General features: G+C 43.3%; 1 protein-coding gene and 1 long non-coding RNA gene across 5 annotated transcripts; both read left to right on the top strand.

The window, feature by feature from the left end:
- The first annotated feature begins 27,843 nt into the window (after window positions 1–27,843).
- On the top strand, window positions 27,844–28,818 carry Mas1 (MAS1 proto-oncogene, G protein-coupled receptor). The gene has a single exon (XM_076859389.1). The coding sequence runs from the start codon at window positions 27,844–27,846 to the stop codon at window positions 28,816–28,818; it is 975 nt and encodes a 324-aa protein (XP_076715504.1).
- A 34,735-nt stretch (window positions 28,819–63,553) lies between these two features.
- LOC143401064 (uncharacterized) lies at window positions 63,554–142,475 on the top strand. Of its 4 annotated transcripts, XR_013155506.1 has the most exons (8): window positions 63,554–63,822; window positions 64,674–64,752; window positions 132,718–132,834; window positions 132,929–133,007; window positions 133,948–134,111; window positions 135,385–135,585; window positions 136,395–136,522; window positions 140,809–142,475. It is a non-coding gene; the product is annotated as an uncharacterized LOC143401064 (long non-coding RNA). The 4 variants fall into 4 exon arrangements; XR_013155508.1 differs by having other exon boundaries at window positions 64,677–64,752; window positions 132,718–133,007; XR_013091582.2 differs by having other exon boundaries at window positions 132,718–133,007.
- Window positions 142,476–144,179: the final 1,704 nt, after the last annotated feature.

Raw genomic sequence — 144,179 nt, 5'->3', positions numbered from 1 at the left:
GTAAGACAGGTACAAAAGGACAAATGATGGACGATTGTACTTGAGTGTGGCACCTGAACAGGTAAATCCATAGAGACAGAGAGGGGGAGAGTGGTGGGCGGGGTGGGGTGGAGTGGGAAGCTAGTGTTTAATGGTTACCAGTTGCTGCTCAAGATGATGAACATGTTCTGGGAATGGATAGAGGTGATAGTTGTACAACATTGTGATTGTACCTAAAGCCATTAAGTTGAACACCTTAAAAATGGTTAAAACGGTGATTTTTCATCTTATGTATATTCTACTCCAACAAAAGTTTTTTTTTTTTAACAAGCTACTGCACTGCTAAGTGAAATATATTCTATCCCTTATCTTTTTTTTAACATCTTTGTTTTATTTGTATGTGGTGCTGAGGATCGAACCCAGCGCCCGGCACATGCCAGGTGAGTGCGCTACTGCTTGAGCCACATCCCCAGCCCCTCTACCCCTGATCTTGACACATGTACTTCTGTAACATTTGGAAGTCTAGTTACAAATTTAGAATTTTTAAACTCTTCAGAGCCTGCCTAGGCTCTTCCTGAACTTGGCTCCGCCCCTCACCATGAGGGGTCTCACTTGCACAGTTATGGGTACCCCTGGGAACTCAAGCACATCACTGCACACAGCCCCAGACTGGCCACCGTTAGCCCAGGGGTGTGTGCACGGGCAGCCCTTTATCCTCAAGGGATAAGGCTGAGCTGACCTGGGAAGCAGGCTCAGAGCTTTCTGGCTGGAATAGCAGGTGCTCTGAATATGACCTCCATCAGGAGGCAGGCACACAGCCTGGGCCCTGTGGATCCTGATCTTGGGGTGGGACAGGATGGAGAAGGCTATGGGGGAGTCTAAAGGGAGGCTCAGGGCAGGGACCCCCTTCACTGGCCTAAAGCAGTGTGGGGTAGTCTAGGGCCCTTACTGCCTGCGATGAGGAGCCTGACGGGGCTGGAGAGGCCAAGAGAACCTGCAGTGGAGTGTGGTTGCTGCTCTTGGCCATCCGGTGTCTGAGCCCCTCTTATGTTGGGGGAACTTCCTGCCGTGTGACAGTCTCCCTTTCCCAGCCCTCCTTCTGCTGGGCAGGGACATCTGATGTGCCACAACCAGTCAGATAGACCTGGTCCTGACTTTGCCTCAGCTGCGCTGCCCAGAAGGGGCAGAGTCACAGGTGCTGTCTGTAGTAGGGGCGACGACAGCAGAAGACGACGCGTGGGTGCAGGGTGCTGGGTACCAGGGTTGTGGGGCTGCACTGGGAAGAGGCAGCAGCGTGTCTTTGCGGGGCTGGCTCTGCTGTCGGGATGGGTCTGTGGTTTCCAGCACCTCCTTGATGCCTTTGATTTCTTCCTCCCGGAGGTTCTGAGCTGGCGACGTCTCCCTTTCTGCTCCGCTTGATCGGTGCCTGTTTGTGTTCCTGAGGTTAAGAACCCTGACTTGCAGGTCCCTTGGTGCAGGTGTGATTCAGAGCCAGAGGTATATGTGCCATGCCTTTTGAGTAGCTTTAGGTGAGGTCTACCAAATTACTGATTCCAAGAGGGTTCCTGAGAACCCATGGAGAGAAAGATGAGTTCAGGAATGATCTAGAAGCATGTTCCACTGGACAGCAATGACTCAAATCTTTCAGAGTAGTTAATAGTGAGGATTTTGAAAATTTTTAGCACCAATAAATATCTGAAGTAATAGATATGTCAATTACCCTGATCTGATCAATGATGTACTGAAATGTCCCACTGTACCCCATGAACATGTACAATTGCTACTATTTTACTAAAGATCCATTAAAATAAAAACTTATTTTTAAAAAGATATCCTCTGACAATCCAAGTGTCCACTAACAGTTACATGGATAAACAAAACATGCTTTATACTATGTTGGAATATTTTTCCAAACTTAGAAAGGAGAGAAATTCTAAAACAAGGTGCAATGTGGATGGACCCTGAAGGTGCTATGTCAGTGAAATGAGCCTGTCACAGAAGGACACAGGGTGCCCGGAGAAGTCAGCATCACAGAGGCAGAAAGCAGAACGTGGAAGGGCGTGGCCAGGAACCGAGGGCAGGGACTTAATGTTTAATGGGTACAGAGGTGCAGAGTTTCAGTTTGGGAAGGTGAGAGAGTCTGGGGACGGGTGGAGGGTGGAGAGGATTGCACAGCAATGCAAATGTGCTGAACACTGAACTGCAGCCTTCAGGGTAATTAAGACGCAAATGTGTAGATTTTACCACAGTAAAAATAATTAGGGGAAAGGGGGAGGAGGGAAAGGGAGGCAGAGGGAGGGTGAGTGGGGGAGCACTCTCTGTCTGTGAGATTTGAACCTTACACCATATTGGATTTCGGGTTGGCCCTTATAAACTGGGTTCAGGAAAGTGATGTGGAGTCGCTGTTGGTCATATCTGACAGGTTGTTCTTTCACATGGGACACACCTCAGAGGGAAGGACCCCTGGCTAGGGTCACACAGAGGCTGGGGCCACATGATGGTCACAGCTATGAAGGCCAGAGTCTCATTCCTGCTGTCCCGTCTGCAGGTAACTGAGAGTCTTCCCAGGAAGGGCTAAGTCACCCTGGGGCCCAAGGAGGTCAGGAGCTTTTCCTGAGGGATATTTGGCTAAGATCCAAGCAGGGAGCCCCTCCCTACAGAGTGGCAAAGTCCAGGGCACCAGTGGCTCTGTGCCACTTCAGCTGAGGGAAGCCACAGAGGAAGACGGTGGGATGGCCCTGCGCTGAGGGAGCTGTGAACAGAGAGCAGATCTTTTTGTTTGCAAGGGCCCCACAATTTACTGTGGAACTGGCGTGAAATGTGATCGGGTGCTGAGTACCTCAGAGGCCTGTTCTATGGCGCTGGCAAACAGCTGGTCTTTCCCCTGGGAAACGTCTGCTAGTTCTGGAGACAGTAGATGATCACTTGAGACTTCTGGAAGGCAAATTTTTTTATCCAAGATGACAGATTATAGTGATTCTTTAAAAAAAAAAAAATTCAAGCCAAACCACAGAGGGGTTGGCTTTATTAATTAATTAACTGATACTGGGGGTGAACCCAGGGGTGCGGTGTCACTGAGCTACACTCCCAGCCCCTTTTTCGTACTTTCTGACAGGGCCTGGCTAAATTGTTGAGGTTGGGCTTGAACTTGCAATACTCCCGCATCAGCCTCCCAGGTTGCTGAGAAGCTCACACACTGTGTTTGACCAGAATAGAGGATTCTATATGAGGGCTCTGGGTCTGCTTGAGGTAGAATCTACCACTGGATTCAGCATCCCAGCATATGGGCTTCCTGCCGGAACCTTCTGGTGTCTGGGTGTGCACGTGGGACACACCTCGGAGGGAAGGGCACGTGCAGAACTGCCCGCCATCACTACCCAGAAGGCCTCGGCTGGAGACACGTCAGGGAGCTTCCCACAGGTCCTGAGCACTGGCATGCCCACGGGTCTCCAGGATGAGACCACAGGCTCCCCCCTGTGCTGGGCACTCAGGTGGGAGCCTGACCACCCATTTCTTTTTTGAAGGAGTAAAGAAACAGAAAACCCATTCCACTGTGTGACTGATGCCAGGGACAAAACACAAGACCACAGCAAGCAGCCACCAACGCGGCTTGGAGCATCTTGGACCAGAATAGGCCATGGCTGCCTGCCAGACAGAGAGGGTTTGGGAGCTGGTGGCAGAGAGAGTCTCGGGGCTCTAAAGACAGGAACAAAATGGTCAACTGCCAGAACCTCTCTGTGTCTTGAGCTGCAACAGTTTAGGGCCTTATTCATTGTAGTGGGCTGCACCATGTCCCCCAGATAAATGTGTTGAAGCCTCAACTCCCAGAACCTCAGCAGGCAACCCATCAAGAGTCGGGGCCTTAACGGGGGGATTCAGTCAAGATGGGTCATAAGGGTGGGCTCTGCTCCGAGATGGCTGGTGTCCTCAGAAGAAGAAGGGTTTAGGACACAGGGGGCTGCACAAGCAGAGAAAAGATGTATGAATCGAGGAAAGGTCACTCTGCTTGACTTGGGTCACTAACCCTTGACCTTGGGCTTCCAACCTCCGGAAGTGTGAGAAAATGAGTGTCTTTCCTGTCAGCCCCCAGCCTGAGGAACTTTGCGACGGATGACCTCCACAGTGGGCATAGGTAGGAGAGGAGAAGGGAGTTGGACGAGACGTCATGATCCACAGGAGAATCTCTTGCCTGGTGCTGAGCTTTCCCTGTGGGCACCACGTAGACAGATCTGGCTGGACGGATGATTCTGCTTCCTCGGATTGGGGGTGGGACGGTGGTCGCCACGTGGGGAAGGAGCTCTCCCGGGTGGGTCTAAGCCTCAAACGCATGCCATCAGGGGAAGGTGGAGGCCCCTAGCCCAGGTGTGGGCTCCAGGGCAGGAGCAGCAGCTCCATCCTGCACAGGGCGAGCGAGTATGCGGTGCCCACACACGGCCCGGTGCTGGCCAGTGCTGGCTGGTACACCAGGCGGGAACCCGCCACTCTGGAGAAACAGAGTGGGGACAGTCCCAGCTCCTCTCTGGTTGGGCAAACACCTGGAGGAAAGAAAGTCTGTGGGGCCTCACCACTTTCTCACCATGGGACCCTGAAGGCTTGTCCCTGGCCCAGCCTGCCTCACTCTGTAAGGTCATCTGCTGCAGACACGGGAAAGGGGGAAAGGGAGCAGGACGGAAAGATCAGGAACATCTTGCAGAGCAATGTTTTCCATGGACAGTGAGTGGATGAATCATGACAGGTTGGGAAGAAGGAGAAAGCCACTGGGGTCCAGATGGGGCAGGGCCTCAGGTGGCCTTCCACCTGCAGGGGATTAGGATCTGCTGGGCAAGACTCAGCTTGAGCTGACCCTCTTGCTCCTGATGTCCCTAAGGTCATTTCATGGTCCACCGTGAATGAGAACCTCCTCCATCCCCCAGGCCCTGCCCTGCTCTGCCTGCCTATGGTGTAGGGGGCAGCTGTCTCCTTCACAGTCCTCCACAACAGAGTGGGGAGTTTGAGTATCTTTGGACTAATAAGGGCCTGCAGGGATCCTGCTGGAGGGGAAAACAAAACAGGGCCATTAGTTATTGGTTCACATACCAATTGCCTGTTTAGGATCTAGCGGGGATATTTGCTAAAAAAGCCCAGAGACAGATCACCTTGTACCTGTTTCCGCTCACTCTCTTTTTTTCTGGACACTTTGCTTGCTTTAGTCTTTTTAAAAATAAATTTCATGGGTATGTACTATATATGCAAAGAAATTAGCATGATTCAGTGTGCAGGTCAATGACTATTGATGACCGCACACACCTTGTACCACCACAGACGGGGGACAGGAAGGACGGCGACAGGGGAATTGGTTCCTTTCATCTCAATCATTGCTCCCCCAGTCACCATTCCTCAGCTTACACATGGTATTTTTCAATAATGTGGAAATGCTTTTGTTTTCTTTGAACACATAACTATCAGAGGGCTGGATTGGGGTCCAGAAGAATCCTGTGTGCTCAGGGAGCTGGCCAGGCCCCACGGGAAGCCCACACCACCTATATGGGGATACCGGGTCTCCAGAGTTAACTGAGCAGGTCAGAAGAATGTTCTCCAGTGCCTTCCTGATGCAGAAGCAGGTGTTACGGTTGAATTTGTGTCCCCCAGAAAATATGTGAAGTCCAACCCACAGTATGTTGGGATTAAGCTCATTTGGAATTAGGGTCATTGCAGATGTAATTAATCCAGATGAGGTCATCCTGGAGTGGAGTGAATTTATATTGGGTTAATCCAACATGTGGTCATAGAGGCAGAGACTGGGGTGCTGCAGCCCAGACAAGGACACCAAGAGTAGATGGCCACCTCCAGAGGCTTGGAAGGGGAAAGGAAGGATTCTTTCCAGTCTGGAGAGGCCTGACCCTGCTCACACCTGGACTTTGAGCCTCCATAGTGTAAGAGAACACAGTTCTGCTTGCTGTTCCAGCAGCCCTGGAAAACTGGACTTTTTCATTGTATGGTCCCCACCACACCACTCCAGTGATCTTCCATTACCTTCTTCCCAAATCCCACCAGCCAAGGCTGTTTTATTGAGTTGGCTTTTTTACAGTTTGTATTGTAAAAACAAAGAAGTGACTTATTGAAAATTTAGACAGAAGTTCAGATGGCACATTCTCTGAGCCTCACTGGCCTGCCCACCACAGCAGAGGGGCAAGGACTCTGCAAAGGCAGCTCAGATCGGCAAGCACCTACTGGGAGGATGCCTTGCACCACCCCACTTAATTCTTCACAGCTTCATGAGATGGGCATGTCATTGTCTCCATCTTGTAGATGGAGAAACCCAGGCTTTACCCAAGGCTGATAGTGGTGGAATGGGGTGGAAAACATGGGCAGGTCCAACACAGGAGGCTACATGTGTCCCTACTGCTCCCTCTTCCCTAGGCACTGTCACTAAGAATCACCATGCAATGTTTGCTGAGCCCTGCTCTGGCCACAGGAACTCAGGTGTTCAGATCTGGCTGGACGTGGAAACGGGAATGTGTGACTGGGTTGTCCCTATGTGCACATTGGGGTAGAAAGAGTATAAATGGGTCCATTTGCAGAGTATGAGGCTTAAAAATCACCTGGTAGCAGCCTGTGGTCAGGTCCCACTGGCCGCAAGCCTCCCTATTGTGCTCATGTCCAACAAGGCGGCTCCCAGGAGGGCGCGTCTCCATGAGGGAAGCTATGAGTGCAAAGGTGGGTTCTCTCTCTTGTGTGCTCAGGGTGGGAGAATGCAGCTTCAGAGGAGCCATGCTGGAGATCTTGGTCAGGAAAGGCTTCCTGTTCTAGAACCTTCTAGCTCTTTCACCTCAGTTTTGTTTTGTTGACAGTCCCAGGGTATCAGAACTATTTAAGGAATTTGAATGTAATTCAAGTGAATCTTGATAAGAACCTGGATTGGGCTTGGCCTCTGTCCTCTGACCAGACCTTTCTGCATGGTTCTACGGATTCCTTGGGGGGTGGGGAGTGCCCTTGGCAGGGGTCATGCATCTTGCCCTGTTTGTGGGGGTCTCCTGCATTCATCATCATCCATCCTTCCCACTCAGCACATAGGATTCTAAACTCCCACGCCCACTTCTGAACCTGCCCTGTCTCAGGCCTCGGAGGACATATTGACGCTGGCATCTTCTGACTCAGTCAGTGACCTGAGGTGGCCTAACATGGGCCCGTGGTCAACTGAATTTTCCTTGTCACCAGAGCATAGGGGGAGAGAACTCAACAGGAAATGCTGAAAATCCCTTGTCTCTCATTGGACAGTACAGGCTCCTCGGCAGGGTGGGCTTGACCATCTTGTTTCTTAGTCACTTTACATGGTGGTGAGTCTGCAGAATGAAGAGCAAATGTCCGAAAGTCAGGGTGACATGCAGTCACACACTGCATGGTCAAGTCAGCCTCTGGAAGTTCACTGAACTTTCTTCTTTCCCTTGAATAATGATGAAAGTTGAGACCAAGTTGTCTATTTTACACTTTTGTAGGCAACACTCATTTCTAATTTTGTTTACTACAATTTTTTTTTTTTATGAGTAACTGATGGTAGCTGGGTAGCTTGTCTGTTGTCACAGTTACCCAAAATATTGAACCATTCTTTTCTGGGTTGCAGATGTTAAGTATCTCTCTTTGGGACACTCAGTAATGGGCCCTGTATGTGGTATAGCATTTGGGTGTTGTACAAGTTAATTTTAGACCAATGCAGCAAGTTCTTTGCAATTTTTTACCAAAATTGCTTAGTAAATGCATACTGCGTCATGATACATCATTCTGGTTTTAAAAAAGAAAGTTAGCAAGTTGCTTACCCTCTAAAATATGAAGTTAATGACAAAGATGTCCGACATATACCCTAAACAAACGTAAGTCATTAGTGTTGTGTCATGCCACATCCACGGAAAGTACTTGCTAAGCGTTAGTTATGATCAACAGAGACAGATTGGTCCAACAAAATATCAACAAGGGTTCTGGTAGGTTTACTAACCATCACAGGGAGCCAGACATCTGTGAGACCATCTATCAGTGATCAGCCCTTACTTTATTCTCAGCCCTGTGGACTCAATAGTTCCTTTCCCAAATGGCTTAGAGTCTAGCTGGAAAAATTAGACCAACATGATAAAAAGAATGACAAGACAAGCAATATTGGAAATTAAGGTACCAATTCTAAACATACTTGATTTATTCAACTTATCTGTTGGCTGAACCAACACTAAACAAGTAAGACAGTTCCTGCTTCAAGGAGCAAATTTTTGTGAGAAAACAGATCCATAAACAAGTAACTCTAATGTAATTTAATGTATGCAACCATGGAATTTAGAGAACTCCCTCTGCTAGGATTCAGTGTTCCACCATTTAAGTTTCTTGTAGCATCCCTAGCATACAGTATACTATCATCTGGAGGTGACTTTTTTTTTTTTCCTTTTCTCAGTATCTTTAAGGATTTTTTGGATGATAAGGCATTGTTTGCCAAAATCCACAGTTATTGGCAGAAAGCTGATTTCTGACTAAATTAGTAATTTTGAACATTTTTCTTTTATGGTACATTTGCAAAGGCAGGTCAAATATGGGTCTTAAGACTTCCGAGCATAAAAAGAAAAAAAAAAAAAAACAAATACCCTATCACCTAATTTATAGTATTCCATCAATACAAAGGAATTGGCTGCTGCTCAGGAGAAATGCAACTATTCCAGGTGCAGAAATTGGAGAGGCGACTTTGTTGGTGTGGTGGGAAGGGTGTTAGTCAACCTGTGAACACAGTTTTGATTCTTTTACATCTCCTTTTTGTAGAGCCTCAGAATGCTGATCATTATTTCCAAAGGAAAATTTAGAAGTTACAGTTCTGTGAACAGCCCAAATACTGCTGGCCAAGTATGTGGCTGCGCCCAGGGAATATTTAGAACAGCCAGCAGAATGAACCCAAGGCGAGACTCCAAAAATATTCTTTCTCAACTTGATTTTTGCATGATGTTTAGACAAGGGAGAGCATGTGATGATAATCTAGTTAGGGGACAGAGAGGTCCAAGTGTCTCTGTAGCAGATTGGGTGCTGATCCAGAGGACAAGGAAATTTTCCAGTTATTAAAATGATGGAAACTGCCTGATACTTTGGTCTCTACCGATGGCCACTGTTGGGGCCCAGAAAGGCCCCAGTGATTCTGCCAGGTTGCTTACCAGAAAGTTTTGTTAACGACTATTTGCATTAGCAACATCTATGAGCACCTATCTCAGGGAACCCTTTCCAGCATTGGGAATTTTAATTTTAATTTTTTAATTTTTTTTAAAGAGAGAGAGAGAGATAAGAGAGAGAGAAAGAATTTTTTAATATTTATTTTTTAGTTTTCGGCAGACACAACATCTTTGTTTGTATGTGGTGCTGAGGATCGAACCCGGGTCGCACGCATGCCAGGCGAGCGCGCTACCGCTTGAGCCACATCCCCAGCCGAATTTTCATTTTTAAACCTTTGAAATCAGTAAATATATTTTTAAAATATATTTGCATTTGTTTGACTAATCATGAGATGGGATGTTTTCTGTGTCTTTGCTCATTTTTTTGTTGGGAGTCAGTAGTTTTTCTTATAAATTGACATGAGCTTTCTGTAGACTGAGCATGTTTGTCTGTTTTAGCCTGGACCCAGAGAGCCTCCCCAGGGGAAATCTTAAGTGGGCCAGAGAAATCCAGGGCCAGTGTAAGGAAGTGTGCTGGGCTTCGACGATTGAAGTATTCTGATGCTGTGAGGCTTCAGGCTGACATCGAAATCCTCTACTTGCAATTTATTTTTTAGTCTTATTCCACCCCCACCCCCAAATTGTTGCAGATACCATAAGCTACTTGAGTAATAATTTGGGTGTGGAGCAGCTGGAAAGAAGAAATGGAAGCGAGGAAACAGCAGGGAACTTTAGTGTGTCACTTGGGATCACAGAAGAAATAAATCCAGAATCTTATTTCTCCTCAGAGTTTGCAACGAAGGCATTTCCATTTGATACAGTGTGGGCTCCTACCTGAATGTGTATATTGCAGTTTAGTAGCAAATCACTCAAATCATTTTCCTTAGCCACTGAGGGGAAAATGTGTGAAGATTCCAGTGACTAAACTCAGCTATAACACTTTTTTTGAGCTAAGAAATACTCTCATTGAAGTCAAATTTATATGTAGTGAAATACACAAATTTTTATTATTCTCTTGGGTCCATTTTGGTAGATGCATACAATCACACAGGCCACACCCCCACCAAGACCTGGCACATCCTCACCTCTGAAAGTGCCCTCATGTCCCCTGCCAGCCAGCCTGCCATTTCCAGTGGAAAATGATCAGGTTTCTATTACTATAGACAAATTTCACCTCTTCTAGAATTTTACAAACTATCCCTGTGTGTGTGTGTGTGTGTGTGTGTGTGTGTGTAACTTCTGTCACTCAGCACCAGATTTTGGGATTTATCCATGTTGTTACAAAAGTTCCTCCTTTTTATTACTAAATAGTACTCCATTGTATGAATATACTTCAGTTTGTAGATCCAGTTTCCTTCTGATGGACATCTGCACTGTTTCCAGTTTTGAGTCTTTATAAATAAGATGGTTATATAAACATTCTTATCTGAATCTTCATGTGGATATAGGTTTGAATTTTTCATAGATAAATACCCAAGAATAAAATTTCAGGGTCACATGACAGATGTCTGTCTCATGTTTCAGGAACTCCCACTCAGTTTTCCAAAGTGGTGGTGCAACACCAGGGAGCTAAGGAAATACCTTCAGATTTCTAATTACCCACATCTTCACCAACATATGGGTGTGAACAGCCTTTTGTTCATAATCTTTTGCACCTGCATTTTAATGGGTATGGAATAACATTTCATAGCTTTTAATCTGCAGTCCCCGGATGTTTAACCAGGTTGAGCACTTTCTCAGGAGCTTATTGGCCAATAGTATGTCTGCTCTTGTAAAGTACCTGTTCAAGACTTTTGCCCATTTCTAAAAACCAAATTATCTTTCAAATGTCCTGTTTTCTTTTTTTTCCAGTTGAAGAAAGTTTTTATACATTCTCTGTATAAATCCTTTGTCAGAAATGTTGCAGGAATTTTCTCTGAGAGGCCCAGTCTCACAGCCTGCATGGATACCCTGCTCAGAGGAGGCACTGGGTGTCCTTGGCGTCAGAGCCAGGGCATCAAACATTACTGTTAACATAGAGTCCATCTTTTTTGGTAAGATTGGTAAGGTTTTAGCATCCATGTCCCCAAGTGAAGAAAGAAACTATAGCTTTGAGCATCTGCTTCAAGTTTTAAATCATAAAATCCTTTCAGTTAACTATGTCTTTTATGATTAAATGAAAGTTATTTTTCTTTCCCCTTCCAATGCAAAAGTAGAAATCAAGGAATTCTGCTGCACATAGATGCCTTAATTAACTCACTGGTCCTCTGGTGGAAGTACCCAAGAATATAAGCTGTGTCATAGTCTTTCTCCCCAAACTGTGTGTTTATGTGTGACGTATGTAGCTTTATGGAAAGAGGTGGGGAGGGAGATATCATGCCAACAATTGAGGAAATCATAAAAAGAAAAAAGTTTTTTTAAAAAAAGCATTTTCTCTGAGTCTGTGGCTTGCCTGGATTTTTTTTTAACTGTGCCTTTGATGAGCAGAGGTTTTTAATTTTGAAGGAGTTCATTTTATCAGTTTTTCTTCCTTTCTTTTGTCTCTCCTCCCTCCTTTCCTTCTTTCCTTTCTTTCTCTCTCTCCCTCAATCCCTCTTTTCCTTCCTTTCTTCCTTTCTGAATTAACGCTCTGTCCTAAGAAATTCCACAAGATGTTGTCTTATGCAGTCTCTAAAAGCTTTCTGCTACAGTCTGGATATGGTTTCCATGTGTTCCCCAAGAGCTCATGTGTGGGAAGCTGGGCCCTCAGGGTGGCATGTTGAGTGGCAGAATCTTTGAGAGGTGGGGCTTGCTGGGAGGTGGTTAGGTCATTGGGGGTGTGTCCTCAGAAGACATGAACATAGTTCTCATGGGATCCTGGGTAGTTTCTGCAAGAATATGTTGTTCAACCTGACACCTGAATCTCTCTCTGACCTGTCTCACCTGAGGTTTTTCTCACATGCTCTCCTGCCATGATGCTATCCATCATTAGGCTCTCACCAGAGAGAGGTCAAATGAATAGGCCTCCTGATCTTGAAGTTTTGTTTTCCCAAACTGTGAGATAAATAAGCCTTTTTTTAAATAAAGTACCTAACTTCAGGTGTTTTGTTATAGCAATGGAAAAGTGGACTAATACACCTTGTAATTTTAGCTTATATATTTAGATCTATGATCTCAATTTAAATTTGTTATATGATATGAGGTTGGAACTGAGTTTTTTATGTAAATATTTACATGTTCTATATAGACTTTATTTTCCTCATTGAATAGCCCTTTCTCCCCCCACTTTTTTTTAACTTTTTGAAAATTATTTGGTCCTACATGTGTGAGTCTATCACTGCACTCATTACTCTACTTCGTTCTTTTGTCAAAACCACACTATCTGGATTACTTGATCATAAGTCTTCAAGTCAGGCAGAGTAGAATACTGTAACTTGAAATCCTCCTTTAATAAATGCTAAGGCTTCAGACATCTACTCTATTTCCCAAAATGTAGACACTATAAAACATCCTTTGGGAGTGTATTATCAGCTGTATATCCACACTCTGAGATGTTAATGCTGCAGATGTCCTGAAGTCCCTACTAGGAATTTATAAACTATAGTACAGACTTTTGAGCCTCTCCCACCCTGTACTTATTTCCAAATATCTTTAAAGAACAAAATTTCACTCTTTAGTGTGATGTTCTGGATATATGAAGGCAAGAAAACGAGAGGAAGAAGAGTGGAAAATAGAGAAGAGATTATAGTTTACGACTTTCCCGTCCTAGATGAAGGTGGGGATTTCAGACTTGGAGTTATTCTACCCTTGCCCCATCATGGGAGTCAGCAAGTTATTTAAGCCCTGCAAGCCTCACTTTCCTCATCCATAAAATGGGGATAAAAGATCAAGCACTTAACAAATGTTCATGTAACACCTGGGAGCAAAAAAATGGAATTTGGGGGACTTACCACGTAGCCATAGTAATCAAGATGGTGTTGAGTTGGAGGCAGACACGTCACATTAAGCACAAGCAGTCTTCAGATTTGATTGTAGGAAATTAATTATCCTTGACGTTCCTATAGGCTCACCTGTAGTTGAATGCAGACTACCTGAGGGGATGTCTGTTTTGGAGAGATCATGGCTACGTGTGCAGGGCTCTGCATCTCGGGGCTCTTTGCACAAGGATCCTCAGTGGAGAGGAAGCGAGTGGGTTACAGTGGTGAGGGTATTTTCCCACACCATTGGAGTTTGCAGACTTTTGGGGCAGACCCAGACATCCCCCGGTGCCCTTCCCTGCTCCCCACCCTGTCCTGGCTCCCCTGGAGCCACTCGCACTCTCCCTGTCAACCAAGCACCATGGTGCAGGGCCGGGCTTCTCAACACCTTACTCAGTTAATTTTCTAGTTAATTTTCTAATTTCCTGCTGTGAACTTTAGCCAGCCCTGCAGACATGACACTGGTGATTCTGGGGGACTCAGAAAGGGCATTTATTTATTCCGATTATGCTTGCTTTGGGAGTTTTCCTTGTGGAGCCAGCGAGGCCTTGCCTGTCAGCTGCAATGATCTGTACTGGTGGCAGGCAGGGTCTCGGGCCCTCCTGTTGGGGACCAGAACTCCTGCATATTCCTGGGACCTCAGCACAGAGGGCTGTGTGATCAGGACTGCTCACCTCATTCTGGGTCCCTTTATGTCTATTGAAGGCACTTGTGCTGGATGGGAAGAGTCTCCTCCAGGGCAGATTCTAATCCTGGAGCGCAGGGGGAGGCTGGGGACACTCAGGGCTGGAGCTTGGCCCCTCCCCATCTGGATGCAATCTGCTGCTGTGGTCTGTCTGCACCCGTCCTGGGGTTTAGCCAGAGGGCTGCTTCCCTCAGTGCTGGTGGGTCTTCCCCATGTGTGGATGTGGCTCTGCCGTCCAGAATGCTCTTGCTGTGCCCACCTCATGGACCCGTCTAGCTGGAGGAAAACAGGAGATGCCATCACCTCTTCAGACTTGACATTTAAGAAATGTGCATTGAAGGTAAAGATCAGAACTTGGAACAGCCCCAGCCAATCCCCGGCAGCATAGGCAGGAAGCCCAGAGATATCCCGAGGCTGAAGGGATCAGATTGGCCTGAGAGAGTTTTGTTCTCAGGGTTTTATCTTGGACTTTTATCTAGCCACTGAGATCTAAGAACTCTGCTGCAGGACCAGAGGGCAGAGGGCAGATGGATTCTGCTCTGAGAGTCTGTCAATCAAACAGATGGGACACAGAACCACTCATCACTCCAGTCAAGTTTGCAAGTCCAAATTTCTAGCATACCTGAAATTGTTCTGCTCCCAAATGGTGAACCAAGACAACTTGTGCTTAGTTATGTGTCGTTGGAAAACCTAACTCCAGAGCCAGCTTCCTATGGAGATGAGCCCTGGACCTGCCCCTCCATCTTTCTAACTTGAAGGGGGTTCTGGGCCTTTGCAAAACATTTAATGGCCGTTTTCCCCTAATCATAGGCCCGACACCTGGGATTCAGCGCCTGCCCAGGGGTTGGCACCTTGGGAAGCCCCGTGGTAACTGGAGGCTTTGGGCCCCCTGTGGAAGCAAGGAACGACCCCCACTCATAAGTCCACTCAACTCCTCGTGGGTCCACCCTTCTGGGTTGTTAAGCTTCTTCCTCCCTTGTTCCCACAGCCCCTTCCCCACCCCCTCTACCTGTTTCTGTTTCTCTGTTTGATGGGAGAGAGGGGGATGTTCTTTCTCTAAGAAGAGAAAGAACATTGGAAAGGTGACTTGTCTCATGAAATGCAAGTTGGAACTTCCACATAGGAAGTTGGGAGCCACAGACCCTTCTTTTCCTGAGACTTAGTTGGTGTTCTCTCTCTCTCTCTCTCTCTCTCTATTTATTTATTTTTGGTACTGGGATTGAACCAGGGGTGCTTTATCACTAAGCCCATCCCCAGTCTTTTTTATTTTTTATTTTGAGATAGGTTCTTGCTAAGTTTCTGAGACTGGACTTGAATTTTACCATCCTCCTGTCCCAGCCTCCCAGGCCACTTGGATGACAGGGGTGTAACCCTGCGCCCAACCTGTTACCCATTCTCACTACACCTCCCTCCCCCCAAACTCTCCCCACCTCTCAAGAAGATTACTCACAAAGACAAACCAAGCACAGAAATAGCCAACCTATTTGTGGCTTAAATGCAAGCAGTTTTATTTTTACTGTGAGTTGCTGTCTTTTCTGTAAGTATAAATCATTATCTACCACAAATGAAAGTCCCGGCTCCATCTGCCATGGTTCCTGCTTTGTTAGTGGGGCCAATTAGTCACAAAACAATTGGCGCCTTCCCCTGCCACCCACTCTGGGGGAAGAGAGACGTCCTCTCCAGACCCCTGGCCAGCAGCCTGTGGCCAGCCCCCTCTAAGACGCCCCTTCACCTGGCCACCCCAGCTTCCTGCTGGCTGGCTCCTCATTTGCATGGTGATTGTCATTTTCCGAGTTGGGCAACTTGTCCTCTGGCAGTGTGGACAGACATCTCTGTTCTGTTATGAGCTGGAAAAAGCATATTGGTGAGGTCCTCTGTTCTGTTGACTTAAATAATGACGTCGGAGACTCCCTTCGAGTTGGTCACTCTGCTCAGGGTTTTTCAGCACCTGTAGGGACAACTGTCCACCAAATCTGGACAGCGTCTGAGCTGAGAAGAAGCAAGTATGGACAGAGGGGCAGGGAGCGCGTTCCACCCCTTCCCCCTGGCTTCTCCCTCCTCTCCCTTGAGGCTTCTCAGCAGCCTGTCCCCTCCTGGTGGTAAGAAGGATCCTGTCCCACAGCTCCTTCTTTTCTACCTTGCAGTTTGCTTCAGACAGACGTCCTTGTTTTCTTTTCAGCCTCTGACTGCCCTCTGGGCAAGGTGAGTTCTCAGGAGGTGGACCTTCTCCTCCCCTGGAGCATCAAAGCCAGGTAATGCAAATGCATTTGCCACCACCCCCTGCCTCCTTTCGGGCTGCAGTTTGAAAGTCTGCAGGGAAGGACCCTCTCTCCCCTTGCCCCTCCCCTGTGGTGGCAGGGGGTGGGGTGGGGTGGCCCCAGAGTCCAGGTCACCTTCCTGTAGAGCATTTTGGCTTCAAGGTTGCGCATGCCACCCAAGTCTGCTTTCCCACAGCATCCGGAACTCCTTCCATGTTGATCCCACTGGACTCAGGGGTCATTACCGCAGGACTTGGCTACCTGAGATCCAAATGATCCGGATGGAATTCTCCTGCTCAGCTTTACACTGGGTCCCTTGAGAGAAAGGGGACAAGGGTCATGGAGTAAAATGACTTCTGTGCTAAACTGGGCATGACAGTCCCTGCAAATGGCTTGTAGGAAGGGGAGGATAGCTAATTAGTTAACCTTGTGCCTCCCTCTCTGCAGCCTGGACCCACATCTCGCTCAGGCATTATACCTCGGGAGGGAATTTTGTCAGATCCACTTTACAGCTAAGGAGACTGAGCCTTCAAGAGCTCGGCAGAGGTCACATGACGAGTCGCAGGCTGGCTGGGCTAGGAAACTGAGTGGTTCTATCTGATCTGCCCAGCCACGTGGCATTTCTCTGGGTCACCCTTCTCCTGCACAGCGGCGGGCGTCTCCACAGGCTGGCTGGCCACAGCGGCACAGGGTGCTCAGCACCTTGTGTCATCCCAGCGCACTCCCACTCTGGATCAGCCTGGAGATTTTCACTTGAGTGTGTCACCGAATGATGCCATTTGATGTTCGGCTTCTGCTGATAAGCGTGGGACCATCTGCTTGGCACATCTCAAGGACTCGCAGCAGTCAGAGAGCAACTCTGATTTCTTGAGAGCCGGAGGCTGCAGCCGTCCTTGGGGATGTTGGGACCGGAGACCCTGTCGGTTGGTGGGGCATCGACATCGCAGGATGTGATGGGACGCTGCCCCTGTTGTCACCTCTGACCCTTCCTGAGTGAAGGACACCAGTGAGTGTGCACCCCAGTTTTTGATTTTCTGGATGCCCTTGACAACCAGAGTCAGACCTTCCCTCTCGGGGAGCCGCCCGGGCAGCTCTTCCTGGGCTGATGCCTCTGCAGCGCTGGATGAGGGCTGTCCCTGTGTGCTGGCAGGGCTTCTGTCTCCTCCTGCCTTCATTCTCGAAAACGTGCTTCTCCGCTGGGTGAATTGTGCCCAGACATTGTTTCTCAACTTCAGGGTCAAAACTTCCATGCTGTTTTGACTCACGAGGAGGGAAGAATCTTAGGATCAATTCACAGATCCAAGGGTGGGCTTGCAGGTTGCCGAAGTTGCTTCCTTTGGTGTTAGGATGGATACAGGAGTTTGGGACTCACGGGGGTGTGACTATATTTGACTCCTATGGAGAAATCACTTGACTAGATGCCACTGGGCATGATTAAGGTGAGCGGAATCAATTTTTTCTTTGCCTTTCCTTGGTGAGCACCGGTGTTAGTCTTAGCTTTTGACTTAAGAAGTCGCATGCATCCCAGTGGTGACAAGGTGTTGCTAAAGAGAATCTCCTGCTCAGTCTCAATCTTTGCTGAGCAACGTTTCCCAGGCAGGTGGGCGGGGTAAGCTGGGACGTACAGGTGTTGTTGGGCTCTGTGAGCAACAGTTAGCAGGCAGCAGCAAGCCTGCCCCTGAGCAGGGTGGGTTAGCCTTGGTACTGCAGACAGTTTGGGGGGCGGTGGATAATTCTGTGTTGTGGAAGCTGTCCTGTGCTTTATCAGATGTTTAGCCACTAGATGAAGTTAGCATGCTCCTCTCAGTTGTGACAACCCCAAATATCTCCAGACATGCAAGCAAATGTCTCAGAGGGGTCAAATCCGTCCCCTCCCTTTTGAGACCAGTGTTGTAAGCTGGTCCTGTTGAGCCCTTGGAAAGGGAGCCAGGAGTCTCCGCTTCTGCGTGCAGATGGCTCTGGCGCTGGGAAGCTGGGGAGATGCATGAACACCAGGAAAGATGTTCCCGCCACACATTCCCGTCCTCAACCTTCCCTGCCCTGGAAATTCCATCTCACAAATGGGTCTCTGTTTGCCCAGGTCACTGCACACACACGGAGGGGAGGACTCGTCCTTTCCTCAGGATCTCCCACCTGGAAGGGGCAGCCCAGGGTCAGGCTCTCTTGGTGGTTGCCTGGGGATAAGCAGAGGTTTCAGCTGCCCACTCAGGAACCTGAGTTCTGCTGGCTTTCTCTTTTCTTTCCTTCCTCCTCTCCTTCCCTTTCTCTTTCCCTCCGTCCCTCCCTTCCTTCCTTTCTCACCCACCCAGATGCTGCCTCTCTCAGGGTGGTGGGCTGCCGTCTGGGGCCATGGAGGATTGCTCAAGTGATCAGGATGTCTGCTTCTTGGGTCTCTAGAGAAAGCTAATAGAGCACAGAAAGGCACAGCATTTAACCCCCCCCCCCCCCAATGTGGTTCTCCTCACCTTCCCGTCAGCCCCACCATCCGTGTGTCCTCTCACCTTCACTGAGAGGTAAATGCCCTGCTGTGGGTGCACCTGCCCCAGCATGGCTCTGCGAGCCACACCCTTCACCATCCATGGGAACCGCCATGCTTGCTTTCCCCGTGAGCGGATTCCTTATCTCAATTTGGCATTTCCACGAGACTATGGCAAAGAGCTGCTTAATCTCCAGCTTTTCAACCTCTAACATTTCTTACACCCAGGCTTCCAGAAGCACATTCAAATGCGGATTATGAGAAGGAGTCGAGGTTCAGAGAGACCATCCTGCTTGTCCCAGGACTTGCTTCTGGGGTCAGTTTGCTTAAAAGCATGGCTCCTGGGCCCAGCTGCCCTAGACAACAGGCAGGATAGGAAGCAGCCTCGGCATTGTAACTCAAACAATGTCAAAACCCCTCTCGAAAATCTGTTTTGCACTTTGCCAAAACTACTGAGAATGGAGGCCATTCTCAGCAATGGGGCTGTTGACTTTCAGAAAATACACGCAGTTATTGTGAAAGACCCCAGAGGAACCTTGTAGAGGGACTTTGGTCTCCCTGGAAAAAGAAGAGGCTCTGGTTGGCAAATGGTGGGGAAGCAGAAGGGAACTGGCTGCTGTGCACCCTGTCTGTCCTCATGTGTCCCAGTGGCTCTGTTGTAAGGCACGGTCTGTGTGCTTCCCCACCAGCATTGTCACTCAGGAGAACGGGACCCTTGTGGAAGTTTAAAATTTCTTGGGTGAACCATGCATCTGCAGGGCTTGGGAGAGGCCAGGTGTTGCTTATTCCACATCTTCATCTTGAAGGAAACACACTAGAACTTGGTTCACATTCAGCTACTTCCATCCAGCAAGTTAAAAACAAGGATGTCAGACAATGTGGGGTGATGAATATGTCTCTGGAAAAAGAACAGTTCATCAAATTAATGAATAAGAGTTAGTTATGCAGCTGCAGAAACTAGATTCCAGATTATAAGACTGATTTGCAATATTTTTTGGGGGGAGTACTGGGGATTGAACCCAAGGGCACTCAGTCACTGAGCCACATCCCCCCAAAAAATAAAATAAATAAAATATTTTGTATTTTATTTAGAGACAGGGTCTCGCTGAGTTGCTTTGTGCCTCACCATTGCTGAGGCCGGCTTTGAACTCGCAAAACTCCTGTCTCAGCCTCTAGAGCTGCTGGGATCACAGACAGGCATGCGCCACTGCATCTGACTGATTTGCAATATTTTAAGGATGCAATAAAAGACCATTGATTTGCAGGGGAAGCCTCTTTTGCACCCAGATGTGGTACTGCCTATGGTTATTTTGATTTCTTTGGGTGGTGTGTGTTAAGTACTGCCTTCTCTGGTGGTCAGCCTGGCTTATGACCAGTGGGTGGGTGCTGCTGGCATCTGAGCAGGTGAGGTAGCCCAGCCAGGCAGTGGGGGTGGTGACAATGCAGGGGATGTCACTCCAGGCAGGGCAGGAGAACATCTGCATGGGAAGTGGAGGGGACCTGGGTGTCAGAGCTCCTGCTGGGTCAGAGTGTAGTCTGGTGCATGGGGCCTGGGCTGTGGTGGCCTGACATGAAGTGAAATATCCCAGCAAAGTGAGGAGCCTTGTAGGCAGGAGTGGGGTACAGGTTATTCACACACAGGTGGACTGATCACAAAAGTAAACACATGGAGGACAATGGGAGCCAGGGGCCTCACTGTCAGGGGAGGAAGTTACAAACGCACGGATGGAGAAGTTGAGGATGAGCTTGGTGGTATCAGATAAACATTGAGATGTTGGTGTGTATAGTTTTGTATAGTTATGTATAACATAGAATATGTCTATACATCTGTAGGTCTGTGTGTGTCTGCATGACCATGCATCTGTGTACTAATACATATGTATTCCTTAGCCCTGCCTTTGAGAGGACCTGGGAACAGTGATACCCAACAGCAATGAGCACATTTAGCACTTAGACCTTGGCTTCTAAACACACTGCTTTATTGTAAAGGAACCAGTCTGATTCTAAGGACTTGTGGAGTGGACATCCAAGATTATCACTTGGTAAAATGTCTAGCTTTTTTGTCTTGGAATATTAAGCATAATGGAGGAAGTAAGAACAGCAGGGAAGGTCTGTTTCTGTTTGGCATTGGCCGGGGTTGGAGTGCCCCATGGAAGGCCAGGCTGGAGATATCCAGATCTGCTGGTTACACGGGTCTCATAATCTGGGGAGAGGTCTGCACAGGATCTGTAAATTCAGATTTTATTGGTGTATATGTCATCCAGGGAGCCCCTAGCGTAAGAAGGAAAGGGACCTGAGAGTAAAGCCCAGCGGGACACTGAGGCCCAGGAGCATTTTAAGAAGAGGTTCAATAAAGAGACAGAGAAGACCACAGGAAGGCAGAAGGGGAGTCCAGGGTAAGAAAGCGCGTCCAGGCCCTAGCGTCTGAGATAGAAGTGAGAAGAGGTGGCGCGTCTCCCACAGCTGCATCGTGTGAGTGGCAGGTAGAGAGTGAGAGAAGGTCTACACTCTCTGGGGGACTTGGGACAAGTACTGGCTATTGAATGAGCTGCTCGTTTCTGTCATTAGTTCTGAGGAAAGGACACACCTGAACCTCCCCTGGACATCAATCGTCATTCTACGAGCTGAGGCCAGTCACTCTTTGTCCAGAGAAGTGTTTGCTCATGTGGTGAAGACCGAGTCCCTCACTTCACAGAATAAAGTGGGGACAGAGGCAGTGGTTCTGAAAACAGCTCATCTTGTTGGTTAGGCTGCTGTTACGGGTTTGGCATTGGATAGATGGTGCTTTCATAAAGATCCAACCTGTAATAAATAGGATCCATCTTTTGTTAAAGAAAAAAATCCCTCCTTTGAGGCTTTTAATAAAGATTGTTACTGACAATCAAGTTTGATGGTGTCTTCTGGTGACATAAAGGTTGTTACTAAAAGTCCCCAAAGCTCTACCATCTGCATGAGTGGGAGTGTGCCCCTCACACATGAATGGACTATCGACAGTGAGTGGGCATGTGGGGTGGAAATAGTGACAGCAGGGACCTGGGCACTCTGGGCTCTGGCACTGCCTGCTACTACCCAGTCCTGTGTTCCGGGACAGGTCACAAGTTAATTTCCACTCCTGTAAGACAAGGGGGTAGGCGGCAGGATCTACATGATTTCTTCAAGCTCTACACCCAGGTGAACGAGAGAAGCCAGTCAGACTTCATAGAAAAGTAGGGTTTTTAAGAAAATTCCAAATGGCATCCCTCAATGTTTTCTATAAAACACTCCAGTGTCTGGGGGGAAAGAATTTATGACAAAAAGTGTTATATTTACAAAGAATTCTTGCAACTCAATACATGACATGGATAAAAAGCGCAAAAATCATCCATTAAAGAAGAATACAAGGAAATGTTTACATTATAGAATGTCTAAACCATTCACAGGCAAATACATGCAAATTAAAATGAGGTCATTTTCAACATCTATCAAATTTAGAAATTCTAACAAATGAACATATTGTGGGAATAGAGGGGCATATATACTGTGAAAAAGAAAGCCTTTCTGTTGGTATAATTGATATGGTGATTTTGAAAGATAATTTTTAAATATGATTAAATCTCAAAAAATATATCTTTTGACACAGCAATTCCACTTTTCAGAAATATGTTCTGGGGAATGTTCTGAGAGATGTACACAAAACTTGTACCACAAGAGTGCATTGCAGTGGCCCTCTGCCTGTGGCTTCCCTTTCTACTCTCAGTTGCCCACAGTCAATCCCAGTCCAGAAATAGTAGGTGAAAAATTCCAGAAATAGAAGATTCACAGGTTTTAGGTAAATTTATTATGGTATGTTTAATAATTTGTTTCATTTTATTATTATTTGCAGTGATGTATGTTATGTTGTTAATCACTTCCTGTGGGTCAGCTCACAAATTAAGCTTCCTCATAGGCATGCACATAAAGGCAAGACCTAGTGTGCATCGGTGTGGAATAGTCCGTGGTTTTAGGCATCCCTGGGACTCTGGAAACGTACCCCCTGTGGGTAAGAGGGGATGCTGTACCCTGCTTTGTTTTAAAAATAATGGTGGAAAACCATGCAACTATTATGTCCAAAGCCAGGAGATCAGGTAAACATAACTCCTGGTACATGTGAAAGTGATGAGGAAGCCGTGTTTTAGAGAGCACAGTGACAGGGGAAAATGTTCCAATAGGACATGGGCTGGAAAAGCAGGAGACCCCAGCAGGTTACAAAAACTGGTCTCGATTTTTAAAAGGTGTGTGAGACATTGAAAAAGACTAAAAGGGAGTGTCCCAGACAGGAATCAGCTGACTCCAAGTCGTAGCTGCATGTGTGAATGAACAGAGGCTGCTTTATGATTAAGCCTGCACAGGCAGGGGCGTTTGATCAGTCCATGGGCTACCCCACCGTGGACTTGAAGGACAGAGCGCACAGAAGTTAAGTCTTCAGGAAGAGTCGCCCGTCACCTCAGGGAATGTGGGGCCTGTGGTCCCCAAGCAGGAAGGACCAGAGGCAGACTAGCTTGGAAAACCCAAGCACAGGGGCCGTGGGAGGCACGGTAGTGAAGACAGGAGGCCCCAGAGCAGCGCTGGGGGAACTCAGGGGTGGGATTGGGGTCCCCGCCCAGGGCTTCCCACATCAGTGGCAAATGCCGACTCTATGCCTTCTGTTTCTTGATCTGTGAAGTACTTTCTTATTTTCCTTCGAGAGGGAGATTGGCTCCTCTTTGGATGGGAGTCAGGCCATCTCTCCTCCTAGGACCCACTTGAGCTTCCAGACACTGCCACCCCGTGGGCCTGGGAGCACCAGGCCCGTAAAGCAAGTGCAGATGTGGAGCCGGGTGCTGGGCGTGGCAGCAGCTCCGAGCCGGGCCTTGGTGTTACCAGTAGTTTTCCCTGCCAGCCTCCCTGGCTGGGGGCAAGGGACAGTGGGGGGAGGGAAGGGTGCTGTGGCCTTGAGCCTGCTGTGGTCCTCTGATGCTCCACCAGCTTCTTTCTCCCCAGCAGGTGCCCCCGTGAGCAGGAGGAGAGGATGAGACCCTCCCGGGTGCCCCAGCCCTGCCTTCCAAGGGCGATGTCGGCTGCTCCACTCCTCTGGCACTCTGCTCCCAGATGAGGCTCCGGTCACTGTGTTACTGACCAGGTCAGGGGCGGGGGGGACTGTTAGGCTGAGCTGACCTCACACCACACACTGTCCCTGCCAGGTAAACACACATCGCTGCAAATACAATTGCTGTATTTTCAAAAACGGGTGTGTGTCTGGGCAGAGCCCGGATAGAACTGGGTGGGCGTGGAGTCAGGAGGTCACCCTGATGACCTCCTGCAGTGCCAGTGCTTCTGCTCATCCTCACTGCTTTCCGAGCCTCACTCCCTGGTCTTTGTTGGTTGTTGGGGAGTTGAAAGTGAAAACCTCTGAGTCAGGTGGTATTGTCAGCTGACAGCAATTACTCTCCTAAGCCTTCCCAACCTCCAGTATCCCAGGCATCCACCCACAGAGACAGTAACTCAGGAGATGACCAAAGAGAGCCAAGGAGGACAGGGTTGGGGGTGGCGAGCACCCAGGGCCGGCTGGGTTCCAGGCCCCTCTCTCTCCTCATCTGTTTTTTCACTGTAGAGGCTAAAAGTCAGTTTGGCTGGGAAAGACGGCAACAGTGAATTCTTAGCAATGTGCTCATTTAAATAAAACCCATCCAAGGCTTTCTTAAGTGCTGGAGCCCTAGATTTGTTTAATATACAACCCCTGGGAATTTTTAAAGCATCAGAATTGGATAAGCAGTCGGCAGGAGAAGCTGACGCGCTCTGCCCGGCTGTCCATTTCCCTGTGGAACCTCACCCACCGTGCAGTCTCCCCGGTGCCCTCCCGTCTCCCTGCCCCTCACCCACCGTGCAGTCTCCCTGGTGCCCTCCCGTCTCCCTGCCCCTGCCCGTGCTCTTCTCTTTCCTTCAATGCTTTTCCCCCCTCCCTCAGCTAACAGTCTCCTACTGATCCCTCAAGACCTGGCCCCATAAGCCCCTGAAGGCCCTGAGATGCACCTTCCTGCTACGTGCATGCCCACCCTTGGCCCAGGTCTCCCTCATTCCACCTGCCTTTTTTTTTTTTAACCTTTTAAATGTATTTATTTATTCTGCATTACAATTCTTAATGCACCATTATACCATAATTTATCATATCTCCGATTGTATATAAGGATGTCGACACCAAATTCACATCTTCATACATGTATTTTGTATAATGATGAGGGTCTCCTTTCACCATCCATGCTATTCCCCTTCTCCTTCCCTTTCCCTCCCACCCCCATTTCCTATCTAGAGGTAATCTTCCTTTCTTGCTCTCCCTCCCTACCCCACTGTGAGTCACCCCCCTTATATCAGAGCCACCTGCCTTTTTAATGAGGCCACTAGAAAAAGTTCAATTACCTGTGTGGCTCATGCTCCATTTCTAGTGGACAGAGCTGATTAGACTTTTTTGAATATTCTAGATTATTCTTTTCCTCTCCTCCGTCTCTCAAACATCAGCAGCCGCGGAACACCCAGCTCTGAGGCATGTGCCATCAACTCCCGCCCTAGCTGTCTCGCCATGGCACCTGCAGACCTCCGAGTGGCTCTCCCAGATCCTTTCGAGCTCAGCACCGGGCTCACAGCCTGGTTCCCTACAGGAGGCCTGTGCTCCAGCACTGTGTCTCAGCCATCTCTCATCTATGTTGGTACCTCTGGCTGCAGGTCCTGACCCCACCTGGGCGGGTTGTGCCCTGCACTTGTTCACACCAAGAACCCCAGAACGCCGCCACCAGGCTCAGTTACACCCCACCTCCTACTGCTCCTCCAGTGCCCGTGGTGCCCCTCCTCCACATCCCTGGACAGCTGGGATCTGCCACTGTTGCTCCCACTGCTGTTTGCTGTCATCTTCCTCTTGATCTCGCTTTTCTCCTTACCCTGTTGGCTTTCCCAGCTCACGGTCATAGCCACCGCTTGCCCTGCACTTCAGTTCCACGGACCCTGCTCCCGGTTGTACCAATCTGTATTTCCAAACTTGGGTAGATCCTTGTCCATCCTGGACAACAGGGTCGTAGCTGGGCGCAGCACACCTGAGCTTCAAACTCCTGAGCGTGGGCTGGTGGACTCCGAGGCTGCCTGCCAGCCATCCTGCTGTTTGTCTGTTCCTGGTCTTTTCTTTCACTTGATCACGTCAATCTCACCCTCTCTTCTTAAACCTTGAATCTCTCCTCACCCTTAGCTGATGACCTTGACCTTAGTTTGCTGAGAAAAGAGATCCTGTGTCTTCAGGGAGAACATCTAACTTCTTTCTACCCCTTCTGCAATCACAGCTACCCACCAGGCTGCATCTGGGCCACAGCTCTGCTCTGTGTCACCACGAATTGATGGGGCTCCTTGTCCAGCACAGGTTAGCAATCCTCAAGCTCTAGATGCGCATGTTCCTGAAACATCAATTGCTTCTTTCTGGGTATTCCTCTCAGCTTATCAAATCTCCCTCCCTCCCCAGCCCCGGGAGGCTTGTCCATACCCTGTCTCCCCTGACGCGTTCTCTCTAAATCACTTTAGCTAAGGCTGCTTTCCCCTCTCCACCAGAACGGCTTCCATCAGGGTCAGAAACGACTCCGCTCCCCTGGCCGAGTTCCACTTCTCATCTCACTCGAGCTTCCAGTAGGATGCGCTGAAGCTTCAGTTGATTCCACTCCCTTTGCCTTGAACGCTTGGCTGCCCCCTGGATGCACCCTCCCTTCTCAGGACACTCAGCCTGATGGGGCCCTCTCGGTTTCCATCGCTTCTTCCTTCTCCTCTCCTCTAAACTTTGAAACGTGCCAAGATTCAGTCCTTAGGCCTCTTCCCCTTTTCAGTGACTGGCGTTTTGCAGGTATACCCATCCGACCTCAGGATTCCAAGTTCCGCCTGTTTGCACACAGCACCCACATTTAGATCCCTGCACACAGCTGTCCCCAGCTCCTGGTACTCCACTGGATGTCCCCACTGGCGGTCTCCTAGGCTCTCAAGCTCCAGAAGCCTCCAACTTGTTCCACTGCCGTCTGGTCCATTCAACAAATGGCTAGACACTTATCCTCTCTTTCTACCAGAACATACATCATGTCCACATGCAAATCCAGTTGTATCCAGGCTCCATCCAGATATTGCTGTCTCTCTCTGGTCTGGGCCATGCCCCTGTCCTCTCTGGGCTGATGCAAAAGCCCCAGTTTGGCCTCTCTCTTCCTGCTGTGCAGCCCTTGGAGTCTAATCTGAACACAGAGGCTGTTGACTCTTGAGTCGTGTTAGTCACTCCTCTCAGAACCTTCTGATGGCTTCTAATTTCACTGGGAGTGAGAGTGAAATCCTTGCAATAGCTATTGCACTATGCTGGATCTGGCCCCGTCACCTGTCTGTCCTGCCTGACTGCCGGATTCTGCCCCTGCTCGTGCTGTTTGGGCCATACTGGTCTTCTTCCTGTTCTTTACAAACATCCAGCTCATTCCTGCTTCCGGGCCTTTGTTCTTGCTGATCATTCTGCCTAGAAAGCTCTTCCCTAGTATCTGCAGGGCTGGATAGCTACCTCCTTCTTGTCTTTGCCCAAGAGTGACCTTATGAGTGGCATCTTTCCCACCACTCCAGGCGAAATAGAAACCCCAGCCTGCCCTTCTCCAGCTCAGCTCTGCTTTCCGCCACAGCACCTGTTATGCTTGGACATCAACTTGTTTACATTGTGGTTGATCTCTGGCTATTGACAGCCTTCCCACTGGAATTTAAACTCCAAGAGGCTGGTGTGTGTTCTGTTCCATGCACTGCTGTGTCCTGGTGCCTAGAACAGCACCTGGCACTGAGTACGTGTTTGACGGGTGAATTTGAGGAGCACAGTTGCAAACTTCTAACTTCATGGTAGAGTGAGTTCTGGTCCTTGTTCTGGGTTCCTGAAGTTATGGGGGGGGGTCTTTGTCTTCTAATTATGAAGGAGAACCTGACCCACTGGAAGGAATTTCCTGAATCCCACCTGCATGGCAGAGGGACGCGTGAGTGGGGAGGTGCAGTCGGGACAGGGTCTCCTGGGCTTCTGGATCACATCACTGGGAGGCAAGCACCCAGCTCACCAACTAGAACTTGGCCCTGAGCCACAGGCAGATGGTAACCAAGGATGAGGGGCGACCGGGGATCGGAAACATCACCAAATCAGTTCTTTCTCTTGATGAATGTCTCATCTTATCGGCATTAGAGAGCCACACAGTCCATGGAACTTCTTAAAAGTAACCTGGAGGTCATGATGCACAGCAGAAATCTCCCTTTTATTTCAATGCACCACTTTTCACTGTTTGTTTTTCTGGCTTGTTCACAGACCGTCACCTGAAGCACCCCGCGAGGTCTCCTCATGGATGGATCCAACGTGACCCCGACTGTCGCGGAAGCGTCCCTGAACGCCTCGAGCAGAGGGAACGCCTCCGTGGGGAGTCCGCCACCGCACATCCCGGCGGTGCACTGGGTCATCACGGGCATTTCCCCGCTGGGGCTGGTGGGAAATGGAATTCTCCTCTCGTTCCTCTGCTTCCGGATGAGGAGAAGCCCCTTCACGGTCTACATCACCCACCTGTCCATCGCAGACATCTCCCTGCTCTTCTGCATTTTCATCCTGTCCATCGACTATGCTTTAGACTATGAGCTCTCTTCTGGCCACTACTACACGATCGTCACGTTATCGGTGACTTTCCTGTTTGGCTACAACACGGGCCTCTATCTGCTGACGGCCATCAGTGTGGAGAGGTGCCTGTCAGTCCTCTACCCCATCTGGTACCGATGCCACCGTCCCAAGCACCAGTCGGCATTGGTCTGCACCCTCCTGTGGGCGCTTTCTTGCTTGGTGACCACCATGGAATATGTCATGTGCATCGACAGTGAAGAGGGTCACTCCCGAAGTGACTGCAGGGCGGTCATCATCTTCATAGCCGTTCTGAGCTTCTTGGTCTTCATTCCCCTTATGCTGGTGTCCAGCACCATCTTGGTGGTGAAGATCCGAAAGAACACGTGGACGTCGCACTCCTCGAAGCTGTACATGGTCATCATGGTCACCATCATCATATTCCTCATCTTCGCGGTGCCCATGAGAGTCCTCTACCTGCTGTACTATGAGTACTGGTCCACGTTCGGGAACCTGCACAACCTCTCTCTGCTCTTCTCCACCATCAACAGTAGCGCCAACCCTTTCATTTACTTCTTTGTGGGCAGCAGCAAGAAGAAGCGGTTCAAGGAGTCCTTAAAAGTGGTTCTGACCAGGGCTTTCAAAGATGAAATGCAGCCTCGGCGCCAGGAGGGCAATGGCCACACCATCTCCATCGAGACGGTCGTCTGAGGACTGAGGAAGGACAGAAGTGTGGGCAGAGGTGGTGGAGCACAGGTGACTGGCTTAAGTGTGTTTAAACCTCCTGATCCTAGAAGGACGCCCTTTTCCTATGCATGAAACGCCGACAGCTGTGAGAGTCTGCTCTTGTCCTGTCTCCGCTGGAAAAGCCTGAGTCCGCATCAGGCCTCTGTCACTTCTGTACTTAACAATCCCCTCTGTGCTCTTGCTGGCTCTTCTGGTGGCGTTTTATTATGATTCACAAAAGCTACTCCATAGCTGTGACCGGGAGAGGGACAAAGTGTGCAGCGTGGAGGGAAGAACCAGGGCTTAGCCTGACTCTGCCATCTGCACCCATGGCATCAGGCGGGTGCTTTGACCTGCCTGCACCTCCCTCCCTCCCTCACTTATGAAATAATCACAGAGGCTGTCTGGACTCCCAGGGTCGCTGTGAGGGTGAAGTGGAGGTTAGGTCAAGACCTGGCACGTGGTCAAATGTTCAATAAATCCCCTCCTCACGCCTTCAAGTGGGAGATAAAGCGCTCATTTCTGCCTGGTAAAGGGCACGCGCACAGCTCTATCTTGCCCAGATATTGTCACATCTTTTAAAATATTGGGTGTAGATGGTCTTTTGGCTCACAGCGTGCAGCTTCTGGTGGCGAGGCACCTTAGGAGCCTGGTGTCAGCTGTGAAGACAGGCACTTGCCCGCCCGGGGGAGTTCCCTGCGGCCTCCTTTCCCAGGGCGAATCCCTGGCTGCCGTGACTCGGGGCTGGCACTGCTCTGCTGGCCCGTCAACTTCCTCAGACGCAAGCTCACGAGGCCGGCTGTGATCTGAAGACCCCCTCCAGGGTGGGTTATTGGTAGCCACACAGTCCTCACCTCAGCCTGGGCAGGTCTCTGCAGCTCGATGCCTCCCTTCTTGAGGCATTTCGTCCATCGTTCCTGGAAGGAGGCTCAGCCGCAGGGCTGTCAGGGAGGCAGCCACACCTGGAGGTATCTGGAGGTTCTTCCTCAAGACAGATCTTTGCACGGCTCCTCCAGCATCTCTACTCAGCCCAGGCCCAGGGCAGGCTCTGCCTCCTCCTGCCCAGAGTTGCTGTCCCCAGGCAGCTGGTCCCGCGTGTTAGTGGGAAACCGGTCTTGGCTAGGACTGTGTGCATTGCTATATCTCCCCCTGGAAATGGCCATGCCGCGTGTGAATCTTCATGTGAGCAAAATGTTCAAGTCCACCAGAAGCCCACTAATATTTGTTTTAAATCTTTGTCCTTCAAAGGGCCAGAGAACCAGTGAGGAGGTGATGGCTCTCTCCTGCTGCCTGTTCCTCTCGGTCCCTGTCCTCAGAAACAACCGTCACCCTTATGCACGGGGACAGCTTTGCTGGGGGAGATGTGTGAGTCTCTCCCACCGAGCTGGGACCTCGCTGCCAGCCAAGCTGGGTGCGGGAGGCTTTTCGGTGGGTGACGACATGTGACTCAGAAAGCAGGCAGCTTGCTGTCAGGAGCCCAGATGGGGCCTGGAGCAGCGACATTTAGAACGATCTTGTTTTTGGTAGAAAACAGAGCCTCTTCCCTGGGAAAGAACAGGATCTGGGGATCAGAGCGGTTTCCCTCTGTTTCCCGTCATCTCCCCAGTGCTGAGTGCTGGGCTCGGGGCTAGAGACGGGGGTCAAACTCATCCCGTGCCCAGGGGGCTGTGCTCCTCAGATTTTTTTTGTTATGAAAAGTACCTGAGGTAATGGACTTACAGGGGGAAAGACACCTCTTGGTTCGTGGGTTAGAGGTTTCAGTCCACAGTGCTTGGCCCCCGTCCTTTGGAACTGGGGTGGCCCAGTGCATCATGGCCGGAGTTGCATGGTGGAGGAGGCCTATTCATCTCAGGGCAGCTGGAAACAAAGAGGAAGGGAAGGGGCTGGGGCTCCAGGAGCCTGCCAGGGACATGGCCCCATGACCTAACTTCCTCTCATAAGTGCCACCACCTAGAGGTTCCACCACCACCCCGTAGTGCCACAGAATGGCCCCCGAGTTTGGGACACACTTTTAAACCACACCATGGATCTCTGTCTCCAAGAGGAACCCAAGACTGTTCGAGACAAGGGGTTCTAGATTTCTACCCAAGGAAAATACGGTGAACGAACTGAAGCCTCCATCTCTTGCTTTCTTGCAAATAAAGTGGGGAAATTGAGTTCAATTATGAATATGAAGACTGTTCTAAACTTCTTAAGGGATGATGACTTACAAAGAAATAGGATTTGGCGTCCGGTTGTGTTGTAAAGACAAATCCCTCTCGCTCTTCACCCAAACCCACCCCCTAAGTATCCTTATTTAACTAAAACTAAAATAAGATTCAAGAAAATTTGCAAATACAGAGAGAAGCCTAGATAATTCATACCCTTGGGGCATTTAGACAATTAGCTTCAGTCATTGTAGGTTACTAGGTGCCATTTCTGAGAATTTTGGGGAGTGAGGGAGATTTTTCAGAGGCGACACCTGTTCCTTAACCAAGGGAAAAGGATGGCAGCATTCACGCCCCAAGTGTCCTGCAAAACCCCAAAATGTGAACAAGGCAAAGACAGGCAAGCAGAAGTTCCTGTCCTCTGCCACAGGAGAGAACACCCCCCACCCAGCTGCAGCTCCAAGTCGCACATAGACATCTGTGTGGAGAGCCCCAGGAGCAACGGTGGTGAGGGGCAAGAAGGAGCCAGATGTCTTATTTTTTAATTTTTATTTTGGTTACGGTCCTCAAGCCTGCTGGGCAAGCGTCCACCATTGAGTCACACCCCCAGCCAAGTCGCATCTTTTGTAGTAAAAAATGAATGTCCCCCTGAAGTGATCTTTGGGTTCTTGAAGGCAGGTGGGATTTTGAAGACAGGTAAGATTGAGGGTGGCAAGCACACGGCAAATCCGCTCTCTGTGCCCTCTGCCGAGTGGCTGGTCCTGGATATGCGTGCTGTCCTGGCCACCTCTGCCTCATCTCTCTCTGTTGGGGTTGTCCCTGACCTTCTGCCACTGCACTCTTCATGTCCTTTGGAACAGGGCTCCCAGGCTGTCTCCCTCCCCACTCTCTGGCCCTCTCCCAGCTGGTCTCATCCTTATCTCCAGGAGAGTCCTCCACTGGTACCTGCCTCTGGTCGGCTCAGGCCCCGGCTCCTCTCCTCAGAGCGGCTGCAGTCTTGCCCTCTGCAGCTGGTCCTGACCTCCTGGCCTCGCTCTCCACCTTCTACTCCTGCTGCCTGGGGTCCCTACACCACTGAGCCCTCTCCTCCCGATCCTGAGTCCACCGCGTCTCTGCCTCATTCCTCTCCCTCCCACTCAGTGCTCTGGGGTCCCTGTCCCTGTCCCTGTCACTCCCTCACTCTGCTCCTCAATTCCCTGCCCCCGGCTCTATGTCCTGCACCCTGCCCTGTTAGCTCAGCTCCAAGCCAGGTCACTCCCCACTCTGCTCCTCAATTCCCTGCCCCCGGCTCTATGTCCTGCACCCTGTTGGCTCAGCTCCAAGCCAGGCTGCCTACTGGGGTGAGGAAGTCCCAGGGCCCATCAGAGGTGGGCTCCTACAGACCCGGGTCCTCACGGGGCTGCTCTTCCCAACTCCCCCACCTCAACCTCTGCATCCGGAGCCTTCCTCTAGGGGCATGGATCCCTGTCACCTGCTCCTCAAAACCTGTGAAACAGACTGCGGAAAAGAAAGGCCATAGGCAGAGACCTCAGACCCGCCCCACATTTGCTGGGACCTCAGTCACACTTTCCCCTGTCTGAGGACTTTCCTTCCTGCCCCCCCCCCACACCTGACTCCCCAGCAAGAATGCTCCTGAATTACCACCAAGTCTTTTTTTTTTTTTTTTCAATAATTCAAACTGAAGTCTTCGCGGTGGTCCCCACGTTTCCACGCGTGTTGGCCCCCTCTGAGTCTTGGGTGCTCCCCACACTGGCCCTTTGCTCTCTCCTGCAGCCCCTGATTTCTTTGCCAGTCTTCAGAGATGCCAAGATGCTGCTGCTTCTGGGCGCTGTGCATCGACGTTTCCTCCCACCCAGAAAACTGTGCCCAGGCTCTGCTCATTTCCTCTCCCTCAGCGTCCGGCCGCATGTCACCTCAGTGGGGCTCTCCCCGGCCGTCCCACAGCAGGCTCCCCCTCTGTCCTTCCCTCAGCACCCCCCCACCCCCGGCCACCATGTTGGCGTTGAGTTGCTCCTTCTCGCTCTCTTCCCCTGGAAGCCAAGCTTCTTCCTGAGTCAGGGATCAGCTCTCTGCTGTAGCCCTGCACCTGCCGTGGGCTGCGCTCCTGACTTGCGGTGGGATTGAATCCACTGCTCATCTCTCTGGGGCGCTTCTCTTCCTCATTTAAACAGGTTCTAACAGTTCCCATCTTAAATAATCAAAAGACAAAGCCATTCCTTGCTCCTACCACCCTATCCCTCTTTCATCCCATCTTTCTCCTCCCTTCCAGATGACCTTCTGGAAAGGTTCCTCCTTGCTCACCTTCCTTACTTTATCACAATTCACGCTTCACATCCCAGCTTCCAAATTACCACCTTACTGTCACAGTGAACTTGGCCCAGCAGGGAAATGAGTGGCTTTTACACTTGCCATATCTAATGTTGTCTTAGTATGCATCACATTGCTATCACAGAGCACCTGAGTCTGGGTAATTTATGAAGGAAAGAAGTTTATTTGAGGTCATGTTTTAGAGGTGAGGAAGTCCCAGATCAGGTGGCTACATCTAGTGAGAACCTCCTGGTTTGTCAAACAAGGCAGAAAAGTGGAAGGGCAGGCAGGCACCTGCAGAAGAGACTGAGCATGAAGGTTGGCCCACTTGCAGGAGAATAAACCCACTCCCATGAGGAAGAGCTAATCCCTCCTAATGACTTAGTCACCTCTTCCAGGCCTGGCCTCCCAACACCACCCCAATGGAACCATATCACAACATGCGTTTGGGAGGGGACAGTCCACTTTCAAACCATTTTTTTTCTTAGCCTATTATAGCATCTGACAGATGACCACACTGTTGAACACATGGCTTCTCTTGGGTTCTAGTTTGCTACTTTTCTTCTAGCTCTCATTTTGAATCCTATCCTGCTGATTTGGAATCTCCCCTTCTCTTCCATGGCTCTCGTCCTGCTCCTCCCTCCACCTGCCATGTTCTCCATGATTTGCTCGTTGGCCTCTGCCCTTCTTCTGAACACAGATTTAATGACCCTCAAATCTATGTTTACTGGGCAGAACTCTTTGCTGGGCTCCAGTTGTGTGTGTCCAACCACCGAATGGACATCTTCCCTGCTGCCCTGCGAATGCTTCAGATACAACCCGTCTGTTCCCCCACACACACACTGTGCCATGTTCCTTCCTCAGTAAAGCACCGGTTACTCTGTCACTAAAGCAGGACTCTGTCCTTTGCATAGACTGGTTCCACTTTCCCCCTTCTTTTTAATTTACATCTAGCAAACTCCGTTTACTCATCTACACCCAGTTCAGGCATCAGTGACTCAGAAGAGCCTTCTAGAAGCTGAGTTCCTCGTCAACCACCGTGGACCTTCTCTTCCCAGACCTTCCACATCTCTTCCCCTTCCTCTCCCAGCTGATGACTTGTTCCCTTTACACAAGGGAATCAGAAGCAAGTGGAAGAACTTTCCACAGGTCCCCCACTGCCACGTGACAGCTGCATCTCTCTGCAGAGGGGAGCTTGCACGCTGGTGGGGGGAGCCTGGACGTTCCTGGCTAGGTGCTCCCCCCCCCCCCGACACACTGACTTCCTGACACCACTCTTCCCTCTCCGTCCTGCACCATCAACCTTAGTCCAGGTGGGGAAGGCCAGGGTTTTGGGGAAGCAGGGTGGCTGGGACTACCTTCTCCCTGCTACACGAATTTGAAGAATGAAATCCACCCACACAACCGGGAGAGCAAATGTTTTCACTTCTGTAACGAAAAGATCAGACCAGAACAATTGTAGAGGCTGAAAAGTTTGTTTAAGGGCTCAATCCGAGTCAGCAGGCTCCAGGTGAGGCAGGATGTGATGGCGGAAGAGTGTGGCAGAGGGAAGCAGCTCATATGATGCTCAGGAAGCAGAGAGGGATCTCCACTCTCCAGATACAAAACATACCCCAAAGCTGTGTCCCCAGTTCCCACCTCCTCCAGCCCCACCCCACCTGCCTCCAGTCACCACCCAGTTAATCCCATTGGGGGTCAACCTTGCAGTGTCTCACACTGAGCTTCTGGGGGACCTCACTTCTAAACCACAGCAGTAAAGTAAGAGGAGTCATTGAGCAACGGGAAGAAAGCAGAGCTCCCAGAGAGGAGGGCTCCCAGGAGAGGGATGCCAGAGCGTGGCTGTGGTCTGGGGTTTCTCTGGACCTACAGGGCAAAGGGAGCTAGCCCCTGCCCAGTCCTGGGCAAGGCGTTCAGGGTCCACAAGCTTTTCATGTTCTCTTTGGTTCAATCAGGTTACCGCGCCTTTTTTGGTGGGAGTCTGGGTACCAGGCAGTAGGCGTCTCACTATCAGTTTGTTCTTTTTTTCTTTTTCTCTGTTTACACAGCAGTTGTCCTCATCTCGATGAGGCCTGGCTGTGTCTGCAGTTTCTCAGCCCCGCGACACCGAAACTGACCTCGAAGGAGCCCAGGTCTCCCGCCTGTCCACTTGGACCTTTTCACCTGCCTCAAATGTACCAGTTGTCTCTCTGTAGACAACATTGTTGGCACTGACATAAGCAACTGCAGAGCCACAGCTGTCCTATGCTATTCTTCCCATTCTCTGTGCCCAACAGTCCCCAGTGCCCAGCTGGGATGGGGACAGACTGGTCAGTTGCCTCCATGGAGTTGTTTTAAGAACTCCTGGAAATAACTTTCCTATGCTCACATGTGAACACACGACCAGCGTAACTCCACATCACGTCCAACCCCAAGAATGGGATCAGAATTGTAATGGGTTGCATCCCATGTATATATAACATGTCAAAACATACCCCACTGTCATGTTTATCTAAAAAAAAAAAGACAAAAAAAAAAAAAAACACACCTGGAAGGTGCCTTATGGGATTCCTACAATTTTATCATGAGGGAAATCATTTCTTTAGGTTAAGTTTTGTGTTTTTAACTCAACCCTTCTAAAATTATAAGCATTCCTTGACTTCTAATGGGGCTGCATCTGATGATCCCATTGTAAATCGAAACTATCCTGAGTCAAAATTGCATTTACTCCACCCAAATACTGAGCATCACAGCTTGGCGACCCAGCACCCTGGAGTCTCAGTCATTGCCCTTGTGGTTGTGTGGCTGACCGGGAGCCGTGGCTCTCTGCCACTGTCCAGCATCCTGAGAGAGGGTGGGATGGGGAAGGATCCAAATTCAAAATTCCAAGGAGAGCGGGATACAGTCGAGAAGTCACGAGGGGAGCCATTGCGAGCCAAGGGCTGTCTGTGTAAGCCGTCCCTGGGAGGGGCCCCACGTCACGCTGTCCAGTCTTAGGACGTTCATGGAAGGTGCATCGTAAGACTGGACACCCAGGTTTTCAGGCCACTGAATCAGGGGTGAGGAGGGCGGTGGGAGTGAAGGAAGGAGGAGGGGAGCAGGTCCCTTGGTCCCACAACAGGAGGCTTCTTTTCTTTTTAACACTTGACTCCTTAGCATTTCACGGTTGTGTGGGGAACAGAGTCTCCTAGTAGGAAAGCATTTGTTAACGAAGGCTCCGCTGAGGACAGGCTGCCCTCCGTGCTTGGCGCTGGAGTCTCTCTATCTCTGCCTCATAAGTGTTGCTGTGGGTGCGCGTTGTGACTCTTGCAGACGGGTCAAAAGGTTACACTGGAAATCTTGCAAAACATTTGGGATCCTGTGAGCTCAGCTTCTCATTCGGTGTCTCTTGCAGTTGAAAGTCACGGTCAGATATGGCTTGGGGTTTCAGCCACCCGAAGGCTTGACTATGCAGGACATCCAGGATGGCATACTCACATGGCTGGTTCTTGGCTGTGGATGTGGCCAAAGAGGTTCACCAGAGTTTCTCCCAAGTCCCTTGATGTGGCCTGAGCTTCTTTCTGTGTGTGTGTGTGTGAGTGTGGTGTGTGTATGTGTGTGTGTGAGTGTGTGTGTGTGTGTGTGTGTGTGTGTGTGTGTTGCGGGGGTGGTATCAGGGATTGAACTCAGGGGCTGCTCAGCCACTGAGCCACATCCCCAGCCCTATTTTGTATTTTTTTTAGAGACAGAGTCTCACTGAGTTGCTTAGTGCCTCACTGTTGCTGAGGCTAGTTTTGAGCTTGAGATCCTCCTACCTCAGCCCCCTCAGCCTCTGGGATTATAGGTGTGCCCCACCGCATCTGGCTCGCCTGAGCTTCTTATAACACAGTGACTATGTTCTGAGATGTAGCGTCCAGAGAAAGAGCCTCCCCAGGAGGCCAAAATCAACTACTGAGTTCTCATTGGCTGAAAATACTGAGCACATGGTTGAAATCATGATAAATTTCCATAAAGTCAAAATTTTTAAAAAAAATTGAACTTCAACTTCACTTTTCTAGGATTTACTATGAAATTTCACCTCTTATTTTTAATAAGCTTTGTTTAAACAAACTTTTACTAAAACCATCCAAACCTAAATTAGAGACGTTACCCTATGAGAGACAAATGATTCAATTGCTCAGAGGCAAGAATCAGGCACAAAGAAGCAATCTTTTCTGGAAGAGTCAAACTTTCATGATGCAGCTCCTAAAAACATCCCCTTCTCCTATGTAGGACATGCCTTAGTTTCTGATCGGTGAGTTTTGAGGGACGCGGGTGGACACAGCCTTCGCAAAGGAAGCCGGTTGGGTTGGGGGGTGTCTGTTTTGCACTGTTAATAACACGGGTGGGAAGTATCTAAGTGATGCCCCTCCTCCAGGCGCTCACGCCCTTGATCCTGTACATCTCAAGTTTTTCTACGATAAGCAATCTTAACAGATCGGGCACATCCTGCTGAACTAGAGCAGTCCCCGGGTTCAGCATTTCGAAAAGCCGTCTGAGTGAGGTCTTTAGCATCTTTATGAGGTCTTTAGCACTTTCTAGGTGCCCAGGCACTCCTGCAGGGAAGCCTGTGGCCCACACTCCCTTTCTGGTACTTTTTTCTGGTACTTTTCAGCCAACACCAGACGCAGAGACCTCCCAGGAGGAGCAGAGGGAGGAATACTTGCTTCAAGCGAGAAGACAGGACTAGAAGCCTGACTCTCCGCTAGCAGCTGTGCAAAAGCCAACACGTTAGTCCCTGTGAGCTTTAGTTACTTTATCTGCCTGACTGGCGACTTAGTTGGAGTCCCTCCAAATCAGATCCTTGGCTGGGGATTTGAAGCCAGTAACTTGCTGAGGAGTCATGGGGAGAGCAACAGGGAGTGGGAGTCCCGATGGGGCCGGAGAAAGCCTTCAAGGCTGTGGACAGGGGTGCAGGGACAGAGAGGACCCACCTCAGAGCTGTCTTCCTGGAGAGACAAAAGGGCCATGACACTGACCCTGGGCTCTTGGCCCTCATTGAAAGAGGTCATGTGTCAACATGCACCCAGCTTTTCTGCACCGTCCTGTGCTCAACACCTTGAGGCAGAGAGACCTGGGATCCCGGGAGGAGGGGGGCAGGTGCAGCGTCTGCCTGCAGGTGACCCCAGAGGTGACTGCAGGGCTGACCAACAGCATCTGCTATAATCAGGTAAAATCCCCTATCCCATAAAGTAGCTGTGCCAAGTAAGCAAAATGATACATGTGGAAATTGTAACCTGCAAGAGTTGGCTCTTCCAAAGGCTGGGGATGCAGCTCAGTGATGGCGTATATGCAAGGCTCTGGGTACGGAGTCCCAGCACCACCAAAGAAAGAAACATTAGCTCTTCCCTGGGGACATTATGCAAAGTGAAATACACATGCACCAAAGGACAGATACTGTCTGATTCCACTTGTGGGAGGTCCCTAGAGCAGAGGCGAAAGATGAAGGGTGGGGGTTGGTGGGGAGGGAAGGAGTTAGTGGTCAGTGGTACCAAGTTTCAGTCTAGGAAGATGAAAGGTTCTTAGGATCCATCACACGGTAGTGTGCACGCAGGGAGCACCATTGTTCTGAACATTTAAGATCATCAAGGCAGTCAAGTGTATGTTATGCATATTTCACTACAGCAAAAATATACTCTGGAAAACTAATTTTAGCTTGCAGACTATTTATGTCAGCTTTGCACTGCTGTGACCAAAGGCCTGACAAGAACAATTTTAGAGGAGAAAAAGTTTATTTTGAGGCTCACTGTTTCAGAGGTCCTCAGTCCATAGACAGCTGACTCCATTCCCCAGGCTCAAGGTGGAGCAGAACATCATGGTGGAAGAGTGTGGTGGGGAAAAGGGGCTTAGGACATGGTGGGGGGCAGGGGGAGAGAGAGAGAGAGAGAGAGAGAGAGAGAGAGAGAGAGAGAGAGAGAGAGAGAGAGAGAGCGCTCTGCTTCATAAGGACTAAATATACACCCCAAAGGCAGGCCCCGGTGGACCTGTCTCTCCTCCAGCCACACCCCCTCTGCCTACTTACCCACCCAGTTAATTCCTATCAGAGGATTAATGCACTGATTAGGTTAAACCTCTCATTACCCAGTCATTCCATCTCTAAACTTTCTTGCATTATCTCACATATGAGCTTTTGCAGGACACCTTGTATCTAAACCATAATGCAGGCTGTACAAAAAATGTGTGGTGGCCCGGTTTGGCAGTGGCTGTACTTTGCTACCCCTGACCCAGAGTGTTTTGGGGGATCCCCTTTCTGGAACTCTCTTTCTTGTGGTCGTAGCATATTCATTTGATAATTTTGACCTCAGAAGTGGCAAATCTTCATTGTTTCCTGGTGGATTTAACTTTGTAACAGGACCAACAGACATCCTGCCTCAAACCTGGTGGATAAGATTGATGTAAAGTTGACAAATTTGGTTGTTGGTAAATCACAAGGCGATACAGAAAATAAGAGAGAGAGTTTCTGTGGAAGGTAATTTAGCTATAAATGTAACTCCAGCTATATGTTCAGGGACCATTTTAATCACTCATACCAAACTATATTATTTGCATTGACGGAGAATTATTAGAATTTTTCACAGATCAGAAATGAAATATTCATGCATAAAAATTTTTTGTTGGGTTCTCAGAAGGATGAAGATCTCACATATGGCTTCTGGGTACAGTGTGAATGAAATCTAGTTGCTAACAAATTCAAAACCAGAACATTTCTAATATTGAGTTTATTAGCACTTGCAAGCTCTGTGCCATCGCTAACTAAACAAGGAACATAAGCCTTGTCCCAAGTTGTGGGATAAATATTCCAGGAGTATAGTTGCAAAGGTCATTATCACACTGTTATCACACTGATATATTGATGTGTGCTTTGGATCAAAGTGTACCTTTTAGAATGATTTGCTCTTAGGAAAACTTAGAAAGCTAAAAACATTTCTTAAAACACATAAAATGGGTCTAATGGCCCAACGAAACATCATTAAAAGTCTTCAGGCCCCTTAGCAAAGGTTGAACTGAGCTACCAAGTGCTTTCTGTCTTTCTTCCAAGAAAAGATAAAATTGGTGAGAGGTGATTTTCCTTTCTGCATCTGGCTGAGACAAGCACTCACTACCCTAGGGAGTATATGACAGTGCTCATTGAATTTTTGGAGGACTTAGCACCTCAAATTCTTGCCTTTCATTTCTACAGACCAGGATCAAGGGCGTTTCCTGGTCAGATTTCAGGTTTGAAGGCTCTTCTGTGAGACACGTGAGGCATTGGGCCATCAGCCTGTGGCCCTCTCCATATTCCACATCCTGCCATTTTCTCTGGGACTATACTTCAGTAAGGGGGAGGACAGCTGCTGGGCACCCTGTCCACAGTGACCCTTCCAGTATCATCCCCCATAGGCTGCCTCTGCTTGCTTTGACCTTTCTTAGAGATCTCATGCCCAACTGCTGTGGTCTGAACAGTCCTGCCCAATAAACCCTCAGTGTGGTGGTATTTGGGGTTAGGTCCTTAGGTCATGTGGTCAAAGCCATCATGAACAGGATTAGCGCTCCTTTAAAAGAAGCCCCAGAGAGCCTGCTCCCCTCCACCATGGGCTGACCCAGCCAGAAGGCACCGTCTGGGAACCAGGAAGTGGCCCTCCCCAGGTAGAGCTCTGCCAGGCTTTGATCTTGGACTTCCAGCCTCCAGAACCGTTGTCCTCGGTCCCCCAGCCTATGGGATTTTGTCATAGCAGCCTGAAGGGACTAGGGCACCACTTCCGGCCCTTCCCCTGCTGTGGTAAAGTTGGGTGGACGCAGGCGAGAGAGGCGAGCACCCCCTCGGCCCTCGTGCATCCCCTCCCCGCCCAGGGACAGCAGCGTGGAGAACGGAACAGAATGGTGACTCTGGGGAAGTGACCCGCGAGACTCGATGAACCTGTGCCCTCTCTCAGACGACACTGGTGACCCCAAGTGACTTCCCAGTGCTCATCAGCTGATCTGAGTTCCTCCAAGGGCCTGGTGGGGAAGGCCGGTGGAGGCTGACGTCTGGGTTTGGAAGTATCTGTTGGATGACTGGGCTCTTCACAGGGCTGCATTCTTCAGGACGTGTCCCCAGCAGAGGCCTCAGTCCTCGCATAGGTCACAGCCTGGGAGTGGGACAGGAGTTCAGTCGGGAAGGTCCACTGCTGGGCAGAGGACTCTCAGGCTGCCTGGTGTTGGAGGGGTGAGCCTGAGCTTTTACTGCCCTCTCTATAATCAGACAGGGCAACTTCAGGTCTACACTTAAAATACTGGACTTGCATTTTAAATAAACTTGCCTTCTTATTACATTTTTTCAGCAATTTTTTTTTTAATCATAATTTGCAAAAGAAACGGTCTACAAAGGATTGGAAATAGAAACCAGTGGAAAGTTCCTTTCCTGCCGGGCTGTTTGGGAAGCGCAGCTCCAAGCCTTGACAGTCTCCCTTTCCTCTTCCTCCCTCTGGGGAGCTGTGCTTCATTGCGAAGGTTGCTATTGTGTGATGTTGGTATACATTATTTTATCATGCTCATTTTATGTTGCTATAATAAGTTCCTGAGATAAATCAACTTAAGTAGTGAAAAAGTCTATTTTGGCTCACAGTTTCAGAGGTTGCAGTTCATGGTTGCTTGGACTGCTGCTGTGGGCCTGTGAGGCACAGGGCATCATGGTGGGAGTGCATGAGGTAGTAAGCGGCTTACTTCCTTGCTGCCGCAAGGCAGAGAGGGACAGGGAGGGGACAAGGAGTCTCAATATCCCTTTCAAGATGACCTGAATTCCTCCAATGAGGGCTTACCTCTTGAAGGGTCCCCAACCTCCCAGTGCCACCCCTGGCTAAGGACCAAGCCTTCAACACATGAGTCTTTGAGGGACATTTCAGATCTAGACTATAGCAATGAAGTTGTGTTGTTATTGTGTCGTGTTGGATTGGCTGTGTTGCACTGTGCTGTGCTGTGTTGTATTTTTTGTGTGTTGTGCGGTGTTATATTGTGTGGTGTTGTACTGCATTATGGTGTGGTGCACTGCATTGTGTTGGGCTGTGTTATATTGTGCTGCATTTGTGCATGTCACAGTCTAAAGAAGAGCGGTGCTCAGAGACCTGCAGAAAGGGAGGCTCTTGGGTGTGTACCATGGAGGCTGAGTCTCCCAGGAGCCAAGCCCCGCCAGCCTTCTATTGCTGGCACTGTCCACACAGTCCCGGAGGTTCGGCTGCCCCTGTCTGTTGCCTCTGCATGCCTCCCAATGACACTGGAAACATCAGGTTTACACACTCCGTCCTGGCTGCCAGGGGTCAGGAAGAAGGAACATCTATCCCCCTCCCCTTCCCCTGTGAGAATTAGGCTCCACACCCCACAACCTGAAATGACATGTGTCCATTCTGCCCTGTGCCTTTGGCCACCAGGCATTCTATGCTCGCTCCCTTCCCCATAAACTTGCACCTAACACATTACCCTCCTGCTCTCTCCTTGATCAAAGGGTTTTCAGTTAGTGATTCCAGATCCAAGTCCAAGGTGTCTGGGCCCCACCCTTGCTCTTCCTTTTTCTAGTTTTAGAGAGAAGTAACAAAATAGAAAACTCAGAAAAGAGATCAACCACAGGATAGCAAATATTCATCTGAGATATTAAGATTTTTTCGTTCAATTGACACCGCATTTATCTTCAATCTGTACACCTGTAATTATGAGCTCAGTGGTATATATGGCTTTGCATGATCTACATGTGAACCAGTCAATGAACAGTAATCAATTACATAATGACCACCTATCTTCACTTTTTCAAATCTATGATTTCTCACAAGAAATTAACAGGCCAAACTTCTTTATAAAGCCTTGGGTAGCTTTAAGTTTAAATATGTGTGGTACTCTCTGTGTTTTCAATGGAAAGGAAGGGTTGATTTTATGTGATGAATCTTCCTTATATCTTATAGCAATATTCTTTTCTTAATGAGTCTGAGTTCAGAAGGATTACCAACAGGCTATTCCTGTGAGACTCTGTTTTGTGTAAATGACTGCCTTGTGAGAAGTAGAGATCACAGTAGTCCCCTCTTATTCACAGCTTTCCTTCACTTCTCAGCTTTAGTTACCTGTGGTCTGAAAATATTAAATAAAAAATTCCAGAAATATATAATTCATAAATTATAAATCACATACCATTCTAAGTAGCATGATCAAATCTTATGCCATCCAGCTCCATCCCGCTTAGGACATAAATCATCCCTTTGTCCAGTGTATCCACACTGTATATGCTACCTTCCTGTTAGTCACTTAGTAGCTATCTCTGTTATCAGATTGATGGTTGAGGTTTCCACAGTGCTTTTTTTCAAATAACCCTTATTTTACTCAACAATGGTTCCCAAATATGAGTAGTGATACAAAGGAGGTCCAGGATATAAAACACAGAAGGACATATCAACTCTCATACTAAGTGGTAATGTTGAAGGGTTGTAGGAAGAAGCATAGTAGGGATCAGCACTATCAAAGGTTTCAGGGATCACTGGGGGTCTTGGAACATACTCCACTTGAATAAGAGGAGACTACCCTAATAGTTCTTTAGTATTTGCCAGGCACTTTTCTTAGACTTTCGGGTGCTTACCTCATTTAATCCTTACCATCTTATGAGCACATACTATTATCCTCTCCATTTTACAAATCAATGTCCAACAACTAGTAGGTGGTAGGCCCCAAATCCAAACTGTGACAGTCTGACTCCACACCTTCTGCTCTTCATTTTATTCAAACATTAGATTCATTCCTATGCTTACCAAAGAATTGCTTCCACAGTTTATCCTGAAAAGGAAATTGAGAAATTTATGTGCGATGTGTATGATGGGAGGAATCCCTGGGGAAGATGAATATTTTCAAAGAGATAAGTAGCGCAGAGTTTGGAAAACTAAAGCTCGATGTTCTGGCCCTTTCCTTGTTCCTCTGCTTCCTCCTCCAGCCCAGCTGCTGCGATTTGGTATGTTATGGTTAAACTTTATGGAAGAAATGGAACTGGGGCGGCTCCAATGTTCTCATTTCAGGTTTTAAAGGAAGTTTGCCTGAAGCTGCGCTACCCCTGCCTACAACAGGAAAAGAACCAGGGAGTGGAAGACTCAGCTCTGGATGCTGCTTGTGGGAGGTCTCTGGAAACCCTACTTGTGGGGTTTTCTCACCTGGTGGTTGTTCCCACTGGAAACGGATCCTGGGGTCCTGCCCCAGAGGGAAGCAATTGACAGAAGCGTTCCAGAGCAGAACCTGGCAGGTTGGAGGGTACAGAATGAAAATAGAAGACAGACGGGTTCAGAAACATGAAGGGCATCTTGGGAAGATAGAAGTGGAATTCGATGATAAAACAGAAGGCCGACGGACATGGCATCTACGCAGCCATGAACCAAGAAGCAAGAAATGGTTTAGGAAAGATAAGAGCTAACAGTTCACAAAATTATGAATAAAAGATGATTATGTAATAGTTAGTCAGATCTACATCTTTTATCAAAGAGCTGAAATAGCTTAAGACAAATACAGAGTCCCTATGCACCCTGGCCCATGCCCCATTTTGGAGACCTTCTTTTGCCAGAATGATCCAGACCAGGCCCATGCACCCCTTCCTCCTGAGCAGCAAGCCCCTGGAAAGGGCTGGTCTTTGAAAGCTTTTGTATCTCAGTGAATGTTAAGTAAATTAACAAAGAAAGCTTTCATTAAAAAGAACTACTAAAAAATAACTAATTTGCCTTTTTCCTCCTTCTGTGTGTAACACTCAAATTTTGCTTTCGAAAATCCCTTCCAGGCAGCCACGATGCCCCCGTTTCATCTACTCACCTGCAGAACCATTGTCCAAATATTCTCCTTACCCTCTTTTGCAATTAACTGTTAATCACACAAGTAGATGATATGATGGACAGCTGATTTTTGTGTGTTTTTGAGATCTATAAAAATGGTATTGTGTGCTGTGGTGTAGCTCGGTGGTAGAGGACTCACCTGGCATGTAACAGGCCCTGGGTTCAATCTGGGTTCAATCCCCAGCTCCACAGAGGGAAAAAAAAAAAAATGTCTAGTCTGGCGCTTTCTGCAAATAGCTTTTTCCCACACTTTATTTATCTTCTTCTCTTTTGCAGTGGGCTGTTTCCAGTTTTTCTTTTTTAAGCTGGAAACTGCTGTTTAAAAAGGTTTTTTGTTTTTTTTTTTTAATGCATGTCTTCTTGTATATTTGTGCAAGAATTTCTCTTGAGTCTATACACGGGAGTGAGACTGCTGGGTCAGATTTACAAAATAATACCAGAGTGTCTTCCAAAGTGGGCAATTGACATTCCCCTCCACAATACATGAATCTAGTTGATTCACACCCTCTCTCTCTGCTTGTGGATCTTGGCCAGTGTAGAGGGTAGAAGACGGGATCTCGTTCAGACTTCATTTGTGTTTACTGACTCACTGCAGAGGAGGGGTGTCTTTTTATGATCATTGGTCACACCTGCTGTACTAGGTGGAATAGTGTCCTACCTGTCCTCAAATTCAGGTTCTGAATGTGATGATCTGGAACGTCACACTGTGGGCTTGTGGGGAAATAGGGTCTTTGTAGATGTAGTTCGCTAAATTATCATGAAGATTATGACTAGATTAGAGTGGGTCCCAAATCCAGTGGCTGGTGTCCACAGCGGGGGCCATGTGAAGAGACAAGCCGAAGTTGGAGTCCATGAGTCAAGGATTCCAGAAAACACCAGGAAAAGGTAAGGTAGGGTCCTCTTCCAGGGATTTCAAGTGGACCTGGCTGGGGGGGGGGGGCGGGGGCTTGACTTGGTTCCATTGGTCAATTTTTTTTAGTTGTTGATGGACCTTTATTTTTTATTTATTTTTATGTGGTGCTGAGGATCGAACCCAGGGCTTCACACATGCCAGGCGAGTGCTCTGCCACTGAGCCACCACCCCAGCCCCCATTGGTCAGTTCTTAAGAATGCCTAGGGCAAGCCCACTTTGCCTTCACTGCCAGAGCTTTGTGTGAGCCTGGGTGGGTTTCAGGCAATTCCTCACCCTCTCCATTTTACAGAAAGGGGATAAAGCAAAAGCGGCCAGTGTCCTGCCCGTGTCCCTTTGGGTTCCTTTACATTCCCTGTTGCATGATCCGTTTCCTGGGAGTGCCTCTCAATAAATCACTTTCATATAAATCCTGTCCTCTGGGAACTAACCTATTTTAAGCCTTTGACATTCCACATACATTTTAGAATCTCTTTTCAGCTGACCTGAAAATCCTATTGAGGCACGGACTAAGAACCACTGGATCGTACATTCAAATGGAAGACCTGTAAGATATGCAAATTATATCTGAAAAAAGCTTTTTTTAAAAAAATGGGTTTTTTTAGTTGTAGATGAACACAATAACTTTATTTAGTTATTTTTATGTGGTGCTGAGGATCAAACCCAGTGCCTCACATGTGCTAGGCAAGCACTCTACCACTGAGCCCCAACCTCAGCCCCAAATAAAGCTATTTTTAAAACAGAAAATATTTTGTTTGGAGTTGTAACACACACACACACACACACACACACACATATGATTTGGGGGGAGAATTATGCTCTTATGAGATTAAATGTTTTTAAACATATAATGATGTATTTTTCCATTTATAGGTCTTATTAAATAGCTTTCAACAGTTTTTTACAACTTTTTATCTAATGGTTTTATACACATTTTATTAAATTTATTTCTATGCATCCTATAATTTTGTTGCTATTGTAGACAGTGGAGGTTTTGCTTTGTTTTAATCATGCTTCATGTTTGTTGCTAGAGCACCAAAATGCAATTGACTTTTATGCTTGGTCCTATTTATTTTATGCCTCCTACTTTGGGGCTGAATTCTGAATATTGTATATGAGAAATGTATGTCAGATTCCTTTATTACTCTGATAAAGGCCACGAGTCCCTCTTAGAAATGCATAAAATAAAATACATGGGATTACAAAGAAGCCAATCAAATTAAAATGCATCTCTCTCCATAGATTCTTTGGAGACCTGGGACCTCAGGTTTCAAATGCTACAGAAGTGTGGGTGATATTTCACCAGAGGGGTTCACTGCAGCCTTCGGTTAAAAGATGTGGGGTTCTGTCACCTTAACCCAATCATGAGCTGAGCTGATTGAGGCTGAGCTGCGGCTGGGGACACCCAGACTGTCCATAGTGGGAGCCAGTGCATACCCTCAGGGTCCCACCAAGGCACTCATTTTAGTGCTAGAGATCACTGTGAAGCAAGAGCGAATTCCAGCCACTTAGTGTTTTGGAGGAACATTACATTTGGCAGAAGCAAATAAAATTTCACAGATAATAGCTTCAGACAGATGGTGGATATCGAGACATTTGATCACAGGGTTCTGACATTTAACAACTTGGGGGCCTGCAGTTTTGTTGGCTTTCAGAAATAGGCAGAGCTAATAAGTCAAATAAATTGTTTTTTAGCTTTTTGCAGAAAGTCTGTAAATAGCATTTTATAAGTTATGTCCATCATCTTTTTATGGGGAATATTAACAATCCCTCTCGCTTAATATTTTTATGAAGGGAATAACATTTCTAAGTATATTTATTAATTGCCAAATTTAACATAAATGAAATATCAGAGGGCAATTGCCTTTCTTGTTTTTTCCCACCATCAAAAAAAAAAATGTTTAAGAGATTTAAAAATGTACAGTTTTGACCTTTTAGTTAATTTACATTATTTTTTGGCAATAGATGGAGTTATGTAATAATGCTACCTCCTGAGGGTGGGGGGAGCCTCACTATCTAAATATAGAAGTCTTGAATGTTTGGTTAAGAAGGAAATTTTTTCCTCTTTCAATATTTATTTTGCGAACTTTACTAAAACCAGAGCTTTATATTATTGTCGAAAAAGGAAACAACAGGTGCTGGGGATGCGGCTCAAGCGGTAGCGCGCTCGCCTGGCATGCATGCGGCCCGGGTTCGATCCTCAGCACCACGTACAAACAAGGATGTTGTGTCCGCCGAAAACTTAAAAAAAATAAAATAAATGTTGAAATTCTCTCTCTCTCTCTCTCTCTCTCTCTCTCTCTCTCTCTCTTAAAAAAAAAAATAGGTCTTGCTAGCAGACCTCCTCCTCATCTCAGAGGACACTTTCTCTCTGGCCCCACTTCTCCCTCCAGATTTAAAAAAAAAAGAAAAGAAAAAGGAAACAGCAATAAATTGACTACTATAATTTCCATGTCACATTTTTGAGCTACTTGAGTTCAACTGGAAGAAAAATAGTCCTTTACAGGATATGGCTCAAAGTAGTCGTCCTAATTCTTTACACTATTTACTCAAGTTAGCTCAGACATTTATCGAGCATCTCCTACATGCCATACACTGTGCTAAGCACAAATAGTGTGGTCTTGGCTCAGATTCTAAATTCCATACCATGCTCGTGTGTAAACCATACAGGAGTTCTTTATGCTAACCATGCCAAGCCAGGGACCCCCCAAGTCCAGCAAAAATAAAACACATTTATTTTTAATAAACTTCTTTAGCAGTTTACAGTCAGAAGAATCTAGAGAGTGCTTTAACTTTCAGCGTATATATTCATTTTGAATTCTACAGCTTCGTTCTGTTCTTATTTTGAAGTTCAGACAGGGCAGTTGGCGGGTCTCCTAGTCTCCCCAGTGCTTGGGACCACTTGGAGAAGTGGCTTCAGTTTTAAGTTCTGTCTTTGCAAACGTGGTGGAGAGAAGCTCAGAAGATGGAAGACTGTGCCTCTCATCCACCCTGCAAGTCTCTCTTCCCCAAACCCCTCAAGCCCAGAATTTCTGGCCTAGAGATAAGAAAATAAAGAAACTCTGGGGCAGATTTGATGCAGAGCACATGGTGATTTGGAGGTAAACAATCTTTTCCCAAGAGTCCCAAGACAGGGCAGAGTGGGGGGAGAGGGCTCTTCAGGAGACTAGGACTGTTGCCCTCAGGTCAAGGGTGTGGGGGCTGATGAAGGAAGAGGCAGGACCACCAGGTGGCAGTATTGCACCACAAGTACCAGGGCCCCAGCTGGGGCAGGGTGCAGGAGAGGCAGCTTCCCTCCACGCAGAATCCCAGAGACAGTTGGGGTGGGATGAGCACCCAGAAAGGGAAGAAGGCAGGCAATTCCCAGAGAGGGCTTGTGTGCCTGGGTGATGCCGTTCAGCAACAAGGTGGGGTGTCTCTGGGCCAGAAAACGTTAAAGGGACACAACAGATTGGGATTTGTGACGGCTAATTTTGTGTATCAGCTTGATAGGTCATAGGGAGCCCGTATATTAGGTTAAACATTGTTTTATTATGTCTGAGGATGTTTCTGGATGAAATAAACATCTGAATCAGTAGGCCAGGTCAAGCAAATGGCCTTCTCCAATGTGAGTTGAAATTTCTTTAGAATTGATGTAACATATTCATCAAAAGGAGGGAATACACTAAGAAAGAGGAAAGTTCAAAAAAACAATGAGTCCTCTTCAGAAGAGCAATAGTGAGTCCCAGGATGACAGCAGGGTGGATCAGGAAGTTGGAGAGCTCCAAGCAGGAACTAGGTGGCAAAAAGACCTACAATACCAGGGACTCGTGATAGGAAGTTCTAATAAAATTTAAAATCCAAGAAAGATAGATGGTGCAAGAGAAAAAAATTAGAAACTACAAGAAAAAAAAATGATATAAAAGAAGGGAAATACAAATATAATGCATTCCCAGCATTATATTTCAACAGTACTTACAGGATCATAATAGTGTTAACACTCTGTTGAATTTTGTACTTTAGAATCAACTTACAGAGAAAGTATGAAAGTCTTGTGGCTATAGAGTAGAATGCAGTGGTATGAACCTCATTAAAAGTGAAAGGTCAAGAGGACTGGGGATGTGGCTTTGTTGTCTGGAGGTAGAAAGGAAAGAAGGGAAAGTAGAACTGACCAGATAAGCAGGGAGGCTGCTCCTGTAACACAGAGTGGAAAGAAAAGACACTCTCCACAGCTGGAAAAACGAGACGTCAAGTAGCATAAAACTTAAAATGGCAGGAACTAAAGTGATTCTATAGAAGACAGATTTTCTTCTTAAAACAAATTGCAAGATCAGGATATAGGAGAGCTTGATAAAAATGAGCTAAATCTTCATCTATCATTGCAAGAAGCCAATAAAGAGCCTTCACAATTCGTAAATCTAGGAATACAAAGATAAGAATATTTTGAGGATACCTTAGTGGTATGCTGGTTGTGTGACAGCTAAGATAAAGCCACTGTGCATCATTTACTTCATCTATAAAATGAGAATAATAGCGGTACATGTTCATCTTGTGTGGCCTCTTCATGTTTATTAGGAACATTAAATAAGTCAATATATGTAAGTCACTTATAATGTGGTCTGGTGCATTATGAGTGCCACATACAAATAATAAATATAAATATATATATCAACATCTCTTGATGAGTGATATGGTGGAGATGGAGAAAGCAATTACAGGGCTCTTAATTTTCATTAGTCACCTTTCTTATAATTTTTTGTTCTAACAAAAGATATGTGTTGTTTTGATTACCAAAAAAAAAAAAATACTTTTTTAAAATATTGAAAAGAGTCAATTCCAAAACCTAGAGATGCCAAATTTACACTTATCCCACATTTTTTTCTTGTTGGTGCTCCCAGCTTCACCCAGGTCTTCACACATCATGCCTGCTGGGGAAGTATTCTACTACTGAGCTACATCCCCAGCCCTATCCCATGAGTTTTTAAGCTCTGCTATAGAACTAATTTAAAAATCTACATAAAGTAAAATTGAATTAAAGCATTAAACATGAGTGCTATTAAATAAAAAAAATTAATTTACCATAAATCTCTTTAATTAAATTGATCAATTTAATTAAACTTGAAATTTTTAATATAAATTTATTTTGGAATAAAATTTTATTTGTTAAAGTTCCAAAGATAACAGAAAGGGTTCCTAAATATTCTCCATCCTGTTTCCCCTTATGTTATTTTTTACAGTGCCAAGATATATTTGTTAGTACCAAAAGACCAACATTTGTTCACTACTATTAAATAAACTACAGCTTCATTCACATTTTATGTTTTCTAACTTCAATATATCTTATTGTATTCTAAGATCCAAGTCAGAATATCACACTATCTATAGTAATTTTGTTTCTCGAGTCACCTTCATTTTGTGCCAGTTTCTCTGTTTCCCTTAGTATGTTTTCTTGATGTTGGCAGGCTTGGGGAGGACTGGTCTTGAAGCATCTTTGAAGTTTATTTTGCCTGATTTTAATACTCAATGGATTCATGCCTATAAAAACAGAATTTCAGACATTTTATTGATTTCTATAACATAGTTATTAATGTAAATAAAACATTAAATATTATAATGTGCTGTACTTGTTTCCTAACATCTCAGAAGGGACCATGTGTTTTTAATTTAAGAGAATAATTTTTTAAAGTATTTAATGATATAACAACAATAATATAGAAATATTCTGAACTTCCAATATCCCAGTGAATCATTTAAATAAATAGGAGAAATCATATGCCTTTAACATCTGTATACTTTTTTGTAAAATTATACCTTCAAGAGAAGCACTTGCTATGTGTTCATATTTTATCTTTTTTTAGTATTTTATTCCAGTTTTATTGTAGAATGATATTACATTGTAAGTATATATCACAGTTTCCTTTTAAAACATTTTATGAGCTTGTTATAAATATAAATAATAGGCCGTTGTGTATAGTCATACCTGAAGTGAACAGTATTTAGTCAGTTTCATTATTTTTTATTTAAAAAAATAACATTAAGGAAGGGAAGAAAATCTGATCTTAGGAAATGCAACACTCTAAAATACATTCAATAACATAGTTTTTCTAATACTGAGAAATTCTAATGGAAATTAAGAAATTAATCATATTAAATGACACTAGGGGCCTAGAGAAAGTGGAAACTAGGAAATTAATCACATTAAATGCCATTTGGGATCTTTGAAAATCAGGTTCAGGTTTCTAGTAGACATTTCTCTTAGAGGTGGTCTTTTTCTTCTTGTATTTACAGATCACAGAAGTAACAAATAATGAACACTAGAGGGAGCCAGAGGCACAGGCCAGAGGATAAATGTCAGCAACTATGTATGGGGTATAGCCTTAAAGGAATGAATCAGGAAGATCAAAATAAAAAAGTCATTATTTATTTTTCTATCGCTCATAATATAAGAAATAAAAATAAATATCCATAAATGTATTATGAGTACCATAAAAAATACAATATTTTTTCTTGGGATATGTCATAAAAAATGTTTATAAGGAAATAAGCTTTGTAACAGATCTTGGAGAATGGTAAAAGATCAGTAAATATAAACGCAGAGGTCAAGATGAATAACACTGAGGGAGGAATAAATAATTGTGCTGAAGTGAGAGATAAATATGAAAGAGTATCTGGAAATCGTGTACCTTGTCAGACGATAAAGATTCCTTCCCTACAATAGATTCTTTCCCTACAATATTCATAACAGACTATCTTTTGGTAAACCTCTTTTACCCTTCTGTAGACTTGAAGAGGAAGATTGAAAACTTCAATTACCAATCTTCGCTCTGCTACTTTTATCATTTATAAAAAATTAAACTTGTACTAATTCATAGGGGTATAATGAAATTAAGCAAGTTAATAAAGACAGAGAATTTGTAACCGTTCCTGGAGCATATTAAATACTATAAAGATGCTTCTTCTTGTTGATGTCATTGTTGGTTATTTGGTATCCAAATACTCTGTTCTTTCCATGAAGAGTTTTCTAATCTCTCCAATCCACTCTGATCTTTCATTTCACTGTACTCAAATTCAATTTTACCTAGATAATATTTAATATTTCTCCAATTATTTTGTATGTCTTCATGTTGTGCCTTCACTAGCTCATATTTTTCTTGGTAGGGACCATCCAATACTGTATACTCATTTGATGTGTCCATGGGACCAATAAAATTGAGGTCAGTTAATGGACAGTGAAAGAATGTTGTTCATATCTTAGAAATGAAAAAGTGAATAGCATGAGATGTAATTACCCATTAGCTAATGGAAAGTGAACATTATAAATAAGCTCAGGAGACATCTGAGCAAACATGCTCAAATAAACACAGCATTTTACTATTTCAACATTATTCAGTAGTATCAGGGAACATTTATTTGACATCTACAATTTCCTATACATTTACTCACAATAAATTTGAAAATAAATTTATTTAGAATTTTACAACAATCTTAGAGGGTTTTGTAAATGATTGAGGTTCATAGAGTACATTTTTGTTAATAGTGATAAAGTTAAGTTTTAAATCTATGTTTACCAAACTTCAAGTATGTACTGTTTTGCCTATTACATCTTCTACTGATATAAATAAATTGGAGAAAAATAATTTTCATTTTTTAGATTCAGATGGCATATAATTATAGAGTGAACAAATAAAATGAAAACAAGAAAAATAAAAATGAAGTAGGAAGGGTGGATATGATCAAAACATGTATATGAGTTTATGAAAACGTCACAGTGAAACCCTCAATTTATACAATTAATGTGAGTTTATAAATAATGTTTACAAATAATGTATTACAAAAAATCTGCTCTTTTTGTTTATCATTTTCCAACAAATGTTTATTAAGCATTTATACTGTTCCAAGCACACTTCTAGAATTTGGGATTTACATCTGTGAAGAAACAAAGATCCCTATCCTTGAAAGACATTACGAGTATGTGGGATGGGACATTGAGATAGTTGCAGTATTGAATATGTTGATCAAGATAGGCCTTATGGAAAATATTACATTTGAGGGAAGACTAAGGGGATTCTTATCTCTAGGAAATATAGGCGAATAGTATTCCAGACGGAGGAAGCTGTCATTAAAAAATTTCTAGGGAAATATGCTCCTGACATGTTTAAAGAACAATAAAGAGTCCACTCTATCTGGACAGAAATGAGAATAGTAAGAGAGAAGCTGGAGGGGTGAGGGTACAGGTCATGGGGAGACAGATCAGGTAGGCTCTTATAGGCATTAAAAGTTGTTTCTTGGAGGCAAATGAGGACCTTTTGCAGAGTGAGCATAGGAGTGACATCTTCTGATGTACAGTTTCAGTTTAAAGTAAATAACATAAAGTCATGCAATTATTTATTTAATTCAAAAGCAGGAAGCTAGCAAAGAGGAAAAATTGGTTTAACCTCTAAAACATCCAGGTCAATTTTTTTCCTTAGGTTTTCAAGAACTTATTGCATATTCATTAAACTCTTTTTTAATTAATGACAAATATCACACAGATAATTCTAATTTTAATATAAGTAAATAATTCTTGGCTCACCTAGGGCAAGAATAATGCTTTAATATCTAATTGCTAATTTTTTGTTATTAAATACAAATATTAATAATAATTTAAAATGAGTATTAATCTATCCAGTCATTATAAATCAACTGTCATAATAAAATATTTTGGTTAAACTTGTTCTAATATGCATAGTAGTTGGGCTTTCGGGACGTCTGGAGAATTTGGTGTAGTTTGAAATCATGAACCTCCTGCAGAGCATACATGAGCAGTCTTCACTACAGAAGTTTCCAGTAATAACAGTGTGCAAAGGAGAGAGAGAGAACAGGAAGAACCAGGGCTAAAACTGGCTACAGACCAGATGGGAGTGAACACTGGCAGATCCGGTGTTCGCTGTGTGTGGCGAACTTCTCTACTGAGGACAGCACTGACAGATAACCCAAGGCAGGGAAGCCAAATAGGCTGCTACATTGTTCACCTACTATATTAGTGTGCTAGAGTTACTAGGTGGATTAAACAACACAAATCTGTGTTCTCACAATTCTGGAGATTAAAATCCAAGATCAAGTTGTTGGCAAGTCTGGTTTCCTCTAAGGCACCTTTTGTTGGCTTCCAACTACCTGTCTTTTCCTTATGTTCTCACATAGTCACCCCTTGCTGTGTGTGTTGTCTGTATTGTATGCTCTTCCAGTCATATTGGATTCAATCCATCCACATGTCCTACTGATATAAAGAAATTGGAGAAAAATAATTTTCGTTTTTTAATTCAGATGGCATGTAATTATAGAGTGAACAAATAAAATGAAAACAAGAAAAATAAAAATGAAGTAGGAAGGGTGGATATGACCTTAAAGGACCTCATCTCCAAGTATGGTCACATTTTGAAGCACCAGGGTGAAGATTTCAACGTATGAATTTTTATGGAGCATGAATCAGCCTATAACACCTTGCATCAAGATCCAAATGATCTATCTGATTGAAACAAGACTCAGGTCTGGAGTACTCAGTTACCTAATTAAGCTCCAGGTAAAACAGGAGACCCAAAATATGTTTTTGTTTGTTTGTGGGAGTAGGATATTTGTTATTACAGATTTTGGTAATTTAAAAATGTCAAAAACAGTTATCCTGAAAAAAGCAGCATTTTGTTGTACTTTCTTGTATTTATTATAATAGTCTTAATTTTTAACTGGCCCCTAAAGTCAGTCTGCCTGTGACAAACCATGTGTAAGAGCTAAGAGAGCAGCCAAGCCAAGTGGGTATACATTGGAGGCCCAAATCTGCACCAAATCAGAAAACTGCAGCACAGTTATAGGCTTGAGAAGAGAAAGAGAAGCAGAGGGAAGGCTACCACTTTGGACTGGGGATGGCAAGCACTTATTCCAGACACATCAGATACAGGAGACTTGAGACACCAGGTTTCATCTATCATAGAATAGGCCCATCATAAGATAAATCCTAAACAACATAGTGGAAAGACATAGGCTTCAAAGTGGAAATGTTTTGCATGTTCCCAGTACCCTCTCATATGTACATACATATTTCAATACATAAACCTGCTGATTTGTGAGCCTGTGGGAATGTGACCAAAATTCTTTGGATCTCAATGCCCGTAAATATCTCCATAAATATTGGCTGCTTTTCTCCTCTTTCAGTTGAGTAAGCCTACAGGAGATAGTTACCATAAATTATTAATTGAACTAGTGAAAAATAAAACATAAATAAATTAGTCCAAAACAGATATAGAATATATCTTCAGCTACCAATTCCCAAAAAATTATAAGATTTAGTTTCCTGATGTTGCATTAATGGTTATGAAAATACCAAAGAATAAAGGTATTTTCTTTCATTTCTATCCAATGGTGAAATCTCCCCTGAGCACCAAATATTAGATTCTTTTGTCAAGCTTAAATATTTGCTATTGTCATAGAAGCATGATGTTGACATTTCTGGTTGCTAGGAGCGTCATAGCCTTGGATGCATATACAATAGCTTTCTCTTGGCTCAAATAGGGGAATTTTTTTTTAATCAGTGTTACTTTCTTTTTGTATGCTGGTAATAATGGAAAATATAGATTTGCTATGTAAATCATACATGAAGATCTGAATTCACTAATCCAAAGAAATAAAAGCACCAATATTTAAGGATTTAAGCTTGAGAATTCTTTCTTTCAGCCAGTCTTTCTTTCTTCCTTTCTTTCTTTCTTTTGTTTCTTTCTTTCTTTTCTTCCTTCCTTCCTTCCTTCTTTCTTTCCTTCCTTCCTTCTCTCTCCCTCCCTCCCTCCCTCCCTTCCTTACTTCCTTCCTACCTTCTTTACCCTCTTTCTCTCTCCGTTTTTTTTTTTTTTTTTCAGGATCTTTAAGTGTAAATAAATGCTGGGCATGATAGTGCATGCCTGTACCCTAGCATCTGGGGAGGCTGAGGTAGTAAGAGGATTACAAGTTCAAAGTCAGCCTCAGCAACTTAGTGAGGCCTTAAGCAACTTAGGGAGACCCTATCTCAAAATAAAAAATACAAAGGGCTAGGGATGTGGTTCAGGGGTTAGGTGCCCCTGGATTTAATCCCCGGTGGAGGAGGGGTGTAAATAATTAAATAAATAAGCTCCTTGAAATGAAACAAATGTCCATCAGTAGCCTGGATATATTCTGCTCTAAACACATTGTGGAGCACCATGAAATTATTAAAAGGAGTAAATTATAATTGTGCCAATTGAAAGAATTTTCACCAAGTGTTGTCAAATGAGAAAAGCAAAATTCATCAAATTATATATATATATATGTTCATGGCAACACCGTTTATAACAGCCAAAAGATGGAAACAACTAGCATGTCCATTGACAGATAAAAGGATACCAAAATGCAGTATGTTGAGTGTGTGTGTGTGTGTGTGTGTGTGTGTGTGCACATATAGAAGATTCTACCCTATAAAGAAAGAAAATTATAAAACATGCTACAACATGGTTGAATCTTGGGGATATTATGGCAAGTGAAATAAGCCATTCTCTAGAATGAATACTGAATGAACAGATATATATGAGATACAGATATATGTGAGTAATCTAATTTATAAAGTCAGAAAGTAAATGGTGGTTGCCAGAGACTGGGGGAGTGGAGAAATTGTAGTTGTCATGAGAAGAGAGTTTTACATTTATAATATTAAAAGAGTTTTGGAGATTGTTTACACAACAATATGAATGTACTGAACTACTAAATTGAACACTTAAAAATAATTAACATATCCAGGCCTAGTCGTGCAAGTCTGTACTTCCAGTGATTTGGAAGGTTGAGTCAGGAAGATCATAAATTCAAGGATAGACCCAGCAATTTAGCAAGGTCCTAAGCAACTTAGACTCTCTATCAAAATAAAAAAAAATTAAAAAGCTGGGAATGTGGCTCATTGGTTAAGTACCCCTGGGTTCATTCCCCAGTACCAAAAAAAAAAAAAAAAAAAGTTAACATAGTGAATTTTATACAATATATATTTTACCACAATTAAAAGTAAATATAGATTTTTTTTAGGCAAGTACAGTGATGCACATTTGTGATCCTAGCTACTCTGTAAGAGTAGACAGGAAGATCACTTAAGCCCAGATGTTCAAGACCAATCTATGTAACATAGTAAGACTCCACCTCAGAAAAAAAAATGTTAAATACCTGTGTATAAAAATAATCCACAAAACCATCTACATGTATGTGAATATATATATGTGTGTATATATACATATATATGTATATGTGTGTGTGTATATTTATATATATATATATATATATATATATATATATATATATATGTAAATCTGGTATTAGATTACTAATTATGTCAAAGTTGAAAGGATGCCACCAGGTGTCAAATGAGGTAATTTGTACAAATGTTTGGTAGGTTGTTCCAGTAGATCAAGAAAATAAATGGTATAGAACTTATATGGAGGAAATGGGAGTTCTTCACAGAGTGATGTTAGGAGGTCTTTATCATAAGAGTTTGGAAATTTATCTTGGAATATATCCTTAACCACTAATATCTGAAAGGTGCCATGCAATTAAACCTACAATCCAGCACTGAAATTTAGTTTTCCATCTAACTGAACTCATAGTTCAATGTAAGGATCTGTTTTGTTGCTTCAATCTGGAGAATTTTGCCAGATTCATATTCTTGGATGACTAATCTAAGCCAATTTGACTGTTTCAGTGATTGGATTTTTTGTAGTCCCAAAGAATCAGAATTAGTGAAAGTCGACTCATTTTCTTTTCACAATGGTACCATCAAGTAGAAGAACTAAGAATCAGTTGTTATTCTGCCACAGTTACAAAGATATGTTACCAAAAATATGCAAAAAGCTAGTCCCCCATTCTATAAACCAGGTGAAGTACACTGATGTCACAATGTTCCAACATTAGGTCTCAGCAAATGTTCAAGAGAGTTGGTAAAATCTAGATGTATTACTTTTATACTCTAGAGCAGTTCTCTGCCTAGAACCCAGGACTTTAGAAGGCCTTGAATATCCTAATGCATACACTCATTAAGAATCAAATAGGTGGAGGCAGTCTCCTGGAATAAAAATTGGTGTGCCTAGAAGCAGATTTTAAAGGTGGTTGCTCTTCAGAACATCTTTCATCATATGGTCTGATCATCTTTATAACACCACGGCAGCGATAGCATTCAAATGGATGATATCAAAGAGAATTCTCTGGAAGCATTTATTTCCAGTTCAAAACAGTGCTTTTTCTGGTGTTTGTCATAAATCCACATTTTCTTCTCTTCCAGATGCCTCTAATTGCAAAGTAGAGCTTGCTTTGACATCTATTGGCAGGACATTAGTATGGTGTCCTATTCTGTGGATATCCCATATGAACATACACAACCTATTCCTCAACCAGATCCTGTGCACAGTAATGAAGCAACACATGATCAAGTGCTAAAAACCAGATTAGAAGAAAAAGATGAACACCTTGAGCAAGGACCCATGATAGAAAAATTTAGCAAAATGTTCTTTACTACTAAACATCGTTGGAATCCTCACGGACAGTATCACAGACGTCGTAAGAATCCAAACCAAAAGACAGATGATATTGAGACTCCTGGGAGAATAAAAGAAAAATGTTATCTGGTGTCTCATTTGCCATTTGAGAAAATGCAATCTAGTGTATTCACTAATATGTTATTTAGTAATATAATAAAATGTCTTTTCATATATTAAAAAAAAGAAAGAAATATGCCCCTCTATCACTTGGGATCTAGCACTCAATGTTGGCATCCTACAGTTCTTAACATCACTCCATCTCCTATGCCTTTGAAATACAAGATTTTAGGTTACTCTACTTTCTATCCATGCCAGAGACAGAACTGTTTCAGAGTAAAAGAGAGTTTATTTTTTGAAGCATTTAATCCATTTGATTTTCTTTCAAAATATTAAATTTAAAATATGATATTTATGTGAATAGTTTTTAAAAATTAAAATTTATTAAATAATAATTTATTGAATTTTAATTTTGTAACAATTCTGAATATAACTTAAAATATGAACATACCTAATTTTTCAACATTCAACATTTATTTTTAATAATTTTAGAAAATAGATTGGTTTTAAATACATTTGTGCTTTGAGTGCAATTACATTTTTAATAGTTTGATAAATAACATCCATACAACACAGATTATGTAACAATTTTGATGATGACAGCCAAATCAGTGACTTTGTTGAAATAAAATCAAGAAAAAATAATTATATGGAATAAACATGATTTAATAATTGTGTCTTTATTCATTAATTATTTTAAACATCACTGTTCCATTAACAGAATACCAGACAATAATAATTGAATTTGATCTTCTTGGATATTTTACCAAACATGTCTTTTTTCTTTTTCTTTTTTGGGCTGGTGATCAAACCCAAGGACCCATGCTACCAGCATTCACTCTACCACATCCCTAACCTATTATGTCTTATGAAAACTATGGCAAAAAAATTGTAGGAGAGCCTCCATTTTTACTTTCGCCCCAGATCACCCAAATGCTTTGATTAAGAGGATAAGAATCCTAAGGTCAGGGACAAGGGCACCTTCCGAAGAAGGATGCTATTGCTCAAGTATCAGGATACCCAGTTTAGTCCAAAGTGGAGGTGTACACAGTTTTTAGTAAACACAAATATCCTGAACTTCACTCATTTCACACACAAATTCATTTTCACATATATTATCCTAATTAACAAAACTTTGATGCTGATTAAAAAAAAAAGAAAGAAAGAATGCTTTCAGAGAGTAGGAATTTGATACATCTTTCAAATGCTAACCAAATGCATCTGGAGTGTGTATTCTTAATTAGAGTATTTCAACCATTAACTATTCCCAGGGTGCAAATTACAATTAAGGGTCAAACTACATATTACTGTTTAAGTAGGAGTATTTTAGAGTAAATTATAGCAAATCTAACAATCACCACATATAAGGGCTTTATAAAGCAAGAGTTCTGTCATTAATTAGCAAGTCTTTAATGTGTCCCAGCAAGTCCTTGATTCAGACTTTGATCTAAAAGGTCAGAAGTCATTCAGTTCTATCCTGGCCTTTTCAAGGAAAAGGAAGCTGGACTAAATGGATGGTTAGCACTTATCTGTGTATTCATTGATTTATTCAACTAATACTTATTGAGTTTAATGTATACAAAACACTGTGATAGCTTTGTAGGTGAATGGATGTAATTATGACAGTCTTTATATTAAAAGTATTTTCATAGTCCAGTATAAAAAGGCACATACATTTCAATATGATGTAATAAGTGCTATAATAAAGATCACCAAGGAAGATTTCACCAAAGAGATGAGATCTGCATGCAACTGACCTTGAACTTTAAGGAGGAATTTAGGGTATAATGGGGAACCAGAAGGACTCTCCAGGAGAGGCAACAGTGGTGGAAATATACAGAGGTGTCAAAGAATGTGACTTGTAAAATAACAGCAGTGAAGCAGTCAGGTGTGGCTCAGGCTAAGGTGTGAAGAGTGCTGGACCATGACTCCAATAGGAGGTAGTATCAGAACACTGAAGGTCTTTCATGCCATCTTAAAGGTTTAGACTTAGTTCTGGAAATTATGGGAAGCCACTGAATAACTTCAAAGAGAAGATAAGGTTTTCAGATTTGTGTTTTAGAAAGGTGTCTGTAGGATTGTGGAGAAAAATGTCAGTTCGTTGAGTTTCACTCTGTGAAGTAAATATAGGGGGTATTTTCACTCACATTTGATGTAAGAGGCACTAGATCTGGTAAATACCATTCCAAAATGGAGAAAAATCAACACATTGTCCAGAAAGGAATGTAGGTAGAAACCTCTGTGTAGTTCATCTTTGGCTTCAGTCTTCTTATCCTTGAGAATAATTATTAATCACAAAGTCTGGTTACACTATTGATACCAGATTTTTGCATAATTGATTGGATCAGAACCTGAATCAGGTACTTTGAAGCTTCAATAATTGGATGCTTGTGGGGATTGAATAAGAGCTGTAAAGCCCTTGTCATATATACAAGCTAATCAAAAATCCTTTATTACTTGTATCCCTTCATACATCTGATTTTGTTTCAGCGAATAAGCCAGTGCTGAACACAAAGTCAGTATTCAATCGATATGTGCTCATTGGCAATTATGTACATTTTTAAAAATAGACTATTTTACATATACCTAGGAAGGAAACTAATTCTATAGTGAATTATCTTTATTTGCAAATCTTCTTTTTTGCTGACTATTGTAAAAGCTAAAAGTTTAATTTTGCACAACCCTTCATACTTTCAAAGAATTTTTCAGCTATATTATTAGGGAAAATATATTCTTATCTCCAAGGAAGAAATGGGAAAAAAACTTTGCAGATACATTAAAGAATTCTTCCAAATGACACAGTACCAGTGTAATTTAACATACATTAAAGTGTCCCTGAAGCTGAACCCAAACTCAGACTTACTTTTTCCTTGCCCAATAATTTTTTCCATATGCCAAACTATTTCAGGTAAATAAAAATGTACCTACAGTGTACCTGAAGGAACAATTAATTTGACTAAGATAATATAAAGTATTAGACAATGAGCTGGGTCTCGTGGCACAGGCCTATAAACCCAGCAGCTCCAGAGGCTGAGGCAGGAGAATTAAAGTTCTGCAATTTACTGAGGCCCTTAGCAATTTAGGAAGACCCTACATCAAAATAATAATAATAATAATAATAATAATAATAATAATAATAGACTGGAGATGTGACTCAGTGGTTAAGTGCTCCTGGGTTTAATTCTGTTCCGCCTCCTAAACTCCCCCTCACTCTCCTTACCCACTCCCCAGAAAAGAATTAGGCTAATTCATTTTAGGCTGGGCACAGAGTAGGCACTGATGTTTGCATAATTATAAACAACATGTAACAGCATGCCTATTACAGTGCCTGGTTTACAGTAATCCGTATTTACAAAATAGTTATTGTTTAAATTCCTCTTTTCGATAAATATCTTAAAGGAGTCGCTTTCCCCTAATTAAAATTTAAGGATAAGGTTCATTATTTTAACAGTTTGTATTTGGGCCTAACACATCACATTGGAAAGCTGCCCTCTGCCTCAGTGATTTATCCCTTCCACTACCCAGATGCAAATTACACTTTGCTTGCTAAACTAAGGACTCAAAAGCCCCTGATGGCTTTTTATAGCCCTTTCTGGCACAGCCAGAGAATTCAATGCCCTTCCAATAGAAACAACTGAGCGCCTTCTCCTAAGCTGAAGGTCCTCTACAGCGAAACCTCAGGTGTAAAAGGCAAATGAGAAGGCAGCGCCCCCTTTAACTCCCACCCATCGCGCAGGCAGCATCCAATCACTTTTCTCTGTGGCGCCACCGGGCCTAGGACTGGCTCCCGGGAGGACCGGCGGGAGACCAGCGCGCATGGGCGGAGCACAGAGATTTGTCTGTCACCTGCGGTCACCGGGCCTGCCAGCCTAGCTGAGCGCCCCGCGGGGCTGAGTGGGGGACGGCCCGAGAGGTACTGCGCCTGCGTGGTGGGCGGTCTCGGGGAGCAACCGCCGCTGGCACCGCCTGCGCCCGGCACCGCCTCCGGCCGGCACCGCCTGCACCCGGCACCGCCTCCGGCCGGCACCGCCTGCGCCCCGCACCGCCTCCGGCCGGCACCGCCTGCGCCCGGCACCGCCTCCGGCCGGCACCGCCTGCGCCCCGCACCGCCTCCGGCCGGCACCGCCTGCCCCGGCACCGCGCTGCGTTCTGCCTCAGGTTAACATGGAGGCAGAGCTGGAACGTGCGGCTTTCCTCAGCCAGCTGTGGAGGAAACCCACAGCAAAGAGTTCATCACCTGGAGCCAGGTATGGTCGGGGCACCTCGGCCTCCGAACCGCCTCCCCCGCTCCCTCCCGCGGGGTTGTCTCTCACGGCCCGCGGCGCTAGGCGGCTGTGAGGCACCGCGCGGCCTTGGCGCCGCCTCTGGAGGAGCCTGGTGTTGCTCACGAGGGGCCTGGGCCCGGCCGCACTGTGCGCTGGCTGCGGGCCGCGGTGGGGGAGGGGCGGCCCGTAACGGTCCCGCCGGGTCGCGTTCCGAACCGGCCCCGCGCAGCCTAGGCAGAGGAGGTACCTAGGGCGCGGGAGCCACGTTATTGCCCACTCGTCCTCCATCGGCTCGGGGAGGGATGGGAACCGGAGATCCCCGCCGGGCTCCTGGGCGCGGGGTTGGCTGGGGCAATCTGAACCCTAGGACCTGACCCCGCACACACCCCGCGCTTTGCATCTGGGATCTTTTATGAGGAGAGCTGTCGGGGGAGTAGGTAGACATTCAAACGCAGGCTGTTGCTTATCAATGGCTTTTTCAAACATTAAATAGAAAATGGCAACGTATTCTTTGGAATTGGGCCATTTGTGTAATGTATATGGGTATAGAAGTGTGTTTTAAGGTTTTTTATTTATTTATTTTTTATTTTGCCATGAATAGCAGATAATACATTTAAGAAGGAATGATTCTGGAGTTGTGTTGATAGTTGTCATTCCTGTATTATTGAACCAGCTTTCTGGTCTCATAAAAATACATATCATACTGAAAACAAACACAGTTAAGTTCTCTAGGTTTGTGTTTTTTAATTCTCTAGTATTCTTAATTAAAGATACTGGGGTTTGGTTTTCTGACTAAATCTTTTTTATTTATTTTATTTTTTTTAAAATTATAGTAGTGAGAATGAGTCCCTTTGGAAGGAGGTGTCTGAATTAAGAGCAAAGCATGCAAAGCAGCAACAAGTTATTTGAGAGGTAAGAAGCTCTTTTCCTTGTGACTATCATTTGCATTTGTTTAATGAGTAATGTGTGTAACACAAAAAAACCTCTGTTGAGTAGTTAGTAATTGATCTTAGTTTTTTATGTATTAAGTACACAAAAGTAAAATTTTGAAGACAACCAAATTAAGCCAAGTGTTATATATCCTTTTTAACAACAGCAGAAACATTTCTCATAGATAATGATGGTTGTTCTATACTCTCATATAATATCTCATTAGCTTTTACCTGGCATAACAATTTTGAGATACTTTATTCTTGGGAGCTTAATTAATACACTAGCCAATTTCTTAGCTCTATTATTATTATTATTATTATTATTATTATTATTAAACAGTCTTTCTGTGTTTTGTGGGAGATTTCCCCTTACTTTTTACTATAATATTCATAGTTAATTTTTAAATAATTTGACCCAATTAAGAATTCAAAAGGATTTTTCAGTGGATGCCATTATTAGTTTCTGCATAAAATCGTAATATAATGATTACCATAATAAAATAAAATCATTAATATAATGCTGTAAAATGACTCTTAGATTTTATATTGAACCTAAAATGTGTTCTTCTGATTTAATGTTTGCATATCAACTTTCATTTGTTAATAAGAGATGAAATATAAAAATAATTAAGGCAGCTATTTTTTACTTATGAGTAAATGGACTCTAAGCTGCAGGTTTTTTAATGGGAAGATGGGGGAGAGCTTCAGCTTGTTCCTACTTGGAAGGCCCTTGAACTAAAAATAGGTCTGTGACTGACAGGATCTGGGTCTAGTGGAGCAAACTTAGAGCAGAAATAAATAGTAATTGCAGCCTTTGGTCTGTAGTCAAAGTAGATTCTTCTTTTTTTTTTTTAATCAGTGTGCAAATGAAGGTTGAATATAGGAGAATTCAAATCTAAGTGTTTAGTTTAAATATGTGTTTTAAACATTTTTATTGGGGTCTCTAATGCATACCCCTTTTAAGAATATCTGATATAAAAGAAGACATGTATTTTAATATGTACTTTAATATTTTTCAGAAAACACAATTTTGATTAAATGTTAACTTAAAATACGCCTTCATCTGTAGGGTTTTTTTTTTTAAACAAGAATTATTAGTATAATAGTTATATTGAATTTCAGTTTTTCATGAACACTAATATTTTTTCATCAAATTTATATTTAAATATATGTGTATTGGTGAGTGGATTTGCCTAATGACCTCCAGGCGATGAATTTCCCTCTTAAAACTGCTTTCATTGTGTCCCATAGATTCCGATAAGTTGTGTCTGTATTTTCATTTATCTCTAAGAATTTTTTGATTTCCTCCTTTATGTCTTCTGTAACCCCTTGATCATTCAGTAACATATTGTTCATTTTCCATGTGATATAGGATTTTCCCTTCCTTCTTTTATCATTGATTTCCAGTTTCATTCCATTATGATCAGATAAAATGCATGGTATTATCTCCACCCCTTTATATTTACTGAGGGTTGCCCTATGCATAATATATGGTCTCTTTTTGAGAAGGATCCATGTGCTGCTGAGAAAAAAGTATATCCACTTGATGATGGTTGATATATTCTATATATGTCAGTTAAGTTTAGGTTATTGATTGTGATATTGAGTTCTATAGTTTCTTTATTCAACTTTTGTTTGGAGGATCTGTCCAATGGTGAGAGAGGTGTGTTGAAGTCACCCATAATTATTGTGTTGTGGTCTATTTGATTCTTGAACTTGAGGAGAATTTGTTTTATGAACCTCACAGCACCATTATTTGGTGCATAAATATTGATAATTGTTACATCTTGTTGGCGAATGGTTTCTTTTAACAGTATATAATGTCCTTCCTTATCCCTTTGGATTAACTTAGTCTTGAAGTCGATTTTATTCTATATGAGGATGGCCACCCCTGCTTGCTTGCGAGGACCGTGTGCGTGGTATATTTTTTTCCCAGCCTTTCACCTTCAGCCTGTATATGTCTTTTCCAGTCAGATGTGTCTCCTGGAGGCAGCATATTGTTGGATTTGTTTTTTTAATCCATGTTACCAGCCTACGTCGCTTTATTGGAGAGTTTAAACCGATATATGGTTTGTACTTCCAGCCATGTTTGATTATTTATCTCTCTCTCTCTTTTTTTTTTTTTAATTTAGTTTGTTTCTCCATGATTAGCTTTCCCCTCTCCGTCTGTCTTTACTGAGGTACTTCCCACTGTTGGCTTTGGTTATTGTTTTTCATTTCTTTCTCGTGTAGTGTTTTGCTCAAGATGCTTTGCAATGCTGGTTTTCTGGCTGCAAATTCTTTTAGCTTTTGTTTATCATGAAAGATTTTTCTTTCGTTGTCATACCTGAAGCTTAATTTTGCTGGATACAGAATTCTTTGTTGGCAACCATTGTCTTTCAGTGTTTGAAATACGTTGTTCCAGGATCTTCTCGCTTTCAGCGTCTGTGATGAAGAATCCGTTCTTAACCTTATTGGTTTACCCCTGAATGTAATCTGCCTCCTTTCTCTTGTAGCTTTCAATATTTTCTCTTTGTTCTGTATATTGGATATCTTCATAACAATGTGTCTTGGCATTGGTCTACTGTGATTTTGTATGGTCGGTGTCCTGTATGCATCTACAATTTGTATATCTGTTTCCTTTTTTATTTCTGGAAAGTTTTCTGTAATTATTTCATGTAGCAGGTTACTCATTCCCTTGGTTTGAATTTCTATTCCTTCCTCTATCCCAATGACTCTTAAATTTGGTTTTTTTATGTTATCCCATATCTCTTGGATGTTTCTCTCGTGATTTTTAACCAGCCTCTCTGAGTTGGCTAGACTCTTTTCAAGATGATATATTTTGTCTTCATTATCTGATGTTCTGGCTTCTACTTGCTTCACTCTATTAGTGATACTCTCATTTGAGTTTTTAATTTGGTTTATAATTTCCTTCATTTCTAAGATTATTGTTTGATTCTTTTTTATAATCTCTATCTTCTGATAAATCTGCTTAACTTCTTCTTTTATCTGTTTATGTAATTCATTCTCAATGTGTTCTTTCGCTGCTTGAATTTGCTGTCTCATATCCTCGTTAAGGTTCCATTCCATCTGTCTAAGGTATTCCTTGAGTTCTTTATATGACCATTTTTTCTGATGACTCTATATCCTCCTGAATATTTAGGCTGTCCTGCAGTGTTTGTACTCCTTTTCTTCCTTGCTTTTTCATGCTGCTCATGTTGCTTCTTGTTCTGTTTGACTGCTGAGTTACTGTTTACTCCTATTAATTTATTTGATGTAATTCCCGGCAGGTCTCCTTTCAGCGGACTTTTGCTAGAAGTTTCTCAGCAGGTCACATGTAGGTGTATGAATGGGTTTCTCTGATCCCGTTACTGCGGAGGCATTGAAAGTGCTGCCTCCTTGCCGGCCGCCATGTTGGGTCCTCACATACCAATACTTATTTGTTTCATGTGATATTATGGACATTTTTATATTACTTATTCAATTCTTCTATGTGGACCAATCTCATTTTAATTGTGGTATAGAATTTCAAAATACAGGCAAACACTAATCTATGCTCTTCCTATTAATAGCTTTAAGTTTTTTTGCTACTGAAAATAATGCTACAATGAATGTTTTTATAAACAGAACTTTCTGTATAAATAGTATGGCTTCCTAGAGATATTATTGTTAGATCAAAGAGTCTATGCTTTCATACTTTTTATTAATTATGCCAAATTTTCCTCCAAAGAACTTGTATCAGTTTGTCATCCCACCATCAATTAGTAAGTGCTACTTTCCACATTTGCACTTTCAGTGAATATTATTAGTTTTTTATAAAGTGATACATGAAAACATCACATTCTTTATATATTTTTATAAGTACATTATAGTTATACATACTATTGTGGTTCATTTTTATAATTATACATGCATGGAATATAATTTGCTTCATTTAAGTCCCCAGTGCTTACCCCTCTCTTTTCTTTGTCCCACTATCCCCTTCCTCTACTCCACTGATCCCCCTTCTATTTTTATTGTATTCTTCATATCCACTTTTTCCCCCCTTATTTTAACTTCCCCATATGAGAGAAAACATTCAACCCTTGACTTTTTGAGTCTGGTTTATTTCACTTAGTGTGTTGTTCTCCAGTTTTATCTATTTACAAGAGGATGCTACAATTTCATTCTTTTTTATGGCTAAATAGGACTTCATTGTATATAGATGCCACATTTTCTTCATCCATTCACCTGCAGACAGGCACCTGGGCCGGTTTCATAACTTGACTACTGTGAACTGCACTGTTACAAACATTGAAGTTTGGCTTGAAACACTAGAGTATACTGATTTCAGTTCTTTAGAAATATTAAGGAGTAAGATAGCTGGGTCTTGTGGTGGTTCCATTGCTAGTTCTTTGAAAATCTCCATACTTCTTTCCGGAGTAGTTGTAGTTATTTGAAGTCCCACCAACAGTGCATAAGTGTACCTTTTCCCCACATTTTCACCAGCATTTATTATTATTTGTATTTATGATGACATTCTGACTGGAGTGAGATGAAATCTCAATGAAGTTTTGATTTGTATTTTTCTGATTTCTAGAGATGTTGAACATCTTTTTCATATATTTGTTAGCCATTTGTATTTCTTATTTTGTAAAGTACCTGTTTAGTTCTTTTGCCCATTTGTTAATTGATTGTTTTTTGGTGTTTTTTTTTTTTTTTGAGTTCTTCATATATTCAGATTATTAATCCCCTATTAGAGGAGCAGCTGGCAGAGATTTCCCATTCAGCAGGCTCTCTCTTCATGCTCTTAATTGTTTCCTTTGATGTGCAGAAGCTTTAGTTTGTATCTATTTGATTAATAGTTAAGTTGAAGGAGCTATAAAGAATTAATTTAGGAACAGTAAGGGGAAGGGGGGATGGGGCAACAGCAACATTCAGTTTTCAAAGTATAGTAGTTAAGGTAATGTTTAGCTGGAAAAGGCGACCCCCAATACAAAAGCTTAAATAGTTTGTAAGCTCTCTGTCTCAGCCCCTCCCCCCTCCCTCCTTCAACCCTTCTCCCTCCCCTCCCTTCTTCAACCCCTCTCCTTCTTTTTTTCTCTCCTTCCGTCTGTCCCCCCTCCCCTACTCCCTGCCCCCCCCCCCCCCCCCCCGCCACATCTCTATCTCTATTTCTGTCTCTTCTTTCATGAAACCTTGACCAGTCTGGACTGGTAGGCCAGCTGTATTCCAGTGGCTATGTAGGGACTCACATAGCATTTGTAACCTCTTGTGTATTACCCTTATCTGCAGGGTGGAAGATGGGTTTCTGCATAGCTATACAAGTTTGTCTGTAGGATAGACCTACCTAAAAGAGAAAATGATAAGTATGATTTCCAGCTAGATGTCTATAAATAGATTTTAGTGATGGAGTTTAGGACACACTACCCCAAAATACAGCTTTTGGCATTTGAGAAAACAGCAGAACCAGGCAAGCCAGTCTGGCTTCCTTCCACCTTTCCTTCTGAAGCAGTTTATAAAAGAATTCTCTGCTCTTCCTCTAAAATAGATCATAAGAACCTCAATCTAGAGTGGTCTTTCCTATGCCTAAAAGAGAGGAAGGTCATAGAAAAAAATCTCAACAAAAGTGCAGGCCTTCGTAAGGTTTCCCCCAAGTTGTCTTACCATTAGATCATACCATTTTTGCTTTCAATCGTATTTCTGTACAATTGTCCATAAAAATCACTTTTCCTTTATCTTTGGGTCTTAATTTCTGAAGAGGCTCATGAAAAATAAAACTATATTAAATAAATATTTAAGTTTTTCTCTTGTTAATCTTTTTTTTTTTCAGGGGTCTTGGCAAAAAATTTTGCAATGAAAAAGGAAACAAATCTTTTCTCCGTGCATTAACAACTTTCCATAGTGAAAACAATGCTCCAGAAATCTGCTTCTCAAATGGAGATGGTTTGTTGTCCCCAAAATCAATGGCTTCATATAGCATCTCCAGAGACTGAGAAAAAAACATTTTGTCATGTTAATAGTTTCTATGCTAGGAAACTGAGGCTATGATAATTTTCACCAGTCAATATATTCCAATATATTTGGAATAGTTGCTACAATTATTGAAAGTTTTGGGTAATTCATAATAATTCTGTAAGATCCATATAAACTTATTACTAGGGGCTGACTTGCATAGTCCTTCTTCAGGAAATTCCTAGGTCTGCAAACTTGAGTGGGAGGCTACAAATTGTGAACTCTCCCTTTGGTGATTCCAGTTATATTTCTGTTAACCTGACATATATTTTTTTCCAATTACACAGACCAAGTAATAGTTGTCAGCTGCCCATCTACTCTTATTCTGTAGAATTGTCATTAAACAACCAGATGTCTGCAGGTCAAAACATTGACTGCCATCCACCTCTATGGCTAATTATGGTAATTGCAACCACCTTTGCTTTGAAGGTTAAGCATTACCACATGGCCTTTCCCACTCCAAAATTATTCCCATTAAAATGAGAGATCCTAATAAAAAGTTAGCATCCCACTTTTATTTTCAATTCACTGAAGAAAGCTAACATAGATAGAGCTTTTCTAGGATAGTGTCTCCTATATTACCCTGAGAGATTGTCTGTTTTCTGGCAATTCCTGATGGACATGTTGTCTATAATAAATCTACCTGGAGGTTCTCAATTCTCTAAGCTACTGGATACCTTCTTTCACATAAGAACAAGGAAGTTTTAGCATCTTCACATCATGAAATATTGGTTTTCTTTGAATCCAGGATTGAGTAACCAACAAAGGAAAACACTAGAGATGCTTAAAACTGTTTTGGATGGTACACTAAATTCAGAATACTGGGTAAGTATATCTCCATGGAAAATTTGGCTCAGTTCTTCAATATGTTTTATCTATTCCAGTTTAACTCTTTTAGAAAACATTCCTACACAATTCATCAGGTTCCTGATGATGCAATTTTGAAAGATTTTTTCAATCCTAATAGGCATACTTTGTTTCCTCTGGAAATAGGCTTAGTAATTTTCCAACTGATGGATGCTGGGATCTAGCTTTCTTGAGAGCTGATGGAGATGTGTCTTCAGAAGATCTGGTATTTCTTTGTGAGTCAGAATACCAAATGAGGTCATTGAAGCATCTTTATGTATATAAAGGTTATTTTTTTATTTTAAATTTTTTTAGTTGTAAATGGATCTTTTATTTTATTTTATTTTATTTATGTATTTATAATGAGGTGCTGAGGATGGAACCCAGGGCCTCACACCAGGCAAGAGTTGTGGCTCTACCACTGAACCACAACTCCAGCCTCTAAGATTATTTTTCTTATACAGGGAAGAGAGGCTACTTCTTCTGCAAAATGATCTTGGGTTGATGTGGGAAATTAAAGTTCACATTTTCAAATCAACCCAGATATCTTCATCACAAGTCTCACAGTGCAACCTCTCAACCAATGCTCTGACTTTATTAAAAGGGCCTTGTTAGTGTTGTGTGTTTACCAAATGTAGCAATTCTACCACTGGCACAATTATATTTTTGGCAAATTCTCAGTCATGTCTGTCCTGTAGTTATTAATATAAATGGATTCTTTTGAGGTCATTATAGGAGTTTTATAGTTTTCTACTAAAGCTTTGGTTTTTAAAGTAAGTTCTTCCACTTATCCTTTTTGTTTTTTACTTCCTCTTTTTTAGGTTAAGTTCTCCAGAATAGTCATAAACAGTCACGCCTACAGTCTTTTTTTTTAAAGGCAAATTTTTTTTATATTGTTTAAAAGTCAATGGATATTTATTTTATTTATTTATATGTGGTGCTGAGAATTAAAACCAGTACCTCACACATGCTAGGCAAGCATTCTACCCCTGAGCCATAATCCCAACACTACTCCTACAGTCTTTTAAATTCTTATATTGCCATAGAAACCAAATGCAAAATGTATGATATCTGGCCTTCTGTGCCATGTGGACACTGGTAATATCTGAGTAATTCTTACATCATGGCATAGCATTTTCTTTGAAGAAGAACATGCATTTATCAAATAATTTAACAAACACAGTCTCAGAATACCAAATTGAGGATCTACTTTGTGTGGTTATTTTTGGTATTAAGTCCTTTATCAGTCAGAATCCCTATGGGAAACAGAATTTTACTCAGATGGTTTAAATGAAGAAGCTTTAATAATGGATTACTTATGTATATGTGTATAGGGTGTCAGGATAGTAAGTCATCCATAGACAAAGGTCAGTAGGAATGCATACCACTTACCAAAGAGTGACCTTTTGATCCAGAAGAGCCCAATGAGAACTATAATTATAAAGAGGAGGCTGCCTTGTGGAAGGCTTGGTTTTGAAAGGTTGGAGCTATTACTAATACACCTGCCAAGGCATGTACTCATCAGGGAACAAATACCCTGACCTCTCTCCTCACAAATCCCAATCTTTTGTGAGTGATTCCTCAACTAAGCTGAAGTGAATGTTAACCAATAAGGGAAAGCAGGAGATGTGCTCCCTGGGGGTCAGCCTTCTGTTGACAGAAAGAGGCAAGAGAAGGGAAAGATGGAGGGACATGGGGTGGGGAGAACTACAGTAAAATAGCTATCAACAAAGGTAGCTATCTCACATGTCATCTCATTTTATCCTTGTATGACTGGTATCAGTTTCCCCACATTTTATACAGAAAATTCATTAGTCAACTTCTTTTACTATAACAAAATACCTGAAACAGCATACAGGATTTATTATGGCTCATGGTTCTGGAGGTTCATATCCAAAATTGATCAGTTCCTAATGTGAAAATTTTTAATTTCTGGAGAAAATGGCACATAATGATGTAAGCATATGCTGAAGTAAGTGTTAATATCTCAAGGTGAGAAGCAGAAGGAAAGATGACAGGTTGAGGTCAGAACAGTGACTCAAATGGCTCCCATGAAACATTACTTCTTGAAGATCCATATCCCCTCCCAACACTATCGCTCTGGAAACCAAGCTTTGACCCCTTGGGGACCTTCATCATCCAAACTATAGCTAAAAGTGAGGGTTAAACTGGCTAAGTTATTTAAGATCACATACCTAGTAAATGGTCAAGTCAAGAAGGAAACCAGATTTGTCTAGTACATAGTTATATATCTTTCTCTGCTTTACCATATCATGACTTCAATATTTGGTTTTGACCATGGAAATTAAGGATAATGGAAATTGATGAAGTTGGAGATAGAAAGGCAAAAACAAAACTTATACTTTTAACATTCTTGAAACAAATAATTTTAAATTTTTCTGTGTGTGTGGTGGTGCTGGGGATTGAACCCAGTACCTCAAGCATACTAGGTTAGCACTCTACTGCTGAGTTATATTCCCAGTGCAACACTTATTTTCTTAATAGAACTTATCACAACCTGAAATTGTTGACAAATTTATCATCTTTTTTCTTCACTAGAATGTAAGGTTCATGAAGGTTTTGTTTTTCTCCATTTTTGCTATAATAAAAAACGCTTGCTAAACTAAAAAGAAAATGAATAAGTAAATGAAAGGGTAAAAACATATGCATCTTTCTTTAGACACGTTAGAGCATAGAATTATATCCTAATATTTTAATTTGCAAATAAGCTTGAAAACCATCCAACTTTTCCTGAGTATTTCCTGGAAAAGAGATATCAAGTATATAGGTATCTATTCCCTTGTTAAACCATCAGTAATAATAGTTATACCTATACAAAAGACAGTTGATTCTGGTTTTGTTCCAACTTTTGGCATCAATAATAGCAAAGATAATAACCGGACTGCAGTTATCTTTTAAAAACTTACTAAGAAACATCAAATAATCATTATCTGTATTATTTAAGATAGAAACCTTTTATTTTTTTTTTCAATTTTTCTTCATATAAACAAGTTTCCAATTAAGTCATCTTTTTGAATGTCTTTTTTCTGTGTATAGTTCAAATTTTTAATAGTTTTCTTAAATTGTTAAAAGTTGAGGACATAACCTTAATGTAGTACTTCACACTGACTTATCAAGAACAAATTAGGATAATTGTTTCCTTTATTTGAGGAAACAGCTTTCTATTAATAAATGTTTCAGTAAAAATAATTATCTATTCATAGTCATATTCTGTTGTTGATTCAAATTGAAAAGAGAACTAAACAGGCCTGTAGGTCTTAAGAGGAATCATAGATTTGTGCTTGCTTTCATGAATTCCTCTAAGCCACCTTGAGAATGTGCTTTGTGTAGCTTCTGGATTTAGGAGTATGTGTATTCATACAGAGTCCACTTGAAACGATATAAGGCTGGGACCAAGCACAGCCCAACTTCAGCTTGCAGCAGTCACCCCAGACAAACCACAGACACAAGGAAGGAAAAGCAAATACTTTGGGCTACAATGCATTAAACTTCCGTATAGTTTGTTCTAGTCACTATAGCTGATTATGGAGTTACCTTGGATTTGGGGAACAAAATACATGCCAAAAGAAGAGATAAGAAAAAACAAAGTTTAGAGTGATGTCAGGATAGATGCACAGGAAAAAACCTCTCTTTTTAAAAGTTGAGGGAGGATGAAAGTCATTAATAGAAACCAGTGTTCCCTTTGCCTTCAGTTCCTGGAAATCTCTCAAACACTGGATTAAATTCATAGTTATCTACCCATACTAAAATTTTAGTGTTTAGGATGTCCATTAATGTGACTAGGAAATAAAAGCTATCTAGAGGCAGAGGAATAGTCTATTTTTCCTAAAGAACATTTGAGAGATGAAGGGTGGGAATGCATGGGCTGTGATTCAGCCCGCATGAATCACTCCTTCTGGTGAAAGTCTGTGTGCCCCTCAATCAGGTTTCCATGTTAGAGATCCATTTACAGAGTATAGTGTATCTGGTTTTTATATTCCAATCACGTGCCATGGAAAAATAATATAAACTTGGAAAAGAAATAAAAGGAAAAGATCTTGTCTTGGGAAAAAAAAAAGTTTTCTGCACTGTACTGTGAGAAACCTTCACTGTGAGTTATCTATTTGTTCCCATCCTGACAGGAGAAGCTGAATGGAAGATCTAATCCACTATTTTTAAAACTGGGAAATTAGAAAGTTACTGGTCAGTGCTTTCATGGATGTATAGCTAAGGAGAAATAAATTCAGTTATATTCTTTAACTCCTGCCTCCCCCCAAGAGTGATGGCTCTAATTTAGTGTGACCTGCTGTCAGCTCAGGAAATTTCCACCTTGAGATTTTCCTAGCAGAGTCAAAATCAGTCACAGTCAGAAAAAGAAAAAGATTGTTTTTATGAGAGTGCCTGAAACTGCATTTAAATTCTGTCTTAAAAAGTTGCAAAGTGCTTGGCTAATGATTTTCCATAGTGTCATTTTTAAACTATTTTGGCATGCTCTATGAATAGTACATACATTTACTGTTCAAAAACTAATAAAAAAGCATTATAATTCTTGGAATAGAGTGTCTTTGAGAAAGCAAAAATCTATCCCAGGATGCAGACATTATCCAGCTTATTAGGGTGACAGATAGGCCTGTATAGACCCTGGCAGGGCAATAGATTAGGAATAAAACAGGAAACAGGCTGGTCTCTCAGGCAAAATAATGATATGGGTTCCAGGTGGAAGGAACACTGGGTGGGTTTTAGAAATGTCTCCACACCTTTCCCCAGCTGAGTTAATAATACATTCTCCAAAGATGTTCTTTCTATACAATTCTGGGGCTAATATAAGAAGAATCTCAGGATCCATCTATTCTCTTTTTATTTATTCCCCCTGGTTCTGGAAGACTGTCCAAGGAAGCCCTGTAAAGTAGCAAAGACAACCATTTTGGTGAAGGAGTTGTAAAGGAGATATGAATTCATTATTAATTACATGGTGGTATGATTTGGATCTGGCATGTCCCCCAAGGCTCACATGTTAAGGGCTTATTCCCCCACTGCAGCAATATTTGGGGTAGAGATTTGGGAAAGTGACTGGATCATAATGGTTTTGACCTCATCAGTGAATTAATCTAATGCAAGATTCACATTTGATGGCATTATTGGGAGGTGGTAGAAACTGTAGGAGGTAGGACCTAGTTGGAAGATGTAGGTCACTGAGGATATGCCCTGGAATGGTATATCTTGTTTCTGGCCCTTACTCTTTCTCTCTCAATTTTTTTTTTTTTTTTAATATATAAAGACAAGAGCTAATGGTCTTTGGTGGTAATGTGTGTGTTTGTGTGTGTGTGTGTGTGTGTGTGTGTGCGCATGAGGATCAAGAGTAGTGGTGGTGGAGAGATGTGGAATGTGCATTCAGTAGGTTACTTACTTTTTGAGTCATTATACATAATTAAACTGGCAGTTTATGCAATTTATGCAGCTATATGCAACCTGAAACTCTCTCAATGTTGGGCATGGGCATTAAGATACAGCTCCCAGCTACTTGTATCATCACAAGGGCAAACAACCAATACTCTGTAGTGTATTGTGTTGCTAAGCTTGACTGTTGGTAGATGCATTGTATTAAATACTTTGTCTTATGATGAGAAGATTTTAAACTTATGATGGATTTCTCAGGAAGCGATTTCATTGTAAATCAGGGGGCCTTTGTACATGGAAAATTATATGAGGAATTGGGAAGTGTAAGGGAAGGTACCAAAATGATATATCCTGATGATACTCTACAGTGTAAAGATTTCAGGAAGGAGCAACTGAAGGAAGGAGATCAACAAGGAATCTGATAAAGAAATTCAGTAAGAAAAAAAATGAGGATTTGAACCAAGTCAGTAGAAATGAACATTAAGATGTTGCCAATGAGATGAGATGACAATGAGATAGGAAGGACTCTTGGGCTTCTTGTTGGAATATCAAGGGAAACACAGAACACAGGAGGAAGAACAGACTGTGAGAATGAGGGTATTGGAGGAGCTCAAGAGATATCTTTGTACAGTGTAGTTTCATGTGTCTATGGCATAGCCAACTGGAATTATTTATAGGAAATGAAATGTATGACATTGGAATTTAGGGAAGTGATAGGATATGGCCAAAAAGAAATGCATGCCTCTTTGAATTGATCATCAGGTAATTAAGAAGGAAATGGCTTGTTAAGGATATTTACCTTCTTAGGAAATATAAAATAACTAATATTAGGGCCCAAGCATCATATATGGAATGAGCTAGTAAAGAGGAGACTGGGGAAAATGTCAGGGAAGGAGAATTTTAAGGTGAAGCCAATTTCAGAGAAGATGGGAAGACATCTGTTTTATATCAGGAAACAGGAGGTCATCCAAAAGATCTGCTAAGAACAATGCAATTTTGTTTTTCTTTGATGAGCAAGGAGATCAAGTGTCGGTGTAAGATCTATGTCATGCTTTTATTCACTGAACTTCCCAGACTAGTAGTTATAATTCCAAACTTCCCATTTCAAATCTGTTCATTCCAAGAACATAAAATAAGAAGTGTGTTAAAAAAGAATGTAAGAGACTAGGGAAGCTTGGTGGCGCACACCTGTAATCCCAGCAGCTCAGGAGGCTAAGGCAGGAGGATGGTGAGTTCAAAGCCAGACTCAGCAAAAGTAAAGTGCTAAGCAATTCAGTAAGACCCTCTCTCTAAATAAAATACAAAATAGGGCTGGGAATGTGACTCAGTGTTTGGGGGGGGGTATTATTGCCTTAAGATTAAATAAACAGCATTAAAGAGATTCCGTGTGTGTGTGTGTGTGTGTGTGTGTGTGAAGACAAAGAAAACATTTTATATTAGACAAAGATTATTCACAAATATCCTAAAGAAATTTACTAGCAGCTTGGAAAAAAAAATTTTTAACTCTTAACCTTATATATTATGTCCACATTAATTTAGATGATTAGAAACCTTAAATTTCTTTTAAAGTATAGAAATTAGAAAAAAGTATAAAGGTAAATAAATGATTGGCTAATTTTAGAATTTTTAAGTATATCCAAAGGTCAAAGTCAGTGAAAGAAGCCAAATGAAAAAAAATACTTTTAAACAAATAACTTCATGAAATGTATATCAAAAGAGTTAGTTAACATTTTCAAACAAATTTTGAAAAAATAACATATTAGAAAAAAATCTAAGAAATAGTACAAATGGAGTTAAAACGTCATCAATAGAAGAGGATTTGTAGAAGATGGTGGAATAAGACATCTGAATTATATCACCCTCTAAATTCATACACCGAAGCCCTAAGCCTCAGTGTGATACATTGGAGATATATTTGGATATATAGTTTAGAAGAGATCGTTATGAGATTAGTATTCTTATTTACAAAAAAAAAAAAAAAAATAGACACTAGAGAGCTTGCTCTTTTCCTTCATCACATGAGAGAATAATCTGTAAGCCAGAAGGAGTCCTCAAGAGTGCTTGACTGTACTGGCACCCTTATCTCAAACTTCCAGTCTCCCAACTACATGAAAATTTGTTTATTAAGCCACACAGTTTAGGCATTTTAGTATAGCAGACCAAGCAGCTAATACAGAAGAAATTTAAAACAGACCTCTGTGCTGTATTAGTGAAATTATGAATTTGTTTGTTACTGTGCAACATACGAATACATTTTAAAACAATTTATTGAACACTTTATTTTATATTTTCTTCAAAAAGCAAAGCAGAGTATGTCACCAGGGTATTCTGGAGACCATCCACTCTAAGGAGATTATTTCCATGTTATATTTATAAAGGCTTTAAAAACCACAAATTGTCATTTTGAAAGATTTTCACTCCTCAACTTTCTAAATTGTACCTGATGTGAAGATAAACAATCACTCCCAGGATTGCTTCAAAAAGAAAAATATTGGAAAGTAGTGAAACCAGTCACTATATTGGGGGTTTCTATTTCTTGATCATTTTAGCATGGTATATGTTAAAATAAAAATATTTCATTTATCTATAGAGCATGTTCAGTAGAAGGCCAAACTATTGTAATCTGAGATTCTGTGGTGATAGTCTGACTTGTAGTGTGTCACAAAGAATTACTTTAAAAAATTCTAATAGCTATATTACTTACTTATTTTTAGACATGACAAAATAGATACTTCAAACGAGACTTCATTTGTATGAAAATGTAAAATACATAAGATATTTACCATTAAATAAAGTCAAGCATATTGTGAGGAGGGAAATGAACATTCTTTTTTTTTTTTTTTTTAAGTTTGCAAAGTTGATTCAGAAGAAATTTTTGTCCTTCTAAGAGATGTTTTTGGTAAGAAAACTGGGTTATCACCAAACATTGAAATAATATTATGAAAAGGGTTGACAGCTCTGATAATTCAGAAAAAGATAAATTCCTTAAAAATATTCAGTACTCTGTTGAGATGCTGGTTCTTGTGGATGAGAATCCTAGGTTACTCAAGTGTGGCACCCTAGCCTATCAGTGCTAATTCATCTCTTCAATCAGTATGTATTTTTTGAATGATTAACAGGTGTTTTGGTACTACTAAGACAGAAGAAGTAGGCTGGGAAAAGTAAAAAAGCCCCAGATAGCTTAAAAGAAGGCGTTTAAATTGACAGAGGAGACTAGAATTTTATTCCCTACCCTGGTAGAAAACTATTATCTATTTGGGGACTGTGTGGTTTGAATGATCATTGTGTAATTGAATTCAAGTGTATTAACTGATTTCTTATTTCGAATACTGAAATCAAATAACTGTTTAAGAGATAAATATATTCAAAGTACACTGAAAATGCCATTTGCTGATTTTATTTTTTATTGACATTGTTACCTAAATATTCTGCACTTGGTCTACTTTATAAAATTTCTCCTCAAAAATTAAGGTAATCTCAGATTTACCTCTGAGTCACCCTACCTTTTACATAAAATTTATCCTAAATTTTGGTAGAAGAGGTCTTGAATTATGCATCCTACCCATAGAAAAAGGATCTCAAAGTCCTCTTTTACTTTTGTATTCTCCCAGATTCTTTTAGTCCAAGCTGGTGTGGTTTTTTTAGAAAACTTCAAAAGTTTTGTATGTCAGTTTGTAATAGAATCCTTTATTTAATTCACCCAGAAAACTCTTTAAAATAAATCCTTGTTTCTTGCAATCTTTGTAAGCCTGCAGAAGGAACATCACCTCTAAGATTCTCAGATATCCTACTGTGTAGTCACAGAGGTAGGATAGACATGACCTTAAGATCCTTACAGGGGCTTTTGCCTCTGAAAGGATCTGTGAGATGTCCTTTTTAGTTATTTGGGAGTCTTCATATGAACTTCATCTTTTTTTTCTGTTTGATTATTTATTTATTCTAATTTGTTATACATGATAGCAGAATGCAATTCATTTCATATTACACATACAGAGCACAATTTTTCAAGTCATTGATTGTACACAAAGTATTTTCACACCATTCGTGTCTTCATACATGTGCTTCAGGTAATGATGTCTAACTCATTCCACCATCATTCCTACTACCTTCTCCCCTCCATTTCCCTTCCTCCCCTTTGCCTTATGTAAAGTTCCTCCATTTCTCCCATGCTCCCCCCACATCGTCATTATGAGTTTCATATCAAAGAAATCATTAGGTCTTTGGTTTGGGGGATTGGCTTGCTTCACTTTGCATTATATTTTCCAACTTCATCCATTTATTGGCAAATGCCATTATTTTATATTCAATGTTGAGTAATGTTTATTGTGTGTAATAAACCAATGTTTCCTTATCCATTAATCTCCTGAAGGGCATCTAGGTTGATTCCAGAGCTATTGTGACTTGTGCTGCTATAAATATTGATGTGGCTGTGTCCCTGTAGTATTTTGTTTTTAAGTCCTTTGGGTATAAAGCAAGGAGTGAGATAGCTGGGTTGAATGGTGCACATAAACTTAATCTTTAAACTATGTTTTCCTTCACTATCTGAATTTGATCTTTGTCCAAAGCCATTTCTTAATTTTAGAATCATTTGCTCTCAGAGAAAAAAACCTGAAAAAATTAAAAGTTATTAATTTATTTTAAAACTTACAAGACTTGGCATCTTTAGGTTAAATGGTTTATTCCTTATCTTCTTTTTTTCTACAACATAATTATTGTAGACAGCAAGAAGTCAGATGATATTTTCGATACTCCTCCTGTTACTATGATATTCTCATTTATAATGTTAAATTGCATAAGCATGATTCATTTTTTATATTGATCTTTTTGAAAGCACAAAATTTTGATGTTGTTGAACAAGCCTACTTTGTTTTGATTTAATAACATTAATAACCATTTTACTTTTAATTTATCTTGAACTATATCTTATTGTCTTTTTTTCTGAGTTATCTCCCTCAGAGCATTTAGTTAAAAAATTTCAGTGGGAAACCATTTTGTCACACTACTTATTTATTTTAATAGTTTATAAATATAATTCTCCAATTTTGAGATTACCAAAAGAAATTTGTAACTTTTAATATTTATTGCACTGTTGAGAATGTGATATTTATCAAATGTTTCTTACAAAGAAAACTTCTAGGTACATAAAATACATTTAATAAATTGAAAAACTTGCAGATAAATTACACTGTATTATATTCTAGTCCATATCTTTTTTTAAAGCATTCAAATTTGACAGCTCAGCCAATAATGTTTAATTCTCATTTGAACTTTTTAAAATTGATTTTTAATTAATATATAACAGCAGAATGAATTAGAATTTATATTATACATATAGAGCATAAATTTTTCATATCTATGGTTCTATGCAAAGTTTATTCACTCCAATTCATATTTTCATACATGTACTTTGAATAATAATTACCATCACCTTAATTTCCGTAAAAAAATTACTTGTAAAACTTGTAAAAATATTAATAGTATTTCTTAGGTCAACAAATGTTGCATACAATACAGGATAGTAGTGCAAAGAAAAGGGAGGTCTTAGAAACAAACCGTCTAGTTTTGAATCTTAACTAAGTTATTATTCATAACTTGATCTTGGGTAGATTTCTTGATTTTCCTAATCTGAAGTTAATTCATCTGTAGAGCTCAGTGTCATTGTAAAAATTAACTATAGTGAATATAAAATGCCTGGCACTTTATAGCTTGTAGCTCTTATGCTTTTTCTAAGTTCTCACAATAGGTACAGCACTTTAAAATCATGTGTTATATTTACCTGGAATTTAAGCCTCTGGTTCTTTTGCTCTCGTAATGTAGACATAGAATGTGCAACTATATAGGGCCAATATTATTACGTTACTCCAAAAGTATACTTTTAACACTGACAACGTTCTTGGTACTATCTTAGCAAAGGACATCATGAGGAACAAACAGACATAAGTTCTGTCCAATTAGAAAACTAATTTAGAAGAAAGAAAAATAAGTGAATAACTAGATGAATAAGTACATATTATAAAATACACTCTACTCAAAATGTACAATTACTGCAAGAAAGCAGAACTGAAATGCCTGTGTTGCAATAGATTGTCCAAGAAGAGTCTGAGTCAATGAAATATAATCTGTTTCTTGAAGCATAAGTATGCTTAACACGTACATTAGAAATTATATTAGAATTAGAAATTATATTTCATGTCTGTCTTACTGTAAATCAAGTTCAAAGCAAGAAGTGTCACTTTGATATCCGTAAAACAAATTACTTGTAAAACTTGTAAAAATATTAATAGTATTTCTTAGATCAACAGATGTTGCATACAATACAGGATAGTAGTGCAAAGAAAAGGGAGGTCTTAGAAATAAAACGTGTAGTTTTGAATCTTGACTAAGTTATTGTTCATAACTTGATCTTGGGTAGATTTCTTGACTTCCCTAATCTGGAGTTAATTCATCTGTAGAGCTCAGTGTCATTGTAAAAATTAACTATAGTGAATATAAAATGCCTGGCACTTTATAGCTTGTAGCTCTTATGCTTTTTCTAAGTTCTCACAATACGTACAGTGCTTTAAAATCATGTGTTCTATTTATCTGGAAAATAAGCCTCATAGTGTTCCTTTGCTCTTCTAAAGTATACATAGAATGTGCAACTATATAGGGCATCTGCTCTCTTATCTATTATGTAAATGCTTAGTATAGTGACATAAATGTTATCTGTTGTTGTTTAAACAGTATAAAGGATACATAAATTTTGGCTTCTATCTCAGAGCTGAGAGTGTTAATCTGTAATCCAAATAGAAAGGTGGACAAAAGACAGGTGAAGGGTACTTGCAGTTGGTGGCCCAGGTGGCTCCACAGAAAGGTGAATTGGATCATGAGGTCTAACCTCATCAGTGGATCAATCCACTGATGGGTTTATAATTTGACAGGATTATTGCGAGTTGGTAAAAACTGTAGGCAGTAGGGCATACATTTGTTACCAACTCCCAATGGGAGGGTAGGTCATTGGATTTGATTCCCTAGAAGGGGACATCTCATTCCTCAGATCTTTCTTTCCCTCACTGTTTTTTATCTCTATGAGGTAAGCAGCTCTGTTTTGAAGCCAGGCTCCCTGGCTTGTTGATGTTCATTTTCTCCTGGTGTCTTTAAATATTCTTTCCCTTATACACATCTATATTCAAATTTCACCTTATAAGATTTCCAATCCTAGCAAATTAGAAGTCATCCTAATAATCTCGTGTTAATTTAATCCTCTCTTTAAAATGTTCTCTCCAAATACAGATACCTTCAGAGGCACTGGGGATTAGAACCCCAACATATTAATTTGGGGCAGGGACACTCTTCAGCTTATCCCAGAAGAATTTTTCTGATTATCAAATCTCAAATGGGAAATGAAAAAAAAAAAGTACTCTAAAGGTAACTGATAAAACCATTATGTGCAATGTGTGGGGCTGGTTAGTTATTAAGTAACAAAGACATGCAAATACATGCATACAGTACACAATAGATACAACCATTTTCATTAGCCAAAAGCACATCGCCTTATTTAGAGAAAATGATAGAGCAAATGAACAAAATGTCCTGAGTAACTTTTATGTATAGACCATTGCTTTCAACTACTATCTCTCCGTCTTTCTCTTGCTTTCTCTTTTCTAGTCACGAATTTGAATTATCAAGAAAATATTTAAAATAGTTCAGAGAGTTAACCCTTCTGAACCACAGAGATCATTTCTTTTTTTTTTAATTTTTAAGGAAACATTAAGCATTTTACAATTTTGTCTCTGTCTACTCTATTTTAAGTCTCTTAAGAGCATCAAATATATTTTATGTGTCATGGACTCCAAGAGTCTTACACAGTGCTAGCTTAGTAAAGACACATGAGTGCTAGTAAATATTGGTTGGATAAAATGATGAATAATTTCAGATAAGTTAAGTGAGTCATTCAGGAGAATTATCAGGAGATTTCAAAACACAATTTTGATTGCTTTCAGGTGAGCATTTGATTCCCCTACACTGTTTACTTACATTGAATTTTTGAGTCAGTCGTTTTCTTTGTGTTATGAACTAAAAGTGAAAAGGAGAATAAAGAGAAGTCACTTGAACAATTAATCCTATATAAAGACATGTGCTTAGTCATCTTTTCTTACTTTCCGACTATGATTATTATGATATTATTATTATTATTATTATTATTATTATTATTATTATTATTATTACTGGTGCTGGGCATTGAACCCAGGGCCTTGTGCATGATAGGCAAGCACTGTACCAGCTGAGCTATATCCCCAGCCACTTTCTGATTATTATAACCATATTCATTACATGATATTATTCTATACAGATTTACCCAGAAAAAAAATTATAATCCTTTCCATTGTATTCTACTACAACTATAATCTTACCTATTATTTTAAAATTTGAAAAATGTTATGTAATTGTCTGTTTCACTTTGTTTGAGAAATTTACATTATTTGTATCTTTGGCAATTTGAAAGTGATTCTTAAATTTTACTCATAATCATTAACTATAGAATGGTATAAATACATTGTAATTTTATTCTATACACTTCCTAGGGTATCTTGCTAAAGGGTCCTCTGTAGGAAAACTAACATTTAATTTAAAAATGCTCTTACTACTTGAAGAAATCACTTGGTGCTTGGCAATAGCACTCGGTACCTATGAATATAGTTAAAATAAGAAGACATATAGTTTTTTTGAAGACGATATAAAGATGACTATAACGATCTGAAAAGATGTTGGAAATCATTAGCATTAGGGAGATGCAATCTGAGACCATCTTGAGGCATCATCACACTTCATAGGTTAAACAAAGAAAACCAAAGTGGTAATACCAGATACAGATGATACAGGACGCAGAGAAACTGGATCTCTCATACCTTGCTGGTGAATACTGAGAATGGTACAGCCACTCTGAAAACAGGTCACTAGTTTCTTAAACAAGTAAACCTACCCTTATCACAGGGCCCAGCTCTGACTCTGGTGGATGTTTATTCCAATAAAAAGGAATGAAATGTTCACCCATGCAGCAACTCAGGTGAATCCCAAGGATATCATGCTGCATGGAAAAAGGCCAATCTCAAAAAGTCATATAGTGCATGATTCCATTCATAAAACATTCTTGAGATGACAAAATTATGGAGAGGGAGAAAAAGTTAGTGGATAGTGATGGGGGTGGTGTTGGCAGTGATGTTGTAAAAGGGTAGCAAGAGGGAAGAGAACTGGAGGACATTATATTAAGCAAAACAAGTCAGGCACAGAAAGACAAATACTGCCTGTTCACACTTACATGTGGAAACTAAAGGTGATCTCAAAGAAGTACAAGAAAGAATAGTGGTAACAGAGCCTGGGAGAGGTGTGTGTGGGTGTGTAGGCAGAGAATGATTAATAGGTGCAGGGGTGCAGATGGATGGAATGACTCCTTATTTTGTGTAACATGTAGGATAACTATGGCTCGCAATAAGTAATATTTCAGAACAGCTAATAATGAGAATTTTGAATGTTCCCCACACAAAGAATTGGCATGTCCTCTGTGAGAGATATGCCCATGACATGATTATTATACATTGTATTTATATATTGAAATGCCACTGTATACATATATTACATGCTATGATTACCATATGTAAACTCTACACATACACACAGACATACACACAACAGAAAATAGAAAGTGGAAAGAGAAATTTTAGTGGTAATGGAATAGTTCTCTATCTGGTTTGTATTGGTCACTACACAGATGATACAATGTCATAGAACTACAACACATTGTTCTAACATTGGTTGGTCTTCCTAGTTTTGATATTGCACTACAGTTGTATAAGAAGAAACCATTGGGGAAACCGAGTGGAAGGTACATACTACTGTTCTATACTTCCTTGAACACTTTCTGTGACTCTATAATTTTTCAAAACAACAAAATCCCTTCACTTATTTCTTCCCATCTTGAATTGAGTTCTAAAAGAGGCAATACACTATTTTCTCTTTCTTTCCTCAATGCAATTTTCCATTATTTTATGTTACCATTGTTACCTTCTGGTGGGTTTCAAAACTCACTAGGATTGAGCTTTCTCAGCAATGTTTTCTGCTTTTGTAACAGTAAATACAATGTTATGAAGAAAAAGTTTTGCAATCTCTGTACTCAAGCATAAGGCTAATTAATACACAGAACATTGTATGTTTATTCAGGAAACAGATATGCTTACATAGAAGGAAAATTTATTTTTAAGATAAACATTCAAAATATTGTATCAAATAGCTGAAGTAGTGATAGCTATCTATTTTTAGAAATATATAAATCCTCGCTTTTGACAAGTTGGTTATACTCAAGACATTACCAAATTGTAACTTGCTTTCATATTCTATATCACATATTTAATGTGAACAGAAAAATAAACAGGAATAAATTTTCAATTTATTCCCCAATCAAATGAAACACTATACAATGAAATGCTTTGCATTTTCATTTGTTGCACAGATGTGTCTGGAAGAAACTTGACTTGAAATCTGGGATATCTAGCCATCAATTATTCTCAGTGTGATACAGAGGATATACTTTTTAACTACTATTTTTAGTGCTAAAGGATCCTTGAAAGCACTATTCAGGGATGATTGGGAAAATTTTTGAAATAAACAGATATTTATCCACTAGAGATACTTGGCTTAGGTCACAAGTTTAGAGAATAAACTGTCAACTGTATACCAAGAAATCTAATTAATTTATGATTTTTCCTTATAAAGCCTAAGGGATCACCTTATTTGTCAAAATTCTTTCAGTCTCTCACAAAATTAAAAAATCAACATCCCAAGGAGAATTCTGATAGAACACTTAAATTGTTAAACATTTCTGCATATGAACATTTGCTCTAAAAAGATTTTTATACTTCTCTCTCTGTATAGATTTGTTAAATGTCTTTATGAGATAAAATATAAAAAGTGTTCCTGTAAGAAACTTTTTAAAACTTATTAAGGCCCCTTTCTATATAATAAAGCAACATTTATAGTATTACTTTTATCATCTTCAATTCTTGGCTATTCTTATGTGCAGAAGTGTATATTTTAGCAAAACTATTTCAACAAATACTTTTCCTTTTAGCTTCAAGGTTATTATATACTTTACATGGAGCTTAAAGTGCTGTATTGTTCTTGGAACTGTTTTTCAGTCTTTCTTTTCATGATATGATATGCCCCTTAATAAATTCCATGAGAACAAAGCTCCAGAGTCCATAATCCTGAGGATGAAGTGGCCTGTATGGGGGATATTCAAGATGAAGTTGCTATTACTTCTGTACCCAAACCATCAAATTCCTTTAGAAGCATTAATCCTGAATATGAAAGGAGAAGAAATGTGTTGCCATGTGACAATACTATTCTTGTAGCCAAGGTGAGCTAAGGTCCTAGGCCAAAGACTACTGTGGTTTAGCCTTCCTTAGTGTGGCTCAGCCTTGCTCACTGTAAGTGCCACCTCCAGCTTCATATGCTCCCTGTGCTCAGCACTGGCCTACTCTTGTATAAAAAAATAAAAGCTGCATTTAGCCCTAAGCCTTACATAAAATAGAAAATGTATTTCTTAACTTAGTGACCCAGATTTCCTTCCAATGGGAAGGAGAATATCATCCCTTTCTTACTGGTTAATGGAAATTGCCAGGTAAAGCATGTATAATCACTCAAAAATCCTGAAGTAATTAAACTACTGAATGGACATTCCACATCTCTCCACCACCACTACTCTTAATCCTCATGCACACACACACATTACCGCCAAAGACCATTAGCTCATGTCTTTATGTAACCAGCCCTAGCTAAGAGCTGAGATTGGCACTGTGAAATAGATAGAAATATTGGTTTGAAGTCCTGTTGCTTTGGCATTTTCCAGAACATCTTAAAATGTCAGTGGTGAATATATGTTCAAATATTGTTGTCTGGCAAGTTGCCCAGAGCTCCAAAAATAAGATAGAATAAGTCCACATTTCATTAGTTACTGTGAAAGTTCCATCAAGCTTATCAGTTGGTTCTTAAGTCCCATTAGTTAAAGTCACCTGACTAGTTTTTCAGTTGTCAACTCTATCATTGTCCTTGCCTGAAGACCACAAGGTGTGTGTCAACACAGATGGACCCAAGGATTCAATGAAGCACTCCCTCTGCTTGTCAATGAGAGGAACTCTCTGTGGCTCCCACACACATCCTCAGGTGGATGGGCACTCCAGGATTCCATACCCTCATTTGCTTATTCATCTTGATCTGATTTTGTTCTGTATACACATAAATGACTTGGAAACTCTCAGCGTGGCTGCTAGAGAAGTAAATCAAAGGGCTTCCTAAGCCTGAATCCAACTTAGGTCTTTAGAAGCAACAATTGAACCTCTTTCTCTTGCTCTACCAGGATAGGAAGGATACAGCACTATTTCCAACCAGTTCCCTAATTAAAATACCTTCAGAGTTGTCATTGTTTTTTAAAGTAGTTACTAAGCTGACTAAATAAGATTACATAGACTCAGCATCTCTAGGAAACCATAACAGGTAGAATATGGAGTTAGAAATGTTATTTTTAGCCCATATATTACAGCAAGAGATTAGCACTTGTGAAATTAGATTGTTGAAAAACTGCCTCATGAGGTTACTGAATTTCTTTATAGACCCGAAGATACATGAATCTCTGCACATACACAGATGAAAGTCCACACATTTTTTGTCAGGACAGTCATTTTGCGTAAGATTCATTGGTATCTAAAACTCAAATTCAAATTCATTATGTGTTTGTGCCACTGGTGATTTGAATGACTTTGTGATCAATCTCAATTGCATAGGTTTAAAAAAAGATTGTTTATATGATTTTTGTTTGTTTGTTTAGGTATGGGATTAAACCCAGGGATGCTTAAACACTGAGCCACATTCCCAGTTGTATTTATTTTATTTTGTTACAGAGTGTCTGTAAATTGCTGAGGCTGGCTTGGAACCCCTGGAATTAAAGGAATCTGTCACCACACCCTGCTAAGTTTACAAGATTTTTTTTTTTTTAAATCCATGTCCTCATAAGACTAAGCCTTGATAAACAGGTAAAAAGTCCTATAGATAGGCACAAACTATTTTTAAAATAGTTTTCCTAAAGATCAGATTATTTTGAAGTTATAGAAATCATATTATTCTTTTTGTTTCTTTTAGTAACATCATTGTTTGGTGCATTACAATTGTTCAAAATAACGGCCTTTGTTATTACACATTGGTACCTTCACATAACCTAATTTGGGTTATTAGATGTCCCAGTACCTTCTCTTACTCCTCCCTCTCCTCATGTCTGGAAATCACTTATTATCATCCCTGAGAAGGACATGAAAAAAGGAAATAAATTGCTGGATGACAGTTCCTCAGTGCCAAGGATCATTCAAAGTATCTCCTACAGTGCATTGCTCCAAAATTGGGGGCAGAGAAGAGGAAGCTACTCTGGTTAACTGTTGCAGGGTTTGATCAGTTCAATGGATTTTGGTCTTTGTTATATTTTGCCTGTCCCAGATAAAAGTTTTTCAAATGGACAAGCTAACCAGAAAAGCTGCTCCAGTCCCTTCTGTCCAGTCTAGTCTTTCTTACTCTAAGCAAATCATCCTAATGTTCCTCCCCAGCAACTGAGGAAACAAAGACTTATGATAGACATGAAAGGAAACTCCATTTTTTATATCATTTGATATTCACTCCATGTCCATAAACTACTAAAGTGTTAGGGTCTGTAAACAAGTCAGGATGGCGCCTGGCATTTTGCCAGAGGGAGTGGTTTGTGAAGGAACGCCAGGGAGCCTTTAAGTGTGGAGATTCCTTATTGGTTGACTGCTGTATCTAGTTTATGTTGATTAAGATAAGCTGTGTGGAATGTATATATACCCCTCCTGTCCTACAATAAACAGCTCCCACTCCTGCTGTATCAATGTACACAAGTTGCTCCTCACACCCCGGTTATTTTGCTGCAGCCGGACTGTGGCACTAAAGGTTTGCAATAAATCATCTCAAATACTATTTCATCTGTGCTCATAAAAAGTAGACACATTTTAATTGTTGGAACCTTTTACCTCTCTTGGGACCGAGGCCATTATTGGTTGGTGGCTGAGGTGGCCTCATGGGTTCTTCCAGAGCATTTCCGTATACATGACCTGGCTGGATTGGTGTTCGCAGGCTTTTAGCCTCTGCATGGGCTTTTGACCTTCGTGCTGCCTAATGGTTGAATCTGAAATCTTCCTAGGCCCCTTAGTGATAGTGACGTACCTGCCCCTTCTTTGTTCTTCCTACTGTCTCTTCCTACTCCCTCCTTCTATCACTATATAAACTTGTCCCTGACAAAATAAAGTTGAGACTGTTGCACCTTCTTGGTTGTCTCCTCTCCCGACTCAGTGTGATTGTGGGCCAGGTTGGGTGGCAGGCCAGGTTGAGATACTTACCCTCTAGCTCAGCCCAGGAGAAGCTAGTGTGCTTCACTACCTCTGTCAGAGGGTGGTTCCCACAGCTGGTGCCTTGGAGAGGACAGGCTGATCCTGCCTGCCTCCCGTGTACCCTTTGTCACAGGGAGCGACATTAATGTGAGACCAAATCAAATCCAGGGATAGACATTAATAGAATATCTCAAATAAGTATTTAATAAAAAGGCTAGCAAATTCAGGGTCTTTAATGAAACTTTAATAAAATTTATGAGACAAGGAAACTGAAAGCACAATATTTTCTTAGGAACTTTTCTGTTTGGTGTTATCTTCTTTACAACATAGAAGCTTTTCCTAAGAATGCAGGGAGTATGAAATTTCTAAGGCTCTCTTGCTGTTTTCTCCATTAAACCCCTGTCTTAAAAATCTTGAATCTATATTAATCTTTGTAATTTTCTGGCTACCTATATAACATGTTTTTCTCAAGCATGCAGTGAGGTCGCTGTTTCCAAGAGCTCTTCAATTCTGAAATATAAGAAGTGTGTTTCCAGGCATTGAAACCCAAAGTCTCACCTAGACACAATGGAGTGAGCAGAATACATAAAAATCTCTCCTGACAAATCTGAACTCTGCTTTTCCCAACCATGTGAAGTCTATTGGAAGAAGATTCCAAGTAATTTGGCACGTCGAAGCAAAATATATACTTTGATATTCTTCTCGGGAGTTAGCCATGTTATGTTGCAGGAAGGCAGATTTTAGTGCTGAATTTCTGATTGTATCCCCCCAAAAGTTGTTCCAGGCATATCATGCAAGAATGTAACCTCCAAAAAATAAATTATAAAGGGAGAAAATTGGACTTCAGAAGGCTGGATAATATTTGCATGTTCATGCATTTTACCACACATCAGACCTTCTTCCTTCTTCCTTGCTCTGATGTGAAGCATGTGCTTCCATTTTTCATTTTGGCTTAACATGTTATTATTTAATAATAATTCAGTAAATATACTTAGAACAAGAAAGTCACCTAATGACTCATGTCTTAGGGATGGTTTCAAAAAAAATTAATTGTGCATTTTGTACCATAGAGTATTCCCAGTGTTTTTTCTAGAATTGTTGCAACTGATGCTGGAAGCTTCGAAATAGAGCAGAAGGCATAAGGTCTGTGGCTTGTGACCCTTCCCAAAGTATGTAAGATCGGTAGACATTGAATGCAAACAAAAAACTATGCATCATTGAAGTTTTTCCTGTCACTAAAATGCTAGCAGAGCTCAAGGAATTGTGAGTCCCTTTTTCTATAGTACAGGAAAAATAAGAAATTTCAAGACTTGAGTTACCTACAATTTCTGAGAACGTACCTTGGTACTTAGAAGGTTCTCAACTTAAAAACACAAAAAAAAGAAATGTCATCATTTTCCATAGCATTTGGAAACTTTCCATAGGTTGGAAACTTTACTCTCAGAGGTCATCAGTTCTCAGATATTTATATGTTTTGAATACTTAGCCAATCTGACTTTGGGATGCATCTTCCAGTTGTTGTCTCAGTGATTTTGTTCATGCCTAACAACTGATGGCATCTTAATTTTGGTAAAATAATGTAAATGTTAAGGTGAAATTTAGAAATAAGAAAGGAAAAGCTGATATGGGTAGCTACTGGGTGTTTTGTCTTCCTTTTTTTTATTTTTGTAAAGTGAAACAAAAGATAAACCAAAAGTTTCTATCTTAAGTTAGGTAAAATCAAAGAGGAGAAAAAAGAAGATAATATAGCTAATACTTCACTGCCACCTGTAATTTCTAAAACAACTAAGAGCATTTTTATTAAAATTAACTTTGTTGACATGTATATTAAATTATAGAGTAAATATTAAATAATTCAATCTATATTATATTATTTAAATTTACTTTGTTAAATTGTATTAATTTAAATGAAATTTAATGAATTTTTAAATATAAATCATACTATAATTCAAGTTAATCAACAATATCAGTTAATAAAATAAATGTAAATCAAACAATAGTATTAATAAAAGAAATTTAAACAATACTAATTAATAAAGTAAATTTAAATTCGATTAATTTATATTAAATGATAATATAATTTATATTTAAAAATATATTAAATTTAATTTAAATTAATTTTAATAAAAATGTTCTGAGTGGTTTTAGAGACGACAGGTGTCAGAGAAGTATGTGCTATGCAATCTGCTTTTTCTCTTCTCTGATTTCACCTACTTAAGATAGAAACTTTTGATTCATCTTTTACCTTAATTTATCAAAAGTTTGTAACTACTACTATTTTAAGCTTTTCATCTTTCAAAAACTGTTGTTAGCTTCTTTCTCTCCCCAACTTGTTTTGATCTACTGTTGTATAAAATGTGTTTATAAGAATTATTGTAGAGCCCCCAATAGTATGTAGATAAACAGTCCAGATATTTAATGATGCATTCTTACTAATTAACTTTTGCATTGGCAATGGATCATGTGATCCCACTTTGGGGTTGACTCATAAAAATACTCTTCCTTCTGGACATATTTAACATCTGGAAAACTGGATTAATGTGAAGTGACTTTTCTGTAGAAGTGGAAATAAGCAAAATGGATAGGGGTCATAGAATTGGGATTCAAAGCATCTTAGAATTTATCCACTAAGCTTCATGTTTAGGTCCTCCCCGTTGGAATTTTCCCTTGGTAGTTGTACAATGTTATCTTGGATAAAATAAATATTCTCAACTTTTTGCAACATTATATTTGGTTTGCATGTACTCTAAATCTGAGACCTCCTTCTTATGGGTTGGATTGTTCTTGTTTCCTGTAATTACATGTATCATTTTTATCTTAATGCCATTAAATTTAAGAAATATTATTCTTTTTTTAAAAAAAGAGGTTGGAACTAATGGTTCAAGAATGCTGCTCTGTACAGTTGCTCACAAAATTACATCAGAATTGATGACTGGTGATGATTAACTGCTACATTGGAACAAAATTCTATAAACAAAAAGTGCTACAAAAAACAAAACAAATTTTTAAAAAAGTACTATGGCAAAAAATCACAACAACAAGAACTCAAAAAATAAAATAAAATGCCTAGTACCTACACACTTACATGCACCCGCTTTTTTGCTTTCTCTTACTGACACCACCATGATCTTTATGCAACAACTGCTCCATTTTGTCCTTTGGAATGTCCAGAATGCTCCCCATCAACTGCAATACTTCAAGACGTTTGCCTTTTGGTGCCTTGAAATGACCGATCAAAAGGTTTCTCATGAGGACCTTGTCTAGTTTTCCTTCTGTGCTGTTGACCAAAGTGGACAATTTCTGTTGTGCATGGTCCAACATTTCTTTTCGGAGCTCGTTTTGTTTTTTCAGTTCTTCCATCTCTTCTTCCTTGAGATCTAAGTCTTCTCTCAGTTTGGAAGCAGAATCCAACATAGCATTTGCTTCATGCAAACGTTCCTGCAATGATGATACTTCTCCTTCTAGCTTTTCGGCCTTGTTCTTCCATTCAGCTACCAACTGTTTTTCTTTGGCTAGTTCAGCAGAATGCATAGCTTTCTCTTCTTCTTGGGAGTGCTCTAGGTTACTTGATGACAGGGCACACTGCCTTACTCGTTCCTGGCAGAGCGAAAGCTGCAGTGCATTCTCATCCCTCTGTTGAGAGACCAGACTCAACTGTTCCTGCAGGGACTCTATCTGCACACTGGCTTGATGACTTGCCTTAGAAGATGTAGCTAGCTTCTCCTCCAAGAGTGTGACTTTCTGTCTCAGTTGAATCTCTTTGTCTTCCGCAGCCAATATTTCCTGGGCGTAAGACTCTTCTGATTCCAAGAGCTGGCTGCGTAGCCTTTCTAGCTCCCGGTTTAGGCGTAATTCTTGGTCCTGTAAGTGTTGAACCTCTTTTGTTCTTAGGATTTTTACTTTGGTCTCTTGAAAAATATCAGAATTCAATGTTTGAGCATCTCCTCTTTCTCCAGGCAACTGGGCTTTTATTTTTTCAATAGTTGTCTGCAAGTTCTTAATCTCCTCCTCTTTGTCTAAAAGTAACTGGCTATGCGCAGCATTCATCTGCTCATATTGGTACTTCAATTCATCCATTTCCTCCTTCTGCTCCTGTAAAGACTGAAGTAGTTGCATTTTACGCTGGTTTTGATTTTCAATTATATTCAGATGGTCTTCAATTTCATCTTCCAGATGATTTTTGACTATATTCAGTTGAGATACCTCCAATTCTAGTTCTGTGATAGCATCAAGAGCTTTAGGCTCAGCCACTGGTACAGCTTGATTTTGCTGTTCCCTAAGTGTTTCCAGTTCGAATTGCAGATAGTTGTTTTCTGCTTTCATGTAGGTAAGATTTCTGTCCTTTCTTTCAATGACTTGCCTTAAAGTTTCATTTTCTCTTAAGGCCTGAGAACACTTATCTAAATCCTTTTGTAGTTCTGAATTTTTTTCTTCGAGTTTTTCAATAAAAACTTCTTTCTCATTTAGGACTTGTTTCAATTGCTCCTCGTCTTCTATATAAGATGCCAAAATTTCCTCCATTTCTTTTTCATCAGCAGTCATTTGCTCAATATTCTTTTTGAGTCCTGCTATTTCAAAGTCCTTCTCTTGATTGAGTTGCACTACACACTCGTGTTTCAGCTGTAAGGCAGAGGTATTCAAATGATGTGCATTGGAGAGTTCCTGAATAGTCTGCCTGTGATTATTTGCTTCTTCCAACAGTCTTTTTTCTGCCTGGTGAAATTTGGCTTCTATCTCTTCTTTGTCTCTTTTTAGAGTCTCCATGATAGTGTCTTTTTCTTGAGAGATTTGATTGTTAGCAGCAATAGATTCTTCCAACTTACGCCTTACATCTTCACGTGCTAAAATCAACATTTCATTTTCTGTTTTGAGATCAATAGCAACTTTCTTTAAATTTTCATTGAGCTGTTCTACTTCAGAAAGATTTTGCCTTAAGTTGCCAATTTCAGCTTCCCGTTCTTTAAGCATGTCATCCTTACAATGACTGTTAGAGTCTTCATTCAGAGAACTTCGGTACTTACTCTTAAATCCAGACAGCTCATCTTCAATTTGTCTAATGGGATCCTTAAGCCCAAGGTTTTCCTGCTGGATGTTTAAACTATTTTTTTGTGACTGATTTAGCTGATCTACTAAATCTTCTACTTTACCTTCAAGCTTCTGCTTGGTTAAATGCAAATCACTGAGGCTCTGTGCATTCCCAGTCAACTTCTCCTTCTGCACATGCAACTCTTGGGATATGTTCATTTGATCATCCTCAAGTTGATGAACTCTCTTTTTTTCATCATCTAGTTCTTGTTCCAACTTCTTGATGACAAGGTCTCCTTCATTTTGTTGTTTGGATAGCTCATCTTTTATCAAAATCATGTGCTTTGTAGCTTCCTGATTCGGATGATCCAGTTCTTCTAACTCAGCTATCAGCATTTTCTCTTCATTGATAGTCTCATTCAGTTCTTCCTCCTTTGCCTTCAAGTGAACTTGTAAGTCTAGTAATCGTACATTCAAATTCATGTCTGTTGAAGCTCTGTTTTTCATGACTTGATGGTCACAGCTCAATTTTGACAGTGACATCTGAAGTTCCTCTTTTTCTTGACTCAATGATGACTTCTCTTTTTCTAAAGCTTCAACATGCATTTTAAGTTTCAGATTGTCTTCAGCAAGACGGTTATCCTGGTTTAAGCCATTTAGTCTCATGATTTCCTTCTCAGCATCAGCCAGGGCTTGTTTTAGCCTGAACACTTCTTCCACTGCTGAACTCTGAGGAAGGATTTTTCCCTTTTCTGCCACAGTAGAACTCTGCTCCAAAACTGACATTTCATGCTGATGATCATCTATGTCTGGACTTTGGTTTGGTTGAAGAGTCTTGATAGCATTTTGTACTTTGCAGATTTCACTTGTGTCAGAATGATATTTTCCCTGAGCCTCAGCAATCTGCCTCGAGTGACCAACTTCAGGTTCATATCTTGCAACTTTAATTGACAATCTGCTTGTTTCTTGTCGTGATAAAATTATGTCACTAAAATCCATGTCATCATCACGGAAGGCGGAAAAATGACTACTGATCCCGGAACCGAATGGAGCCAGAGCAGTTGTTGTTGGTACGCCACCAGCTCCTGAAGGTACCCATTGAGCAGCTGCCTGTAGTTGAAACACTTGATTTTGCAGTACAATCTGTCTTGCTTTAAGATGGTGGCTGATCTCTACCTCTTTCTGTTGCAGTTGATATTGGTAACTTACAGACTGATGGTTTATTTGCAGCTCTGATGCTTCATGCTTTTCTTCCAGATCAGTACAATCCTTTTTCAGTCTTTCATTCTCACATCTTAGTGTGGAATCAGTAGTTTCCATTTCCTCTTCCCAGCAATGATGTAATGCTGCTTCTGGGTCTCCTAAGTCATCCAGAAGTATTTCCCTGGTGAAGCTGGAGATATGGCCAGTGAGGGAAGCCAAGCTGCTCCCCACCTGACCCAAGAAGTGGCCCAAGCCTGAGACCAGGCCTCCAAACCAGGACGACATCGCCGCCACTTCAGTGATCCATCGGACCAGCTCCAAACACCGCGTCCATCACCGTCCACTTCTCTGCCCCGAACGTCCTCCAGCGTTGCTAGGGTCAATTATGACCCAAGCGCTCAGAATTCCTCACAGCGCGAGGTTCCTGGGGCTCCACCAATACCAACCATCCCTCCCTGCCTCTAAACTCAGAAGCCGGTCCTGGGCTTTGACCGGGGGCTGGCAGCCAGTAGCACACTCACCCCCTGCAGGGCCTCTGCTTCTTCCCTGCACTTGCCTGTCAGCTATTGGCTCACAGGATTGGGCAGGGTTGGCTGGGAGGAGCTAGAGATACAGGAAAGTGTCCTAGTTTGAGTCCAAAGGCACTCCCACGAAGAATCAATGTTGTAGTTGAAATCCAAAGGTAGTTCACTGGACAGTTCCCTCTTGTCTGGGAGAGGTGGATTTTTTGTTGCTTTCAGTTGCATTCAGTTGACAAGGTGAGGTCTCGCTCCATTACAGAACGCAATCTATTTAATTAAAAGTCCCCGATTCAAAAGTAAATCTCACCCCAAAACACCAGAGTAATTACCAGAGTAATATTTGGCCAAATATGTGAGCATCATAGCTCAGATGGTTAATTTTATTTAACATATAAAATTAACCATCACAAAGTCTTAATCATTCTCAGAATTCAGATTATAATATGGATTAAATGTCACTAAAGAACCATCTTTACCCTTTCCAAAAATAATTTTTTGCTCTTAATCTATAAATGTTTGAGTTCATTTTAACATTATATGGTCCTTGTAAGTTCTGATTGAAGTTCATTTAAGTGCTCAAAAATTCCACTTCAATTGCACTTAAGAAACTTTGTTTTTGAGCCAAAAGGTTGATGTTCACTTAACCTATTGTTGTTTATCAATGCCAAATATAATCCAGGTTTGAACAGTGCAGAGTGAAATAAAAAGTTGAGAAATTTTCTACTATGCAGGAACAATCCTAAATTTAAATCCCATACCTAAAATTAAGGATCAGAAGGAGTTAAGATAAGGCCCTGCTTTCCAAGGTGTTTAAATTCCAACAAGTTAATGAAGAGGCAGTTTTGTAGAGTTGGGGACAAAGCAAAGAGATGAAGCACATGGGATGTAACAGGCATACCAATTGGGACAAAAGCAATTTTGGAGCTAAACTGACAGAATGCATTTATAAAACCTCTCTCACTTGCAAGAGTTGAAGAGTAAATGAGAACATAGTGTGTAGTTCTCACCTGATGGCTGGTGCAGAGAAAGTGGCCAACAAATAGAGCCTGCTGCCATTTTGTTCATATTTGCTTTTTGTTTTGTTTAGGATCATTTTCCTTATTACCCTTTAGAAGGGGTTTGGGTTTGCTCCCATTACTCACTTCCCAGAGCCCATATTCAGGAGACTCTTTTCCTTGAGCTCTTCTTTCTATATGTGTATTCAGGGAGCAAATACTCAAGGTGGCAGAAATAAAATTTTAAGAATGAAGAATTTTAGGAAAATTAATGGTTAAATAGATTCTAAGGATTATATTAATCACCTCATAATGTCTCTTGCCTTCAAGATAGAGCAAGTAGACATAATTCCTCAGATTGCTATCAGAAACTAGTGACTGCATTTGTGTCTTGTGCTAGAAAAGGAAATCTTCTTTGTCTTTCTTATTCATCTCCAAATCTGAGAGAGAAATCAGGCCTGTATTAGTCAATCTTTCTTCATAAAAGACTAATATAAAAATTTAAGCCCCTTTCAGCATCTGCTGAAGTTGAGAATCCATGCTATATCCTAGCTGTGTCTACTGTTGAAGAAGCCATCAACAATACCAAGTATCCTTTTCTCCCTTTTGACCATTCCTCCTGTGTGTGTGTGTGTGTGGTGGGGGGGGGGTTGTGTTTGGGTGTCGGTGTGTGTGTGTGCGTTTTAGAAGGCACTACATAAAAAAAAATAAAGATGTTGTGTCCAATAAAGGCTAAATAATAAATATTTTTTAAAAAAGAATTTAAAATGTCCATAAATGTTATACAAACTGTGAAATTAGATGCTTTCGCATCTAGTGACTTTTATAACTAGGACAAAGAATTAAATGTAGTTCTGCTGTGTATAAAATGATCAAAATAAATCACCAATATCATAAAGAAAGTTAAGTCTTGCCTATGTGGAAGCGATTGTTAAAGTCATGAGGATGGAGGATTTCACTGAGAAAAGAAGGCACATGGAGGAAAAGGAAGCTTCAGTTTTTCAATTGCTTATTATGTTTCAGCATTGGTTTGTTCTTTCCTAGACAGTATTTTATTTATTTAGTATAAAAATTTGGGTTGGAATATCTAGTAGAAGAACTGGAAGAAAAAAAAAAGAGGAGAAGGATTTGAAGAAGAAAGAACATGAGAGGAGAAATGGATAAAGAAAAATCATGATATTGTTTGTGATTAAGGCAAAAGGAAAGAGGGTGGGGGCAAAGGTTGGTGTACATGGTCAGATGCTGCATGAGGGGCACATTGAGGATGAAACCTGAGGAAGTTGGTTATTGATGATCTTTGTGGTTCATGGGGAGTGAAAGTGGGATTTCAAGGTAGTCAGGATGAGCTGCTCAAAGGTTCAAGTCAGCATTCAACAAAGATAGTGCCTTTTCCTTCATATCCCCTTCACGCTACAGAACAAGTCCTACTTCCCCTCATACTTTATCTCTTGTAACTTTCTCCTGTGGTCTTCTGTCTCATTTCCTTCCATGTTTCTCTCTCTGAAAAAGAGGACCCTTGGACCCTGATCCTCATTAAGCACATATTTATAGAATCCATTCATATACTGAATGCTGAAAAGGGAACAATGAAGTATTTTCCTTTCTAGTAGTTCTGAATATTTTCTTTATGTCAGAGACTCTTCCCTTTTATATATGTATAAATTGGTGATTTTGAAAAAAAAATGTCATTTAAATTTAATCTGTGAAAAATCACTAGTTCAAGACAAGTGTTAATTCTTACCTTGAGAGTTTTTGTTGATGTACATTAAGGTAGTCAGTAATTGATATATGGTTGGGTTATCTCCTGTTTTGCATTGATTTCATGGGTTTATCATGGAACTTTTCCTTAGGCAGATATACTTTATACTGATGCATTACATTTTCTTTGATTTTTCTTTCCTAATATTTATAATCTAGTGGGTGCTAGGTTTTTATATCATTTCTTTCTTGCTTCTATTGCCAAACTGCTTAATACAGGCTAAATGAAAATAATGTTATAATAAGAGTGGAATGAGTCTATTGTTTTTCTGAAAATCTTTCTAAGTTTTTCTCTTGGTTTCTGTTTCAATTTATAGCCACAGAAACTAAACAAACAACACCCCTCTAGGGAAGACAGGAATGTAACACACACAATGCTTATGGCCCTGTGAGACACATTTAGATTATTAGGCAGGTGAAGAAAGGTCTTAAAGGGAAAGGTTGATTTTTTTCCCATTTCTGTCTTACACAGTAAGACAATGACAGCTCTTTGTGTGATTTTATAGTGTACAAATGTTCCAGTAGAGTAGTCACCGATTTAATCAATCATCCAGATGTTTAATCAAACATTCAGATATTTTTGTCAACTCTATGTGAAATAATTTAATGCCCCAAAGTGACTTGTTATTATAATGTATAGAAGAATTGAACTATGGAAAGTATTGAATAGAACCCTTCCATACAACCTTAACAAAGAAATAGAAACTAACACACACCCATCAATTCTTATGGTCATGCTTATTTACAGTGATAATTTGAACTCAACAAAATTTGTTTTGTTCACAGAATCTAAGGCTTTAGTATAAGGTGATATTTTGAATATTTCTTCAGTTGTATAAATTGGAAAAATAATGTGAATTAGTAATTATATTGTATGTCTGTCTTACTGTAAATCAAGTTCAAAGCATGAAATGTCACTTTAATTTTTATAAAACAAATTACTTGTAAAACTTGTAAAAATATTAATAGTATTTCTTAGGTCAACAGATGTTGCATACAATACAGGATAGTAGTGCAAAGAATATGGAGGTCTTAGAAACAAACCATCTAGTTTTGAATCTCAACTAAGTTATTATTCATAACTTGATCTTGGGTAGATTTCTTGACTTTCCTAATCTGAAGTTAATTCATCTGTAGAGCTCAGTGTCATTGTAAAAATTAACTATAGTGAATATAAAATGCCTGGCACTTTATAGCTTATAGCTCTTATGCTTTTTCTAAGTTCTCACAATAGGTACAGTGCTTTAAAATCATGAGTTCTATTTATCTGGAAAATAAGCCTCATAGTGTTCCTTTGCTCTCCTAAAGTATACATAGAATGTGCAACTCTGTAGGGCCAATATTATTACCTTACTCCAAAAGTATACTTTTAACACCGACAAGGTTCTTGGTACTATCTCAGCAAAGGAATTCGTGAGGAACAAACAGACATAAGTTCTGTCCAATTAGAAAACTAATTTAGAAGAAAGAATAAATAAGTGAATAACTAGATGAATAAGTACATATTATAAAATACACTCTACTCAAAATGTACAATTACTGCAAGGAAGCAGAACTGAAATGCCTGCTTTGCAATAGATAGTCCAAGAAGAGTCTGAGTCAATGAAATATCATCTGTTTCTTGCAGCATTAAGTATGCTTAGCAGGTAAATTATGAAGAAATTTACAGTTCTAGGCAAAGAAAACTGATGTGTGAACTGTATCAGGAAAGAGTTTTTTTCTGCATTGACAAACTGATACAAGACGGGTGGATTGGAACGTCAGAATAAGGGGAGGCAGATCTGAGATCCCAGTGGAGGCTGGGGGAGTGGAAAAGACAAGGCATCAAAGGCATTTAGAGTAGCTTAGGTTTAATGTTTTTTTTTTTTTTTTTTTTTTTTTTTCTGGTATATAGGATTGGACCTAGGGCCATTAAACACTGAGTCACATTCGCAACCCTTTTTTAACTTTTTCTTTTGAGACAGGGTCTTTCTAACTTGTATAAAGACTCACAAAATCGCTGGGGCTTTCTTTGAACTCCTGATGATCCTGTCTCTAAATAAAATACCAAACAGTGAGATCCTGTCTCTAAATAAAATACCAAACAGGGCTGGGGATGTGGGTCCAGAGTCCCTGATTCAATCCCTATTAGCCACTCCCCCCCCCCAAAAAAAAGACATCTGCTCTCTTATCTATTATGTAAATGCTTAGTATAGTGACATAAATGTTATCTGTTGTTGTTTAAACAGTATAAAGGATACATAAATTTTGGCTTCTATCTCAGAGCTGAGAGTGTTAATCTGTAATCCAAATAGAAAGGTGGACAAAAGACAGGTGAAGGGTAACTTGCAGTTGGTGGCCCAGGTGGCTCCACAGAAAGGTGAATTGGATCATGAGGTCAAATCTCATCAGTGGATCAATCCACTGATGGGTTTATAATTTGACAGGATTATTGGGAGTTGGTTAAAACTGTAGGCAGTAGGGCATACATTTGTTACCAACTCCCAATGGGAGGGTAGGTCATTGGAGTTGATTCCCTAGAAGGGGACATCTCATTCCTCAGATCTTTCTTTCCCTCACTGGTTTTTTGTTGTTGTTGTTGTTGTTTTTTTTTATCTCTATGAGATATGCAGCTCTGTTTTGAAGCCAGGCTCACTGCCTTGTTGATGTTCATTTTCTCCTGGTGTCTTTAAATATACTTTCCCTTATACATATCTATATTCAAATTTCACCTTATAAGATTTCCAATCCTAGCAAATTAGAAGTCATCCTAATAATCTTGTGTTAAATTAATCCTCTCTTTAAAATGTTCTCTCCAAATACAGATACCTTCAGAGGCACTGGGGATTAGAACCCCAACATATTAATTTGGGGCAGGGACACTCTTCAGCTTATTCCAGAAGAATTTTTCTGATTATCAAATCTCTAATGGGAAAGAAAAAAAAAAAAAAGTACTCTAAAGGTAACTGATAAAACCATTATGTGCAATGTGTGGGGCTGGTTAGTTATTAAGTAACAAAGACATGCATATACATACATAGAGTACACAATAGATACAACCATTTTCATTAGCCAAAAGCACATCGCCTTATTTAGAGAAAATGATAGAGCAAATGAACAAAATGTCCCGAGTAACTTTTATGTATAGACCATTGCTTTCAACTACTATCTCTCCGTCTTTCTCTTGCTTTCTCTTTTCTAGTCATGAATTTGAATTATCAAGAAAATATTTAAAATAGTTCAGAGAGTTAACCCTTCTGAACCACAGAGATCATTTCTTTTTTTAAAAATTTTTAAGGAAACATTAAGCATTTTACAATTTTGTCTCTGTCTACTCTATTTTAAGTCTCTTAAGAGCATCAAATATATTTTATGTGTCATGGACTCCAAGAGTCTTACACAGTGCTAGCTTAGTAAAGACACATGAGTGCTAGTAAATATTGGTTGGATAAAATGATGAATAATTTCAGATAAGTTAAGTGAGTCATTCAGGAGAATTATCAGGAGATTTCAAAACACAATTTTGATTGCTTTCAGGTGAGCATTTGATTCCCCTACACTGTTTACTTACATTGAATTTTTGAGTCAGTAGTTTTCTTTGTGAACTAAAAGTGAAAAGGAGAATAAAGAGAAGTCACTTGAACAATTAATCCTATATAAAGACATGTGCTTAGTCATCTTTTCTTACTTTCCGACTATAATTATTATGATATTATTATTATTATTGTTGTTGTTGTTATTATTATTATTATTATTATTATTATTATTACTGGTGCTGGGCATTGAACCCAGGGCCTTGTGCATGATAGGCAAGCACTGTACCAGGTGAGCTATATCCCCAGCCACTTTCTGATTATTATAACCATATTCATTACATGATATTATTCTATACAGATTTACCCAGAAAAAAAAATTATAATCCTTTCCATTGTATTCTACTACAACTATAATCTTACTTATTATTTTAAAATTTGAAAAATGTTATGTAATTGTCTGTTTCACTTTGTTTGAGAAATTTATATGATTTGTATCTTTGGCAATTTGAAAGTGATTCTTAAATTTTACTCATAATCATTAACTATAGAATGGTATATATGCATTGTAATTTTATTCTATACACTTCCTAGGGTATCTTGCTAAAGGCTCCTCTGTAGGAAAACTAACATTTAATTTAAAAATGCTCTTACTACTTGAAGAAATCACTTGGTGCTTGGCAATAGCACTCGGTACCTATGAATATAGTTAAAATAAGAAGACATATAGTTTTTTTGAAGACGATATAAAGATGACTATAACGATCTGAAAAGATGTTGGAAATCATTAGCATTAGGGAGATGCAATCTGAGACCATCTTGAGGCATCATCACAGTACATAGGTTAAACAAAGATAACCAAAGTGGTAATACCAGATACAGATGATACAGGACGCAGAGAAACTAGATCTCTCATACCTTGCTGGTGAATACTGAGAATGGTACAGCCACTCTGAAAACAGGTCACTAGTTTCTTAAACAAGTAAACCTACCCTTATCACAGGGCCCAGCTCTGACTCTGGTGGATGTTTATTCCAATAAAAAGGAATGAAATGTTCACCCATGCAGCAACTCAGGTGAATCCCAAGGATATCATGCTGCATGGAAAAAGGCCAATCTCAAAAAGTCATATAGTGCATGATTCCATTCATAAAACATTCTTGAGATGACAAAATTATGGAGAGGGAGAAAAAGTTAGTGAATAGTGATGGGGGTGGTGTTGGCAGTGATGTTGTAAAAGGGTAGCAAGAGGGAAGAGAACTGGAGGACATTATATTAAGCAAAACAAGTCAGGCACAGAAAGACAAATACTGCCTGTTCACACTTACATGTGGAAACTAAAGGTGATCTCAAAGAAGTACAAGAAAGAATAGTGGTAACAGAGCCTGGGAGAGGTGTGTGTGGGTGTGTAGGCAGAGAATGATTAATAGGTGCAGGGGTGCAGATAAATGGAATGACTCCTTATTTTGTGTAACATGTAGGATAACTACGGCTCACAATAAGTAATATTTCAAAACAGCTAATAATGAGAATTTTGAATGTTCCCCACACAAAGAATTGGCATGTCCTCTGTGAGAGATATGCCCATGACATGATTATTATACATTGTATTTATATATTGAAATGCCACTGTATACATATATTACATGCTATGATTACCATATGTAAACTCTACACATACACACAGACATACACACAACAGAAAATAGAAAGTGGAAAGAGAAATTTTAGTGGTAATGGAATAGTTCTCTATCTGGTTTGTATTGGTCACTACACAGATGATACAGTGTCGTAGAACTACAACACATTGTTCTAACATTGGTTGGTCTTCCTAGTTTTGATATTGCACTACAGTTGTATAAGAAGAAACCATTGGGGAAACCGAGTGGAAGGTACATAGTACTGTTCTATACTTCCTTGAACACTTTCTGTGACTCTATAATTTTTCAAAACAACAAAATCCCTTCACTTATTTCTTCCCATCTTGAATTGAGTTCTAAAAGAGGCAATACACTATTTTCTCTTTCTTTCCTCAATGCAATTTTCCATTATTTTATGTTACCATTGTTACGTTCTGGTGGGTTTCAAAACTCACTAGATTGAGCTTTCTCAGCAATGTTCTCTGCTTTTGTAACAGTAAATACAATGTTATGAAGAAAAAGTTTTGCAATCTCTGTACTCAAGCATAAGGCTAATTAATACACAGAACATAGTATGTTCATTCAGGAAACAGATATGCTTACATAGAAGGAAAATTTATTTTTAAGATAAACATTCAAAATATTGTATCAAATAGCTGAAGTAGTGATAGCTATCTATTTTTAGAAATATATAAATCCTCACTTTTGACAAGTTGATTATACTCAAGACATTACCAAATTGTAACTTGCTTTCATATTCTATATCACATATTTAATGTGAACAGAAAAATAAACAGGAATAAATTTTCAATTTATTCCCCAATCAAATGAAACACTATACAATGAAATGCTTTGCATTTTCATTTGTTGCACAGATGTGTCTGGAAGAAACTTGACTTGAAATCTGGGATATCTAGCCATCAATTATTCTCAGTGTGATACAGAGGATATACTTTTTAACTACTATTTTTACTGCTAAAGGATCCTTGAAAGCACTATTCAGGGATGATTGGGAAAATTTTTGAAATAAACAGTGAGATATTTATCCACTAGAGATACTTGGCTTAGGTCACAAGTTTAGAGAATAAACTATCAACTGTATACCAAGAAATCTAATTAATTTATGATTTTTCCTTATAAAGCCTAAGGGATCACCTTATTTGTCAAAATTCTTTCAGTCTCTCACAAAAACTAAAAAATCAACATCCCAAGGAGAATTCTGATAGAACACTTAAATTGTTAAACATTTCTGCATATGAACATTTGCTCTAAAAAGATTTTTATACTTCTCTCTCTGTATAGATTTGTTAAATGTCTTTATGAGATAAAATATAAAAAGTGTTCCTGTAAGAAACTTTTTAAAACTTATTAAGGCCCCTTTCTATATAATAAAGCAACGTTTATATTATTACTTTTATCATCTTCAATTCTTGGCTATTCTTATGTGCAGAAGTATATATTTTAGCAAAACTATTTCAACAAATACTTTTCCTTTTAGCTTCAAGGGTATTATATACTTTACATGGAGCTTAAAGTGCTGTATTGTTCTTGGAGCTGTTTTTCAGTCTTTCTTTTCATGATATGATATGCCCCTTAATAAATTCCATGAGAACAAAGCTCCAGAGTCCATAATCCTGAGGATGAAGTGGCCTGTATGGGGGATATTCAAGATGAAGTTGCTATTAATTCTGTACCCAAACCATCAAATTCCTTTAGAAGCATTAATCCTGAATATGAAAGGAGAAGAAATGTGTTGCCATGTGACAATACTATTCTTGTAGCCAAGGTGAGCTAAGGTCCTAGGCCAAAGACTACTGTGGTTTAGCCTTCCTTAGTGTGGCTCAGCCTTGCTCACTGTAAGTGCCACCTCCAGCTTCATATGCTCCCTGTGCTCAGCACTGGCCTACTCTTGTATAAAAAAATAAAAGCTGCATTTAGCCCTAAGCCTTACATAAAATAGAAAATGTATTTCTTAACTTAGTGACCCAGATTTCCTTTCAATGGGAAGGAGAATATCATCCCTTTCTTACTGGTTAATGGAAATTGCCAGGTAAAGTATGTATAATCACTCAAAAATCCTGAAGTAATTAAACTACTGAATGGACATTCCACATCTCTCCACCACCACTACTCTTAATCCTCATGCACACACACACATTACCGCCAAAGACCATTAGCTCATGTCTTTATGTAACCAGCCCTAGCTAAGAGCTGAGATTGGCACTGCGAAATAGATAGAAATATTGGTTTGAAGTCCTGTTGCTTTGGCATTTTCCAGAACATCTTAAAATGTCAGTGGTGAATATATGTTCAAATATTGTTGTCTGGCAAGTTGCCCAGAGCTCCAAAAATAAGATAGAATAAGTCCACATTTCATTAGTTACTGTGAAAGTTCCATCAAGCTTATCAGTTGGTTCTTAAGTCCCATTAGTTAAAGTCACCTGACTAGTTTTTCAGTTGTCAACTCTATCATTGTCCTTGCCTGAAGACCACAAGGTGTGTGTCAACACAGATGGACCCAAGGATTCAATGAAGCACTCCCTCTGCTTGTCAATGAGAGGAACTCTCTGTGGCTCCCACACACATCCTCAGGTGGATGGGCACTCCAGGATTCCATACCCTCATTTGCTTATTCATCTTGATCTGATTTTGTTCTGTATACACATAAATGACTTGGAAACTCTCAGCGTGGCTGCTAGAGAAGTAAATCAAAGGGCTTCCTAAGCCTGAATCCAACTTAGGTCTTTAGAAGCAACAATTGAACCTCTTTCTCTTGCTCTACCAGGATAGGAAGGATACAGCACTATTTCCAACCAGTTCCCTAATTAAAATACCTTCAGAGTTGTCATTGTTTTTTAAAGTAGTTACTCAGCTGACTAAATAAGATTACATAGACTCAGCATCTCTAGGAAACCATAACAGGTAGAATATGGAGTTAGAAATGTTATTTTTAGCCCATATATTACAGCAAGAGATTAGCACTTGTGAAATTAGATTGTTGAAAAACTGCCTCATGAGGTTACTGAATTTCTTTATAGACCCGAAGATACATGAATCTCTGCACATACACAGATGAAAGTCCACACATTTTTTGTCAGGACAGTCATTTTGCATAAGATTCATTGGTATCTAAAACTCAAATTCAAATTCATTATGTGTTTGTGCCACTGGTGATTTGAATGACTTTGTGATCAATCTCAATTGCATAGGTTTAAAAAAAGATTGTTTATATGATTTTTGTTTGTTTGTTTAGGTATGGGATTAAACCCAGGGATGCTTAACCACTGAGCCACATTCCCAGTTGTATTTATTTTATTTTGTTACAGAGTGTCTGTAAATTGCTGAGGCTGGCTTGGAACCCCTGGAATTAAAGGAATCTGTCACCACACCCTGCTAAGTTTACAAGATTTTTTTTTTTTTTTTAATCCATGTCCTCATAAGACTAAGCCTTGATAAACAGGTAAAAAGTCCGATAGATAGGCACAAACTATTTTTAAAATAGTTTTCCTAAAGATCAGATTATTTTGAAGTTATAGAAATCATATTATTCTTTTTGTTTCTTTTAGTAACATCATTGTTTGGTGCATTACAATTGTTCAAAATAACGGCCTTTGTTATTACACATTGGTACCTTCACATAACCTAATTTGGGTTATTAGATTTCCCAGTACCTTCTCTTACTCCTCCCTCTCCTCATGTCTGGAAATCACTTATTATCATCCCTGAGAAGGACATGAAAAAAGGAAATAAATTGCTGGATGACAGTTCTTCAGTGCCAAGGATCATTCAAAGTATCACCTACAGTGCATTGCTCCAAAATTGGGGGCAGAGAAGAGGAAGCTACTCTGGTTAACTGTTGCAGGGTTTGATCAGTTCAATGGATTTTGGTCTTTGTTATATTTTGCCTGTCCCAGATAAAAGTTTTTCAAATGGACAAGCTAACCAGAAAAGCTGCTCCAGTCCCTTCTGTCCAGTCTAGTCTTTCTTACTCTAAGCAAATCATCCTAATGTTCCTCCCCAGCAACTGAGGAAACAAAGATTTATGATAGACATGAAAGAAAACTCCATTTTTTTATATCATTTGATACTCACTCCATGTTCATAAACTACTAAAGTGTTAGGGTCTGTAAACAAGTCAGGATGGCGCCTGGCATTTTGCCAGAGGGAGTGGTTTGTGAAGGAACGCCAGGGAGCCTTTAAGTGTGGAGATTCCTTATTGGTTGACTGCTGTATCTAGTTTATGTTAATTAAGATAAGCTGTGTGGAATGTATATATACCCCTCCTGTCCTACAATAAACAGCTCCCACTCCTGCTGTATCAATGTACACAAGTTGCTCCTCACACCCCGGTTATTTTGCTGCAGCCGGACTGTGGCACTAAAGGTTTGCAATAAATCATCTCAAATACTATTTCATCTGTGCTCATAAAAAGTAGACACATTTTAATTGTTGGAACCTTTTACCTCTCTTGGGACCGAGGCCATTATTGGTTGGTGGCTGAGGTGGCCTCATGGGTTCTTCCAGAGCATTTCCGTATACATGACCTGGCTGGATTGGTGTTCGCAGGCTTTTAGCCTCTGCATGGGCTTTTGACCTTAGTGCTGCCTAATGGTTGAATCTGAAATCTTCCTAGGCCCCTTAGTGATAGTGACGTACCTGCCCCTTCTTCGTTCTTCCTACTGTCTCTTCCTACTCCCTCCTTCTATCACTATATAAACTTGTCCCTGACAAAATAAAGTTGAGACTGTTGCACCTTCTTGGTTGACTCCTCTCCCGACTCAGTGTGATTGTGGGCCAGGTTGGGTGGCAGGCCAGGTTGAGATACTTACCCTCTAGCTCAGCCCAGGAGAAGCTAGTGTGCTTCACTACCTCTGTCAGAGGGTGGTTCCCACAGCTGGTGCCTTGGAGAGGACAGGCTGATCCTGCCTGCCTCCCGTGTACCCTTTGTCACAGGGAGCGACATTAATGTGAGACCAAATCAAATCCAGGTATAGACATTAATAGAATATCTCAAATAAGTATTTAATAAAAAGGCTAGCAAATTCAGGGTCTTTAATGAAACTTTAATAAAATTTATGAGACAAGGAAACTGAAAGCACAATATTTTCTTAGGAACTTTTCTGTTTGGTGTTATCTTCTTTACAACATAGAAGCTTTTCCTAAGAATGCAGGGAGTATGAAATTTCTAAGGCTCTCTTGCTGTTTTCGCCATTAAACCCCTGTCTTAAAAATCTTGAATCTATATTAATCTTTGTAATTTTCTGGCTACCTATATAACATATTTTTCTCAAGCATGCAGTGAGGTCGCTGTTTCCAAGAGCTCTTCAATTCTGAAATATAAGAAGTGTGTTTCCAGGCATTGAAACCCAAAGGCTCACCTAGACACAATGGAGTGAGCAGAATACATAAAAATCTCTCCTGACAAATCTGAACTCTGCTTTTCCCAACCATGTGAAGTCTATTGGAAGAAGATTCCAAGTAATTTGGCACGTCGAAGCAAAATATATACTTTGATATTCTTCTCAGGAGTAAGCCATGTTATGTTGCAGGAAGGCAGATTTTAGTGCTGAATTTCTGATTGTATCCCCCCAAAAGTTGTTCCAGGCATATCATGCAAGAATGTAACCTCCAAAAAATAAATTATAAAGGGAGAAAATTGGACTTCAGAAGGCTGGATAATATTTGCATGTTCATGCATTTTACCACACATCAGACCTTCTTCCTTCTTCCTTGCTCTGATGTGAAGCATGTGCTTTCATTTTTCATTTTGGCTTAACATGTTATCACTTAATAATAATTCAGTAAATTTACTTAGAACAAGAAAGTCACCTAATGACTCATGTCTTAGGGATGGTTTCAAAAAAAATTAATTGTGCATTTTGTACCATAGAGTATTCCCAGTGTTTCCTAGAATTGTTGCAACCGATGCTGGAAGCTTCGAAATAGAGCAGAAGGCATAAGGTCTGTGGCTTGTGACCCTTCCCAAAGTATGTAAGATCGGTAGACATTGAATGCAAAGAAAAAACTATGCATCATTGAAGTTTTTCCTGTCACTAAAATGCTAGCAGAGCTCAAGGAATTGTGAGTCCCTTTTTGTATAGTACAGGAAAAATAAGAAATTTCAAGACTTGAGTTACCTACAATTTCTGAGAACGTACCTTGGTACTTAGAAGGTTCTCAACTTAAAAACACAAAAAAAGAAATGTCATCATTTTCCATAGCATTTGGAAACTTTCCATAGGTTGGAAACTTTACTCTCAGAGGTCATCAGTTCTCAGATATTTATATGTTTTGAATACTTAGCCAATCTGACTTTGGGATGCATCTTCCAGTTGTTGTCTCAGTGATTTTGTTCATGCCTAACAACTGATGGCATCTTAATTTTGGTAAAATAATGTAAATGTTAAGGTGAAATTTAGAAATAAGAAAGGAAAAGCTGATATGGGTAGCTACTGGGTGTTTTGTCTTCCTTTTTTTTATTTTTGTAAAGTGAAACAAAAGATAAACCAAAAGTTTCTATCTTAAGTTAGGTAAAATCAAAGAGGAGAAAAAAGAAGATAATATAGCTAATACTTCACTGCCACCTGTAATTTCTAAAACAACTAAGAGCATTTTTATTAAAATTAACTTTGTTGACATGTATATTAAATTATAGAGTAAATATTAAATAATTCAATCTATATTATATTATTTAAATTTACTTTGTTAAATTGTATTAATTTAAATGAAATTTAATGAATTTTTAAATATAAATCATACTATAATTCAAGTTAATCAACAATATCAGTTAATAAAATAAATGTAAATCAAACAATAGTATTAATAAAAGAAATTTAAACAATACTAATTAATAAAGTAAATTTAAATTCGATTAATTTATATTAAATGATAATATAATTTATATTTTAAAATATATTAAATTTAATTTAAATTAATTTTAATAAAAATGTTCTGAGTGGTTTTAGAGACGACAGGTGTCAGAGAAGTATGTGCTATGCAATCTGCTTTTTCTCTTCTCTGATTTCACCTACTTAAGATAGAAACTTTTGATTCATCTTTTACCTTAATTTATCAAAAGTTTGTAACTACTACTATTTTAAGCTTTTCATCTTTCAAAAACTGTTGTTAGCTTATTTCTCTCCCCAACTTGTTTTGATCTACTGTTGTATAAAATGTGTTTATAAGAATTATTGTAGAGCCCCCAATAGTATGTAGATAAACAGTCCAGATATTTAATGATGCATTCTTACTAATTAACTTTTGCATTGGCAATGGATCATGTGATCCCACTTTGGGGTTGACTCATAAAAATACTCTTCCTTCTGGACATATTTAACATCTGGAAAACTGGATTAATGTGAAGTGACTTTTCTGTAGAAGTGGAAATAAGCAAAATGGATAGGGGTCATAGAATTGGGATTCAAAGCATCTTAGAATTTATCCACTAAGCTTCATGTTTAGGTCCTCCCCGTTGGAATTTTCCCTTGGTAGTTGTACAATGTTATCTTGGATAAAATAAATATTCTCAACTTTTTGCAACATTATATTTGGTTTTCATGTACTCTAAATCTGAGACCTCCTTCTTATGGGTTGGATTGTTCTTGTTTCCTATAATTACATGTATCATTTTTATCTTAATGCCATTAAATTTAAGAAATATTATTCTTTTTTTAAAAAAAGAGGTTGGAACTAATGGTTCAAGAATGCTGCTCTGTACAGTTGCTCACAAAATTACATCAGAATTGATGACTGGTGATGATTAACTGCTACATTGGAACAAAATTCTATAAACAAAAAGTGCTACAAAAAACAAAACAAATTTTTAAAAAAGTACTATGGCAAAAAATCACAACAACAAGAACTCAAAAAATAAAATAAAATGCCTAGTACCTACACACTTACATGCACCCGCTTTTTTGCTTTCTCTTACTGACACCACCATGATCTTTATGCAACAACTGCTCCATTTTGTCCTTTGGAATGTCCAGAATGCTCCCCATCAACTGCAATACTTCAAGACGTTTGCCTTTTGGTGCCTTGAAATGACCGATCAAAAGGTTTCTCATGAGGACCTTGTCTAGTTTTCCTTCTGTGCTGTTGACCAAAGTGGACAATTTCTGTTGTGCATGGTCCAACATTTCTTTTCGGAGCTCGTTTTGTTTTTTCAGTTCTTCCATCTCTTCTTCCTTGAGATCTAAGTCTTCTCTCAGTTTGGAAGCAGAATCCAACATAGCATTTGCTTCATGCAAACGTTCCTGCAATGATGATACTTCTCCTTCTAGCTTTTCGGCCTTGTTCTTCCATTCAGCTACCAACTGTTTTTCTTTGGCTAGTTCAGCAGAATGCATAGCTTTCTCTTCTTCTTGGGAGTGCTCTAGGTTACTTGATGACAGGGCACACTGCCTTACTCGTTCCTGGCAGAGCGAAAGCTGCAGTGCATTCTCATCCCTCTGTTGAGAGACCAGACTCAACTGTTCCTGCAGGGACTCTATCTGCACCCTGGCTTGATGACTTGCCTTAGAAGATGTAGCTAGCTTCTCCTCCAAGAGTGTGACTTTCTGTCTCAGTTGAATCTCTTTGTCTTCCGCAGCCAATATTTCCTGGGCGTAAGACTCTTCTGATTCCAAGAGCTGGCTGCGTAGCCTTTCTAGCTCCCGGTTTAGGCGTAATTCTTGGTCCTGTAAGTGTTGAACCTCTTTTGTTCTTAGGATTTTTACTTTGGTCTCTTGAAAAATATCAGAATTCAATGTTTGAGCATCTCCTCTTTCTCCAGGCAACTGGGCTTTTATTTTTTCAATAGTTGTCTGCAAGTTCTTAATCTCCTCCTCTTTGTCTAAAAGTAACTGGCTATGCGCAGCATTCATCTGCTCATATTGGTACTTCAATTCATCCATTTCCTCCTTCTGCTCCTGTAAAGACTGAAGTAGTTGCATTTTACGCTGGTTTTGATTTTCAATTATATTCAGATGGTCTTCAATTTCATCTTCCAGATGATTTTTGACTATATTCAGTTGAGATACCTCCAATTCTAGTTCTGTGATAGCATCAAGAGCTTTAGGCTCAGCCACTGGTACAGCTTGATTTTGCTGTTCCCTAAGTGTTTCCAGTTCGAATTGCAGATAGTTGTTTTCTGCTTTCATGTAGGTAAGATTTCTGTCCTTTCTTTCAATGACTTGCCTTAAAGTTTCATTTTCTCTTAAGGCCTGAGAACACTTATCTAAATCCTTTTGTAGTTCTGAATTTTTTTCTTCGAGTTTTTCAATAAAAACTTCTTTCTCATTTAGGACTTGTTTCAATTGCTCCTCGTCTTCTATGTAAGATGCCAAAATTTCCTCCATTTCTTTTTCATCAGCAGTCATTTGCTCAATATTCTTTTTGAGTCCTGCTATTTCAAAGTCCTTCTCTTGATTGAGTTGCACTACACACTCGTGTTTCAGCTGTAAGGCAGAGGTATTCAAATGATGTGCATTGGAGAGTTCCTGAATAGTCTGCCTGTGATTATTTGCTTCTTCCAACAGTCTTTTTTCTGCCTGGTGAAGTTTGGCTTCTATCTCTTCTTTGTCTCTTTTTAGAGTCTCCATGATAGTGTCTTTTTCTTGAGAGATTTGATTGTTAGCAGCAATAGATTCTTCCAACTTACGCCTTACATCTTCACGTGCTAAAATCAACATTTCATTTTCTGTTTTGAGATCAATAGCAACTTTCTTTAAATTTTCATTGAGCTGTTCTACTTCAGAAAGATTTTGCCTTAAGTTGCCAATTTCAGCTTCCCGTTCTTTAAGCATGTCATCCTTACAATGACTGTTAGAGTCTTCATTCAGAGAACTTCGGTACTTACTCTTAAATCCAGACAGCTCATCTTCAATTTGTCTAATGGGATCCTTAAGCCCAAGGTTTTCCTGCTGGATGTTTAAACTATTTTTTTGTGACTGATTTAGCTGATCTACTAAATCTTCTACTTTACCTTCAAGCTTCTGCTTGGTTAAATGCAAATCACTGAGGCTCTGTGCATTCCCAGTCAACTTCTCCTTCTGCACATGCAACTCTTGGGATATGTTCATTTGATCATCCTCAAGTTGATGAACTCTCTTTTTTTCATCATCTAGTTCTTGTTCCAACTTCTTGATGACAAGGTCTCCTTCATTTTGTTGTTTGGATAGCTCATCTTTTATCAAAATCATGTGCTTTGTAGCTTCCTGATTCGGATGATCCAGTTCTTCTAACTCAGCTATCAGCATTTTCTCTTCATTGATAGTCTCATTCAGTTCTTCCTCCTTTGCCTTCAAGTGAACTTGTAAGTCTAGTAATCGTACATTCAAATTCATGTCTGTTGAAGCTCTGTTTTTCATGACTTGATGGTCACAGCTCAATTTTGACAGTGACATCTGAAGTTCCTCTTTTTCTTGACTCAATGATGACTTCTCTTTTTCTAAAGCTTCAACATGCATTTTAAGTTTCAGATTGTCTTCAGCAAGACGGTTATCCTGGTTTAAGCCATTTAGTCTCATGATTTCCTTCTCAGCATCAGCCAGGGCTTGTTTTAGCCTGAACACTTCTTCCACTGCTGAACTCTGAGGAAGGATTTTTCCCTTTTCTGCCACAGTAGAACTCTGCTCCAAAACTGACATTTCATGCTGATGATCATCTATGTCTGGACTTTGGTTTGGTTGAAGAGTCTTGATAGCATTTTGTACTTTGCAGATTTCACTTGTGTCAGAATGATATTTTCCCTGAGCCTCAGCAATCTGCCTCGAGTGACCAACTTCAGGTTCATATCTTGCAACTTTAATTGACAATCTGCTTGTTTCTTGTCGTGATAAAATTATGTCACTAAAATCCATGTCATCATCACGGAAGGCGGAAAAATGACTACTGATCCCGGAACCGAATGGAGCCAGAGCAGTTGTTGTTGGTACGCCACCAGCTCCTGAAGGTACCCATTGAGCAGCTGCCTGTAGTTGAAACACTTGATTTTGCAGTACAATCTGTCTTGCTTTAAGATGGCGGCTGATCTCTACCTCTTTCTGTTGCAGTTGATATTGGTAACTTACAGACTGATGGTTTATTTGCAGCTCTGATGCTTCATGCTTTTCTTCCAGATCAGTACAATCCTTTTTCAGTCTTTCATTCTCACATCTTAGTGTGGAATCAGTAGTTTCCATTTCCTCTTCCCAGCAATGATGTAATGCTGCTTCTGGGTCTCCTAAGTCATCCAGAAGTATTTCCCTGGTGAAGCTGGAGATATGGCCAGTGAGGGAAGCCAAGCTGCTCCCCACCTGACCCAAGAAGTGGCCCAAGCCTGAGACCAGGCCTCCAAACCAGGACGACATCGCCGCCACTTCAGTGATCCATCGGACCAGCTCCAAACACCGCGTCCATCACCGTCCACTTCTCTGCCCCGAACGTCCTCCAGCGTTGCTAGGGTCAATTATGACCCAAGCGCTCAGAATTCCTCACAGCGCGAGGTTCCTGGGGCTCCACCAATACCAACCATCCCTCCCTGCCTCTAAACTCAGAAGCCGGTCCTGGGCTTTGACCGGGGGCTGGCAGCCAGTAGCACACTCACCCCCTGCAGGGCCTCTGCTTCTTCCCTGCACTTGCCTGTCAGCTATTGGCTCACAGGATTGGGCAGGGTTGGCTGGGAGGAGCTAGAGATACAGGAAAGTGTCCTAGTTTGAGTCCAAAGGCACTCCCACGAAGAATTAATGTTGTAGTTGAAATCCAAAGGTAGTTCACTGGACAGTTCCCTCTTGTCCGGGAGAGGTGGATTTTTTGTTGCTTTCAGTTGCATTCAGTTGACAAGGTGAGGTCTCGCTCCATTACAGAACGCAATCTATTTAATTAAAAGTCCCCGATTCAAAAGTAAATCTCACCCCAAAACACCAGAGTAATTACCAGAGTAATATTTGGCCAATATGTGAGCATCATAGCTAACATATACAATTAATTTTAAAATCGGAGATGGCAGAGGCATCCCACACGTTCTATAGTCTCATGTCCAACTCAGGAACAAGAGATTCCTTTCTTCCACATCATTTTCCAGGCCTGAATCAAAATGACTCTCATCGTGGGGACTGACTCCAGCCACTCCAGAACATTCTCTCTTAGAGCCCTGAGCAGCTTTTCCCAGGCCTGGTGCAGACCACGCAGAACTCCTGAATCGGGGGCTGGGGGCGGCACTGAAAAACCAGCCTCTATCTCAGAGCCAAGCCTGTCCAAGGAAGGAACATGGCCTTTGTCCTTGGAAAAACCCACAGAGCACTCCTAAGCACATCCCCACCCTGCTAAGTTGTTTATCTACAAATAACAGGAGATATCTGCTGCCCCAGGTGTCCCTGACTCAGTCAGGCTAGGAGGGACCCATAGCAACCCCCTAGCAGCCACCAATCAGCGTGAGACAGGGAAATACCTGGGATGCCAGATGACCCTCCCAGTAGTTTATGGTGGTTGATAACATGTTGGGAATCCATGTAGTTCAGCACGTACACCCCTCATGGCTTAAACCAATCAGTTCAAATGAATACCCCTTTTGTACTGACCAATCACCCGACCCAACTTGTTCCCGCCAGTGAATGTGCTAATCATGTTTTAGAGTTGTTATTTGATTTTCCCGCGGTGTGTGATGATTTGCTATGATGTATGTGAAGTCCCTGTCCTCTCCAAAGAATGTATAAAACTACTGCAAACCTGGGCTCGGGGCCTCTCAGCGTCACCAGTTGCTGTGTGTGCGCACAGAGGACCGAGCTAGCTCGCAATAAACACCTCTTTGCTGCTTACATCGATCTTGGGTCTCTGGTGGTCTTTGGGGGTCCCGAATTTGAGCATAACAGCACCTCTCCTGTTGGACTTCCTTCCCCTGGTTTAGACCCTGAGAGGGGCAGGGAATCCAGAAAGCTGCATGTCTGCTGGAAGGTGAGCCTGAAAGGAGGCCAGTCCTGAGGCCCGGGAGGACTCCACCCTGTCAGGTCCTGAGAGCCCAGACTCATTATGGTGCCCCCTGGTGGGCAGGGAGTGAACCACGGTTAACAGAAGTCTCTCAGAGAACCAGGACCTGCTGGCCCCACCCGGTGGGTTAGTTTAGTCTTGTGTGGGGGTGTTTGAGAACTGGGATAGAACCCCGGTGCACTGAACCACTGAGCTCCGTCCCAGCCCTTTTTACTTATTTATAGTTTAAATCATGAGACGGGGTCTCACCAAGTTGCCTTGGGCCTTGCTAAGTTGCCTATGCAGTTGCACAATGGCCTAGGACCAGAATGAGGGCTGAAATGCACTGTTTGCTCTGAGGTCCTGAGGTCACGTTGGCAGAGTTGGTGACCCACCTCTGAGTCCCATCCCATTTTTTATACTTTGACTAGAGCTTTAGAGAATCCCAAGGGCCTGCTTGGATCTGTTCTTCCCAAAGCATCCACCCAGTTGCCCACTGGCTGAGCCCTTGAAGTCTCCCTGCTCTCATGTGTGCGCCCTCCCCAGCAGCTGGATGGTGACATCTGAGGGACCCTGAGCAGTCTTCCACGTGCCAGCAGAGGTGGCTTGGCTGACGTCAGGTGCTCAGAGGGCCTGTCTCCCAGCGGTAGGCCAGGGCGGTAGGGAGCACATCTGAGACACCCTGGGCCTCTCCTCCAAGCCCACTGCCCCACGGAGTCACTGCAAAGCCCAGAGCCACCTGATCTGGGAACCTCTGTCTGTCCTCCAACATCCCTTTGTCACTGCTGTCCTCTCTGGGGTCGGGGGACCAGGTGGCACAGACAGTGCCTCATCTTCCCAGTGTTCCTGAAGCTCCTGCTCAGGCCAACCTACTTCAAAAGCCCTCTAATCTGACGCTTTTCAGACGGACCCTCCTCTCCACCTCCAGGCAGAGGGAGCGCGTCCTACCCCAGCCTTCCAGCCCCTCTGATCTGACATGGGTAGGGTGTCACGGAGTCCTTAGAGCGTCATCACAGCGAGCAGAAGCTGCTCGAGACTGGAGCCCCTTGGCGACGGGCCAGACGCAGGTCTTCCATGGCCACATGGATGTGGGAAAGTGCATGCAGTTGTGAGGGACTTCACGTGTGGTGGCAGGGCTGTGTGTGACTTCACGTGTGGTGGCAGGGCTGAGGGACTTTATGTGTGGGTCAGGGCTGAGGGACTTCACGTGTGGGGGCAGGGCTGAGGGACTTCACGTGTGGGGTGGCAGGGCTGAGGGACTTCACGTATGTGGCAGGGCTGAGGGACTTCACGTGTGGTGGCAGGGCTGTGTGTGACTTCACGTGTGGTGGCAGGGCTGAGGGACTTCACGTGTGGGGGCAGGGCTGAGGGACTTCACGTGTGGTGGCAGGGCTGCTTGTGACTTTACATGTGGTGGCAGGGCTGAGGGACTTCACGTGTGGGGGCAGGGCTGTGTGTGACTTTACATGTGGTGGCAGGGCTGAGGGACTTCACGTGTGGGGGCAGGGCTGAGGGACTTCACGTGTGGTGGCAGGGCTGTGTGTGACTTCACGTGTGGTGGCAGGGCTGAGGGACTTCATGTGTGGGGGCAGGGCTGTGTGTGACTTCACTGTGGTGGCAGGGCTGTGTGTGACTTCACGTGTGGTGGCAGGGCTGAGGGACTTCACGTGTGGGGTGGCAGGGCTGAGGGACTTCACGTGTGGGGTGGCAGGGCTGAAGGACTTCACGTGTGGTGGCAGGGCTGAGGGACTTCACATATGTGGCAGGGCTGAAGGACTTCACGTGTGGTGGCAGGGCTGTGTGTGACTTTACATGTGGTGGCAGGGCTGAGGGACTTCACGTGTGGGGGCAGGGCTGAGGGACTTCACGTGTGGGGCAGGGCTGTGTGTGACTCTTGCACAGGGACATTTGCCATTTGGACCCTTTCCCCATGACAGCACTGGACACTGTACTTCATGACTGTGTAGAGGACAGTGAGTCCAGGCTGGACCACGTTCCTGTTTTCTCTTTGATCTTAGAAGTTATTAAAGCATTGTCCTGGGTCCCTGTGGCATATGGACCCCGAGTGCTGGGCTTCTTGTGCCTAATGGGAAAGTCTGTCCTGGGGTTCAACCCGGATCTTCAGGGAGTAGCTCTGGGGGTTTTTACAGTGATGGTCCCGTGTAGCCAAGACTGACGGAGTATGAGGGACGTGTCAGCATGCACACAGGGTCCCCCGATCCCCATCAGTCCTCCCCGCGCTCCTCAGTGTTGCCTGTCGGAGACTTTCTAAGTGTGTGCGGGTTCATCTGGCTCCTGTGGCTCAGCACGACACCGAGAGACTTGCCCATAGCACACGTAGCACAAGCTCTTGTTGAAAACCCTTCTGGGCCACGTTCCATTGTGTGGACACAGAGAACTTTGTGCATCCCTCCTGCTGTCAGCAGACATTTGAGTTGAGTCGGAGGGTTCTGTCAAAAAGTCTGGTGAGCGCATCCTTGTACGTGTATCTTAGTGGGCAGACATGCTCATTGCTCTTGGGCTTATACATAGAAAACACATGAAGTAGGTATTTTCGATATGTATTTTCAGAATTGGAGTTAAGATTGTTTCCAAAGCGAGGTTGAAGATATTTACTCTCCCTTTTCCTGAGATTTGATTTTTTAGGATTGTTGTGACAGGGGTAGTAATGGTCACTGAACCAGGCTCTGCAGTCTCAGAGTGTGGTCCTAGGACCATTGGTGCCATGGAAATTCGAGAAATCATGGCACTGGAAAGAGACAAGCAGATTGGGAGGCGTGGAAATGCGAGATCTATCCAGCCAGGGCAGGCTCAGGGGCGTCTTTTCCAAAGACAGAGCACTGCTCTCTGTCCTCGGGACTCTCACAGTGCGAACTCCTGGGTTTCCAGACTTTCTCGGGGGAGTCTCCTTGCCGTCCCCCCTTTTCCATCAGCTCTGCTTCCCGCCGTAGCGGCTGAGCTGCCTGATGACAGACCACAGCCCAGGAGCTCTCAGCTATCAACACAGGTAGAGCGGGCACCTTGGGAAGGAGTTGTGCTTCCTTTCCCACCTCTTGATGCTCAGGGAACACCTGCAGCCTGCAGCGGCACCGTCCTTACCACGTTGGTCTCCTCTCCTGAGTAACACGCGAGAGGCTGTCTTTTTGTTAACCACTGTTTTTAGGAAACTCCTTAGGAAGAGCAAGGAATAAGCAAGCACCTAGCAAACAGCCGCAGTCACGCCAAGTATCATCTTAATTCCTCTTACCCAGGAGAACCACCCTCCAAAAAGGGTTTCTGGATCCCATTTTTCCAAGTCTGCACAGGCACATGGGCAATGCTTACCACATGACCTCTGTGACCTTTTCTATAATCTTCCTGTATCCTCGGTTTGTAAACAATAGTTACTCAAGTTCCATGTCGTTTTCTGGTTTGATCCAGTTACTGGATACATGGGTCACACAGAGGGAGGTTTGGTCTCCTTCACCATGTGCCATCTGCCAGGAGGGGCCAGGTCTTGTTGGCCACCTGTGGCTTCCCTTGGAAGTGTTAGGGGCATCTTTCATTTTATTTACCAACTGATAAAAATGCAGATAATACTCAAATACTACCCCACAATCTCATCTATGTTTAATCCAATTTACTCGATTTTAATTGTTAATTTTAGGTTATCCATAAACCAAGACATTGGACAATTGTAGGTAACAGTTCTAGCCTCTGTTCTTCCAGAGAAAGACCTAGAAGCAGTGGATAGTACACGTCAAACAGTTTATAGAAATCAACACTCTACTGACTGACCACTTAGAAAAATGTGTGGGTTAGTAATTCTAAAGACATTTTTATTCTTATCTGTTTAACCAATTTAAACTGAACCTTTTAAAAAAATGTTTAAGACATATGGACTAAAAACTATTTGGATTCATTTATCAAATTTAAGAGTGCTCATTTATCTATAAGCCAACTTTGATACTACACGTGATATATATATATAAACACAACATACACACAGATGTACACAAATATTTAAAAATGATCAGGAAACAGATTTTATAGCTTTTCTTGAATGATTGACCTCTGCACAAAGACAATAGGAAAAACAGGATTAAAAACTTCAGTTGGGCAAAACAAGACTAATTGGAACAAAATGTACTAATTTAGGCTCACAGGACCAAATGTGAGTTTACCGTAGAAACCTTGAGACTCAACAAGACAGAGGTTTTGAATAAAAAATGACATGGACATAATTATTCCCAAGTGGTTATTGCTGTCCTTCAAATCATTCCTTATTTCTCCCCCAAAATCAAATCTGAATACTCTTTGGCATTGCCCCAGTTCCTTCCGTCAGTGGCAGTGAAGGATCTGGGCGGGCGCAGGAGCGGGAGCCTTGGCACCGGCTCTGATTCCTCTCTCACCCTCCTTGTTGGCATCAGCTGGAGTCGGAAGTCCAGGAGTGTTGGCCTTCAGGCCGCCTGAAGTTTGAGTCAGAATACTTGGACCCAAATAAACAACGGTATTTTGTCATCTTTTGAGTTTTTATTTTTTTAATGCTTGTTTTAGAACAATACATGAAAGTAGAATTTTGACCCTTAATCATTTTGCTTTTAGTGAAGACCCAGAAACAAAGCAATCTTAATCTGTCTTTCCATTGACCAACAATTTAAAAAACACATTTATAAAGTATATCCCATTTATGTTAAATCTGATTTACCCATTTTTAACTTAGGTTTCCCATGAAAACCAAATTTAGTTAACATTGTAAGCCATTCTTTTCTGTTCAAGAAAAATCCTAGAAGCAATGGACATTGTACTTAAACATTTTTATAGAAAACAATACCCTTCTCTGGCTAATCCCCTGGGAAAAAATGTGTGGGTTAGTCACTTCAAAGACTTTTTATAAAATTTTTGTCTCTTTAACCACTTTAAGTCACATGAGCTAAAATGTATTTGGATCCATATTTTTAATTTTATGAGCACTCTTTAATGCCAATTTTTGGTACCAGGTGCATGATATGTAGACACAAGCACACATGTAGACACAACTTAGAATACACAAGTGTGCACACATGTACCTGAAATTAGCAGAAAACAAAGATTTTATAGTTTTGTGGGGTTTTTTGGCTAGGTATGACTTCCACAGGTAGGATACAAAAAAGCTATATGGGTTTATTATACAGACTGTCAGATTCAGTGCTTTCGAGATTAAAATAGAGCTGTGAAGTTGAACCCTGGGAATAAAGTCTTGACAGTCATGGTGGATGCCAAGGTTCAGCTGGCTTCCTGAGGCAGATTCACTGGCCCATTACCACTCTTTATTTTCCTGCTTGGGACCCTTCCTCTAGTGAAAGTTAACCCTTGAACAACTGGCTTCTGAGTAGACACAGCGTAAAGCAAAACAGAGGGCAATAAACTTCAGTTACACAAAACAAGGCTAATTGGTTCAGGAGAAAAGGTGAATTTACCATAAAAAATAAACTTGGGCTCAGAAAAATATGACGACTACAGAAAGGGCACACACACAGAACAGCTGTATCAGACCAGAGGGCACCTTCAGGTCAGATCACGGTCAGCCCAGGTATTTAAAGAACGTGGGAGTCTGTGAAGTCCCAAGAAAAAGAAAACTTGCCCATTTGGGCATCTCTCCATTTTCCTTCCCTGGGCGGTATGGAGAGAGAGGAGGAGATCATTTAGGGAGGCACTTGCTGAAAGACAGAACCCTAGAGGACAAGAAAGGAGAAAACAGGCTTGAATGTCCCCTAGCAGCTTGGACTTCAGGTGACACCTTGTTTTTCTTCTTCTGTTCCCCCCACTTCATTGTCCCAAGGCACACAGAAGAGGAGGTCACACAAAACGCCCCCTGGCCGTGTCCCTGAGGGAAGCTTAGGAACTAAGAGGCCGAAGGCGCACCCATGTAAACCTCGGCCCAGTTAGAGGTGCCATCCCAGGGGTGAATTGCCATTTCGCTATACAAAGTCACCGGGAACTGCAGGTGAGGGCTCATTTGGACTCCAGCACACGCCGTGAAGCCGCAATAGTTTCACACTCACACACACACTCAGGACTTCTAAACACTGTCTTCCACTGGGTTCCCCATACTGATAGCTCCCTCGTGGGAGCCCCTGATACTGATGGCTCCCCAGCAGGTGGCACGGAGGTGACCAAGCTCCCCTTCCGTCCTACGGACAGGCCTGACTGAGGCCTCAGGTCCCAGGACTTATCTGTATCCTGACCACTGTGGGTGCTGGTCCAACTCTCCAGGGAGTCCCCCAGGCGAAGGAGACCCCAAAGCTATCGGGTGCCGTCATCTCATTTGATTTGAGGGGCACTGCACACTCCGGCATAAGCAGCCAGCAACACCAGTGGCGCAAGGGGCCAGGGTGATTGTCACTTCCGGTCAGGGAACCAAAACATTGCAGGAAACAGACGGCAGAGAAACACCAGCAGCGCTGGGAGAGGAGAATCCAGACTCTGTTTCCCTCCAGCAGGCCCGGAGGAGAGCAGACTCCAGCTCTGAGCCCTGACCAGGCTCTCACAACATTTATAGGTCATTTGGCGTCATCTTGGACCCGTCCTGTCACTGGGGCTTTTGTCTTTTTAAAAAGTTCCCAGTCTGTGTGGCTGAAGGCCTTGTGGGGCCCCCAACATAGAGCACTCCCAGAGACAGCAGAAGGGCCCTTCCACAGGCTCCTTAGACCTGGAGGCCTGGCCCAGGGCTGTTTGCATATCAAGAGGGAGAAGGCAGACTCCAGGGGCAGTCATTTAGGCCCCTGGAGGAAGGCTGGGCGGAGGAGAGCTGACCCTTGCAGGCCCTGGTTTCTTAGGGTGTCTGCAGTTTCCTCTCACAGCCAGGTCTGGTTTCGCCGTCACTTCACCTGTGACCTGTCTCAGAGCTGGGGTGGCACAGGGGGCACAGATTGTGTGAAAGGGGAGAGACCTTCGCCCGGGAGGGTGCCTGAGCTCTCCTGGGATCAGTGAGGTGCAGGGACACTGGGTGCTGCATACAGACGTGTCTCTGCTCAGACTTCAGAGCCTGTAATGCAGCGGGAAGACTCCAGGCAGCTCTGGACCCCGACCTTCCAGGGGGTGAAGTAAAGATCTCCACTGAGCTGGGTGTGGTGCCGCAGGTCTGTCATCCCAGTGACTCTGAAGGCTGAGGCAGGAGGGTCACAAATTCGAGGCCATCCCCAGAACTTAGCAAGACTCAGTCCCATGGAAACGGGAAAGGGTCTGGGAGTCCGCCCGACAGCAGTCTCCGGTGCATGGCTCTTGGCTTAGAGGTGGTTGATCCCAGAGATGGTGACAGACCTCCGGGGTGGGAAGCAGGCCAGATGGGGGTCTGTGAAACTGGGCTTGGCAGGCAAGCAGAGGCATTTTCCACTTAAATTCCTTTGCTACCTTGTGTTTGTCAACAGATTTTCAAGATAAGTATTTCTCTTTTAAAACCTTTGCATTCATACAAATGTGCTCAAAATAGAAACATGACTCAAAAACCAAGAATATTCCAAAATATTCTAACACAATTATTCACAGACAACACGAGCCACCCCCCAAGCCCCTCAAATGTGCTCAGTACCAGTGGGAACGGATGTCCTGTGGATCCTTCCAGATCTGTGTTCCTTTGCACATATGCCAGTGTGCCACAGCCGTGTGTGTGTGTGTGTGTGTGTGTCTCATGACTCCACAGCTGCTTGTCACTGGGCAGCACGACGACACCCATACCATGAGCAAGCACAAGTTATCAACTCTGCCGCTAGACGTGTGGTGGTGGCTGGTACCTTGTCCCCTACCCCTGTCACCAGCACTTTGCATTCCACACTTCCTATGCTGTGCTGCTGGTTCTTGGGCTACAGTCTCAGAAACGGAAGCCCAGGTCAGAGTTCTGCCCGTCTTTGCATCATTCATGCATATTTCTGGACCACCCTCCCCAGACGTGACAACCTGTACCCCACCTTCTCAGCAGCACTGAGCAAGGTGATCCTAAACCCTGGGGCAAGATAGGAGGCCAGGCCGAGGGCAGACTCCTGTTTTGGCTTGTTCCCCTCTAAGGGGGAGACTCAGACACTTCCACTGTTACTCATCTTTCTTCTTTGGAAATCTGCTCCTCCACTGTCTCATTTTCTCTTGTAGTGTTGACAATCTCAGGCCTGGCAGCCCCAGCTAGGCCCCTGACTCCTGGGCATACACATGTCCATGCACAGCGGTGCTTGCTGGACCTGAGAATCATGGTGGGGGTCCTCAGGCTGCCCCCTCCCAGAGTCCCCTTGGCTGTCATGAGAGAACGCACCCCGATGTGAGCAACACTCATGCTTGAAGAGGACCTTTCTATGGCTCTGCCGAGGGTCCCAGCCCGTGAGCACGCCCTCTGTAGAAGTCAGATGCTTAACAAAAATTCAGTGTCTTTCCATCCTGCTTCCTCCCAGCAGGCCTGGGTGTGGTGTGGTGTGAGCCGTGGTGTGAGGTCTGGTCATGTGAGGTACAGGGGCCAAATCCTGGGAGCAAGGGATATTGCATGGTGAACCCCAGTAAAGCTCAGCAACCCCCAGGGGCACAGGGAGACCTGAATGTTCCTGGTGAAGGTTTGTAGTGTGAATTAGGAACAGTCTCCAGGGACATCTCTGACGTCTCAGGAAATGTTCTGGGTTAGAAAATGGATCCTTCAACCCACCCCTTCAACTCCTGCAATGGAAACTGCCCAGTGGAGAATGCTCCTGCCCACTCTTCCTCTACGGGGGGGGGGGGTCGAGGGCACAAGGGTCGAGGTCAGTAAGTGGACTTGGTGGCCATCGTTCCTTGCCACATCTGTCCTGGGAGGGCTGAGGCTTCTTGCTCACTTGTCATCACAGGGTGGCCACAGGACATGCCTGAGATAGGGCCACAGCAGCACCTGGCGTCACAGTGCCTGCCCCAGAGTTGGGGCTCATCTTCACCCTAGACCAGTGGCCACTTCAATCCACAGGAGATGGAGGGAACCAGGAGGGTCCCTTGGGTCTGCCCCTCCACTGGCCTGGCAGCCCAGGACCAGATGGATCCTCAGCTGTGCCTACTAGAACTTTGAAGAAGAACTAACGCCAGTCCTCAAATTATTCCACGAAACAGAAAGGGAGGGAACACTCCCGATTTCATCCTATTGTGGGAACTATAAAGTGCAGGGTCCACCTTCAGAATACAGTATTTAGGCGTAAACACAAAGGGATGCAAGAAAAGGAGGAGAAGTAGAGTGGAAAGTCACAAGCAGTCACCCTGGAGGGCAGGAGAGCCCAGCCCTGGAGGGCAGGAGGGGAGGGGGAAGGACGGCCGCCAACAAAGATAGACCCAGCAGTCAGGAAGACGCACGTCCCATGGCACTGACCCATGGGGAACCAGGGAGGGACCGGGCACTCAGGGAATGAAATCGATTGTTCCTGCTGTGGGTGTGCCTGCTCCCCAGACGCCCAGTCTCGCAAGATTGGCAGTAAAAAGCCTTGATTTGTGACCCTTGTGTCTCTCAGTCCATCCTTTGGGTTTGGGCAGGTGAGTGTGTCTAACATTATGAGGCCAATATCCTCCTGATACCCAAACCAGGCGAGGCACCTCAAGGAAAGATATCCCCAGGAAGGCATTTCAGACCATGTTCAGAAACACACTAAGAAGATCATACTCTTTGATCAAGTTGGTTTCATCCCAGGGATGCAAGGTTGTTTCAACATGCATCAGTAAAGATCATTCACCACATAAATAGAATTGAGGAAAATCAAATGGTCATTTCCATCGGTTCAGAAGAAGCCTTCAACAACATCCAGCACCCACTCATGTTAAAAATGCTGAGAAACTGGGGATAGAAGAAACTTAGGTCAACATTATAATGGTCTGTACGTCAAAGCCAAAGCCAACATATACTGAACAGAGAAAACTGAAAGCATTTCCTCTAGGATCAGGAGCAAGGCAAGGATGCCCACTCTCACCTCTTCCATTCAACAAAGTTCTGTAAACTCTAACCACAGCAATCAGGCAAGAGAGGGCGATAAAAGTGAAATAATAGAAAAAGAAGTCAAATCATCTCTGATGACATGATCCTGTATCTAGAAGACCCAAAAATATCTCACTGGAAGTCTTTCAGAGCTGATAGATGAGTCCAGCAGTGTAGCAAGATACAAGGTCAACACCCCTGAATCAATACATTTTCTATACTCCCACAGTAATTCTGCTGAGAACGAAATCAGGAAAATCATCCCATTCATTATAACCCCCCAAAGCAACCACAATAGCAAAGTAATAAATCTAACCAAGGAGGTGAAGTAGTCTATCCTTAAAATAAGAGAACCCTGAAAAAGAAATTGAAAAAGTTGGAAAGACCTCCCCTCCCGTGCAGGATGAGTGTCAGTGTGCCATACTACCAAAACCAACACGCAGTTCCCATCAAAGCGCCCACGACCGTCTGCACAGAACTTGATAAACAGTCCTAAAGTTGACAAGGAAGACTGAAAAGACCCAGAACAGCGGAGCCATCCTGAGGTGGGTGGCGAGGCAGGAGGCGTCTCAACACCCGATCTCAGACTGTGACCGAGAGCACAGTGACAGAACCAGCATGGCCCGACACCAAAACAGACGTGAGTCAGTGGAATGGAGTAGAAGACAGAGCACACTCACACTGGTCCAGCCCTTGACATTCAACAAAGGGCCAAAAACATACGCTGGAGAAAAGACACCCTTTTAACAAACAGTGCTGGGAAAGCTGGGCATCCACATGCAGGAAAATGAGGGGATCCCAACTTCTCACCTGCAAAAAGCCAACTCAAAGTGGACCAAAGACTTAGGATCAGACCAGAAACACTGAGAGTGCTAAAAGAAAGTGATGGGCCCAGGAACCAACTTATTAATAAGACCCCTGAAGCTCAAGGAAAAAACCCCCAAGAATCAATAAGTAGGACAGCATCAAATAAAAACCTCCTGCACAGCCAAGGGACCAAGAGCACAAGAAAGCCCAGAATAGAGAAGCTCTTTGCTCACTGCCCTTCCAGACTACATGGGTGGCTCAAAAAGCAACACACAAAACCAACAATCCAACCAATAAATGGGCAAGAGGACTAAACAGAGCTTCTCACATACAAGAAGACGTACAAATGGGCAAGAGACATGCAAATAAATAAATAAATAAATAAATAAATAAATGGAAAGTTCAGCATCCCTAGCAATTAGGAAAATGCAAATGAAAAACTACACTGAGATTTTTATCTCACTCTAGCCAGAATGGCAGTCATAAAGAATACAAATGACAATAAATGATGATGGAGAAATGGGGAAGAAGGTACCCACCTACGTTGTTGGTGGCACCAAGCTATTCCACACCTCAGTACTTACCCAAAAGAACTAAAATCGGCATACTATAGAGATAACAGCCACTATAATGTCTGTATCAGAACAATCCACAATAACAGATTATGGAGCAAGCCCAGGTATCCATAGACAAACGTATAGAAACACAAATGGATAAAGAAATGGGATATATGTACACACAGTGGAGCTTTCCTCAGCCATCAAATAGAAATCACAGCATTTGCTGATAAATGGATGGAACTGGAGAAGAGCATGCTACCTGAAATGAGTCAGGCTGAGAAAGTCAAAGGTCAGACATTTTCTCTCATTGTATGGAAGCTAGAGAGAGAGGGAGAGAGAGAGAGAGAGACACAGAGAGAGAGACAGAGAGAGAGAGAGAGAGAGAAATTGAAAAGGGGGATCTCATGAAAACAGAAGGGAGACTGATAAGAGTAGATCTCAAGGGGACTGGGGGAGGGAGGGGAGGACCTGGAGTGCCGGGGAACCAACGGTCCCACATTCAGCCTGGTTGACTGTGCCCCAGTGGACCCGTTGTGTGCACCGTTACAACGTACTGTTTTAAACATAATGATACAGAGGGAGATCAGTAGAGAAGGCTCAGGGGAGGGCAGGGGAGGAAAAGGGCGGATTGGGAGGGAGACTGACGGGACTAGGTTGTGTGCGTGCACACTGCTTTGCCTCCTGTGAGCAGCGTTCAAGGGCTGCAGTCTGCCTGGAAGAATCGGAACGGAAAGCTGCTAGCACTTCACGCTCATCCCCCGCGTTCACGTAGATGGAGGGGCAGCCCAGGTGTGCACCTGCAGGTGAAGGATAAGAAACACCTGGGAGCCCGGATGGACGTCATCAGCATCAAGACGCCCTGGATCCGACCCCAGTGCAGCAGGGACGCCCAGCAGGCGTCACCTCAGTGAGGATGAGTGCTCAGGGAGTCTCAGGAGTCCTTCAGGCTGATCCAGGAGCTGAGGCTGGCTCCTGGCCTGGCGGGGACACTGCGACCTGCAGCCTGGGCTTCAGAGAGGCAGGGAGAGTAGGCTCTGGAGATCTAGCGGTGGGGCCTGCTCTTGCAGCACTGCAGCCCGTAAAACCATGCAGTGCGGGTACCAGGCACAGGAGGTGCTCTCACGCCAACAAGGAACCGGAGCAGAATGAGACAAAACCCCAAAGGCTGTGGGGTCCCTGTTTGTGCCACAGGGACTGCCTCCTCAGGGCCCGCCTGGTTTTGTTCTGCTTCGGCTTGTTTTGTCCAGCGTCCAGCAGGGGGCAGCCCCGGCCTGCACACGTGCCCTGGCCTGAGCTGCAGGTCTGAGGAGGCTCCTCCTGGGGGCTGCTGTGGGCACAGGCTCTCTGCCAGGTCCCTGAGGGTCTCGGCCCGCGTCCTGCTCTAGTGAGCACCATTGCCCGGGATGCTACATGGAGCACTTTCTTGCACAGAGGACAGCACGGCTCCCGGGCCGCCTCAGTGAGTTACAGGGGAAATCCACAGGAAGTCTGCTGAAGGTATGGTCGCCTCTCCTCTTTGGCCGACGAACGTAGAGTATTCACACGGAGATATTTCTTCCAAATTATTCTGAAATAACAGTAAAAGTGTAGAAACCTCAAGGCAGGTGGGCCTTCTCTGGAGCCAGTGAAATGTCCCAGTGCTAATCTAATAAGCCTTCGTCCTACCCAGAAGTTAGGGCAGGGAAGCCACGCTCGCCCTGCCTGCCCGGCCATTGGGCAGGGTCCTGGCCTCCACCCAGGATGTGATGACCAACACAGAGGACTCTCAGAGACACGGAGGCTGCCAGCTGCCGGCCAGAGGTCCCCCCACTGTTGCCTTGGGAGCTGTTGGGTCTGGTCTCTTGGGACGGAGTCCCATCACTCGTAGGTCCGTGGAGCTTTCCAGTAGATCCCTGAAAAGCAGCACACCCTGCTATGAGAAAGGCCCCTCTGCAGCTCACAGCAGGCCCCAGAGGCTTTGCCCAGCACCCCCCCCCCGCCTTCCCTCAGGGACTGAGCCACCCCCTGCACCTCCCTCCAGAGTGGGTGCTCCCTCTACTTGCCGCGTTCCCACCACGAGTGGTGCATTCTCCTACCTGTGGAAACTGGCTGTGTGGTTAGGGCCTGAGCCGTCTGGGAGAAGCTCCTGTTGATGCAGCAGGTAACGTGACTAGACGGTGAGAGCTGTGACCTGTCCTCCATCCCGGCTTGAGCCGGGTGGTGCTGAAGGCAGGTGGACTGGCTGGAGGTGGTGGCCCCGGGCTGTGCCCTGGAAGGGTGCGTCTCCCTTGTGCCCTTCCCCTGGGCCCCTCTGCTTCATGGCTTCCATGTCCTGAGCTGCTTTCCGCCACGATGTTCCACCTCACCTCCAGCCCAGAGCAGTGGAGTCGCCCATCCGTGGACTGAAACTCTGAAACCATGAGCCAAAATGAACTGTTCTTTAATACTTGCTCTTGTCAGGTCCTTGGGTCGCAGTGACAAAGAGCTGACTAACACCTCTTGGGACAGTGATCACTGGGCTTTGAGCACGGCTTTCCCAGGACAGTGGCACAGTGAAGGTCCCTGGAGTGGACTCAGGTCAGCTCACGCTCCTAAGTACCCGGGGGATCTGGAGAGCCTGGTGTGAAGGAAGCGTGGCTTAGCTCAGACCGCGGCACTGTGTCCCGTGTAGGAGTGCCACCATCAGGACCCAGGTCCCTGCTGGGTGGAGGAGCCAGTCACTCTTCACGGTCTCTTTCCTCTTAGCCAAGGTAAGTGACAGGACTCTGGGGGACTTTGGTCACCCTACATGCAGCCCATGCCTCCTGAAGTCCCGGCAGTGGCTCTCAGTACCTACTGTTCCACAGCTCAGGGACGTGCATCACTGGAGCCCTGGGCTTGAGTGGCTGCCCAACCACGTGGAGGGGGACAGAGGAGGAGGCCAAAGGACACTCCGTGGAGGGTGTGCAAGCGGGTGGGAGACAGGACAGGGAGCACAGGGATCCTGTTGGGATGGGAAGGTTTGGGTACAGCTCAGGCTGGGGGGAGAACTAGGGGAGCCCACGCACAAGTGGTGACATGAGAACTGGAAATGAGTGGGGGCTTCTCAGGGTGAGAGGGGTGGGGTTGTGCCAGGCAGAGGAGGAGCAAAGCTGATGCACAGAGTGGACCCAGGAGTCTCCTGCGGCCACTGGAGCTACCGTGGGGAAGGGCAGCTCAGATAAGGCGGTGGGCAGCTGTAGCCACATGGCGACCACTGGTGCTGTGTCCCCTGGACACCCCCGTCTAGCTATTCCAGGTTGTCTCACAGAGAGCCTTTGAGTTACAAGGACACGCGCCCCTGTCAGTGTTATGGAAATTCTTGGGGATTAACGGCTGCCCTCAGAGCCAGGGGATGGTGCATCAGCCTTACTGATTGCCAGAGGGAGTTTGCGTGAGATGAAGTCAAGAGTCTCCGTCTAGAGTCCTTAGATGTGAGGTGTCCCCCAAACTCACGTGTGAGACGATGGAAGGTTAGGCTTGGGTTCTGAGAGACTTAACCCAGTCGGTGAAAGGATCCCTGATGGGATTAGCTGAGTGGTGACTGCAGGCTGCAGGAGGTGGGTCACTGGGGGTGACCCTTGGGAATACATATTTGGGAGCTGAACCTAGTCTCTCTCTGCTTCCTGATCATGTCCTGAGCCACTTCCCTCCGCGACACTCTTCTGCCAGGATGTCCTGCCTCACCCTGAGCCCAGGAATGGAGCCAGCTGTCTGAACACCTGAACCATGAGCCCCAGGTCAACTTTTCCTTCTGGTAGCTCTTCTTGTCAGGACTTTGGGTCGTAGCAGTGAGGAGCTGACTAAGACCTCTCCAAATCTGCTACAAGCTTCAGGTAAGAACTTGCTGGAGTCATGACACGGCAACCTGCTTCTTCAGCTGTGCATGGAAATTCTCAGGGGAGAATATGGTGTACTCCTGGCTTAAGTCCCTAAAAACATCCTGCATTGGTGGCAAAAGTTCCAGGTTTCCGTGTGCCTGCTGAGGGGTGAATGGCTGAGACATCTTGCTCTTGGTTCTTACTGCAGATGGGTCTCAACCGTGTCCCACGAGTTAGATTTAGCCTGAATAAGGAGTAGCTTAGAAGGCCTCAGAAGCCATTGCTGCTCCAGGGCTAATGATCTACAAATAAACAGGTGCCTAAGGAGACGCACTTAGGCGCTTTTCAACTCTACCCACTTGGGCTTTGTGGCACGTAGGGAAGGCAGGGCCATGTGTCTCTCTTGTGCCTGATTTAAGTGCTTGCTGGATATGACAGAAGGATGCCCACCTGTTTGTCCTTCTGTGAGACGAGTTGGTGACCTTACGACTGTGTTAGTCAGCTTTAAGTTGCTGTGACAGAAATACCTGACAAGAACAGCCTAGAGGGAAAGTTATTTTGGGCTCATGGTCTCAGCGGTCTCAGTCCATGGACAGCCAGCTCCAGTCCCTGGGGCTCGAGGTGAACATCATGGTGGAAGAGGGTGGTGGAGGCAAGCAGCTTAGGTCATGGCAGAGAGGAAGCAGAGAGAGACTGTGGAGCCAGAGCCAAGGTAGGGTCCCCAAGGATACCCCGCCCCCTGCTCGGTGATGGCTTCCCCCGGCCATGCCGCACCTCCTGCAGTCACTGCCCACGAGCCACTTGAATGACTGATCCACCAGATGAATCATCTGCTGCTGCGGTCCAGCCCTTGCGGTCTAGTCGTTGCCCCTCGGAGCGGCCCTGATCTTTTCAGGGGGCGCCTCATATCCAGACCCTGACCTTGGCTCGTCCTCTCACTTGGAGTCTGTAAGCTAGCTCTCTTCGGGCGCACCAGTCTGACTGACTGAAACCCCAGACATCTCTGTCGCTCACAGCTCTGAGGGGTCCTCAGAACCAGAGCCTCTGGCGCCTGCAGCCTTTGCCCCAGACCTGGGGGCTCGTGGGCCTGCCCTCACTCTGCGGCCCTCAGGCTCCCGAGCAGGGCTGCTCCCAGGGGCGGCCCTCTGCCCCGCTACCCTCCACAGGCTGACTCTCCACTTCCCTCAGTGCGGGGGCCACCCCGCCCCAGGGCCTGCCGACAGCTTTGCACCCTGTGCTGATCTCGCAGGAAAGCCATGCGGCTCCAACACAGTCGCCTCCTCCACAGCAGGTGACAGGCGCTGGGAAGCGCAGGCCCCAGGGCCTGCCTGTCACTCAGGTCTTCAGGAGCCAGAGTGACCCTGGAGGTGTGGTGCGATGTCTGAAGCAACAGAAGGCCCCACCCGGGCCCTCCTCAACTTGGTGAAAATGTCACAAAGCCGTCACTGTGACATTCCTCTCTCGGTCGGCTGGGCCCTCTGACTCCCGTGTAAGTAAAGAAATCTGCAAACGCATGCAGCGCTATTGTCCCCGAGTTACTCTGTTGGCTCTGGAAGCAGCTGCACCTAAGTTAGCCATCGGCCTCAGGCAGGGAGGGACACGGGTTGGTCCCCAAGCGCAGAATCCCACAGAGCCCAGACGGAGCCTTAGGAATGGGTCAGACAGGCCTCCAGCTTCTCAGTGCTGAGGTGAGGGGCAGAACCATCCAAAGTCCCAGGGCTTCTGGAACGACACTTTTGCCCTCTGGAATTTACACATGGGCACTGACAGTTGGGCAGCCCAGCAAGCTGCCCCGGGGTTGTCGTCAAATGGTCTCCGTTTCTGATTGTCCAGCTTTCTACCCAAGGCTGCCTCCCATCATGGCTGGACCATCTTCCTGGTAAGGAGACTGGGTGGGAAATGCCAGAACTTGTTTGCTCTGCAGAGTGTCCTGTGAGGTGGGACAGAGTCTGCAAAGTGCTCAAGGCGTCAGTCCTGCTCCTTAGGCAAGAGTCCTCACCCTCACAGCAGAGTCCAGCGCTGTCTCTCAGACAGGTGACACAGCGCCCTGACTCAGCCTGAGCCATGGAAGAATCCTGTTAAATGGTCTCCTTGTGAGCAACACTGACTTTAAAAGTTGAAGTCTTAGTATATGGAAATGTCTTTCAAATGTTCACATCAAAAGATGATTTCATCTTTATAATCAATAATTTAAGAAATTGCCAGTGAAATCTCTCTCTCTCTCTCTCTCTCTCTCTCTCTCTCTCTCTCTCTCTCTCTCTCTCTCACACGCACTCACACACACACATTGTCTTTTAGCTCATTGCCCTGGGGGCTGTTTGAAGACCCCATCTGAGGACCAGTGATGGGCCGTGCTGAGTCTGGCCTTGCAGGACAGAGGACTCCAGTTAAACTCAACCTGGCCACTGACCAGCTCTGAACATCAGGTGGGCTGCTAAACCTCTCTGAGCCCCAGGCTGCTTTTCAGCAGAGAGGGGTCCCTCCTCCTTTGGGTGGTGGTGAGGGTCACAGGAAGCATGGGTGGGTGCGGGGCCCATGACAGACACCCACTGAGAGCACTGCTGGCTGAGCGCTGGTGGAGCAGGATTCGGAGCCTCAGTTCTGAGATGAGCTCCGTGATCTCTAGGACTGACTGTGGCTTGGGCAATAGCTGCTTCTGGGCTGTCAGCGTGGAGTCCTTGGGCTTAGGGAGAGCCCCCAGAGGCCGTGCCGCTCTCTCTGACCTGCAGGGGTGCCCCTCAAGCTCACCCAGGCTCTGCCATGCCCGAGGTCCTCCACCGAGGCTGGTCTGGCGATGCCCGTAACCCAGATGAGGCTCTGGTGGCATCCCCAGGTGCGTTTGTGCCCGAGCAGGCAGAAGCATCGACCGCCTTTCACTGCTGGTGAAAAGCTGAGTGTAGAAGAGGCAGGGCCATGTGGTCTTGCCCGTGAGTCGCCGATGGTGCCCAGAGCTTCCGGAGGCCGCTTTCCCTTCCTCCCAGCCTGCTCCTCCCCCGGCCCAGCCCAGGTCCACAGACATCTGGCAGCAGAGCTTCCCTGTGGTGTGGGTCAGAGGCAGCAGCTGACATCCAGCTCCCAGTGGCCCCTTTGCCCCATCCCTGCCCGCCCTGACCACTGAAGTCGCATCGTGCCTGGAGGAGCACGGGGGAGGATTTGCTCCTGCTGGACGGCCCTGGCCTCTGCACACTCCCTGTGAAAGCCGCTGAAGACAAGGGCCAGCAGCGGGAAGAGTTAGGGTGAGCTGCTCAGACTCGCAGGACATTCCAGAGAGCTCCCTGAGTCCCGCCCGGCAGCGTGGCTTCTGGTTCCACTGCTCTGGTGAGAACAGGAACGAGGTGCTGTCTTTTCTCCGGCAGTGGAACCTCAATACCAGCGTCCTGCCACACATACACCTGCCTTCTTAATTGTCACTCCTGGTGTCCCTGCTTCTGAGGACACACCCTGCCTGTGGTGAGGGCAGCCAGCTCTCCAGGGGCAGTGGTGAGCCCACCGTGGCTTCGAGCATAATTTTACCCTCCAGAGAATTCTTTTTAAAGCCTTAAGTCCATCAAACAAGGCACAAACTGGAAAAAGCTGTGGAAAATATGTTAATTGCTCTGTGGAGAAGCCCCTTCAGGTGAGAATCAAGGACAGGGACTGGTTCCGGCATGCCAGGTAACCTCCCGCTCTCGCTGCCTGAATGGCCACCACTGGAGGATAAGAAGTGCCGTTCCGAGTAGGGCCTGCTGGCTACCACTCCCATGTGTCCTGCAGAGGGAATCCTAAGGATCTCAGGCTCTGGCTCATGCGGCTGGGCTGACTACCTACACTTGCACAAGTCGGGGTGGCTGAAGCCCTGCGGTTGGTGAGCCCGGGATACTCCAGGTGCCACCAGGGAGTGGTGCCCTCCCGTGTGGCTGGGCTCAGGACACACACCAGCTTGGGGACCACGGCTCTGACTTCTTTGCATTAGTCCTCCTCTAAGGAGGACGCACTTGATGACGCCAGCGGGACTCCCGGGGACGGCCACCAAGTGCTGGCACCCACTGAGTCTCCTTGTCCCCTCACCCTGAGTGTCCTGGACAGCATCATGACAGGGCCTGTCTTCAGCCTGTCGGAGCCTCCAGCACCCCACACTCTGAGGGGATGTGCTGCGCCTGAGCTCCCCTGAGCAAAGCAGGTGGACCGTGAACCGATGTGCCCAAGGCTCAGGCACCCTGAGGGCTGGGAGCCGCTGGACGTGGTACAGGACCAAGGAGGGCGAGAGCAGGTTGCCATTGAAAACACCCCAGTCAGTCACCCAAAGAGGCCTCAGAAGAGGGGACAGAATCTTCTTTTCGGCAATTTGTGTGATTAATTTTAGCATCCTAAAATACCAGGGCCTGGTTTCTGTACCTGACTTGGGCTCCTACTTGTGCCTGAGCTTTTGGGGTTGGATTCCTAGTTGCATGAGCTGTAGACAGGGGCTATCTGGCTCACCTGGGCCAGGGACTCAGGTGAAGAGGGGGCTCTTCCAGGGTGGTCTCCAGCGGTGGTATGTCAGTGGCTCAGTCGGTAAGTGGACACCAGATCGGACAGGCCTGTTTTTTCCTGGCAGAGGGAGGGGTGGGTGGCCCTGTGCTGCTCCCTCTCCCCAGGCCTCCCGGCTCTGCTCTTGGCGGGAGTTTCAGTGACAGAGGCTCTTGCTGTGCCAGCTGGAAGCATGCTGCTCCGCTGGTTGTCTGCCATGCCTGCTGCAAGGCCACCAGCTTGGAAAACCTTGGTCAGAGGCGGATTGTGGATGCGAGGGGCCATGACTGGTGGTCCCTGTGAGGACTGAAGTGCGTTTGGAAAGCCCAGTTCATTAAGGTACCAGGACACTTTCCATCATTTCCCTTGTGTTCATGTGGGATGCGTCACCTCCAAGGTTATCTGATGGATTGCTTCCTGCCGCCCCTTCGAGGAGGGCTGGCCTTGACGGCATCTCAGTCCATGCACTGACCTCACCCTTGGTCTGCCGCCTCCCTGGGTGGGGAGCACATTTCTCCACCACCACGCCATTTTTGGAAGGAAAAACTTAAAGAATGGTTCTCATTATTTAAAGGTCTCAAATTGCACAATTGAAGAAGCTAAGAGTCACACTCTCAGGGCCTGGCCTGGTTGGAAGAGAGTCTGCATTTTATGTCCCTTGGTCATTGGAATGTTCTGGATGTGCCGTGGTCTATTCCAGAAAGCAAAAACCTAAGTACTGGGGAATGTTTGGGGAAATTATTGGAGCTTAGCTCAGTATTATTTAGTGAGCTGGGGGTGTGATGGTGTGGTCAGATGTTTCCTTGAAACTCAGCTGAGGGCAGTCTGTACCTCCAGAGGGTTTAGGAAGGACTGGCATTTCCTGTCTCTGGTGTGTTGCTAGGCCCTTGGCTCTGGCCTTCCTGGCCCAGAGCGGGCAGGCCGTGGGGAGGGTCATGCTGCCCAGGCTCCCCTGGTAGGACACCTCGGGGTTCCACGTCCCTCCATTACCAGGCCAGTGCCTCCTGAGCCCAGAGCACTCCTCTGTGTCTCTCTCGAGACATTTACTTTCATATGTCAAAAAGTTGCCAAGAGTGACGGTCAGGTTAGGGTGGGTGACTTTCAAACTGCCACAAGGAAGTGGCGACTCTGAGGAGCAACCTCTGACCTCTGACCTCTCACCTTAACTCTGACCCTGGGTTTGCCCCGTGGTCTGCGGTAGGCCCAGGCAGTCAGGTCTCAGCACCACTCTGTTTCACACCTGGGCTTGCAGAGGCCAACAGGACCACACGGAAGCACAGGCCTTGCCAGAGACGGATGTCCCTGGCACAACCCCCTAGGAACACCTTCGTCATGTGCCTGTGTCAACAGGACGGTGTGAGGGGCCCAGAGGGACCAGCATGGACGTGGAAAGACCTGGTTGTTTTCCTACAGCCTTCATTAACGTTTAAAGTCATGGAAACCTCACACAGGCAAACCACCAGGTCTTTTCAGCAGGATTTTTCTGCAAGGAGGAGCCCTAGGGCAGGAGGGTTTGGTGAGCCCTGCCTGTGCTGTCAAGGGCGGGAGAGGACCCCACAAACCTCACAAGTGGGGACCGCCAGGCCATGCGGTCGTTCTCAAAGGAGGGTGTGAAGGGCGTGGCTGCCAGTGCTGTGATCAGCCCCCCAGGAGCAACTCGGACATGCTGCAGTGTCCGGAGCGTCCAGCACCTGGCGCCCCCCCTGCCAGGCACCTGGCTCCTGGCTGTCTTTCAGCACCCACTATAATTCTGCCTTATTATGCAACCGTTGCTTCTTCATCTGGGACATGGCTTGGAAGTGCAGCAATGTCAGCTTTCTGTTTTCTTTTCTCTGGTGGAGCCAGAGGCTGTCGGCAGAGGCTGGGCTGGGCGTGGCACGACTGAGGTCAGTCTCTTTCAGAAAGTCCCAGCGCGAATGCCTATCTGGGTCCCCAGAGCAGGAGCATTTGGTCTTACGAGGCATATTTGGGGCAAGAGGACTCATTCTGCCCAGACAGCCCCAGGCCTTGGGGTACTGGGGTTCCTAATGGTGTGAGGGCCAGTGTCAAAGGGTGAGTGACCCCAGTGTCCTTCCAGGTGTGCAAGGACAGTTGTGCCTGCATACGGGAGCTGGGTGAGCAGTTAGGAGGAGACGCAGCCTGGTTCAGTTTAACGTTGAAAGTCCGTTCAGTCCCCACTCAGAGCTGCCCGCGTGTTTATTTCTGTCTCTCTGTGTTTACACAGGAATGTTGCCAACCCTCGGGTGGCACAGTGACCTGCTTGTGCACAGCTGGCCTGTGGGTGGGCACGAAATGCACCTGAGCAAGAGCAGACGAGCCCCACACGCCTGCTGCTTGAGGTTTGGAGGACCCCAGGATGAGAGGGACACTTTCTCAAGAGTCAGAGTGACCAGAGTGCCCCTGGCGCTGGCAGGGAGTGGGGTGGGAAGAGGCCTCATGTGGAGTCTGAAGACGTGTGTAAGAAGTGGCAGGGCCTGGGGGCTGTCCCCTGCCGGCCTCTGCCTCTGCAGCACAGGGGTGAAGTACCGCGGCCTCTGCACGGAGCACCTGGGGGCCCAGCACTCAGTCATGGAGAAAAGCCGCCTCCAGGGTTTTCTTGGTTCCAATGTTCTTTCCTTCTTTCCTTCTTTCCTTATTGGGCTGGAAGGAGGTCAGCATGGTGTCCCCGGAGAGGCCTGGACCCAGTGATCTTGGGCTGTTTGAATGGGTCCGGGTCTCCCTGGGAAGGTCACAATGGTGCAGAGGTTTTCACTGAGGGGACAGTCACAGAGACAGTACTGACACTAGAACTTCCTGAGCCAAGGGAGTGCCCCAGGACCTGCACCATCCCTGGTCTTCTTGGAAGAGAAGACCTGGGCTCACTGAGCCTGGGGAAGTCCTTCAAGGGGTCATCCTTCTCAGAGGCCTGCTGAGTGGTGAGGGGGTATGGCCATCCTCAACCAGGCCCACCTGGGACTCCTGGACACATGGGGTGTCTATCAGAAGGGGAGGATGTCGGTAGCCCGTCCTCCCTGCTGGCACCACATGGCTGCAGGCCCACATCAGTCCTGCAGGTCCACACGGGCAGCTCAGGTGCTGGGCAGAGGAGGGAACCTGGGTGGGATGGCTGCTCACGTTTTCATGAAGATTGAACCAGACTTTGAAACCTGCATGGGTCACCTAAAGGTGACAGGAAGCACAAAGAATCTGCCAGGTGGTGTCCGGAGGCAGGAGGGGACAGTGCTTTGGGACAGCTGGGTGGAAGCAGGGCCGAGCCAGCCCTGCCAGGCCAAGGTGGAGCTGCAAGGCCCACAGTAAGTGCGTGTTTGTTCCCTGCTTGCCGCGGGGTGGGAAGGGAAGGGACCCAGGGCCAGCACCGGGGCACAGTGAGGTCAGTGGTGGAGATGGTAGGTTCAGGGTCTGCCACTGGTGGGTTCTGTGGCTGGGGACAGCCCTCAGCACTCCCAGCCCTCTTCTGGAAATGGCACCGACCCTCCTTGTGGGGACCCGAGGGTCAGCCCAGTCCATTGAGAAGATGCAGCGTGCTTCAGAGCCTGTGAGAGGGCCCACGAGCCGTTTAAAAAGCCAGACTATTGAGGTCCAACCACGTCCCCTCCAATCCACCATCCCCCTGCCCTTGGCAGCTCCGAGCCTCCTGCCCGTCTGCAGGTCTGCCTGTCGGGATCTCATGGAAACGAGTCATATAAAGTGTGGTCTTGGTAACTGCTGGTTCTGGAGCTCTTTCGGAGCCAGTTGAGTCTTGGAACGTCCGGCAGCCCACGTGCTCTCTCAGGTGTGGAGCTGAAACATGGGTCTGAGCAGAGATGGGGAAGGCAGCTGGGTTCCATCAGCGCAGGCTGTGGGCTTGTATGGCAGTTTCATGTTGAATCATAAAAACAAAAACAAACAAACAAAAACCCACAACACTTTAAAAAGAAATGTGAATCAATAAAATTTTTTGTTTTGAGTAAAAAATATATATGAAATCTTTTGAACTTATTTATACTCTATTTCACCTATGAATACGACCTATATTAGATAAAGCTACATCTGTGCGATTATCACTGTAGGCTAAGGAGAACTGAAGGGGATACCCAGCCACTCAGGCGCGGGGCTTTCCTGCCTTTGCAGGGATTTCTGTGCTGATCAGAATGGCTGCTGAGAAGACGGAATGCATACACACTGGGCTGCCCCCTGCACCCCGGGAAGAGCAGGGATGGTGGGCCTGGGTCCCCATCAAGGACCGGCGCCTGAGTCAGTGTGGAAGTGCATTGCTGCCTGAGCCGCTCCTGAGGATGAGGTGGGAAGGAATGAGGCTCCCCCTGGCAGGGGGCACTCCCTGTGGGATGGGTGCAGGCCCTCCTTTAGTGGCTCCCTGAGGAGTCAGAGGCTGAAGGCCTCGTGCCGAGGAGCAGCTACATCTTACCAGAGTGGACTCAGCTCTGCCGTGCTGACCATCTCCTCCCTCCCGTCCCAGTCTCTCTTGCCGTCCCTGTGATGGAAGGGAAGGTCAGGAGCTCGATCCTGTGGGCCTGCATGTAGCCCTGGGGCCTGGAGAGCGGGCCAGGGCCGTCGGCTGGTTGTCTTTGAGGGATTCCACCTGGCACCTGCCCTAGGCCCTCTCTAGGTGCACGCTGTGCCCAGCGGGTTCTTAGGACCCCCTTGGAGGCAGTTGAGGTGACAGCTGCATGCTCCGTCCGGCACGCTGCATTTGCTTGGCTCTCCAGTAGCGACAGAGAATCCACCTCAACCACCCGATCTCTTCTCCCTGGGCCAAAAGTGCCCAAATATTCAAAGCCCAAATATCCATACCAATGCTGAGCACGGCTTGGAGGTACAAGGGGATCGGGTGACCTGAGTGAGACTCTGTGCTGAGAGCTGGGCCGTCCTGAGCAGGCAGGGAAATGCTCCCTGGGGCTCGGTGCAGGCCTGGGTGGCACCTGGCAGTGGTGGGAGCAGCCTGCCAGGCTCAGTCACCAGCAGGCTTCCTTGCAGGCCCTGTGTGCCACGTGCCTGTGGCCCATGGACACCCATAGCAAGTCCTGGGCATCCGTGGGGACCCTGGAGCCCTGCTCTGGTCATCCTTCATTCTCAGATCTCCCCACCCACAGTAGCTCATGTAAAACACCTAAACCTTCAGCCCCCATGCAAACTTCCCTCCCTCCACAGAGGGATTTCAAATCCCTTGTTGATTATTCCCAAAGGGAAGGGGTGCTGACAGACGGGAGGTCACCTTCTTGCCAACATTCTGCACGGCTCCCTGCACCTACACTGAGGGTGTTGGCCTTGGACCTGTGACAACAGAAGAGGCAGGTCCCACCCTGTTTCAGGCGGTTCCTAGGCCCCAATTATATCCCTGGCTGCCTCTCCAGAACCTGCCCGTTTGCCCACCCTCCGTAGCTTCCTGACTACTGGAGTTCTAAAAAGGGAATTAAAAATAGAGATGAATGAGAAGAAGTAGTGGCGAATGGCAACCTACCAGGGGAGAGCTGGTGGCGACGGGCACACCCACCCAGGGGAGAGCTGGTGACGACGGTCACACCCACCCAGGGGAGAGCTGGCATAGTAGCGCATCCCCAAGGCTGAGTGGCAGCAATAGCGTCCCATGCAGGAAGA

Source organism: Callospermophilus lateralis, chromosome 6, assembly GCF_048772815.1.
Source record: "Callospermophilus lateralis isolate mCalLat2 chromosome 6, mCalLat2.hap1, whole genome shotgun sequence".
Classification (NCBI taxonomy): Eukaryota; Metazoa; Chordata; class Mammalia; order Rodentia; family Sciuridae; genus Callospermophilus; species Callospermophilus lateralis.
Note: the sequence above shows the minus strand (reverse complement) of the source record. Positions and strands in the feature narration are given on the sequence as shown.

Excerpts from the sequence above, each read along its gene's own strand:
- Mas1 (XM_076859389.1), top strand. The coding sequence starts at position 27,844 with ATGGATGGATCCAACGTGACCCCGACTGTCGCGGAAGCGTCCCTGAAC.